The 142588-nt window shown below is 42.8% G+C and overlaps 5 protein-coding genes, 1 long non-coding RNA gene, 2 other non-coding genes and 4 pseudogenes across 10 annotated transcripts; 6 read left to right on the forward strand and 6 right to left on the reverse strand.

Annotated features, from left to right (window-relative positions):
- Positions 1-16656: 16656 nt before the first annotated feature.
- Positions 16657-16763, reverse strand: LOC119060104 (U6 spliceosomal RNA). The gene has a single exon (XR_005084521.2). It is a non-coding gene; the product is annotated as a U6 spliceosomal RNA (small nuclear RNA).
- A 7675-nt stretch (positions 16764-24438) lies between these two features.
- NDUFA1 (NADH:ubiquinone oxidoreductase subunit A1) lies at positions 24439-29934 on the reverse strand. Its single transcript, XM_037159972.2, has 3 exons — positions 29730-29934; positions 26689-26778; positions 24439-24571 (listed from the first exon to the last, which is right to left on the reverse strand). Exons 1-3 carry the CDS (start codon positions 29829-29831, stop codon positions 24551-24553), a joined length of 213 nt encoding a protein of 70 aa, XP_037015867.2. The 5' UTR covers positions 29832-29934; the 3' UTR covers positions 24439-24550.
- On the forward strand, positions 27455-28859 carry LOC119060096 (transcription factor JunD-like; annotated as a pseudogene).
- A 46-nt stretch (positions 29935-29980) lies between the features above and the next one.
- RNF113A (ring finger protein 113A) lies at positions 29981-50273 on the forward strand. Of its 2 annotated transcripts, none has more exons than XM_037159969.2 (3): positions 29981-31127; positions 31249-31317; positions 49987-50273. In XM_037159969.2, the coding sequence occupies exons 1-2, from the start codon at positions 30131-30133 to the stop codon at positions 31305-31307; spliced, it is 1056 nt and encodes a 351-aa protein (XP_037015864.2). In that variant the 5' UTR covers positions 29981-30130; the 3' UTR covers positions 31308-31317; positions 49987-50273. The 2 variants fall into 2 exon arrangements, with proteins under 2 accessions (XP_037015864.2, XP_037015865.2); XM_037159970.2 differs by having other exon boundaries at positions 49998-50273.
- A 13246-nt stretch (positions 50274-63519) lies between these two features.
- Positions 63520-72157, reverse strand: LOC128628071 (uncharacterized). The gene is made up of 3 exons (XR_008392411.1): positions 71992-72157; positions 67475-67543; positions 63520-65414 (listed from the first exon to the last, which is right to left on the reverse strand). It is a non-coding gene; the product is annotated as an uncharacterized LOC128628071 (long non-coding RNA).
- LOC128628074 (uncharacterized) lies at positions 64792-64948 on the forward strand (annotated as a pseudogene).
- Positions 72158-72247: 90 nt separating the features above from the next.
- UPF3B (UPF3B regulator of nonsense mediated mRNA decay) lies at positions 72248-90443 on the forward strand. 2 transcript variants are annotated; one of them, XM_037159975.2, is made up of 11 exons: positions 72249-72792; positions 73749-73855; positions 74021-74127; positions 76544-76642; positions 78555-78665; positions 79662-79705; positions 80163-80345; positions 80765-80803; positions 82908-83065; positions 83396-83690; positions 89447-90443. In XM_037159975.2, the coding sequence occupies exons 1-11, from the start codon at positions 72637-72639 to the stop codon at positions 89594-89596; spliced, it is 1449 nt and encodes a 482-aa protein (XP_037015870.2). In that variant the 5' UTR covers positions 72249-72636; the 3' UTR covers positions 89597-90443. The 2 variants fall into 2 exon arrangements, with proteins under 2 accessions (XP_037015871.2, XP_037015870.2); XM_037159976.2 differs by lacking the exon at positions 80765-80803 and having other exon boundaries at positions 72248-72792.
- A 19853-nt stretch (positions 90444-110296) lies between these two features.
- On the forward strand, positions 110297-114733 carry RPL39 (ribosomal protein L39). The gene is made up of 3 exons (XM_037159977.2): positions 110297-110387; positions 112162-112265; positions 114451-114733. The coding sequence occupies exons 1-3, from the start codon at positions 110385-110387 to the stop codon at positions 114497-114499; spliced, it is 156 nt and encodes a 51-aa protein (XP_037015872.1). The 5' UTR covers positions 110297-110384; the 3' UTR covers positions 114500-114733.
- Positions 113810-113942, forward strand: LOC119060108 (small nucleolar RNA SNORA69). The gene has a single exon (XR_005084523.1). It is a non-coding gene; the product is annotated as a small nucleolar RNA SNORA69 (small nucleolar RNA).
- Positions 114734-116603: 1870 nt separating the features above from the next.
- LOC119060098 (tropomyosin alpha-4 chain-like) lies at positions 116604-117309 on the reverse strand (annotated as a pseudogene).
- Positions 117310-132546: 15237 nt separating this feature from the next.
- On the reverse strand, positions 132547-132637 carry LOC119060106 (uncharacterized; annotated as a pseudogene).
- Positions 132638-139755: 7118 nt separating this feature from the next.
- Positions 139756-142456, reverse strand: SOWAHD (sosondowah ankyrin repeat domain family member D). The gene has a single exon (XM_037159978.2). The coding sequence runs from the start codon at positions 142003-142005 to the stop codon at positions 141046-141048; it is 960 nt and encodes a 319-aa protein (XP_037015873.2). The 5' UTR covers positions 142006-142456; the 3' UTR covers positions 139756-141045.
- Positions 142457-142588: the final 132 nt, after the last annotated feature.

The raw sequence follows: 142588 nt of genomic DNA on the forward strand, positions 1-142588 counted from the left end.
CCACCCTACTCCAGCAACTAACCCTCAAGTTTCTAATCACTGAAAAACAAGACACTAAAAAGCATCCCCCCTAAAAAAAAAAAAAACAAAACATTTTCTAGAACAATGGCAGTATCCTACTTTTAGCCCATCCTAATAGGGTAAGTGGTCCAAATGAGAAAGATGATCATTACATGAATTGTCTGTGACTGTGGGCCAGCTGGATTCCTGCGGTGTGACAGCCTTTATCTACCACCCATTTAAAATAACTCTCCAAATGTTCATTACCTGTGAAGCAGTGACTGGCCCTCAAAGGAATAAGAGACGTCAATGGGTGCATCCTAAGAAAGAAAAGGACAGTTGTCAGCCTAGACCAATCATACCAACTCATGATTCCTTCCATCTCTATACTTGTTCATATGTATACTCTTAAATTTCTAGAATTGATCTTCCTAGTGAGTGGGGGTCTGTAGGGGGTAATTTTTTGTCACTTCAAACCTCTGTTCTCCAAAAGATCTTTTTGGCAACAGATATCTTAAGCATCACTCCGACATTGGAAACAAGTCAAGAGAGGCTTAGGCTCATTGAGTAAGTCATTTACCTCCTTTACATGTTCCTGTTTAATCAACTGACACTACCTGCTTTACCCCTTAGGAATGTCGTAAGAGTAAAATAATATAGATGAACGAGTTTGAAAACCTTTTTAAAGCATAACAATGCTTTAAAGCATAACAATGTAGGCCTTTTTAAAGCATAACAATGTAGGCTATAATATTGTCTCAGTGGTCCCCATCCATTCTCCCCTCCAAAATGATACTCGGAATTCTGAGCAAAAGCCCTTCTCCCAAGCCGTGTCTGTGTGGTCACTGGTTAATGGTCTTGCTTACCTCCACCCACCTTACTTTCCAGTCTCTGGATTCACCAGTTACCAACACGGCTGGTGGTGGGATATAGGACCGGGAGAAGCAAGAGTGCCACATATTTTACCTATTTAGATTACTTTAGGTTCCAAACTCTCTGAAAAGATGTTTGTACTAGAATAGCATGAATTACAGGATATAATTAACTCAGTATGTAGTCACATATGAAGCCTTAGAGTCAGGCAAAGGTTCAAATAACTTTTGTAAAAGGATGGAAAGCAAAGGGGACATAACATTTTTATGTCTGCTGTGCTCCAGGCATTATGCTTAGTATCAGCCCTGCTCCTCTGAGAACCCAATGCCTGGATTCATGTTATTTTGACTCTCTTCACAGCAACTATCACCACATTTCATATTCATGCTCTCCCTAACAGCTACAAGCAGGCATTCCTTCAGGTATTTATTGGGTGCCCACTATTTTCTAGGCCTTGTTTTACAGCAAGACAAAAATCCTTGCCTTCATGGAACCTACCTTCTGGTAGGGAGAGCAGACAATAACAAGATAAATTATATCAGAAGGTGATAGAATGTTATGGAGAAAAAGCAAAAGCATTGGCAGGTGGAGGAGTGGGGGGTTGAAAGTACAGTGTAGGAGGTGAGAGAGCCATCTAGGCACTTACCTAGGGGAGAGTGTTCCAGTCAGAGAGAGTAGCAAGATCAGAGTGGCCGGAGACAGAAGTGGGGGAGAAGGAGTAGTAGGAAAGCAGAAATACCAGGGAGCTGGATCACACAAGGCCTTGTAGGCCCTTACCACTCAAAGTATACTCTGTGGACCTGCAGCATCAGCATTACCTGGGGGCTTCTTAGTCGTGTAGAATCTCAAGCCCCACCTCCAACCTGCTGAATCAGAATCTTCCTTAGAACAAGGTCCCCAAATATTTGCATTCACTTTGAAGTCTGAGAAACACGTTGGAACGTGTTTAAACAGAGGAGTGACATAAATTCGTTTTATAAGGGTCACTGGCTGGCTGCTATATTGAAAAGAGACATGATGAGGGCAAGGGTGAAAGCGGGAGAACCTATCAGAAGGCCATTGAAATCATCTTGATGAGAGATGATGCTGCTTTGGATCAGGGTGGTAGAAGTGGAGTGGTAAGAAATTGTTGGATTCAAGACCTGTTTGAAGGTAGGGCCAACAGGAATTCCTAATGGATCGGATGAGGGATGAGAGAGAGTCACCAATAATACCAAGGATTTCGGTCATCAACTGAGATGGGGGAAACTGCAGATCAGGTTTGGGAGGGAAAATTGGAAGTTCAATTCTGGTTACAATAAGTGAGATGTTTTTTAAACATCCTAGTGGCAGAAGTCTGGGCTGGAGATATAAATTTGAGAATCAAAAACTAGAGGTGGGCCCTGGCTGGTGTGGCTCAGTAGATTGAGTGCCAGCCTGTGAACCAAAGAGTCACTGGTTCAACTCCTAATTAGAGCACATGCCTGGGTTGCAGGCCAGGTTCCCATTGGGGGGGGCGAATGAGAGGCAACCACACGTTGATGTGTCCCTCCCTCTCTTTCTCCCTTCCCCTCTCTAAAAATAAAAAAATAAAATCTTAAAATAAAAAAGCTAGAGGTGTCATTTAATGCCAGGAGACTAGATATGATCATCAAGGCAATGAATACAAATAAGAAGTCCAGAGCCTAAGTTTTGGGACATTCCAACATGAAGAAGTTGATGGGAGGAGGCAAAACCAGTAGAGAGTGAGAAGGAATGGCCAGTGAGGCAGGAGGAAAACCAGGAGAATATGCTGGTCTAGAGGCCATGTTGAATGTTTAATGAAGGAGGGAGCGATCAGCTATGGCAAGTGATGCCAATGGGTCAAGCAGAATGAGCACAGAGATATGACTAGTAAGTTTTACAAAGAAGGGGCCATAGGTGCCTTGACGAGAGAAGTCTCCATTTTCATTGAATTCTCATCAAAGGAAACGGGGCAGAAAGGGTAGAGCTTACCGGAGGTTTGTTTTTGTTGAACTTGACGGTGAAGAAGCCATAGGCAGACTGTGGTATCATGGGCCTCTGAGCAGTTGGGAGACTCCAGCGCACATAGTAGATGTAGTGGAAGCTGTGGACCACGTCTCTTGTCTCTATCAACTTTGCGTAGCACACCAAGCGGTCGTGATACTTCCAAGTCTGTTTTGTATTTAAGAAAAGAAAGAGTACACAGAGGAAAACCAGCAGAATTCTGTTCAAGGCCTCTGAGAAAGGTAGCACACAACAGTAGGAGTTACAGCCCTGCTTTTGGAGTCCATTTCTAACATTTTTGATTGGGATTCAAACTAGAGTTAACTCCCCATTATCTCTACAAGTGGAAGAGAGAAGAGGTGGAGCTGAAATGGAATGAGTGACTAATGCAAAGATCACTTGAGATTGGGCTTTGGACTTTACATTCTCGTACTGAGATGTGGGTGTGTACATATATACCACACATACACACTCACTTTCTTCTAGATCCTCACTTGGGAGACCAGTTTGATTAATTAGAAAATCATTAGAAAGTGATTAGAACATGTGGTCTGCTCACTGTATTCAGGGAAACCTAAAGGTGTGACTAGAAAGTAATTGGAAGCTAATTTCACAAACCGTTTCTGAAAATCAGATTTGATTCATTGCATCCACAGGTGGTATATAAAATAAGGTCAGAGGAGAAATGAGTCAGGCAACAGGATCTTCTAAAACCATCAGATCCCTGTCCACTCTCCTGGAGAAGCTTCCCCTCCAAAGTACAAATCGTATCAGCACCTAGGGTCCACCACAGAGGTCATAGTGCAGCCCCGATTCTTAGAACAGGACCTCAAATGCTATAGGTAATTAACAAGTTCAATTCCACTGACCTCCCTTAGGCTGGCTATTAGGGCACAGGAAACTTCCAAAGCAAAAAAGATCCTGAATTACGATGGAGGTCCACAGAAGGAAGGAAGAGGGATCGTCTAACAATCCCACTGATGTGTGGAAGAAGTGTGGGAAGAAATGCTCAAATGATTTCAGGCTCTCCTTAAAACATTTTTTTTAAACCACTAGGCTGGCCTTCTGCCTTAGCTGCCTTTATTTCAAGCTTCTACCCACTTGACTCCTTCGGTCAGCAGAGAGGAGCACCAGACTCTAGATTCCTTGAGATTAGGGACTGTGTCTTCCTATAGAGATCATCATTCCTTTTAATGAAGTTTGATAGTCAACCCCTTGAAGCCCATAGAAGCATGGGCTTTTCCCCAAAACCTTCTATAGTATTTTTTGAAGCCCTAATGTGTAATGTGTCACATAATCACAGACTTTGTAGCATTGGAATGGTCCCTAGAAATCATCTAATGAAGCCCTTTCAGGGCCTAGAAATGAGGAAGGACAGTCCAACACAATAGCTAAGGATGAGGACCCTGGGCTCCCCAGCAGCCAGCTCAGTTCTCTCTCCACCCCACCAGATGTCTCAGTTCTAAGATTTTCACCCCCTTAACTTGGTATGTTAGTGGGGTTTTTTCCCCCTTTTGTGAACTAAGGTAGCCTAGGGCACATGAAATTCAACTACCTCCATCAGGCCGATCTCTTTCCATTTTTACCACTGTGCAGGCAGCTGATTTATGTAGTTCCAATGAGTGTGTGTTATCCTCGTTTTGCAATTTTTACATAACCTTGCTTCATATACTCGCTTCCAGGAAACAGTGTGCCATTATGCTACTCTACCATGGATGGCTTAGCCCATTACAAATTGGACACTCAAAATCAGCAGGCACTGGAAGTATATGCACAAAACTATTATCAATGGCGAGTGACCTTCGAGTGAGTAAAATTAGGTATCGTGGGGGTGAGGGGATGACTCATTTTATACCTGTGCGTTTTTTGCTCACTGGGGATTTTTATAATGATGCTTTATTTTTGTTATAAAAATAACGTTAACAGTGTGGTAGGCCTTGGGGATTTTCCAGTTTTCTCCTATAAGGAACTTATGTGTCTATTCTTGTTGCCAGATTATGTTCCTGAAGAGAATAAACCAATTCTTGTGCCTGCTGTCAATGTGTAAGTGTACATATTCCCGCCCCACAGACACACAAGCCTTCTGACACCAGGTGGAATCATTCTTATTCACACTGCAGTACCTTAAAATCTCTTGAATTTGCATTTTGCATTGATAGTAAAACTGCAGGGTTTTTGTCATCAAAAATTCCTTTTCCTGTTATGGTAGGAAAAATATATCAGACAGACCTATGATCAGAACTTCATTTTTCTGCTTAAACAGAAAGACTTTGGACATATCGCCCAACTTCTGTGAGCCTCAAGGTTCCTCATCTGTAAAATGGGTACAATGATGTACCTGCATTCAGTTTTGTTGTGAGGATTAAGTGACATGATGCACATGTAGTGCTCAGCAGTGCTCGGCACATAGCAGTGTTCAGTAAATGGTAACTCATTTGCCACCCCCTGGTGTGTGGTAGACTCTGGGAAATCTGCACTAAGCTTGAGAAAGCTCTCCCTCAGAAACAGCTGACACTTAGATGGTAGACTTCACTTCACTGTATTAGTGGGGCTGAAAACAGGGTAATTTGATGTCAGGAGTTATGTAGAGCTTTTAGCTTTTCAGTCATGTTCTACTTATCTCTATCCTCACAAGAGCCCTACGAAGTAGGTAAGCTCACCCTGGTCCGTGTGGCTCAGTGGGTTGGGCATTGTCCCACAAGGCAAAAGGTCACTGGTTCAATTTCCAGGCAGGGCACACTCCTGGGTTGTAGGCCAGGTCCCAGGTCCCCAGGTGGGGATGTGCAAGAGGCAAATGATCAATGTTTCTCTCCATCTCTTTCTCCCTCCCTTCCTCTCTCTCTAAATAAAATCTTTTTAAAAAAACACAATAGGTAAGCTCTTCATCTTCAAGAAATAATGGTACAGAGAGAATAAACCTGTTCATGTATTTAACATTTATAGAGCACCTATAGAGGCTGGTGATAGAGAAATGAACAGAAGTCTCTGCCCTCATGGACCATATGATCTGGTGGTAGAAGAAAAGCAATAGAGTGGATAAATAAAATCTAATATCTTAAGTAGAGCTAAGTACTAAATAAAAAATAGATCAGACCTCCAGGTGGTGTGGCTCAGTGGCCTGAGCACCAGCCTGCAAACCAAAGGGTCACCGTTCGATTCCCAGTCAGGGAACATGCCTGGGTTGTGTCCCGGGGCACATGCCTGGGTTGTGTCCCGGGGCACATGCCTGGGTTGTGGTCTGGGTCTCCAGTAGGGGGCATGTGAGAGGCAACCACACATTGATGTTTTTCTCCCTCTCTTTCTCCCTCCCTTCCCCTCTGTCTAAAAATAAATACATAAAATCTTTTAAAAAATAAATAAAAACATTTAAAAATAAATCAGAGAAGGAGAGAGGGTTGCAATTTTAGATGAGGTGGATAGGAAAGGCTTCAATGAGCAAGTGGCATTTAACAAAGATCTGAAGAAAGGTAGGGCATGAACCATGAAAATAGATCTCAAGGGAGAGTGTTCCCTGCAGAGGGGACAGCAAGTGCAAGGGCCCTGAGATAGAGACATGCCTAGCAGTTGAACAGCAAGGAGGCAAGTGTGGCTAGAATAAGGAAGGTTTAAAGAGAGAAGGTAGTAGGTGATGGAGTCTGAGCAGTAAGCTGGGAGGGAGGAGGGGACTCAGATCACATTGGGTCCTATAGACCATTGTCAGGACTTACATTTGCCTTTTATTCAGAGTAACCAGTGAGATTTGCAGGGGAAATTTTTCTTGCTTATTTTGTGTCCCATTCCAATCTGATTCACAAACCCTGGGCGTAGCAAGCAAGGACTTTTGCCCAAATGGAAATGTGCTTCAGAGCAAGAAGGACGAAGAGTAAGTAGTATTTTACACCATTTATCTTCACTATGCTCTGGGTATCCCTTCTAACAGGAATGGTGAGTTGTGCCCACTGGAGTATAAACAAAAGGCGTGAAGCCAGAAGTCCCTGACCCTTCCTCATTCTCGCCTGACCAGGGCTGCCTAGAGCGTAGGGCTCTCAGGGCCATCACTCTGGTGGGCTGACCAGAAGAACAGAGACAGCAGGAAACTTCTCCCAGGGCTGGGAGTTTGCCTCCACCCATTTAAACTGGTCTCCCTTCTGAAGAAATACAGTGAGTGGGGACCTCAGATCATGCTTCTTGATCCACCCACCAGTTATGCAAAGCAACCCAGAGCCTTTTCACCAGAGCTGTCAGGTTAAGCCACATGAATGGGTCAGAGCCAGGCACAGGTAGAAAAGAAGAAGGAATTCACTGGCCTGTGCATCTGAGTGTGCAAGCAGTGTGTTCCAAAGGTACAGCCAAAAGACTTGATCCATGTACATCCCCTCTGTTAATACTGAGAATTCTAAAGTCGGTGTTGGAGAACTCTTGTTTGGGAAAAGCCACTCCCTCCTTAGGCCAGTAGGCCCCCATTCAGAGCACCAGGTGGGAAAATTGCTTAATTGGGAATATTGGATTTTCCTAGGAAAATATAAGGTTAGGATAATACGAACACAGGGAAATAACAATTGTGCTTTTAACCTTCAAAGACTAGCACATCTTGATTTTGGAATCCAGGTGAAGCTATGCAGTCGCCTTTGATATCATCTCCTAGGGATTCTGGACTTTAAACTTGCCATCAAAGAAGAACCTTTTTATTGTTCTTTGCCCTTGTACACCAAGCTGGAGCAGTCAACAAACTTACCCTAACAAACTCCTCAATTTGTTTACGGCACTTTTCTGGCGTGAATTCACCATGTGTGAGCCATTTGATATTGTTGATGGTGTTGTCATCTTCTGCAAAAAAAAGGTATGAATTTGTTAGTTTCCTGGTAGCGTGACATTATATAACAAGACAGTCCTTTAGGTACCCAAACAGAATTACTACCTTTCACAGTCTCAACAGCAGTGTTGATGGCACGCTGAACTAAATGTCGAGCTAGTTCAGTCACATCACCATCTTTTGTATGTACTGCTGGTCCAGTCACATCTCTGGCTTCTGTGGGCGCTGCTGGTCCAGTCACATCTCTGGCTTCTGTGGGCGCTGCTGGTCCAGTCACATCTCTGGCTTCTGTGGGCGCTGCTGGTCCACTCACATCTCTGGCTTCTGTGGGCGCTGCTGGTCCAGTCACATCTCTGGCTTCTGTGGGCGCTGCTGGTCCAGTCACATCTCTGGCTTCTGTGGGCGCTGCTGGTCCAGTCACATCTCTGGCTTCTGTGGGCGCTGCTGGTCCAGTCACATCTCTGGCTTCTGTGGGCGCTGCTGGTCCAGTCACATCTCTGGCTTCTGTGGGCGCTGCTGGTCCACTCACATCTCTGGCTTCTGTGGGCGCTGCTGGTCCACTCACATCTCTGTCTTCTGTGGGCGCTGCTGGTCCACTCACATCTCTGGCTTCTGTGGGCGCTGCTGGTCCACTCACATCTCTGGCTTCTGTGGGCGCTGCTGGTCCACTCACATCTCTGGCTTCTGTGGGCGCTGCTGGTCCACTCACATCTCTGGCTTCTGTGGGCGCTGCTGGTCCAGTCACATCTCTGGCTTCTGTGGGCGCTGCTGGTCCAGTCACATCTCTGGCTTCTGTGGGCGCTGCTGGTCCACTCACATCTCTGTGTTCTGTGGGCGCTGCTGGTCCAGTCACATCTCTGTCTTCTGTGGGCGCTGCTGGTCCAGTCACATCTCTGTCTTCTGTGGGCGCTGCTGGTCCAGTCACATCTCTGTCTTCTGTGGGCGCTGCTGGTCCAGTCACATCTCTGTCTTCTGTGGGCATGGCTGGTCCAGTCACATCTCTGGCTTCTGTGGGCGCTGCTGGTCCACTCACATCTCTGTCTTCTGTGGGCATGGCTGGTCCAGTCACATCTCTGGCTTCTGTGGGCACGGCTGGTCCAGTCACATTGCTGTCTTCTGTTTGCACTGCTGGTTTAGTCACACCACCATCTTTTGTACGTATTGCTGGTAGAGTCACTTTGCCAACTTTATACCTTGGTAGTCCAGTCACATTGATAAAGGTTACATGCATTTTTGGTGGAGTCGGTTTGTTAGCTTTATGCATTGCTGGTACAGTCACTTTGGTGTCTCTATACCTTGCTGGTAGAGTCACTTTGCCACCTTTACGCATTGCTGGTTCAGTCACTTTGGTGTCTTTATGCCTTGCTGATATAGTCACTCTGCCACCTTTACGCATTGCTGGTTCAGTCACTTTGGTGTCTTTATGCCTTGCTGATATAGTCACTCTGCCACCTTTACGCATTGCTGGTTCAGTCACTTTGGTGTCTCTATACCTTGCTGATATAGTCACTCTGCCACCTTTACGCATTGCTGGTTCAGTCACTTTGGTGTCTTTATGCCTTGTTGGTAGGGTCACTTTGCTACCTTTATGCATTGGTGGTTTAGTCACATTCCTGTCTTCTTTATCCACCAACAGGATTGGGGGATGGTTCTGCACATACACTATTCTGTTAAATCTGATAGTTCTCCGCTTCTTCATTTTCTTTTTGCTGGAAAAAGAAACTCAGGAAGTTACCTTGTGTGTGTGTGTGCATGCACATGAGCAAGTACACATTTGTATAAGTACAGACTATCTCTTGAAGAATCACAAGAGACAGAAAATGGTTGTTTCCTCTAGAAAAGGGTTTAGGAGTTTGGGGAGGAATGAGGCCTCACTGTTTCACCTTTGTGCCTGGCCACTGAGATCTACTTTTCCTGGAAACCAAGGATTTTCAGATTCGTGTTGCTACGAAGACTTAAAATATAGTAAAATGATTCCTAACTTCTCTGGAGTTCTAACAATACTGATTTCTAGTTGGGTCTTTAATAGAACCTCAAACCCTGCTTTATGTGACTGAGAGCACATGGCTCTTTAAAGTGAATTAAAATAATTAGAGGCAACATGGGGGGATGGTTTCTCAGGTTTTTCTCTTGAATTTTACAGGTATACAATTCTGTCATCTGCTAGAAAGTATCATTTTTTATCATCTCTTTTCCTGAAATATATTAGTTTTGGTTAATACTTCCAGGGAAATGTTAAATGAAAGTGGAGATAAGGAGCATCCTTCCTTTGTGTCTGACTTCGATGGGCATTACACCAGCTGGGTTATGGCTTCAGATTTATCGCATCAAGAAAATATTTGTCTGCCCCTGTTTTAGTAAGGTATTCATCATAAATGAAGCTAATATTTTCCAACTGCCTTTTACATCTATTGAGATTGTGAAAATTAGACTTCTCAGGGTTGTGAAGGGCTCATCACCAAGCTAGGAGTCTTTGTACACTTTTCATATTTTTTCAGTCTTTTCTCTGGAGTTGTGGCTTCTCTTTCCCTGCTATATTTAAGTCTCCTCACTTAGGAGAAGTCACTTACTTCTAGCATAGTTATGAATTCTTTATAGGCAGTCCTTGCTTTGGGGGTGCTGCAGGAAAGTGGGTCTCTGTCTCCAAAGGCAGCTATGTATTTCTCTATAAGTAGCAACTCCCAATTTGGGGGTGCTTAGTGTGCCTCAACTCTCACCACAGCCCTGTGAGATCATGTACTACCTTTCATTGGCCCTTCCAGATCTATTCTCCCCCATCTTCCCTGCTCTCTGCCCTGGAAGGCTCACCTGGCTGCACTCATCAATGGGCTCTCCCGTGCCCTGTCTCCCAGGAGGTTCCACACAACGGGGAGACCAGGCTGAACGAAGGAGAGTGAGGCTGAGGTATATATTTCCCAGGGGTCTGTCCCCCGACGGGGTTACCTGTGGCTGGCCGTGTGGAGAAAGAAGGCCTCTGCTTCTTCCAGGGCAGCTCTCACAACTCAGTCTGGTATGGCCCCACTATAACCAGCTCTGGAGCGCTGTGCTTGCCTTTCTTGCCCTTGTTTCCCTGCTGTCTGCCCACACCTTTGTAAATATTCCCGTAACCCTTCTCTGCTATCCTACTTTTAGTATACCACCAGTCTCCTCCTGAGACCCTGGGTCCTAAAGGGAGGGACTCTTGTCCCTATGCAAAAGGAGTAAGCGAAGCTCACACTCAGACCGTCCAGCTCCACAGCCCGTGCTCTTTTTTTTATATGCTTTTTTCTTTTTTTATTGGTGTTTTCCAATAAAAACTCCATTTTCCAAACTCCATTCTTCATTGCCCCACCCATCCCCATCTCCCACCCTCCATCCCACCCCTCTTTGGCTTTGTCCATGTATCCTTTATACATGTGCCTTGACAAACCTTCCCCCTTCCCTCTGGTTACTGTCAGTTTGTTCTTAATTTCACTATCACTGGTTATATTTTGCTGACTTGTTTGCTTTGTTGATTAGGTTCCACTTATAGGTGAGATCATATGGTATTTGTCTTTCACCACCTGACTTATTTCAACTTATTTGAACAAATAATAAAAGAAAATTTCCCATGCTCTTAACTACACTGCTCTCCTCCCTCCAAGATTCACAGAGTGTTGGGGACCTGTTCCATCTGGAGTCCGTAACGTTCTCAATTCTGTGTGTGAGACTCTTTCAAAAAGGGTCAACCTTTGCTCCCTTTCTCAATGTCATCATTATTCCCAGGGTGTGGTGAGTAACTGTACAAGGCAGCCCTGTTTCTGAGCAGGAATGGTTGGAACAGCCCTTAAACATTCTGGTGACAATGCTGACTCGCGTTCATTTGGGTCTTCTTATGACTATTTTAGGCTCAGTTTTCCTCTGCCTCAGTTCCCTATTGCTGCAGCTGAGGGGTGGACAGGGCCATCTGCTGGGGGGAAACGGAATCTTCCCAGGCTGCCCATTCGAGAGTAGGCAGAGTGAGGAGAGGCTGAATGAAGGGTGAAGGGCGAGGGAGTGCTTAACCTAGCAGCACCGGCTTTCCCCAGCCCGATTTGGCCAAAAGGATTTACTGTAAACTCCGTAGGTAAAGACAACAATAGTGGTTTTTGGTGAATTTGGGGTGCTGTAGTGAGTCCAGTAGTGAGACAGTAACTGGATCCTTCAGAAAATGGCCCATTTGATGACTTGGTAATTCGGTGACTTGGCTTTCAGCAAATTCCCTCTGGATGAATTGACTGGAAGCCAAAGGTATGTCTCCCAACAACCAAGCAAATGAGGTTGGGGCTTTATCCATGGAGGCACCTCTTTAAGACCTTCCCCCAGGGAGCCCTGTGCTATAGCAGGATCTTATCCACATACATCGAGCGCAAATCATTCTTAAGCGTCCCTCTGACTGGCCTCTCCTTTTTGTGGAGTCCTCCCACCCTTAACAACCCCGATACCTGAGTGACCAGATCCCTGTTGAAAGTAGCGGTAGCCAGGGAAGCCTCAGAAAGAATCTCTCCTTCGCTTTTCCCCAGGATTCCCAGCCGGAATGTTTACAAGTGTTGCCATGGCAACCCGCGTTTCAACCAATGGGAAACAAAGCCCAAATGAGAACTCTGGCTGCTTCTGTTAGTAAAGTCAGTTAAAGCAACAGTCTGACTTCCAAAGCAGGACCCAGCTGTAGTGTCCATACCCAGCTTCTCCCGGCTTCTCCCCCGCAGGAGATGATGAGCTTGCAGGGCTGGCACAGCGAGGGTAGCAATGCAACAATGAGCCTTGCAGTCACTGTGTGGAGGACTCAGTATGTGCTAAATTAGTTACTCCTCATAGCAGCCCCTGAGGCGCAGAGAGTATTCAAGAACTTCCCAAGCCCTGGCTGCCCTGGTCGTGGCACACTTGGAACATCATCCTGTAAACTGAAGTCAGGACATATGCCTGGGGGTCAGTCCCCCCATTGGGCTGCATACAATATGAGGCAGGCAGCCGATCTTTTCTTATTTTTAGAGAGAGGGGAAGGGGGAAGGGAGGAGAAAGAGAGGAAGAGAAACATCAATGTGTGGTTGCCTCTTGTGTGGCCCCCACTAGGGACCTGGGGTTGAGGCATGTGCCCTGACTGGGACTCGAACCGGTGACCCCTGTGGTTTTGCAGCAGCAGCCCATGCTCAATCCACTGAGCAGCCAGAACCAATGTTTGATTCTTTTAGGGAGAGAAACATTAGTGTGGGGTTGCTTCTCTTGCGTCCCCTGCTGGGACCTGGCCAGCAACCCAGGACCCAGGCATGTGCCCTGACTGGGAATCGAACTGCTGATCCTTTGGTTTGCAGACCTGCACTCAATCCACTGAGCTACACCAGCCAGGGCCCAATGTTTCTTTTTCACATCAATGTTTCTCTTTCTCTCTCAATTTCTCTCCCTCCCTCCCTTCTCTGCTCTCTCTAAAATCAATAATCATGTCTTCGGGTTAGGATTTAAAAAAAAAGAAGAAGAAAAAGCAGTTGTTAAAAACTCAAACACAGAGCTGTCCAACTTCTTGACTGAGCTATTTATTTAATATTTATTCCCAAATTCTGAGGTTAGGCCCTCCCTCTGTGTTTGATTATTTTCAAAGATTGTCTTTTTTATTGATTCACATTTAAAAAATAATTTATTGAGGTAAAATTAACATTACATAAAATTAACCATTTTAAAGTGAACAACTCAGTGGCACAGTATATGCAGTGTGGTTTCCCCCACATTTCAGCATCTCTGAAATGGGGATTCATCATATAATCAATGATATATTATGATTTAATTCAGGGGTGTCCAACCTTTTGGCATCTCTGGGCCACACTGGAAGAAGAGTTGTCTTGAGCCACACATTAAGTACTAACGAAACACAAACACGAATGAAAACTGATGAGCAAAAAAAAAAAAAAAAAAAGATCTGTACATAATTTTCACGATATCCACCACCACAGATAAGCAAAAAAGTCCTTCCATAATAATGCTAATTATGCAGTGGCCTTTCTGATAATCCTTTTTTTAAAAATATTTATTTTCAGAGAAGGAGCGGGAGAGAAACATCAGTGTGTGGTGTCTCTCACGTGCCCCGACCTGGGGACCTGGCCCAAAACCCAGCATGTGCGCTGACTTGGAATTGAACCAGTGATCCTTTGGTTCACAGGCCAGTGCTCAATCCATTGAGCCACACCAGCCAGGGCCCTTTTGGTAATCTTTTAAAATCACTGAGTAGGTTCCCGTGTACATGTCTAAGTAATGAATGTCATTGTTTTTTTTTAATATTTTTATTATAAAAGTAAAAGAAAAGAGGGCTATATAAAACTAGTGGGATGTTTGACATTGTATTTGAGAAACTAGTACATCCATACCTGGTTTGAGAGAAGTAGTTACAGTTCTCAAGGTGCTCATCGGATATTTTGGTTCTGATTTTACTTTTAATGTGGTTCATTCTTGAAAATAGTTGCTCACCACTGTAGGTGCTGCCAAATAGCCATGACATGAATACTGCATGATAGTGAATGAAGCAAGGGATAGTTGTCCCTGGGAAGATAGGACCCATAAAAGTCCAGTAAGGAGACACGACCAAATTTTTCTTTAAGTTGAATGTCAGATTGCAGCTCTATGCATTCCATTTGAAAATTGGCAGGTAATGTTTTATGTCAACCGAAAATGGAGTTGCAAATATAGCAAAATATTATTTCCCCAGAAATCTTGAAATCTGTTTTCAAATTCTTATATCAAATCAAAAAGCAAAGCTGCATATTTTTGCTATTCACAGAACTATGTTTAGCGAAAGTGTCGAAATGCATAAAATTGTTTGCCTTAATTTGAACTTCCCATAATTTCCATTTCATTTGGAACACTGTTATGGTTTGAAACAGGGTATTGATAAGTTGGTTTTCACCTTGAAGATGCATATTTACCTCATTTAAATGAGCAGTTAAATCCACTAAACATGCTAAATCTGGAAGCCAGTTTTCATCATCGAGTTCCAGCACAAATTTATTTTTTGATATCGTGAATGACTTGATAACATGTCACAAACGAAAATCTTTTCAACATTTGGCCTCGACTTAGCCATCTTACTTCCAAAAAGTAAATGATGTCTCCATAGTCAGCATCTGTACTTTTAAGGAATTCCTGGAATTGGGGATGATTCAATCCCTTAGCTCTTAGGAAATTCAGTCTTGATGATGATTTGTACATTATCCATTTTTAAAGCTCGTGTGCATAAATTTCCTTGATGTACTATGCAATGATACTTCATCAAATGTTAGTTTTGGGCAGCAATTGCATCATCTTCTATTAATTTTACAAGCCCCTCTCTTTTACCTGCCATCACTGGGGCACCATCAGTAACTATACCAGATATATTGACAACGGACAAAGAAAAGCATTTTAACATATTTTTTTACTGCTTCTTATAAATCTCTTGATTTAGTTGTGTCTTTTAATGCCACTGAAGATGCCATTTCTTCAGTGACATCATATTCATCATTAAGATCTCTAATAAAAATGGCAGATTGAGCCATATCTCTAGCATTAGTGTTATCACCCATTGCCAAAGCATAAAATTCAAAATTAGCAGCTTTACCCTCCAAATTTCTTTTGATAGATTTTCCAATTTCTTCAGTTCTCCTGGCAAGACAAACTGATTTTAGAAATAATCCCCCTGTTTTTCAGGGCAAGTTATATCTGCCATGCTTTTTATGCATTGCTTAATAAACTCACCATCAGTAAATGGTTTTAATTTTTTTGCTATTAAATATGCTACCATGTAATTAGTTTTTACAATAGATCCACCTGAGTTATAACTTTTTTTTTTTAATATTTTTTTTAAAGATTTTTATTTATTTATCTTTAGAGGGGAAGGGAAGGAGAGAGGGAGAGAAACATCAATGTATGGTTGCCTTTCATGCGTCCCCTGCTGGGAACTGGCCTGCAGGGAACCTGCCTGCAACCCCAGTGTGTGCCCTGACTGGGATCGAACCGCGATTGTCTGGTTCGCAGGCCCGCGCTCAATCCACTGAGCTACACGAGTTATAACTTTTTGAAAGAATTTTTGTTGAGAGGACAGACTTTTCCACTATTTTGTCCTTACAACATAATCCTTCATATGCCTTGAATTTGGCAGCCTGTTTTTGTATATAATGCCTTTTCAAGTTATAGTCTTTGAAAACTTGCACAGATCCCCTACAAATTAAGCAGAGTGCCTTACTATTTGCCTTGACAAAAAAAGTAGTCATCTGTCCACTTTTCATTGAACAATCTTCTGAAATGTTGTAGAAGCCATGCTGGGGTTTAAAAAATAATAATAGATAGAGACTTTATTTACTTTTACTATAAAAATTACCTGGCTGGTGTAGCTCAGTGGATTGTGCGCAGGTTGAGAACCAAAGGGGCGCAGTTCGATTCCCAGTCAGGGCACATGCCTGGGTTGCAGGCCAGGTCCCCAGTGAGGGGCATGTGAGAGGCAATCACACACTGCAGTTCCTTTCCCTCTCTTTCCCCTTCTCTTACCCTCTCTCTAAAAATAAATAAAATATCAAAAAAAATTAGCCTGGCTGGTGTAGTTCAGTGGATTGAGCGTGGGCCTGTGAACCAGAGGGTCACTGGTTCCATTCCCAGTCAGGGCACATGCTTGGATTGCAGGCCAGGTCCCCAGTAGGGGGCATGCTAGAGGCACCCACACACTGATGTTTCTCTCACTCGCTTTCTCTCTCCCTTCCCCTCTTTTTTTTTATAATTAATTTTATTTAGTTATTTTTCAAGTACAGTTTTTTGTCTATTTTTCCCATCCCAGCCTCCCCCGCCCCTTGCTCCCCACCTCCCTCCCATTTCCACCCCCTTAGTTCTCGTCCCTGTGTCCTTCCTATTTGTTCCTCCAAATCCCTCCCCCTTTTTCCCCTTAACTTCCCTTCCTTCTCCCCTCTGGTCACTGTCCCCTTGTTCTCTATTTCAGTGTCTTTTTTTTTCCTGCTTGCTTGTTTGTTTTGTTGTTTAGCTTCCTGTTAAAGGTGAAAAATATGGAACGCTTCACGAATTTGCGTGTCATCCTTGCACAGGGGCCATGCTAATCTTCTCCGTATCGTTCCAATTTTAGTATATGTGCTGCCAAAGCGAGGACTCCCTTCCCCTTTCTCTAAAAATAAATAAGATCTTTTTTAAAAATTCATTGACAGGAAAATAGACAGCAAGGTTTGGGCCCTTCCACAGCCCTCTTAGCATCCAATGCAGGGCAGAGCAGAGGGCTGACTGTAAAGCGTGATGGGCCATGTGTGAGGCACTGCTGAGGTGTGGAAGTACCTTTAACAATCAAATAAGAATGCTTACGTGACTTCTTTTTTTTTTTTTTTTTAAAATATTTTCTTTATTTATTTTTTGAGAGGGGAAGGGAAGGAGAAAGAGTGGGAGAGAAACATCAATGTGTGGTTGCCTTTCATGCGTCCCCTGCCGGGAACTGGCCTGCAACCCAGGCATGTGCCCTGACTGGGAATCGAACCGCGATACTCTGGTTCGCAGGCCCGCGCTCAATCCACTGAGCTACGCCAGCCAGGGCCACGTGACTTCTAAATAACCTTAAATAGTAGGTTGCAAAGGTAGGTTGGAATATTATTTATAATCACTATCTCACTAAGTCACCATGAGCACATGTAATGTCTGATGGTGTCAACTCTACTGTCTGCATTTGGAAAATAACACACTGGAAGCTGCACACCGCCATAAAACTGAAGCCCCACATGCATACAAGTAGCAAGAGAGTATGCACATTTATTTTACATGACATTATGACACATAATCACACAAAAATCTCATAATGTTTTAATTTACAATTTTGTGTTGGGCCACATTCATAGCCATCCTGGGCCGCATGTGGCCCACGGGCTGCAGGTTGGACACCCCTGCTTCAGTGCTCAATAAACATTAGTTATCATGATCATGATGATGAAAAGACTCACCATAGCAGACAGAACCTGAAACCAATACAAAGTAATATGGAAAGTAAACTATAATTGAAAATCAAAGTAGAGAAGTCAGAGAGAGTCCACCACTTCCCCAAAGCTGGGAAAATTTACCTGTGACAATCGGAGTAGGTATGTCTTAAGCTCTTGCCGTTTAGGCCTAATGCCCAGCAGCCAAACCAGGAGGAGGAGGACTTTCACTGGTGAGCACGCAGGTTCCAGAATGCCGTGGATGATGGCCTGAGTTCTCTTCACTGGTCTGACTCCCACACAGCCCGTCAGAGCAACTGCTGGGAAACTTCTAGTGCCACAGCAGGCCCAGATCCACTGCCCTGCCCTTCCTCTAGGTCACCTACGAGATGGAGTGGGGGGAATCTGGAAACACTAGGACCCTGTGTCAAGCTTTTGTGGGCAAGGGCAGTAAGATCTTTCCTAAGAAGCCCTGAGGCCACTGGTGAGAGGCCAAGGATGAGGACCTGGCCTCGGAGGGTGGGCAGTGGGATTCTTAATGACCCAGGGGAGACATATGCAGGCCCCGCATGTGGGTCAGCAGTGTGCCTACTATGCACCAAGCAGCACGGTGGAGCCTGTGCACAAAGATGAACCACTACCAAATGCTGCAGGCTTTCAGAACAATGCTCAGGGAGTCTCCTTCTAGATAGAGTACTGGCCGTCCTGGTGAGTGTGCTGTGTGTGTATCATATGTGGTCCTGGGAGATAGAGAACCCAGCCTGCCCACTTGGGCCCCTAGGCTGCCTGGCTAGACAGACCCTGGGGGTAGAGGGCAGGGCCTCACTTGCTCTGAGTGCCAGGATGGAGGCAGGGGTGCAATTTTGTAAGATGGATGTGGTACTTACTAGGGAGAACTTTGTGAGAGCTTGACAGGTCTCAACGCTGTTGGCTTCTTCCTGACTCGCAGACAGTTGGGGAAGAGGCCTCTAGGCGAAGGTGGTTGACGGCAGAGCACAGAAAGTGGGGCCCTCCCCTGCTGCACAGCTCTACACTTTGCACTGCTGGGCAGACTGCATGACCTGGGTCCCTGTTGGCCTTTTTGTCAGATGAACAATTGCTGGGGCCCAGGATCAGGCGAGGGAGACTCTGCAGGCCTTCCACCTGAGTACTGCCTATTTACTCCTTTCCTCATCAGTGAGTTCTGTCACCCCAGGTATTCTGCTCTTCAGGTGCCAGGAAAATCCTGTCTTGGGACCAGGAAATGTCTCACATCAAGTGTGCCTGCCTCAGGCCAGTCACAGAATTTATTCCTAAAAGTCTGAGAGAAGGTGGTGACACCCATGGATTCTCAGCTGGAAGGAAAAAAGACACTGGACCTTTGTTCCTGGTGGGGGAAACCCCTTACTTTTCTACAGAAGCAGCTTGCTGATCCACATGGAAGCTTGCAAAGCTGTGTCCTTGAGACCCAAGTGCCAGGTGGGGCCAAGTGCATTGGCCTGAACCAAGTGAGTGTGTGTGAAGTAAATGCCAGGTGCACATACTTCCATAGCTACTTCTGCACACACATTTACTATCAACACATGGTCTTCCTCCTCCACCCCTCCCTTCCCTTCCTCTTTTATAACCACTTCTTGCAAAGGGTTGAAATTATTTTCACATATTCCTGGTCCAATGACTTCCTCCTCCAAGTGCAATTTTTCACTTCCTATTTCAACCTCTGGCTCCTGAGCTGAGCTCTGTCGTGGAACTGGCCCATCCCTGCACATCCTCCCGTGTAAGGGAGACCTTCACAGATGGCCGCCAAATGGATAGACGAGTCACAGCCACCACAGCGGGTAACTCATATTTATGTTGCATAAGATTAGAAGTTGTCTATTTTTGTGATTTTGGCATTGTTATGAGTTTGACTCTTGGGGAGTTTTGTTGTTATGACTCGTGTCTTTTGTCCTAAAACAATGATATTTGCTAAACAATATATGGAATTTCTTTTTGACTGGTACTGAAAAATGAAATAGGGGGAGAAAAGTGGGGCTCTCTCTTCAGGGATTCCACACCCTGGGCCTTGATTTATATTCTTTCCCACCTGTTTCTCTTCAGTCATGTTCATTCCCTCTCAGTTCCTGCCCTTTATATCTTCAAGCTCACCCTATCAGCCCCTTCCCTTATTTATCTTCTTATTCTTTTACCCTCTCCTTCCTCTTCCTTCTCCCTGCCCTTGCCTAGCAATGATGTCAGCTGTTGGGGATGAAGCTGTGGCTAAATGCTGACATTCTCTTGTCAAGTGAACCCAGTCAGCCAGGACACATCTTCTAAATACCTGCAAAACGCAGGGCTAGCAGACACTGTGGGGAAGTGAAGCTGAATAAGACAAGATTTCAACCTTCAATGTGCTTACAATCTAGGTGGAAAGATAAGGTGTGCTCACATGAACAGATAACTAGCAAGTCAAATGTAGCAAGGTATCTTGGATTTGGGCACGTTCTAAGTAAATGTGGCTGAGTGACCTGGCGTCAAATCTAAAGGGCTACCAGACTGTAGAGGGCTACCAGAGGAAGAAAGTGGCCCATCCTCCAACAGTAAAAGCCACAGACCCTACTAAATACAGTTGTGGCTAGTCCCAGATGGGGAGACCCCTGACAGTCATGATGTCACAAAGACCTCTGAGAACATTCCATCCATCCTTGAGCATGCAGAGCTGCTACTGGGTGGGTGCCTCACTGAACAGTGCCTTGCTTACAATATAAGTACTATGGCAGCCCTGACTGGTGTGGCTCAATTGGTTGGGCATCATCCAGCAAAGCAAAAAGGTCACTGGTTCAGTTTCAGATTGCAGAACATGCCTGGGTTTTGCAGGTTTGGTCCCCTGTCAGGGCGCCTCTGAGAAGCAACCAACCAATGTTTCTCTCTCACATTGATCTATTTTTTCCCTCCCTTCCCCCTCTCTATAAATAAATAAATAAATAAATAACTTTTTTAATTTGTAAATGTGCTATGGCAGAACTGTTGCTGGATGCCTGGACTTTCGGTGGCGATGCCTTGTTGTTGTGACCCACGGTCATGACTACATGGACTACTCTCACAGGCACTGGATGAAAACTCCTGGGTTGCCCTACAGATCTGAGGTACCTCACCCCAAAGACAGGGCTCTCCGAGGTAAGAGAGCACAGTGTGCTTCGGGGCGCTGTGCTGTTTTCTGGCCTATAGAAACAAAGGGTATTGGGTCTCATAGGAAAAATCTGGTGAATGAAACTGACACTCCCCAGTTGTATGGCAGGTGGGACACAGGGGGACAGGCAAGGTACACCCAAGAAAATCTCAAACACTTGGGAAAGACTTTTGTTTTGTCGGGGCATTAATGCTCAGTGTTTCCACTGTCCTCCCTACCTTTTTTCTACTCCAAAAGAGTTATAGTTCTTTGGGGTCATAATTGAAATTGCATACTTGTTTGTAAACTTGATTACCTGACCATTCTCTAGCCCATATGTAATGATTGGTTTCTCCATGTTTTCTGCAGCTGAGGAACATACCTGCCAAGAAACCGAACAACAGATGTTTTTTAAATGTGTTCAAGCTAACAAAGCAGTTACATGGGTTTACACAAGTAAAGATCTACCAGGCCATTCTCTCAGTGACAGCTTGAAAGGAACAATGAGGTCTCTTAATCCTGAACCAAGTTTTATGGAAATCCCAAAAGCAGTGATTTGGCTCTTCTTTGCAAAAGTGCCTTTGGGGAGGGGGGTAAGGAAGTTATAATACAGCCAACAGCATCAAACATAGAGCATACACAGATAAACCAAAGAAATCCTTAGCAGTTAAAGATTATGCAAACATAGCTCTGGATTTAGTTTTTCACAGACACTTCCTTCCCTTGCCTTTTTTTATCAACAATGCACCAAAATGTAAAGGTTATAAGAATATTCTCAACCCTAGTTCAGTGTGCTGTAGGGTCTGCTGCAGCTTTATCCAGAGAGCAAGGAAGAGCACATCCCAAAATAATATTGCGGCATGTACACGCCTCAGAGATGAAACATTTAGGGGGTGTGGATGAGGTGGCCGGGTGGAGCGGAACATTAAAACGAGCATACCCAGGCCCAAACAAAGATGCTGAGTGCTGGTCTCTTTAGTTGTCTACAATCTGTATTGACATGTTTGGGAAAGAAAAAACTCTAATTTTTCCATGTACCTTAGGTCTCACAAGAGTATAATAGGATAACTGGAGTTCTCGGGTCACAGAAGTATCACAGTGATATGAAAACTTTAAAAAACCAAGTGATGCTTAACTCTTACCCTACTCCCCACCCTTACTCAAAAGCTTCCTTTCGAGTATGGTAGCAAGCTTCAATTCCATCCACTTACCACCTTCCCTTAGAACAACTGGCAGCCCTGGCCAGTGTGGCCCAGTTGGTTGGAGTGTTGTCCCTTACCTAGGTTGTGGGTTCAGATCCCAGTCAGGGCACCTATGGTTGCCCTGGCTGGTGTGGCTTAGCTGGTTGGAGAATCTTTCTGTAAACTGAATGGTTGTGGGTTTAGTCCCCAGTCAGCGCACATACCTAGGTTGGGGGTTCCATTCCAGGTAAGGATACATAAGGAAGGCAACCAACGGATGTTTCTCTCTCTTTCTCTCCCCCTTCCTCTCCAAAAGCAATGAAAAGATGTCCTCAGGTGGAGTGGCATTAAGCTGGGTTTTCCTTTTGTTTTGAGAAAATACCTTCGGAGTAGTTGAGGTTAGTGTTGTCTGCTGTCTCTTTGCAGTGCTCTGGGAATACTTAAGTTGTAATCACTTAAAGAGAAACCTGAAGACTGCTACCAACACCTACACTTACTTACCTCCTGGCATGACATTTGAATAACTGCCTTTGGGGTTCCTAGGGTGCTTAGGGGGTGCTTACAACACCAGCAATGATGCACAGGGCTGTACAGTTACCAATTATTTCATATACATGACTTCATGACAGTCTCAGAAACCCAGTGACATATGTAGGATACATACTATCTTCACTTGAAGATGGAAAACCTGAGGCTCAGAGCAGTGAGGTGACTTGCCTAAGGTCACACAGCTGACAGATGGTGGAGCCTCCTGATGTGACAGTCCTTCCAATCCTTCCAACATTGCACATCAACTCCTCAGAAAGGGGGGGGGGGTTTAACGTTTGCTTTCTCAGCCTAAGGTCCCTCACTGCAGTGAGTTGGGATATATTCTTGGAAAAACAAATGCCTCCAGGGAAGGGGTACAGTTTAGGTTTACAGAGGAGCTAAGGGAGAACCTGGGATCGGAACTTTAATAAAAAACAAAGAACTAGGAGTAGGAGGAGGATAGAGAATTGTTCCCATATACTCCTGAATAAGTAGGATTAAAAAAAAAAAACAAAAACCAGCCCTGCCTGGTGTGGCTCAGTGAGTTGAGTGCCAGCCTGTGAACCCAAGGGTTGCCAGTTTGATTCCCAATCAGGACATATGCCTGGGTTGTGGGCCAAGTCCCCAGTAAGGGGTGTGAGAGGCAACCACATAGTGATGTTTGTCAACCTCTCTTTCCCCCTCCCTTCCCCTCTCTAAAAATGAATAAATAAAATCTTAAAAAAAAAAACAGCTCCTGACCTGGCTGGTAGGGCTCAGTAGACTGAGCATTGGCCTGTGAACTGAAAGGTTGCCAGTTCAATTCCCAGTCGGGGCACCTGCCTGGTTAGGGGCATTGGGAGAGGCAACCTGTATCTCTCATACACTGATGTTTCTCTCCCTCTCTTTCTCCCACACTTCTAAATGTAAACAAATAATTTTTAAAAAAAAACACCACTTTCCAGTACCTTCCTTGATGGAGGCCCTGCGGCTGGTTTCCGGGTTTCTGTCTCAGTACTGTTGACATTTTGGGCTGCCTAAAGCTGTTCTGGGGAGGGGCTGGCTGTTGCCTTGCAGGATGGTTAGCATTGCTGGCCTCTAACCACTAGATGTCAGTAACACCTCACCCAACTCCCTATGTTGTGACAATGAAAAACAGCTGCGAATTCCCAAATGTGTCCTGGGGGCAAACTGGCCCTGGTGGAAAACCACTGCTTCACTCCATCCTCTCCCAAGCAGCCAGGCAGATGTGGGCAGGTCACCATCTCAGTCCCTGTTTCCCGCCCTGCAGAGGCTACCAATCTCTCCAGTACCTTTTCCCTCTACTTCCTGTCTCACAATCTTTGCTCTAGCTGTACACATGGCTTGCATTGTAGATCATTCCCGCACAGCCATGCTAGTTTGTTTCCCCACCCTCATGCTGTTCTCTCTGCATGATGTCCTCCACTCGGTTGTTGATCTTGGAAATCCTACACAACCTTCAAGATTTGGCTTGGTGTGGGCATCATGTGGAAACCTATCCTAGAGGAAACCTCTCATCTAGAGGTCCTCTAGTCGCCTGGGTGTTGATCTATACACACTGAGTATCGCCATCTTTACAGTCCTTCACCTCTTCAGATCTTTAAATTATGTAGTTACTTTTAGCAATGAACATACAATGCTTTATTTTAAGTGCTCAGTATACTCATGTTAATACACATACTGACTGCTGCTGCTCTATCACTAAAACAAAGAACAACACTTAATATGTGTTAGATACAGAACACATGAAAGGTGCAGTCTCGGTTTTAAAAGCATCCTAACTGGAATTTTAAACATTACTGAAGTCACCCTGAAAAGGAACTAGAAAGAAAAAAAACCCAATGTTTTAAAATACCTATTATAATAGCAGCAACTACCATTAGGTGCTAGGACGTGATGGGTGCTCAGTATACATTATGTGTATAATTTTACAAGGTTCAAGATACCTTCTAGTTTTTTTTAAGTGATAAAGCTACCCTAGGTAGACTGCTTGACCTTGTGTAGTAGTTGTATTTTAAAAAGTAAAGAAAACCCTTGATTTTACTTTTTAATGTTTATTATGCACTACATAATACGCTGCATAACCTTTTAGCAGGTGTAGATGAGCATAATGGAGTTATTTTTCATCAATCAGGGAAATGCTTCCTTAATCAATGTTCTCCAAACCCTGAAAAACAGTTTAAAAAGGAAATGTAAGAATTCCGTTCCCATCAAAGATGTACATGGTACTCTTATTTCTAGTGTCACGAATGGCATTCTCTGTGATTAAAGAAAGTACTTTCACATCCCACATTTCTAACTGCAACAACAGACTGGACTGAATTGTATAATCACCAAAGTAAGAAAGAATACCTTACAATGACTTCTAGTTTTCATTTTCTGACAGCGGCAAACATACCATTTTATATGAAAAGACCTCTCCCTCCCCCCAACCAGAACTAAAGTCAAGCAACTTTTTATCATCTGGATCCTTCTAAAAAGCACCCTCAGAGAGTCAGAGAACACTAAGGGAAAACTGTTTTTTTATAAAACAACAGCCAACACGGGGGAGATATTATTAACCTCATTCTACTTTTTTTTTTCCCACAGATGAAAAAGAAAGGCTTGGAGAGGTTAAAAATTGCTTAAGTCAGAGAGGAAGTAGCAGCAAAGCCAGTGTTCAAGTTCGGGCCCCCCAACTCCAGAACTCTTGCCCTGTGTAAGCATCACACTATTTTTTTTCAGAATATCCACTCTATCTCGCTCAGTCTACAACCAAGTACTTCAGAAATTATCAAGTAAAAGATTAATCAGTGATGACATTTCTTCTAGGTGTTAAAACAACACAGTCCAGGTATTTTGTTTACTATTACAAGAGGAATCACCTTGAGAGAAATTAAAATTGCTGTCTTAGGAGCCACCCCGTAGAAACCCTAATTTGTTTGGTTTGGCCAGGGGCATAGGAGCCTGCATTTTATATCATATGCCAGATGAGGATGGTTATTCTTGGACCATATTTTGAGAAATACTGTTCTAGATGAGTAGATTGCCATCATCATGTTCAATCTACTTTAGACTGGATTCGCAAATGGCACTTGAGACAGATCACCTAAGTTGAGTCCTCAGAGTGTTATTTAACCAGCAACCCTCTGTTCGCTCATCTATAAACTGGAATTAATATTCAGCCCTGGCTGGTGTGGCTCAATAGATTGAGCACGGGCCTGTGAAGCAAAGGGTCACCGGTTCAATTCCCAGTCAGGGCACATGCCTGGGTTGCAGGCCAGGTCCCCAGTAGGAGGCACATGAGAGGAAACCACACATTGATGTTTCTCCCACTCTTCTTCCCTTCCCCTCTCTAAAAATAAATAAAATATTTTTAAAAGTAAAAAAAAAAAGGAATTAATATTTACTTAGGTTCACTGTGAGAAATAAATGAGCAAAGAGAAAGTAGAAAAAGGTAAGTAAAAAATTTTTAAAGAGTAATGAAGATGAACTCCTACAAGATATTAGAACACACTATTAGGTTAAACCATATAAAGATGCTACTACTACTTGGCCATTTCTGACCTTTCAATTTCATATGGTTTAATTAAATATAAAATTACAGTGATTCTTTACATATGTATGATACTGGTGCAGGAATTGGCAAAGCAATCAAGTATAGAAGAGCACATCTGTGAAACAGGCCCAAGTGTATATAGAAATTTAGTTTACTAGAGTGATACTTCAAATAAAAAATGGACTGGTCTATAAATGGATAATTGTGACAACTGCCTATCTCTTGGGAAAAAAAGGAATGTTAAATCCTTACTCCACATCATACCCCAAAATGACTGGTAGATGGATCAACGCACAAAGTATAAAAAAGGAAAAAGAAACTGTTACAGTATTTGGAGGAATTAGAAAAATATATTTTCATAATCTTGAATAGGAAGCTCATTTGTAAGCAAGACATGAAACCCAAAATCCAGAACGATAAAATACAAACTGATCATGAAAATTAAAAACTACTATCATAAAGTGATAAAGGCAATTAGTAGATTGGAGAAAATATTTGAACACATAAAAGAGATAAGATCAATATCCATAATGGATAAAGAGACTCTATAAATACAGACAGCAGAGCAAGTAAAGTATACAGGTAAACGATCAACAACTAGAAATACAAACAGTCATTAAATGTGTGAGAGACTCTTCAACCTTACTAATAGACAACAAAATGCAAATTCAGTTAGCACTGTAAGACCTTTGGCAAAATATGACCAGAACCCACCGGACAGACAGCTAGCATCACAGCCACCTTACCTTTGACACATGGTAGCGATTAACTCCAGACACGCGCCTATCTCTTTCCATCAAACTCCACTGATATGAATAATAAGCGACTCTTTTTTCCTACAATTTAAAAAAAAGTCATTATTGCAGTTTAAGACGAGTGCCCCAATAGAAGAATCTTAGAACTTTAATAAGTGACATTCTGGAATAATGGAATCATCACTGAAATTAAAAAAAAAAAATTAACAACGTAAGACCAGAATCCTAAATAAAATTGGAGCACTAAACTTTAGAATTAAGATGGTAACTTACACTTTTTTAAATGTTTATTTATTTTAAACAGAGGGGAAGGGAAAGAGAAGGAGAGAAACATCAGTGTGTGGCTGCCTCTGGTGTGCCCTGCACTGGAGACCTGACCTGGACTGCAACCCAGGCATGTGCCCTGACTGAGAATCAAACCAGCAACCCTTTGGTTCGCAGGCCAGTGCTCAATCCACTGAGCCACATCAGCCAGCCAGAGCAGTAACTTGCACTTCTTATTTTAACCTGCATCGTTTTATTTATTTCCTCCCTGCCCCCATGTCTTTTTAAAGACATGAGTACTTGTTTCCTTTTGGAACCTAATGGAAAGGAAACAGTGGTAGATCACACGTGAAGGACAATCACAAAACCAAAAACCAAATACACTTATGCTCTCTAGAGCTGATGTAAAGGACTAGGAAGAAGGGGAAATTACAATGCTGAAAAACAGAATCTTGAGGTACATTTCTAAAGGCTTGCAAGAGAAAATGGAGGGGGCTGGGCACAGTAGCCACGGCCACTCCCCTCGCCCCCTCCCACTGGCGTGGAGAGGGAGGCAGAGGATGGAAACACCCTTCTACAGCTATGAGCCGCTAAGCTGCCTGGGTGGTGGCAGCTTTGAGCCCCCAGGTCGCCTGTTCCGGGGCACCCCCGATGGTAGCAGCAGGCAGCATGATGAAGAAAGATGCGCTGACGCTGAACCTGAGAGAGCAGGCGGCAGTGGTGCTCAAGGCAGCGGCTGTGCAGCCCCCGGCTCCCATATGCACGTAGGGCACACCTGGCTCAGTGCCCCGCGACGGCCCTCTTGCCTCACCGGACCTAGGGCTGCTTGAGCTCACTTCACCCAAACTCGAGCGCCTCATCATCCAGTCTAACGGACTGGTCACCACCACACGACAAACACGCAATTCCTCTGCCCCCAGGTAGCGGCCTGCGAGGAACGGTTCACCAAGGGCTTTGTCAAGGCCCTGGAGAACTCGCACAAGCAGAACAAGCTGGGTTCGGGCAAGATCTCCACTGTAGCGGTGGCTCAGGGACCCTTGAGCACGGCCATGGGCACCAAGCCTCCCGACGAGCTGGTTCCTGCAGTGGCCACACCCAAGGCGCCGGGGTATGAGAACCTGAGCAGCCACAAGGGCAACACTGGGAATGTGAGGTGTGCTGAGCCGGTTGCCTTGGCTGCCGAGCCCGTGCCCTCCCACCCCCAACCACCCACCACCCACAGGTGCATACAAAGATGAATTGCAGAGGGTGCCCAACGTGCCAAGCTTCTCATCGCTATCGCCCATTGTCATGGATACTCAAGGGCGCTTCAAGGTAGAGCGCAAACGGCTGTGCCACCACATCGCTACCTCCAAGTGCCGCAAGCGCAAGCTAGAGAGCACCTTGCAAGGAGAAAGTAAAGGCACCGAAGAACCAGAACATGGAGCTGGTGCCCACCGCGAGCCTGCTAAGTGAGCAGGTGGCACAGCTCAAGGAAAAAAGTCCTTGGCCACATCAACAGCAGCTGCCAGCTGCTGCCCCAGCACCAGATGCCTGCATATTAAGCCCGTGCGTGGGCCCCATGCGGGGGGGGGGGGACCCTCCTCCAGATGCGGGCTCGCGTGGGGAGGGGGCGTGGGTGTCCCGGACTTGGAGATACCGTGGCCCCAGGGATGCCCCTGAATGATGCCAGGATTCAGAGAGGGTGCTTCAGACTCCACAAGCAGGACCCCCTGCTCCCGGGGGTGCACTGCCTCCCCTTCATACACATCGCCACCAAAGAGGGTTCTGAGGGGTTTCAGCCTGAAGCTCTGCGTAGCAGTTTACTTTTTTTTTTTTTTTTTTTTTTTGCACTTGGAAGAGAGAGCAATGTTTGATTCTGCCCTATTTATGTTTCTACTTGGGAACAAATGTTGGTTGTGTGCATGTGTGTTTTCTTGTGTTGGTTTTTTAAAAATAAATAGGAAGAAATATACCAGTACTCCCCTTTCCTTGTTCTCTGCCCCCGCCTGCAGTCCTTCCAAGACTCTCCCTCCCACTACTTTTTTCCTGTTTTGTTTTGCTACGAGTCTAGGACCCTGTTTGTACTACTTGGCTCGCCCGGTCACCATTCTGTTTTTAGTAAAGTTTCCTTATGCAAAAAAAAAAAAGGGGGGGGTAAAAATGTCTAGGTAAAAACGTAATGCAGGGCCCTGACCGGGTTATCCAGGTGAATGAAGATTCGTCCCAAGCACCAAAAGGGTACGAGTTCGATCCCCTAGTCGGGGTGCGAACGGAAAGCAAACGATCGATATTTCTTTCTCTTTTCTCTTTCTGTGAAATCAATTTTTTAAAATAACCTAATCAAGGTTGAGGAAGAAGTAAAGAATGAGAAGCTAGCAAGATGTGAATTCGAGGAGTTAAAATAAAAATTGAGCAACAAAGGAGATCAGAACTCAGAAGAAATGGGGGTAAGACTGACGAATCCCTCCCTCCTCTGCCTAGGAGCTTGGACCTAACCTCTTCTACTCTACTATCCCAGAGCCCGAATCTCTACTCCACCCCCTGGCCCGCCTTTGTCCGCACAGCAACCAGCTGTTTCTAGCAGCGCAGAATGTTGTTTCCATCGGGCTTCATTCCGCAAACCTCTGCTGTCCAACAGCGGGAAAAATAGTGGTGTGGGGGACCGGCCCACCTCTATATTCCCCTTCTCCGACACTGGGTACCAACGCTAGCGGCCTCCCTAGCCCACCGCCCGTAACGTAACGTCAGTCCGCGGCGGCGGCCGCCATGCCCAAAAGCCGCCCTACCTTGCGCCCATTACTGAACTTGTGGATCTGCGCAGTGGCAATTCCGGGGAGGATTAAACAAACGCCCATAACGGCGAGCCCGGGGAGAATCTCGAACCACATCGCGGCAAGGTTACGAAGGCCAGAAAAACACCTTGCAGGTCCCTGAAAAGTCAGTGGCTTGACCCCTTCCCACAACGCTCCACGGCAACCCCGCTTGGACGTGGTCACGTACGCCTCCCGAGGAAACGACGGTGGCCGGCAGGGCTCTACGGTGACGTATTGTCTCATCTCAGTGCTCCGCAGTTTTTCTGCAGCGCATTTTGCTCCCATTTTCAGCGGAGAGCCGGGTGTGCGGTAACGTGAAGCAACCCTCACACCACTCAGAACCCCGTTGCCGTTTCGGAGCTTAGGACTTGAAAATGGCAGAGCAACTTTCTCCGGGAAAGGCGACAGACCAGGTATGCACCTTCCTGTTCAAAAAGCCTGGGCGAAAGGGGCCTGCAGGCCGCAGGAAGCGCCCGATCTGCGACCAAGAGCCGGGAGACAGCAGCAACAGCAGCAGTGACGAAGGCAGCACTGTGGTTCGCCGGGAAAAGAAGCGGGCGACCCACAATCCCATGATACAGAAGACCCGTGGCAGTGGTAAACAGAAGGTGCTCTACTGCGACTTGAGTAGCGAGGAGGAGGAGGAGGAGGAGGGTAAGGGGAACAAGCCTGAGGCTCTCCGTGTGTTCTACAAGTCCACCCGTTCGGCGAAACCCGTGGGGCCAGAGGATATGGGGGCGACTGCTGTCTATGAGCTAGACACAGAAAAGGAGCGTGACGCACAAGCCATCTTTGAGCGCAGCCAAAAAATCCAGGAGGAGCTGAGGGGCAAGGAAGATGACAAGATCTATCGAGGAATCAATAACTATCAGAAATACATGAAGCCCAAAGATACATCAATGGGCAATGCTTCCTCCGGAATGGTGCGGAAGGGCCCCATCCGAGCTCCTGAACATCTACGTGCCACCGTGCGCTGGGATTACCAGCCGGACATTTGTAAGGACTACAAGGAGACAGGCTTTTGCGGCTTCGGAGACAGCTGCAAATTCCTCCATGACCGATCAGATTACAAACATGGGTGGCAGATCGAACGTGAGCTTGATGAGGGTCGCTATGGTGTCAATGAGGACGAAAGCTATGAAGTGGGAAGCGATGATGAGGAAATACCATTCAAGTGTTTCATCTGTCGCCAGACCTTCCAAAACCCAGTTGTCACCAAGTGCAAGCACTATTTCTGCGAGAGCTGTGCACTGCAGCATTTCCGCACCACCCCGCGCTGCTACGTCTGTGACCAGCAGACCAATGGCGTGTTCAACCCAGCGAAAGAATTGATTGCTAAACTGGATAAGCATCATGCTGCAGAAGAGGATGGTACTTATGATTTTCCAAAAGGCCCCAATGAGGGTCCAGTTCCCATTACTTAGTTTTCCCATTATTCTCCAATATCAAAATAAATATTTTGGAAATCTTACTTTGTGTCCTTCCTTTCTAGGGAAAGTGACAGAGGAAAAGGCAAGTGGTGAAGTAGGTTCCTGGATAGATGGCTTGTGAAAGCATCAAGGTAGGTATAATCTGTATTTTTACCTAGTATAAAATGCTGTCTGTGTGTAACTTCTCAGTACTCTGTAATAAATTACAAGAATAGGAGCAGTTTGGGAAAAGAGCTAGAATTTGCTTAAAATTTCTGACCTAAGGTATGGTGAAAGGAAGAACTGAACCTATTTATTATATTACATCTCTGTATCACTTAATGGTTTATTTTATTCATTATCTTTATTGGGAGCCTGTGCTATATACCCCAGCCAAGATGTGTTTGCTGGGGACAGGTGGCTAGCACCACAGAATGCATTTATGGAAAAATGGCCCTTTCTTTCTTTTTAAGCACCTACAGTAACCTCCCTCCTTCCATGGATGATTGAAATGATCTTTGCTATGCTGTCCAATATGGTATTGGCTTTATGTGCTGTTAAGCACTTGAAATGTGGCTGGAACCACCCTATTGGACATTGCAGCCCTAGACTGAACTTGTGAACATGCAGAGGGCAAAAGCCTAATAGTCATACCTTGGTACTTGTCTGATTCAGAACTCATCAAACCCTGTACTCCTCACATTTTGGTGAGAAAAAAAATGTTTTAGCACTGGGCGCTTGCTTGGGACTCAGCACATCTGCTAGAACTTGTATGAGTCACGCCACCGCCCCACAAGAGAAAATGCTTCAACATTCAGTACTCGTGGGTTTTGGTACTCATGAATTCTGGAACAAATTAAGGACAAGTACCGAGGTACCACTGTATTTGTAATGCGTTGTCTGAAACTGTGTCTTCACAAACCCTGTAATATAGTTGGTCACGCACTACTGTATATCTATATTCCCAACTAATTTGTGAACTCCTGTGACTAGCCTAGTGCTTGGCATATAATAAGCCCTAATAAACCAGAAAGGTTTCAAAAGGGAGCGTGGGGCCAAAGCCTTAAATCCAAGCTGAGGAGCTTGAGTATATTCTGTAGGTAATGGGGAAATAGCAGAGATTGGGGAAAGGAACACAATTGGACTTTATAAAAATGTTGTGTATCGCAGTTCGATTCCCAGTCTGGGCACATGCCTGGGTTGCAGGCCAGTTCCCAGCAGGGGACGCATGAGAGGCAACCGTACATTGATATTTCTCTCCCTCTCTCCTTCCCTTCCCCTCTAAAGATAAATAAATAAAATCTTTTTAAAAATGTTGTGGTTGCAGGCTATCAGATGGATTGCAGGGAGATGGATGACAAGAGGTAGGGAGGCCAGTTAGGCCAAATGATTAGTAAATTTTTATTGATGTGGCTAGAATTTGGACTAATCCCAGCCAGGAAAGATATGCAAGAATAAATTGCAGGTTAGCGTTGTTATTTTTTTTATTTACATCATGAGTCCATTTAAAGATATTTGAGGAGTTATTCTGTGTCAGGCACTGTGCTTGGCATAGGGGATATTAGCAAATAAAGTGGACACAGCCCTGTACTCGTGGAGCTAGACATTCAACAGTCACAGGTGTGATGAGTACAAGGGAAACAAGTGCACTGGGTTGACCTGGATAATCCCAATCCCAATGTTGTCGGAGTTGAGAATTACAAACTCACTTGATACATGGTAAAACACTTTTTTTTTTGTTTATGCTTGTTTACTTGGATTTCCATAAAGGTTTTAGGCCCTGGCTGGATGGCTCAGTTGGTTAGAGTATCATCCGCATATGCCCAGGTTGCTGGTTCAATACCTAGTCAGAGTATATACAGAAATCTACCAATGAATGCATCAATAAGAGGAACAACAAACCGATGTTTCTTTTTTTTTTTAAAGGATTTTTTTTAAGATTTTATTTTTTATTTCTTTAGAGGGGAAGGGAAGGAGAGAGGGAGAGAAACATCAATGTTTGGTTGCCTTTTGTGTGTCCCCTGCTGGGAACTGGCCTGCAGGGGACTGGCCTGCAACCCAGACATGTGTCTTGACTGGGAATCGAACTGCGATCGTGTGGTTTGCAGGCCCGCACTCAATCCACTGAGCTATACCAGCCAGGGCCCGATGTTTCTTTCTTTCTCTCTCTCGCTCCCCTCCCTCTCCCTGTCCCTCCCTCCTTTCTTCTCTCTCTCTCAAATCAGTAAATTTTTAAAAAATTAGATTCATCATGTCAACCTCTTCAAAAATATGCTGGAATTTTTATTGGTATTGCATTGAAATTATACATTTGGAAAAACACAGATTTCTTATACCCACATAACTGCTACGATTAGTAAAATCACAATATTAACAGTGGTACACACTATTAACTAAATTACAGGCCTTATTCAAATTTCTTCAGTTGCTCTACTAATGTCCTCTTTCTGCACCTCAGTGCCATCCAGGGTCACACATTGCAGTAGAACTCTCAGTCTTTGTCATTCATGTCCCTGACACATCTGGAGAGTGCTGGCCAGTTATTTTGTAGCTACCTCCCAGTTTTGCTTTGTCTGATGTTTCCTTATGATTAAAGTCAGGTTTTTCATTTTTAAAGGGAACACCATAGTAGAGATGCCGTACTCTTCTCAGTGTATTAATATGAAACATTCCATAACACAGTGTAAAACGTATAGTGGGTATACGTAAGATACTTAAGAGGCCTACTGGGAAAAGGCTTAAGGAAGCATCACACAGGAAAGAGCATTTAAGGTATGAAACAAAAAGACAGAGCCCAACAAGAAATGGAAGCCCATACTGCCTATGGATGGCAAAGGAAGAGTGTTCTTAAAAACTCTCATGGAGCCCTGGCTGGTGTGGCTCAGTGGATTGAATGATAGCCTGTGAAATAAAGGATCGCCAGTTGATTCCCAGTCAGGGCACAAGCCTGGGTTGCAGGCCAGGTCCCAGTAGGGGGCGTGTGAGAGGCAACCACACATTGATTTTCTTTCCCCCTCTCTTTCTTCCTCCCTTTACCTTAAAAAAAAAAAGTCTCACAGAAAGAAATATGGTAATGAGTAGCAAATTAATCATCAAAATGGTTCAAATTTTAAAATATTCCTGAGAATTTATACTAAAAAAGTTATTCAGAAGCAGAATAAAGCTTTATGGAAAGATATACAGTCAATGGAAAAATGTCTAAGGTAATCATCAAATGGGAACATTGCTTATTTGTTTATTATTATTGATGTGCAGTTACAGTTGTCCCACCTTTTTCCCGGTTGCTCTCCCCTGCTTCCCACCCTCCCTACAGTCAATCCCCACCCCATTTTCCATGCCGATGAGTCCTCTATTCATGTTCCTTGACTTGCCTCTTCCCTTTATTTCCGTTATTCCCCTCCCCTCTGATCACTGCCAGTTTGTTTTTTATTTCCAGGTATCTGGTTCTATTTTGCATGTTCGTTTGTTTTGTTGATTAGGTTCCTGTTACTGGTGAGATCATATGGTATTTGTCTTTCACTGCCTGGCTTATTTCACTTAGCAATAATGCTCTTCAGTTCCATGCATGTTGCATCCTGTTGCAAAGGGTCCTACCCTTTCTGCTGGGTAGTATTGCATTGTTTAAATGAACCACAGTTTTTTGATCCACTCATTCATTGATGAGCACTTAGGCTGTTTCCAGCACTTGGCTATTGTAAATTGTGCTGTTATGAGCATTGGGGTGCATACGTTCTTTTGAATTTGTGTTTCAGGATTCTTAGGGTATATTCCCAGCAGTGGAATTGCTGGGTCAATTGGCAATTCCATTTTTAATTTTTTGAGGAACCTCCATACTGTTTTCCACAGTGGCTGCACCAGTCTTCATTCCCACCAACTAGGATTCCCTTTTCTCTACATTCTCTCCAATACTTTTGGAGTTTTATTTTTGATTTATTTATGATGGCCATTCTCACTGATGTGAAGTGGTATCTCATTGTGGTTTTAATTTGTATCTCTCTGATGGCTAGTGATGCCGAGCATCTTTTCATATGTCTCTGGGTCCTCTGTGTGTCCTCCTTGAGGAGGTTTCTGGAACATTGCTTACTTTTAATGGTGTAAGTCTAGGGAATTGGTTACTTTTCTCTTTGGACTTTTCTGTCTTGAATTTCTTTGAGATTTTTTACACTATGTTTGAATGATGAAGTTATATTTCTGGGGGGAAAAGAAAAAGATAACATTGAATTGTTTTTATATATTATGTAAGCTGAGAGAAAGGGTCCAGGAGAAAACAAGATAAAGGGAAGGAATGCTGCTGATGCCTAAATTCTAAAAGGTAGCTAGAATTGAGGTGGGATGGTATTAAAAGCATGTATCAAGAAGTTAGTCGCCCTGGCTGGTGTAGCTCAGTGGATTGAGCGCGGGCCTGCGAACCAGACAATCGTGGTTCGATTCCCAGTCAGGGCACATGCCTGGGTTGCAGGCCGGTTCCCTGCAGGCCAGTTCCCAGCAGGGGACACACAAAAGGCAACCATACATTGATGTTTCTCTCCCTCTCTCCTTCCCTTCCCTTCTAAAGATGAATAAATAAAATCTTAAAAAAAAAAAAGAAGTTAGTCTTATGGAGCTGAGAGAAAAGGAGAAACTCTACTATTCCACATGTTTTTTAACAGCTGTCTGTGAATCTTCAGAGAACATACAAACTATATGCAAATGAACATTGTTCTCAGGATCCATAGCATTCAGCATATTCATAAAGGGATAATAACTCCACAAAAGTGCATAAATCAATGGTGTACTCAAGGTGTTTTTCATGTTTACAAGTTTACGGTTACATTTTTTTTTTAAAGTCGGAACAGTCATTTACAAGATTACAATTTTGGACCAGTCCGGGGGCTAACAATTCAGGACTGATTCTTCTCAAGAATGTGCTTTTTTAATTTATTACAAGAACTCTTAGCTTTTCTTTCTTGTTTGAAATCAGACCTCTTTTTATCACTGTTAGTCAAATACCATAACTTCTTCATTGTTGGAAATGAAATAATTGTTCTTCAATTGCTTTTTAATTTACTTTGAGAAAAAAACACACCAACAGAGATGAGATTGTGGCTGGACTCTGAGGGAGCTCAGACCTCCTAGTCTGAGGTCAGAGGAGTCTCCCCTCAGAAATGACCCTAGTAGAAGAGAGAATATCCCAGGCAGGGAGTTAAGTATTGGGTTGGCCAAAAAGTTCATTTAATTTTTTCCTTACAATGGCTCTAATAGTGCTTAGTTGTCTTTAACTTCATCTGAAACAATTTTGTTAGATTATATTGTGACAGCTGTCATATAAGTACATTAAAAAAAAACATACCTGGCTGGTGTAGCTCAGTGGGTTGAGCACAGGCCTGCGATCCAGAGGATTGCGGTTGGATTCCCATTCAGGGCACATGCCTGGGTTGCAGGCCAGTTCCCAGCAGGGGAAGCACTAGAGGCAACCATACATTGATGTTTCTCTCCCTCTCTCCTTCCCCTCTAAAGATAAATAAATAAAATCTTTTAAAAAAATTATGCCCCAGCTGCTGTGGCTCAGTGGAGTGAGTGCCAGCCTGCAAACCAAAAGGGTTCGATTCCCAGCCATGGCACATGCCTAGGTTTCAGACCAGGTACGCAGTTGGGGGTGGTCGAGAGGCAATTGCACATTGATGTTTCTCTACCTCTCTTTCTCCCTCCCATCCCCTCTCTCTAAAAATAAATAAATAAAATAATAGAGTTTTTAAAATTTACTAAAATTGGTGAATTTTTGTGCAGCCATTTTAATATTGAAGTTGAAAGAAAATATGAACATTTTCAATGTATTACGCTTTATTATTACAAGAAAGGTAAAAATAGCCCTGGCTGGTGTAGCTCGGATTAAGCGCCAGCCTATGAACCGGATGGTTCCTGGTTCAATTCCCAATCAGGGCATGTGCCTGAGTTGCGGGCCAGGTCTCCAGTGGGGGGTATGTGAAAGGCAACCACACATTGATGTTTCTCTCCCCCCCTTCTCCCTCCCTGCCCCTCTCTCTAAAAATAAAAATAAAAACTAAAAAAAAAAGTAAAGTAAAAAATGCAACTGAAACACACAAGAAGATTTGTGCAGTGTATGGAGAAGGCGCTGTGACTGATGGGACGTGTCAAAAGTGGTTTTTGAAGTTTCTTGGTACTATCAACATTTTGGCCAAACAATTCTTTGCTGCGGGGCTGTCTTATGCATTCATTAGAAGGCGTTTAGCAGCACCCCTGGCCTCTACCCACTAGGAGCCAGTAGTGGGAGAATGCCAACATACTCAAAATATCCAAATCAGCCCTGGCTGGTGTAGCTCAGTGGATTGAGCATGGGCCTGCGAACCAAAAGATCGCAGTTTGATTCCTCGTCAGGGCACATGCCTGGGTTGCAGGCCGGTTCCCTGCAGGCCAGTTCCCAGCAGGGGATGCACCAGAAGCAACCATACATTGATATTTCCTTCTCTCCTTCCCTTCCCTTCTAAAGATAAATAAAAATTTTTTAAAATATCCAAATCAATAAAGTTGTTGGTGAAAATGAAAAATGTGTCTTTTATTTTATGGAAAAAAACTAAACAGACTTTTTGGCCAACCCAATATATACCAAGAACCTGAAGTGAGAGACTGGTTTCAGCTCTGAACTCAGAGCAGTTCAAGATGGCTAAAGGATAAAGACAAGGCGGCCAAAAAGAATACTATTTTCTTCCTGGGAGTTCTCTTTGTATTCCAGATTACAACAGGGACTGAAGCACAAGAAAGGGGAAATGCAAAAGTAAAGTGTCAGGACAAGTTAGAAGCATCCATATATACAAATTTAAAGAAATATTACTTCATTTAGCTTAAACTTAATTCCGCCTTAGTATCCAATTTAAAATGTGATCAGAAAGTGTACATCCTAACAAATATAAGGGAAAGTATTTACAAAGCATTTTATAACTGTGGAATAATATAGTATTTGGTTGTACCATTAAAAATACAAAACTGACGACACTCAAGAAGTCCCTCATATATCATTTTCCAGGTAACCACTTACTGACTTTTATGGTAATCATTGCCTTGCTTGTTTCTTTGTTGACCCAGTCTTCCTCTTCAGTGATTTATCACTCCTTCCCCCTCACCAAAGCAAGGATGATGTCTCCTTAATAGCTTGCCTTTCTCATCTCCCATTTACCCTCTTTTGTAACACTTTCATTGACGTAAATCACATATCATATAAATACCATATCTCATTCACCATTTTAAAGTATACACTTGAGTGGCTTTTAGTATATTCACAAGGTTATGCAAGCATCACCATCTAATTGAAGAACACATTAAACACCTGTGAAAGAAACCCACCCCCATCAGGAATCACTGTCCATCATTCCCCTTTGCCCCCACCCCCACAGGGAACCACTATTCTCCTTTCTGTCCATACGTTTGCCTCTTCGGGCAAATATCAATCATAATGTGTGGCCTTATGTGCCTGCCTGCTTTCACTTAGCATATTTTCAAGTTTCATTCATGTTGTAGCATGTATCAGTACATTTCTTAATATGGCTAAGTAATATTCCATTGTATGTATATACTACATTTTGTTTATCCATCATTTGATGGACAATTCAGTTGTTTGTTTCCACATTTTGGCTATTAGGAATAATGATGCTATGAATATTTATTACACATTTTTCAACCAGCGATCCCTCACTTTGCAGGATGATGCCCAACCCACTGAGTCACAGTGGACAGGGCCAATTTCTTATGAATGTTTGAATCACCTTATCAATTTCTACAAATAAATGAACTGGGATTTTTTTTTTCCAGCTTGAGTTCTGATAGAGATTGCATTGTATCTGTAGATCAATTTAGGTAGCAGTACCATCTTACCACAAATAATGTTTAGATTAACTTTTCAATTGATAAACATGATGCTTTTCCATTTATTTTCATCTTTTTTGTCTATGAATACCTTTATTATTTTATTGATTATACTATTATAGTTCTCGATTATTCCCCCTTTGCCTCCTCCACGCAGCACCCTCCACTCCCTCAGGCAGTCCCCCCACCATTGTTCATGTCCATTGGTCATGTATAGAAAAGTCCTTTCGCTACTCCATTTTCTCTACTGTACTTACATTCCCATTGCTATTCTGTAACTACCTATTGTACTTCCTAATCAATCCCCTTACCTCTTCACCTATTCCCTCCAGCCCTCCTCCCATCTGGCAACCATCAAGATGCTCTCCATATCCATGATTCTGTCTCTGTTCTTGATTGCTTAGTTTGTTTTTTTAGATTCAGTTGTTGATAGGTATGTGTTTATTGCCATAGTATTGTCCATAGTTTTGATCTTCTTTTTCTTAAATAAGCTCCTTGAACATTTCATATGATAATGATTTGGTGATGATGAACTCTTTTAGTTTTACCTTGTCTGGGAAGCTCTGTATCTGCCCTTCAATTCTAAATGGTAGCTTTGCTGGGTAGAGCAGTCTTGGCTGTAGGTCCCTACTTTTCGTGACTTTTAGTATTTCTTGCTAATCTCTTCTAGCCTTTAAAGTTTCTTTTGAGAAATCAGCTAATAGTCTTATGGGAACTCCCCTGTAGGTAGCAAACTGCTTTTTCCTCACTGCTTTTAAGCTTCTCTCTTTATTTTTAGCATTTGGCATTTTAATTATGATGTGTCTTGGAGTGGGCCTCTTAGCATTCCATCCTGTTTGGGATTCTCTGTGTTTCCTGGACTTGCATGTCTATTTCCTTCACCAAATTAGGGAAATTTTCTTTCATTATTTTTTCAAATAGACTTACACTTTCTTGCTCCTTCTCTTTTCCTGGCACCCCTATGATGTGAATGTTGGAATGCTTGGAGTTGTCCCAGAGGCTGCTTACACTGTCCTCATTTTTGGTTGTTGTTTTTTTAATTCTTTTTTCTTCTTGTTGTTCTAATTGGCTGGGTTTTTTTGCTTCCTTGTGTTCCAAATCATTGATTTGATTCTCAGCTTCATCCTCTCTACTGTTGTATCTCTATAAATTGTTCTTTATTTCAGTGAGTATATCCTTCGTTTCTGACTGGCTCTTTCTTATGCTTCTGAGGTCCTCACTAATTTCCTTGAGCATCCTTATGACCAGTGTTTTGAACTCTGCATCTGATAGATTGCTTATCTGCATTTCATTTAGTTCTCTCTTTCTGGAGTTTTGATCTGTTCTTTCATTTGGGCCACGCTTCTTTGTCTCCTCATTTTGACAGCCTCCCTGTGTTTCTGTGTATTAGGTAGAGCTGCTATGACTCCCTGTCTTGGTAGTGTGGCCTAATATAGTAGGTGTCCTGTAGGGTCCAGTGGCACAGCCTCCCCTATCACCCAAGCTGGGTACTCAAAGTGTGCCATTCATGTGGGCTGAGTACACCCTCCTCTTGTAATTCAGTCTTGATTGTTGTTGGCAGGTCAGTGGGAGGAATTTACCCAGGGCAGTCAGCTGCAAGGCCTGGCTGTGACCACTGATCACTAACCTCCACCCTTCATGGAGGATCAGCTGTGCAGGGGCAGGGTAGTGGTGCTCCGACATGGTCTGTAGCTGTCCAGTGGGTGGGCAGGCTATGGGGTTTCCCTGGGTACAAGCCAAGGTCAGCCCTCACTTGTGTTCTGCCCAGGCCACCCTGCCTGCATTATAAAGCAATCCGAGATGGCTGCTGCTTGTGCTGGGCTTGGAGATTCTCACGCAAAGCCAAGCTGTGAATCTAGGCTGGTTGCTACTAGCGCCAGACCTGGGACCGTTTAACAAGAGGTGTGGGAGCTGGGGACTTTCAGAGGACAGCTGTTGCTTATTTCATAGGATTTAGGAAGTTGAGAAGCATGAGCCAAGATCAGCTATTCATATGGAAAATTCAAGGTTAACAGTTTGAACGGGCCCATAAGTGGGTGAGACAGAATCTCAGGGGATCTCCAAGGTGGGACAAACTGTTAGCCAGTTTGATGGACTCTCAGATATGGCACTGTGTGGCTCTGGGTAGAGGGCTCAGAAGAGGGACAGTGGCCTCTGCCTGCCTTTCTGTCTTAGAGAAAGCTGTCCCCCATCTCCTGCCTTGATGCCAGATACTTTAGTTCCTCCCTGTATGCCGCTGGTGCCTTTTGAGCTGCTTGTTACCCTGGTGCTGGAGCTCAGAGAGAGTGAGTCTGATTAAGTCCGTGTGTGGGTTCCTTAAGGGGAACTGCTTAGGACTCCAGAAGTTTCTTCCACCAACAAGTCCCCACTGGTTTTTGCATCCAGGAGTTATGAGGACTTAACTTCCTGGCATGAAACCCTGGGGGCATGGCCTGGTGTGGGTCTAGGACAACTCACTCCCAAATTAAAGATTTATTTATTTATCTATTTATTCATTTTGGGGGGGAAGGAGAAAGAAAGGGAGAGAAACATCAGTGTGTGGTTGCCTCTCCCACACCACCTACTGGGGACTTGGCCTGCAAACCCCAACCCAGGCATGTGTCCTGACTGGGAATTGAACCAGTGATCCTTCAGTTCATAGGCCAGCAGTCCATCCACTGAGCCACACCATCCAGGGCCCTCCTGAAGTTTTTATCCAGGAGGAATTTTTTATTGTGGAATGTGGGGACCAGCCCATTCCACATCTGTGCCCCTCCAGCCAGCCTGGATAAATGTATGTGGTTTCTGCAATTCTGTAGTTGCTGGACTTCCATTCAACTTGATTTCTGATTATTCTGAGAGATGGTTGTTCTATATATTAGTCATAGTTTTGATGTTAAAAATATTTTCTAATTTTTCATTTGATTTCTTCTTTGAGTCATTTTATAGTTGTTAATTTCCATGTATTTCTAAATTTTCCAGTTTTTCGCATATTATTTCTTTCTAATTTCAATCTGTTGTGGCTAGAGAACATACTTTCTATTTTTTCATTTCTTCTAAACTTATTAAGGCTTGTTTTGTGGCCTACAATTTGGTCCATCCTAGAGGAGGTTCCATGTACAGTTGAGTAGAATATACACTCTACTGTTGGGTAGAATGTTCTATGGGTGGAATGTATCTCTTAGGTCTAGTTGGTTTATAGTTTGCTCAGCTTTTCTGTTTCCTTAATCTTCTGCTTAATTGTTCTACTCACTACTGAAAGTAGAATATTGAAGCCTCAAAAAACTATTGTTGAATTGTGTGTTTATCCCTTCATTTCTCCTTCATTTCTCCTTAATTTCCGTCCGTTTTTCCTTGAATGAATATTGGTGTTCTCTTATATATATAGCCACACACACATATAATCTATAACTTATATATAACTTTCATATCCTCCTGTTAGATTGACCCTTTTATCGGTATAGAATGTCCTTTATTTCTAGTAACATTTTTTCATTTTAAAGTCTATTATGTCTGATATCAGTATAGCCACTTCAGCTTTCTTGTCATTACTGTTTCCATGATAAATCTTTTCCTATCCTTTTACTTTCAATCTGTTTATATCTTTGAATCTGGTATGTTTCCTATAGATAATATATCAGCATATACTTGGATCTTGTATTTTAATCCAGTCTGACAATCTCTGTTGATTGAGTTGTTTAACCCATTCACATGTAATGTTACTATTGATACAGTTGGAGATACATCTGCCATTTATATATATGTGTGTGTGTGTGTGTGTGTATTTATACATATATACATATTTTTATATATGTCTCACTTCATTTATGTTCCTCAATTCCACCTTTGCTGCTTTCTTTTTCATTAAGTGAATATTTTTCTAATTTAGCATTTTAACTTATTTTTTTCCACATTTTTATAGTTATTTCCCTAATGGCAGCTCCAGGGCTTACCATATGTGTCTTAATATATCAGAATCAGTTTCAGATTTATACTAATTTAACTCTATTGGGATATGAAACATTATCCCTAAATAACATTTTGCCATATATAATGCACACTCACATTTTTTTTTTATTTTTTTATTTTTTTATTTATCTTTTACAGGGAAAGGGAAGGAGAGAGGGAGAGAAACATCAATGTATGGTTGCTTTTCGTGCATCCCCTGCTGGGAATTGGCCTGCAGGGAACTGGCCTGCAACCCAGGCATGTGCCCTGACTGGGAATCGAACCGTGATTGTCTGGTTCGCAGGCCCGTGCTCAATCCACTGAGCTACACCAGCCAGGGCCACACTCACATTTTTGGCCCAAACTTTTGCTTTAATTTTTTAGTTCATTTATTTATTTATTTATATTTATAAACAAAACCAATTATCATATTCCAGGGTATTAGTTTGCATATGGATATCGGTATTGCTTTCTAGAGTCACACTTTTAATGCATAAGTAAAAGAATTAAAAACATTTATATAGATATGGAATTAGTACTAACCATGTATAATGCACATCCTTATTTTTCCTTCAAAAATTTGGGCAAAAAAGTGCATATTATATATGGCAAAATTTGGCACCTGTATTCCCTCTTGCCCCCTTTTGCGATATCATTTTTACACATATTACACGTACAAATGTTACAAACCTAACAATACATTGTCATATTACTTAATATAATTTAATGACTTTTGAAAGAGCTAAGAAAGGATAGCAAGTATATACTTAATACCATCCATTATATTAACCTTATTTATCATTTCTGATATCCCATATTTGTTCTGGTACATTTGAACTACCATCTGGAATCATTTCCTTAGCCCAATATATTTTTGCTCCACCCACACCCTTTGTGACTTTATTGGCATATATATAATATATTTCTATATGTCACTTTCCCAACAATGCATTATATTCGTATTATTTTATAGTTATTTAAATGAGTGAAGAGAAGAATTATGTATTTGTATTTCTTTTAATAATTACATTATTGCCTTTACCTGTACTTTCTTTTGGGGGAGAGGGTATGGATACTAATTAATTTCTGGGGTCACTTGATTTCATCCTAAAGAACTTCCTTACTATTTGAATGAATTCTCAGTTTTTATTTACCAGGTAATGTCTTTATTTCACCTTCATTTTTGAAAGATAGCCTTGCTCAATATAGGATTCTTGGTTGACTATTTTCTGTAAGTATTTTGAATTTATTATCCCATTTTCTTCTGGCTGCTATTTCTTCTGATAAATAGCTTTAAATCCTATTGGAGTTCCCTTTAAGTGATGAGTGACTTTTCTTTTGCTACTTTCAAGATTTTCTCCTTGAAACTGGATTTCAACATTTTTATTATATGTCTATTTCTAGACTTTTTTGCATTTATACTGGAGTCCATTGAGCTTCCTAGATATTTTTCAGAAAATTGGGAGTTTTCAGCTATTATTTCTTTTTTTTTTATTATTTTAATTGTTCAAGTATAGTTTTCTGCCCTATTTCTTCAAATATATTTTTTTCTCTCTCCCTCTTCTCTCCTTGTTACTTCTAGTACAGGGATGTTGGTTCACTTATATCCCACATTTTTCCTAACATCTCTTAATTTTTCTTCATTCTTTTTCCTCTTTATTCTTTGGATCTCTCTTTGAATTCACTAATTCTGATGATTCAGAATTACCACTGAACTCCATATAGGCTGAATTGTATCCCTTCCAAAAGTCATATGTTGAAATCCGAACTCCCAGTACCTCAGAATGGGACCGTATCTGGGTAGGGCCTTTAAGGACGTGAGTAAGTTAAAACGCTGAGTTAAGGTGCGCCTGATCCAGTCTGAGTGGTGTGCTTGTAAGAGGAAATTTGGACACACACAAAAAACCCCACCAAGGGTACATGTGTACTGAGGAATGACAGTGGGAGGCCATAGTGAAAAGGCAGCCATCTACAAGCCAAAGAAAGAGGCCTTAGAAGCAACAAAACCTGCAGACACCTTGACCTTGGAATTTGGAATTCTAGCCTCTAGAACTGTGAGAAAATAAGTATCTATTGTTAAGCTACCAGCCTGTGGTATCTTGTTATGATAGCCCGACCACACTAAAGTAAGCCCCTCTAGTATGCTTTTCATTTCATTTACTGCATTTATCAACTCCAAAATGTTCATTTGGTTCTTTATATAAATCTTAACCTATTGATATTATGTTTGATACAACATTGTTATCATACCTTTCTTTTTTCTTTAATCATGGTTTCCTTTAATTCTCTGTATTTATAATGGATACTTTGAAGTCTTCATTAAATCCATCATTTGGGCAGAGGCAGTTTCTGTTACCTGCTTCCCTCTCTATGCCACCCCCTAGTGTACAGGTTATACTTTCCTGATTATTTTCATATCTCATAATATTTTTGTTGGAAACTAGACATTTTAGGTCATACAGGGTCCAGCAGAAGTAAGGCCGGCTTGAGTGTGGTTGGTAGCTAATAATATGGGTGTGATCATTTATAGTTTTAATTTGTACATTTCACCTAGAATGGCATATGGTGTGCTTGCATGTGATATTGTTATGTTACAGAATTACATGCTTATGATTTTGTAATAAGAGATTTAGTAAAAAAGTGGGGGGTGGGGTTTGTTTGTGCCAAGCCCTGCATATTAAACTGACTCATTGCAGGCCCCTTCACTCTCTCTTCAGGGCTTATTATTATTTGTGACTGGCTGGGTTATTTTATTGAATTCTAGCCCTGCTTCTCCAGCCTCCATCCACTAGTGTTAAGCTTCTGACGTTGGTCCTCAAGGGGTGCGGCCTTTGGTGTGCCACCGCACCGATTCAACAGTGGTTTTAACAGATTTGTTTCTTTCCCTAACCACACTTATTTGTCAAATTTCACCAATTGTAGAATAATTGCTCTGTTGTTTTCAAGAATACCCTCAGGCATAAATTGCTCTAGAATCTAATCCAATCATATTGGAACTCTTTTGAAGGAAGTTCCCTAGATCAGTGTTTAAAATTTGTCCTTAGCCTTGGAAGGTTTCTCCCACCTGTCTCTTTACCCAGTTCTCCCGTGCAGATTACTGGGCCTGCAATTCAGCCCATATCTCTACGGAATCTACCTACAATTTCCTCCAAATTACCTTTCACCACAACTTCCACTGTTTTAGACAATCTCTTTGAACTTGATCACCACCCTGTGTCGCAAATTTAGTTCCTTTGAAAGAGATCAGGAGCTATCTATTTTGTGCACTGCTTCTCCCCCAGGAGGTGGGGAGAATGACTTGCTTCTCTCTGAGTAATGCCACCTTGTTAGGACCTGAGTATTAAGGGAGACAGGGGAGGTCCCAGCTTGCCTCTGCCACTGTGGAACCATCTTACCAGCCAGGCAAGGGGAATCCCGGCCCCATTATTTTCTGCTGCGCCATGCTCAAGATACAGGCCCTGTCCCACAAGAGGGGGCTAGTTGAAAGAAGGGACACCCACCTCTCTCCTGAACTATCCTGGAACTTGGCCTCAGCCACAGGTAGCTGAAAGCAGAATGAGAAATGCTGATGTGCTTCCCCTCCTGGGAAGATAACCCCCCAACCGGGAGCTGCATTGAGCAGGGGGTCCTGTATTTCTGGCTACACTCTGGAATGGAGTTTCCATCTCACTGAATTGGGAAGGAGGAGGGAGACTGCAGTCTTGGTTCACATACCACAAGCTCTTGCTTTTTTTTTTTTTTTTTTTTATCTTTAGAGGGGAAGGGGGGGAAGGAGAGAGGGAGAGAAACATCAATGTATGGTTGCCTTTTTGTGCGTCCCCTGCTGGGAACTGGCCTGCAGGGAACCTGCCTGCAACCCAGGCATGTGCCCTGACTGGGAATCAAACCGCGATCGTGTGGTTCGCAGGCCGTCGCTCAGTCCACTGAGCTACACCGGCCAGGGCTGCTTTTCTTAAGGAATCTTAGATGTTTTTTATTTAAAAATAAATAAGTAATTTTTATTTATTTTTATTGTTGTTCAAGTACAGTTCTGCATTTTCCCACGATCACCTTCCCCTGCCCCACTCACCCCCACCTCCCACCCCAAATCCCACCTCCCTTTGGCTTTGTCCCTGGGTCCTTTATACATGTTCCTTGAAGGCCCTTCCTCTTCTTTCCCCCGTTTTCCCCCTCCTGCCTCCCCTCTAATCACTGTCAGTTTGTTCTTTCTTTCAATGTGTCAGTTCTATTTTAGTTGCTTGTTTGTTTTGTTGATTAAGTTCCACTTATAGGTAAGATCATACGGTATTTGTCTTTCACTGCCTGGCTCATTTCACTTAGCATAATACTCTCCAGTTCCATTCATTCTGTCGCTAAGGACAGGAGCTCCCTTCTTTCTGCTGCGTAGTATTCCATTGTGTAAATGTACCATGCTGTTTTGATCCACTTATTTACCGATGGGCACTTAGGTTGCTTCTAGCACCTGGCTATTGTAAATTGTGCTGCTGTGAACATTGGGGTGCATATGTTCTTTTGAATTGCTATTTCAGGATTCTTAAGGTATGGTCCCAGCAGTGGAATTGCCAGGTCAAAAGGCAGTTCCATTTTTAGTTTTCTGAGGAAATTCCAGACTGTTTTCAACAGTGGCTGTACCAGTCTGCATTCCCACCAACAATGTACTGGGGTTCCTTTTTCTCCACAGCCTCCCCAGCACTTGTTGTTTGTTGATTTGTTTATGATGACCATTCTCAACAGTGTGAAGTGGTATCTCATTGTGGTTTTAATTCGCATCTCTCTGATGGCTAGTGATGCTGAGCATTTTTTCATGTCTCTGGGTTCTCTGTATGTCCTCCTTGGAGAAGTGTCTGTTCAGGTCCTTTGCCCATTTTTTAATTGGTTGTTTGTCTTCCTGGAGTGAACTCATGTAAGTTCTTTATATATTTTGGAGATTAAACCCTTGTCTGAAGTATCATTTGCAAATATATTTTCCCATATGGTTGGTTCCCTTTTCATTTTGCACAAAGAAAACCATAGAAGTGGTTTTCTTTAGCTGTGCAGAAGCTTTTTATTTTGATGAGATCCCATTTGTTTATTCTTTCCTTTATGTCCTTTCCTTGCTCTAGGGGACATACCAGTGAAAATGTTGCTGCGTGGGATATCTGACACTTTCCTACCTATGTTCTCCTCTAGGACTTTAATGGTGTCACGACTTGTATTTAAGTCTTTTATCCACCTTGAGTTCATTTTTGTATATGGTGTAAGTTGGTAGTCAAGTTTCATTTTTTTGCATGTAGCTTGTCCAGCTCTCCCAACACCATTTGTTGAAGAGGCTATTTTTACTCCATTTTTTGCTTCTGTCCCCTTTGTCACATATTAATTGACCATAGAGACTTGGTTTGGGTTTATTTCTTGACCATAGAGACTTAATATGGGTTTATTTCTGAGGTCTCTGTTCCATTGATCCATGTATCTGTTCTTATGCCAGTACCAGACTGTTTTGATTACTGTGGCTTTGTAATATAGTTTGATATCCGTTATTGTGATTCCTTCTACTTTGCTCTTCTTCCTCAAAATTGCTGCAGCTATTCCGGGTCATTTTTGGTTCCATATAAATTTTTGAAATGTTTGTTCTATATCCCTGAAATATGTGATCGGTATTTTAATAGGTATTGCATTGAATCTGTAAGTTGCTTCGGGTAGTATGGATATTTTGATGATGTTAATTCTTCCAATCCACAAACACGGTATATGCCTCCATTTACTTGTGTCTACCTTAATTTCTTTCTTTAGTGTTGTGTCGTTTTCTAAGTGCAGGTCTTTTACCTCCTTCGTTAGTTTTATTCCTGGGTTCTTTATTTTTCTTGTTGGTATAGCAAATGGGATTTTTTTTTTTTCCGATTTCTCATTCTGATATTTCACTCTTGGTATACAAAAATGCCTTTGATTTCTGAGTATTGACTTTGTATCCCACCGTTTTACCAAATTCACTTATTAGGTCGAGTAGTTTTTTGGTGAAGTCTATAGGGTTTCCTATGTACCCTATCACGTCATCTGCAAACCATGATAGTTTTGCTGCCTCCTTTCCAATTTGGATGCCTTTTATTTCTTTTTCTTGTCTGATTGCTGTGGCTAGGACTTCCAATACTGTGTTGAATAGAAGTGGTGAAAGTGGACATCCTTGTCTTGTTCCTGTACTTAGCGGGAAAGATTTTAGTTTTTACCCATTGAGTATGATGTTGTCTGTAGGTTTCTTGTATATGGCCTTTATTATGTTGAGGAATGCTCCCTGTACTCCCACTTTGCTGAGTGTTTTTTTATCATAAATGGGTGCTGTACCTTATCAAGTGCTTTTTTGGCATCTATTGATATGATCAAGTGATTTTTGTCTTTCCTTTTGTTTATGTGATGTATTATGTTTATTGATTTGCAAATACTATACCATCCTTGCATCCCTGGGATGGATCCCACTTGATCATGGTGCATGATCTTTTTAATATATCGCTGGATGCAGCAAACCTTATACAACTTTTCTTGCCCTGTGTAATTTGTCTCTTGGTCTCTTAACCATTCAGAAATAATCAACTTATCTTAGGGCAAACTTATTTCCTTATAATTTCCCTCAAAACAGTTTCTCTATACTTTATATCTTCCATTACTGAAAACACATCCTACTTTTCTTGCATTCTTAGTTGATTCATTTATTCCTAGTAGCTTCAATTACGTATATTGGATTTTTAACCCCTAAAAACCTCAATTTCTAACAAAAACTAAGTAACTGTGAACTGTTGAAAGTGACAGAAAATCATAATAGTATAGGTATACTAGAATTAAGCTTTTAGTTGAAATTATTAAATTAGCTCTTTTAAGAGTCTTAGTTGCATTGAAATATAGGTATGTCCTAGGGCCTTGAGGCCTGCATATAAAGCAAGTTTCAGGAACAATATATTAAAGTATACTTTGCTTAAGATAATAGAAGAATGTAACCTGTTAAGCATGGGATATATAGTTCTGCTTTTGGTCTTGCTCTTAAGATAATGTCACTGACTCACAATCCCAAGATGTCTTGCAGAAATCTGTAAGCAGAAAAGACCACCTGGCCACAGTCACGAAGACCCTGGACAGGATGCTACCAAGAACTAAAATGAGATTAAGAAAATTGCTGAAGCTTGCACAAGAACTGACCAATTGACACAGCCCACAACCCTGAACCCCTTATTCATGCTTACTCATTATTTTTTGTCTTTAAATACCCCAGTTGTAAGCTATTGGTGATCCATGTTTTTAAGTGATAGCTTCCAGTTCTCCTTGCATGGTGCCCTGCAATAAAGCTACCCTAATTCCTCCACTGCAATTCTCGGTGTTTTTGTGTTTGGCTCTTCTTGGGGGGCAGCCACAAAAGTCTGAATTCAGCATTGATTCTGAAGAACTGTCATATAGCCTTATTCAAATTCATAAGAGCTTTAACAGGAGAAACGTACATGGGCAAGGCAACTACTCACACTGGTGGCCGGCTGGAGAAAAACCCATCCCGCTCCCAGAACAGGATCCCTTTTGTAAGGGGTGAACAGGATGGGCAGTCTTGTAGTCCACAGAAAGAACAGTGCATTCGTAAGTTAACAGATAACATCACGCAGGTGTCACACTCTGTACATTCATTAACATCCTTCCTTGGGGCATGATGTTATTAGTCTTTGGGCAACATTCTAGTTTTCTGGGTAGGCCACCAAGCCTGACACTACAGAGAGTTCAACAGAAAAAGTCCAATGTTTCCCAGAGGTTTTTGCCGCTGGATCCATGTTGCATTACAGTGAGGTCCCCTACAGCTCTGCTGTGTGCCAGATGAATGAACTCTTATCCAAAGCTTCCATTAAGATTTAATCAATAAGCTTTAGTTTTACAATACTGAGAAGCAGAAATGTTCCCCAGCCAGACTATCCATTCCTCTTTAAACATTCAGGGAAAGACATAACTTCTTTACATAATACATGCTTAAACAATCCAACTTTCATATTCTTATTAACCATACATTTTTATGGTCTATCGGTCTAATTGTAGCTGCAAGTCGGTGATTCACCAATGACCTTTGGTCAATCTTTAACTTGATCAGTCAGCCCAGCGGCTGTCCCAAGCCATTACTGGTCAGATTTCTCATTATAGTTTTTGTCTTTCAGCTTTTTTTTAAATTTCTTCACACTGTGGTAAACAGATATGACACGTTCGGGGCCCTTTAATGCTGAGGTACTATACAGGGATCTCTTTGGCCTGCACAACGTTAGGTTTGAACCCTATTCAAGAAATGGGATGAAGTCCTGTGAACCTTCCCTTTCTGTTTCCTGTTTCATTTGCCCCTATCAATATTTGCATTATTTACCTTATTTCTTAATACCCTTTTGTAAAAACAAAAATCCAAGAGCCTCTTGACTTTCCTGGGCCTCTTCGCATTCTATTAACTAACTTAATGTAAGACCTCTGAGGGAAGCTGAGACAGCAGATTCAATATGACTTCTCAACCTGATTTTTGTTCCTAATGTTACCGAACAACAAGAGGTGGTGCGACGGAGGGGCAATACAATATTTGGCCCACCTAGGGATGCCCAAAACTGCTATACAACAGGGGCCCCTCCCAAAACCAAAATACTAGAATCTACTGGGCCCTTCTGTCCGCCGCCAATTGGAAAGACATCTCTTAATGCCAGAGATTTGTGAAAAGGAAACAAAATGTTTATTTAATGCTATTCAGGCCTAATGCCTCCACTAAAATATCAAAGTCCTTTAGGGTATACACCTACACCCACACAGCGCTCCCCTTCTCCCACTGTCCCAACTCCGGTACCGTAAATCAGGAAAAGAGCACACGTCTGTGTTGCAGGCCGCTGGCACCGTCAGCTGTGTCACTGTGCAGGATCTCGAGTTAATCCAAAGTACTGTGGTACCCTCTCATGGTCCACTGGCAAGAGTCCTTTGTACCCAGTTCCAGTCAAAGTCTCTCTTGCTTTTCAGGCCCCGCAGCCAAAGGGGGCACCCCAAAGCCACGTGGGCCTCTTCTACCAAAGCTGCAAGAGTCCGCACCCTGCCAAAACCACGTGGCTCCCTCTTTCACCTCACCAAGAGGGGGTCCTCACTCTGCTGAAACCGCGTGGCTCTCCCCCATCTGGCCAAGCGGGGACCCTTCATGTCCTGGAGCCAGTCTTTTCCAAGCTCTCACGCAGGCCTTCTCGCTCAGGAGCGCAGCCCCTAGTTACATTCTGAGTCCAAGCCCTTCTCACTCCAGAGAGCAGCCCTTAGTTCCCATCTTGAGTCCCTCAAGTTCTATCCTCAGTCCCTGCTAATTCCATCTTGAGTCCCCCCAGTTCCATCCTGAGTCCCTGCTAGTTCCTTCTCCCTGGCTCCAAACTTGGCCACTGCTATTTAACATTATCTATGAAACTAGTTAAAGGTTATAGATATGTTAAATAACCATTCCTCCAGAGGTTAGCTCCAAAACTGTTGCTATGCAAAATAGCTCTCAATGGCTTGGCTCCATTCATCCCTTCCCCCTGGGGGGGCGGGCGGTGAGGACATCTTATATGTCTCTCCAATATTTCTATACACTTTGAATTCTGGACACCTTTCCAAATCTTTTTTTTTTGGGGCCCCCCTGGTTGCACCCTGTATCACTAAGGCTAGTCATAATTCTTTGGATACACTTTTGAAATTTATTCTTTCCATATGTACCAATGAAACAGCAGTTATGATGAGAACTCTCTAAAAGTTTTCCAATTTAGAAGTTTCTTTAATTCAAAGGATACATTATCTGACCATTTCACAAGTAGGATCAATTAATCTCAATAGCGACTGAAACCATAAGGTTTTGTGGGGGGGGGGGTAGCTTAATCAAGGAAGTAAGAGCAGTCCACAAGAGGGTACAAAGGATGCAGCCTTCATAACATCCAAAAGCTCACTCCCAGGGTAGTCTAAGACAGTGAAAAGTCCTACATTGTTACAGGTGGTAAAGCAACAAAGGCTGATAAGACAAAGGCCCCTTAGGGACTGGCATCCCTCATGACAAATTCTCCTAAGAGCTAGCATGGTCGAATAAAAAGGTGAGAAAATGCCAGTGAAGTGGCTACAGTGGCCCGGTCAAGTCCCAGGTATTCCCCTGTCCTTCAATCCTACTGGATACGGCTTCCTGGAACCCCCAGTCTATATGCCCAGGTGCCAAATGCAAGCAAATCTGTGCACTGTCGGGATGGCAGAGAGGAAAGAGGAGGTCAAATTCATGCTCTCAAAACAGAATAAAACACTGTGGACAAAGGAAAACTATCTCAGGAAGGAAGATCAATGGAAAAAGAAATAAACAAGAGTCACAGATTTTCTCCTGCCAACCTAGAGAAAGGACTGTCAACAGTTGTAACTTCCACAAAACCTCGGAGACAGAAATCAGGGAGGCCAATAGGATAAATGCTTATTACCTCTTGTCAGCATTTTGTCAGACATCACATCGTTCTCAGCTACAGCAGTTGCCAGGAGCTAGTGCTGCCCCAACCAGTCAGTTCTCCTGGCTTACTTGCCGAAACTGTCAGGAAAGAAAAATGCTACTCTACCTTTCGAGGTTTTTCTGGTTGGTCTAATCAACCTGACAGAGACATTAGCAGGAGAAAAACAAACTTTAGTGACATGCATACCTCCTGTATACATGGGACGGACCCAGGAAAACTGAGTAACTCACCAAATTGATGAAGACAGCACGATAAATACCACTTTCACCTAAAAACAAAAGAAGACCTTGGGGGTGAAGACAGTTGAGGGAGGTTACCAGGAAGGAAAAGCACAGTAAACAAGGGCAACATTGTTATGTAGATGTAAATCCATGCCTTCTCCATTGATATTGAAAGCCAGTCGGGTTCAGTGAAGCAAATGCCAGTACAGGTGGAGATTTCCATTAAAAACAAATGTCCTTTACAAAGGGCTACTTCCACTTCGTTTTCCGAGCTTCTCCCATGTCTGTTATGTCTTAAAAATAATCAGCCTAAAATAATCCTTAAGGAGACATATTCTGGGATGACAAATTCTGCTTCCATACAGTGGCAAAGAGGTTAGTACTTATTCCTAGAAAGTTTCAATGAGGGACTAGGGCATGAATATTGGTCTGGAGAACACAGGAATTTCCCTAGTGTGGGGCGTTCAGGCACCCCAAGGATATCTACAGGGAACGAGATGATTCCCTCTTCCCCTCCCCTCCTTCCTTTCCTCATCTGTTGGTGTGTCAACGTAAGAAATCTCCAAACCTGTAAGAGTTTTTACGAGTTTATTTCAACCAAATTGACAACAATTAGTGGGAAGTAAAATGTCAAAGGATTGAGAAAGTGCTCCAGAGAATGGCAGTTACACATCTTATTTTATACATTACAATCAAAGGAAGAGGCATAAGGGAGTTATATGAAATTCACTGGTGATAGATTAGGTAGATTACATTCGTGGGTATAATTGTTATTGGTAGACAGTCTGTCCAGAGTGGTGGGGAGTCTCCCGGATCAGCCAAGATGGCAGGAAGGGGAGGTTCTTAAACTGAGCACACAAAGGCTAGCAAGGTAATTGGGTAGGAAAAAGCCCTCGCCTCATTTCTGGTACCTGACGGGGGGTAGAAACAGTGTAAGGTAGGCACATGTGCCATAGAAGTCAAAATGGTGCAGGGGGAGGTACAAGATAAAAAAACCTGTCAGTGTATCCTGGGGAAAGAAGGGATTGGTTGGGAGGTAGACCCCCACTCCCCCAGAAGGATGCAAAAGTTTGGGAAGTTGATTCATCATCGTGAGAAAGTGCCTGGTCCATCCCACACCCAAACTAGTATAATCCCAGGGGAACAACGAGGCTTCTTGCTTGGGGCTCACTGGCTCAGGGCCTACACTGGCACGGTGCACTGGCCTGTTTTCTTCATGGACAACATGTTCTTAGCAGCTTCCCACCGGGAGCCACTCTCGTGCTCTTGGTCACCTGGTGATGCATTTGCAGGTGCATTCACATGCTCTCATCCAGGAGCACACAACCTTGTGACCCTATTGGCTGCAGGCCCTTGGCTGCATGGGCTCTACACACAGGAGCCAGGAGGGACCCTGAAATGAACAGCATCCAGATATACTAAGTTACACTACCTGAATGTGCACTATGACTGCTTAGCAGCCACCCGCAGGCACCAAAGTACTGTACTTTAAATTGAAGCAGGATCTTTTGATACTGACTTTTGTCTTGGTCTTGCAGAGGGGATGAGCTTTGAGACAGGAGTCTGCCATTCTCCAGATCACACAGCACCTGAATAAAACCTCTTTATTTTTTGCCCTGACTGATGTGCCTCAGTGGATTGAGCGCCAGCCTGCGTACCAAAGGGTTCCCAGTTAGATTCCCGGTCAGAGCACATGCCAAGGTTTCAGGCAAGGTCCCCAGTAGGGGACGGTGTAAGAGGCAACCACACATTGCTGTTTATCTCCCTCTGTCTCTCTCCCTTCCCTTCTCTAATAAATAAATAAATAAAATCTTTATTTATTTTTTTAAAAACCTCTTTACTGCCCTGGCTGGTGTAGCTCAGTGGATTGAGCACAGGGCACATGTGAATCAGGACACGTGAATCAGATGATCACAGTTTGATTCCCAGTCAGGGCGCATGCCTGGGCTGCAGGCCAGTTCCCAGCGGGGGACCCACGAGAGGCAACCACTCATTGGTATTTCTCTCCCTCTCTCCTTCCCTTCCCCTCTAAAGATAAATAAATAAAATCTTTTTTAAAAAATAAAAAATAAAAACCTCTTTACTTTTACACCACCATCCGCCTCACAAGTCTGGTTTTTGTGGTGACAGGTAGCCGACCTCCATTTTTTGTTTGGTTCCACAGACACATACTTCTATTATATTTGTGGGTATAGTCAACAATTAACATAATAATTACAATGAGGGGATCCAAGGTGTTTGTGCTTTGAGGAGTGGGGTGAGAGGAAATTACTTTGATATCCCAAAGGTATGCTATCCTAGATGCAAAAAAAAAAAAAAAAGCATCAGTTAAAGTGAAGATTGACCTTAAGGAAAAATACTGTCCGAGGACATGACTACTTGCCATGAACCACTTTTAGTTACTAGAAATTTTTAATTTCAGACCATCCTATGTGGTTACTTTGGTCTCAGAGTTTGTAACACCACCACGCAGGTCTCCCATGAGCTTGTCAGGTTTAGTGAGTAACCCCCTTTTGTCCACAGTTCATTTATTCATTCCGTCAGCATTCCTTTACCAAATATTTACTTCAGGCTGTGCAAGGACTGGACCAGGCCTTAGGGGAACAGGAGGAGAGGACATGGTATCCGTCCGCAGGAAGATCACAGTTTACTGGGGAAGACAGACAGAAAAATCACGCGAGAGTCAAGCATTAACGGAGGCATGTACAGGATGCTGCAGGGTCACCAAGGGACAACTGGCTAACCCTACCTGCGGGCGTGGGGTTCACCAAGGTGGTGACAGTTGAGTCAGGCCTTGAAGGACGAGCAAGAGTTTCCCAGGCAGACCAGGAGGAGCAAGAGCCTTCCAGCAGAGGGAAGAGCAGGGGCAAAGACACGGAGCCGTGAGGGAGCACTGTAGGATTTTCAGCTGCGGGAGCAACATGATCAGATTGGGTCATTCCTTGACTCAACGTATGTGCGCTGTGCACTACGCTGGGTGGTGGGGTGACGGCAGGGAAGAAACCGAGTCCCTTAACTCACGCGGCTTACACTCTGCGTGTTGGAGAGATCCACACAGAGTGAAGGGATACAAAGAAAGTGGGGTGTGATAATAGAGAGGGGGCAGAGGGTGGTTTCAGACAAGGGTGGCCAGAGAAGGCCTTCCTTCCTGCCCAGGGGACATCTGAGCAGACTGAAGTGAGGCAGCAGGCCTTGCTAATGGATGGGGAAAGCTCACACCAGGCAGCGGGAACTGCAGGGGCAAAGGCCCTGGGGTGGGAACGTGTTTGGTGTGACATAGGAACAAGCAGGTGGGACTGGGAAGGACTGGAGCAGCACGACGGGGTCGGGTGGGGGGTGAAGTTGGTAGGAGAGGGGCTGGGTGAGGTACAGAAAGACCCAGCCAAGTAGGGCCTTGTGGACCACTGCAAGGGGTAGAGATCTTCCCCTTGTGGATGGGATGGGGAGTGTTTGCTGAGGCTGCGTGTTGCGGTATGAGAGGAAAGGGAGGTGTTGGGATGATGCAAGCATTTTCACCCAAGCAACTGGAAGGATGGAGATGCTGTTAAGCGAGGTGGAAGAGATGGGGGGCAGGAAGATGAGGAGGACCCCACTTTGGACGTGCTGTGTGAGAGACCCATTCGATGTCTCAAACTGGAGCTTTGAGAAGGCGGCTGGATGGGTCTGCATGGAACCTGAGCAGGAGCCAGGACAGCAGTGCTGGTGCACAGGGGGCAGTTAAAGACCTGAGGCGGGATGTGATCCTGGAGGGAGGGAGTGCACAGACAGAAGCGGTCCAAGGCCCAAACCCCGTGGCTCTCCAACCCCCGACTCTAGAGCACAGGTGGCAAACACAAGGCCTGGGGACCGAATCCAGCCCTCCACTTTGGTTTATCCGGCCCAGCACGGTGGTTTTACCCGGTGGCAGCACCGAGCCCCTTGCCCCTAGTTAAGAAGTAGTTACATTTATACCATCCTAAAATCACATTCGGCCCTTTGAAGGCATCCGCAAGGCTGATGTGGCCCCTGGTGAAAATGAGTTGGACACCCCTGTTCTGGAGGATAAAGAGAGCAGGAGCTAACGGAAGGCACTGACTGATCGTGTAGTGAGATTAAAGGACAACCAACAGAGCCTGGCGTCCCAGAAGCCAAGGGAAGAAAGAGTTACAAGGAGAACAAGTTGATAGCTATATCAAATTATCACAGGTGGGCACAGGTCACCAGGTTCTTGGTGATTGTGGGCAAAGAATTGAACTGAACACACAGAGAGTTTATAGCAGAAAGAGGGAGAACAGATTTATTAAGTGATAGTACACTCCACAGAACATGGGAGCAGGCCAACTCTGAGCAGAGATTGACCTCAGGTGCTGGAGGGATTCTATTCTTAAAGGCAGATATTTCCTGGCTAGTTTTGGCAGAGTTTTATTGTGCATGTACAAGTAGTTGTATGACTTTAAAACTACTGCACATGTGGCCTCCCATGATTTTCTTTGATTGTCCACTGGGGAAGGGGGTGGCACAATGTTAATTCATTATAAAGCTATTACACTGAAGCAGAGGTCATGTAGCATCTTCTGCACAGGTGCATTTTTGATTCATCGTGATTCAGTGCTTTTCCAGAAGGTGGGAACGACTGGTGGTAGAACAGGGTCTCTGTCCTGTATCCATGTCCTTTGTCTTAGCCCTGGGGCACCTCTGGGGTACACTCCTTCCTGGCTATCTCCTGCCTCAAAATGCTGCCAAGAGGCCCAGTAAGGTAACGACTCACCACTGGATTGAACAGCAGGAAGGTAGAACACAAAACTAAGTATCCACATGCAAAAAATTAAAATAAATTGGAGCGTTATCTTACACTATACACAAAAATCAACTAAAAATAAAGATTCAAACATAAGACTTGAAAGTATAAAGCTTCTAGAAGAAACATAAGAGAAAATCTTTATGACATCGGTCTTGACAGAGATTTCATGGAAATGACACCAAAAGCACAAATGAACAAATAGAACTACATCAACCTAAAAGGCTTCTATACAGCAAAGGAAACAATTAACAGAATAAAAATGCAATCTGTAGAATGGGAGAAAATATTTGCAAACTATATATCTGATAAGGGAGTAGTCTCCAAAATATGTAAAGAATTCCTATAACTCATCAGTTTAAAAAAAAACTAACAACCCAGTTAAAAATGGGCTAAAGATTTGATTAGACATATCTCAGACACATACAAGTGCTCAACAGATATAGGAAAAGATACTCAATGTCACTAATCATCAGGTAAGTGCAAATCAAAACCACAATATCACCTCAAACCTGTTAGGATACCTATTAACAACAGCAGCAACAATAACAAGAACAAAAGACAAGAATTGTTGGTGAGGATGTGGAGAAATTGGAACCACTGTATACTGTTGGCACAGCTGCTAAGGAAAACAGTATTGAGGTGCCTCAAAAATTTAAAAATGAGACTTCTGGCCAAGATGGCGGTGTAGGTGGATACACTTCACCCCCTTGCAAAACCAAAAGAAGGACCACCACCAGTGTAAAAACAAAAAACAAACCAGAACTGCCAGAAAATCAAACTGTATGGAAGTCTGACCACCAAGGAATTAAAAAAGAAACATTCACTTTTTGGGTTAAAGTGAAACCTGAAAAGCTAGTGTTCATGCTTCCTGTCACCTACCGGACCCAATAAGCAGAGATAGGGAATGAATCTATGGGTGCTTTATTCGGATGGCCAACTATCTGAGAAGACTGTGGGTTCGTACCCTAGTGGACCATCTTAAATTCCATTTTAAACCAACCTTTTTTATACCGAGTAGAAAAGTGTGGGCAAGGGGATTGGAATTCAGGGAAAAAATCAATCATATAAAAAGCTGCGGCATTCTTTCATCTGCGCCCTGGGCAGTGGGCATCTCACCCTGGAGAACAATGGCTCAGATACCATCTCGACTGCTTGCAGTCCTCCTGAGACACAATAGTGGTACTGTTTACCATCTCCTGGAGTCAAGTTGAGCATATCTTCAGATCCTGAAACAATAGCTTTTATATACATTGATTTCTAAGCTTACTAGCTATTACCTGAAACTAAAATTTTTCCTGCATTTGAGTCCCCCATCAGTATGAGGGACAGAGACAGGCAGCTGGGGCAGAGAGGACACATGTCAAGTCAGCGGCTGGCAGACCCAGGGGTTCCATATTCACCTGTGGGTGAACCAGGAAGAACAACTAGGTGGTGAGATACTCAGCAGAACCCAGGGTTCTAGCACAGGGAAATAAAGCCTCAGAACCTCAGGCTATAAAAACCTGTGGGATTTGCAGCAGTGGGAGAAACTCCCAGCCTCACAAGAGAGTTCACTGAAGGGGCCTATGGGGTCCCAGAACATACACAAGCCCACTCACCTGGGAATCAGCACCAAAAAGGCACAATTTGCTTGTGGGTACTAGGGGAAGTGACTGAAAGTGAGATGATTGCTGAGGAAGTGACATTATTCCCTCTCTGACCCCTCTCCCAAAAACAGCACCACAACACAGCAACCTGGGTTGCCCTACCCTGGCAAATACCTAAGGCTCTGCCCCTTCCAATATAACAGGCATGCCAAAACAAAGAAATATGGGCCAAATGAAAGAACAGATCAAAACTCCAGAGAAAGAACTAAGCAACAAGGAGAAAGTCAAGCTATCAGATGCAGAATTCGAAACACTGGTAATCAGGATGCTCACAGAAATGGTTGAGTACGGCTACAAAATAGAGGACAAAGTGAAGGCTATGCAAAGTGATAAAGAAACATATATAGGGAACCAACAGCGAAGGGAAGAAAAACAGGAGTCAAATCAATTATTTGGAGCAGAAGGAGTAAATATACTTTCGACCAGAACAGAATGAAGAAACTAGAATTCAAAAAAATGAGGAGAGGCTTAGGAACCTACAGGACAACTTTAAATGTTCCAACATCTGAATCATAAGGGTTCCAGAAGGACAAGAGGAAGAGCAAGAAACTGAAAACTTATTTGAAAATGCAATGAAGGAGAACTTCCCCAATCTGGCAAAGGAAATAGACTTCCAGGAAGTCCAGGAAGCTCAGAGAGTCCTAAAGAAGTTGGACCCAAGGAAGCACACACCAAAGCACATCATAACTACATGACCCAAGATTAAAGATAAAGAGGGAATCTTAAAAGCAATAAGAGAAGAGGAGACAATTACCTACAAAGGAGTTCCTAGAAGACTACCAACTGGCTTCTCAAAAGAAACCTTACAGGCAAGAAGAGGCACAAAAGAAATATTCAAAGTCATGAAGGGCAAGGAACCACATCCAAGATTATTCTGCCCAGCAAAGCTTTCATTTAGAATGGAAGGGCAGATAAAGTGCTTCTCAGATAAGGTCAAGTTGAAGGAGTTCGTCATCACCAAGCCTTTGTTATATCAAATGTTAAAGGGACTTATCTAAGAAAAAGAGGATAAAAAATATGAACACTAGCCCTGGCTGGTGTAGCACGGGCCTGAGAAGCAAAGGGTTGCTGATTCATTTCCCAATTGGGGCACATGCCTGGGTGTCTGGCCAGGTCCCCAGTGGGGGACACATGGGAGGCAGCCACACATTGATGTTTCTCTCCCACTCTTGTTCCTCCCCTTCCCCTCTACCTAAAAATAAAGAAAGAAAATATTTTTTAAAATATGAACACGAAAATGACAACAAACACAACTGTCCACAACTGAACCTAAAGAAAAACAAACTAAGCAAACAACTAGAACAGGAACAGAGTCACAAAAATAGAGATCACATGGAGGGTTATCACCAAGGAGGGGGAGGGAGAGAAGGAGAGGAAAAGTACAGAGATTAAGAAGCAGAATTAGTAGGTAAAGAATAGACAGGGGGAGGTTCAGAATATTATAGGAAATGGGGAGGCCAAAGGATTTATATGTATGACCCATGGACATGAACTAAGGGGGTGGGGATTGCTGGAGGGAGGGGTGTGCAGGGTAGAGGGGCATAAAGGGAAGTAAAAAAGAATGGAACAACTATAATAGCATAATCAATAAAATATAGTTAAAAACACAAAATGGAATTACCATGTGATGTAGCAGTCTTGGTATTGAGCCAAGAGAATTGAAATCTGGCTCTCCAAGAGATAGCAGAAATCCTATGTTCGTTGTAGCACTGTGCACAACAGCCAAGATGTGGAAACAACCTATATCTCCATCCACAGATGGATAAAGAAAATATGGTATGTAAAGTCAATGCAATATTATTCAGTCTTAAAAAAGGAAGGAAATTCGCCATATGCGACAACATGGGTGAACCTTTAGGACATCATGCTACATGAAATAGGCCAGTCACAAAAGGACAAATACTATGTGATTCCTGTTAGATGAGGTATCTAAAATTGTCAAACTCATAGAAGCACAGAACAGAATGCTGGTTGTAAAGGGCTGGGGGTAGGGGAAAATGAGGACTTGCTAATCTATGGGTATCAAGTTTCAATGATGCAAGATGAATAGAAATCTGCTGTACGACATTGTGCCAACAGTAAGCACTACTGTATTGTACACTGAAAAATCTGTTAAGAAGTTAGATGTCCTGTTAAGTATTCTTCTTTTTTAAGAGTTTATTTGAGCCAAACTGACAACATACACCAGGGAGTAAGAACTCAAATGCTCCTCATGTTAAGTGTTCTTACCACGATAAAATAAAATTATTTAATTTTTTTTAAAGATTTTATTTATTTCAGAGAGATGGGGATGGAGAAGGGAGGGAGAAAGAGAAGGAGTGAAACATCAGTGTATGGTTGCCTCTAGCACACCCCACACTGGGAATATGGTCTGCAACCCAGGCATGTGCCCAGACTGGAAATCAAACTGACCATGCTTCGGTTCGAAAGCTGTGCTCAATCCACTGAGCTACAGCAGCAAGGAATTTATTTAATTTTTTAAAAATTTAGGGATATGAATGCCAACAAGAGAATGAAGCTTCCAGATAACATATTTCCTCTGCCAGGAAATAAGATTTTTCTTGAATGCCAACAATCATTCAAGCTCACTAGTTTCCTCAAATGAAATAGTTTGATCCAATAAACTAACCTCATTGATAAACTCCAATCCCAAGCCCTGGACAGGTAGCTCACAGTTTGTTAGAAATAAAGCAAGTCTTGCCCTGAAAGGTATGGCTCAGTGAATTGAGTGCCAGCCTACAAACCAGAGGGTCATTGGTTCTATTCCCAGCTAGGGCACATGCCTGGGTTGTGGGCCAGGTTCATAATTGGGGCTGTGAGAGAGGCAACCAATCTATGTTTCTCTTGCACATCAATGTTTCTCTCCATCTCTTTCTCCCTTCCTTCCCCTCTCTCTAAAAATAAATAAAAACTTTAAAATAAAACAAATAAAGCAAGTTTTCAAGCTAAAGGAGCAACCCCATGTACCTAGCAAGAAAAATGAAAACAAATCCACACCCAGACATTGTAATAAAACGGTAGAGAATCAGAAGAAAAAAATCTTAAGAGATAAGATAGAAAACCAACATATAAAGCAACAATAAATAACTACAGCCCTGGCTGGTGTGGTTCAGTGGATTGAGTGCTGGCCTGCAAACCTAAAGGTCACAAATTTAATTCCCAGCCAGGGCACATTCCTGGGTTGCAGGCCGAATTCCCAGTTGGAAGCATGTGAAAGACAACCACACACTGATGTTTCTCTACTTCTCTTTCTCTCTCCCTTCCCTTCTGTCTAAACTAAATAAATAAACTCTAAAAACAAAACAAAAAGAATAACTACAGACCTCAAAAAAGATACTTGAGATGATATAATAAGTGTTAAGAAAAACAAAAGTCAATCAAGAATCCTATACTCATTCAACAAACTCAGAAAGTATAATAAATTTATTTTTTTAAACTCAGTACTTACTACATGCTAGGTATTTTTCTAAATGCTTGGGATACACAGCGAATGAAACAGAAATCTATGCCCTCAGGGAATTGACACTATACTGGAGAGAGAAAGGAAACAAAGAGGGGAATTATATAATAGGTAAAAACAGGTAAAGGGATTGAGATACTGGGGAAGGAAATGGGTTGAAAGTTATTAAAGCGGCCTTGGCCAGGTAGCTCAGTTGCTTAGAGTGTCGTCTGGATTGCCAAGGTTGTGAGTTCCATACATAATTAGAGCACACAGAAAATCAACCAATGAATGCATAAATAAGTGGCACAACAAATCAATGTTTCTCTTCCCCTTCTTCTCTTTCTCTAAAATCAATTTTTAAAAAGAAAGTTATTAGCCCTGGCTGGTGTGCTTCAATGGCTTGAGCACTGGACTGAAAACCAAAGGGTTGCTGGTTCGATTCCCAGTCAGGGCACATGCCTGGGTTGTGGGCCAGGTCCCCTAGCAGGAGGTACAGGAGAGGCAACCATACCTTGACGTTTCTCTCCTCTTTCTCCCTCCCTTTCCCTCTCTCTAAAAAATAAATAATTTTTTTAAACTTTCATTTAAAAAATTTGTAAGGAAACCACCAAGAAAGGAGAAAAAGAGCAAAAAGAAATGAGTAGAAGACTTTGCAAAACCTAAATGTTACCCTGGCTGGGTGGTTCAGTTAGTTGAGTGTCGACCAGTCACTAAAAGGTTGTGAGTTCAATTCCAGGTCAGGGCAAATACCTAGGTTGTGGGTTCAATCCCTGGTTGGGGTATATACAGGAGGAAACCAGCCGATGTTTCTCTGTCTCCCTTCCTCTCTCTCTAAAATCAATACACATATCCTCTAGTGAAGATTTTTTAAAAACATAAATTTGTACTCTTTATTTTTTTTAATTTATTTATCTTTAGAGGGGAAAGGAAGGAGAGAGGGAGAGAAACATCAATGTATGGTTGCCTTTCATGCATCCCCTGCTGGGAACTGGCCTGCAGGGAACCGGCCTGCAACCCAGGCATGTGCCCTGACTGGGAATCGAACCGCAATTGTCTGGTTCGCAGGCCTGCGCTCAATCCACTGAGCTACACCAGCCAGGGCTAAATTTGTACTCTTTATATAAATAGGAGATTTAAAGAATGAAACCCAAATTGACTTATAACCATAACATAAAAAAGTGAATGTTGTGATAGGAAATACTGGAGTTAAAGCACTGAAAACTCCGCATATTATTTAAAAGAATAATGTAGTTAATTTTTAACTCTAAACTTATTAAAAATTACACATGCATGTTGAGCTTTGCACAGAGGCAGTGCTGTAGCCAATGAGGTTTATCCCAGGTGTGATTATTGCTAATTGAAAAAAAAGTAGAAGTGGATGTTGAAAAATGCTTAAATGGCATAAATCTCATTTATTTAAAACAGTATTTCTCACCTCTATCAAAGTGAAGAGTGCAAAAAATAAAAGTGGTGCTTTATTGAGTTGTTATTAACCATGGGAACAGTATTGCCACGTGTCCACACTCCATGACTCATGCCTGTGAACCCAACTTACACATGCCAAATCCATTCTACCGCCCTTCACAGAACAGTCCTGAAACTTAATCAAATAAAGCTACTGTACACAACATTTACATTAGAAAAAGACAGCTGAATGCAGGAAAACCAGGGGTGCTGTTCCCTTTAGGTAAATTTTGCTCCACAGTTGGGACGTCTTAGCCTCCTCAAGGCAAAACAGCAGAAGAACCCACAAGGGGACAAGAGAATGGTCAAAAACATGTCCAAGAGGGTTAAGGAGTCCTCCAGCACCCCAACTCTGCAGACTGTGTAGCCACCAATGACAACGGTGGAATTAGCAGAGTACCAGGCGACATTTCCACTGTGGATGCTGTGGATCCTGGGGTGGTGGCTGGATATCCCTGTGGACAAGAATACAACATCAAAAGAGGGCAAGGAGGAAAAATCTCAGGAGTTGGAAAACCAATTCTCTTGCCCTTCCTCCCCTGCCACCACATGTTGAAATTTTAAATCAACACTAAAAAGACAGGAAAAACAAACAAAACATACGCCAAAAAACTAAAAATATGGCCTGGCCATGTAGTTTGGTTATAGCTCCATCCTAATGTGCCAGGGTTGTGAGTTTGATCACTGATCACAGCTCATACAGGAATCAACCAATGAATACATGGATGGGTGGAAGAATGAATTAATGTTTCTCTTTCTCTCTCTCCCTTCCTCTCTGTCTAGAATCGATGCATAAAAATTTTTAAAAAAAACTAAAAACACATCCCTAAATAGCTAATCAGTTCATAAGAAAATCTTAATAAGAATCATGAAAAGGTTAAAATTGATCACAATAAAATAAATATAAAAACATGTGAGATGCATCTAAAATGGAACAATGAAGAAATTTATAGTGTAAAATGCACTTTAAAAAACATTCCAAAATAATGCATTGGGCATTCAATTTGTGAAGCTACAGAGACAGCAGAAGAAACCTAACAGGGACAAAAAATAATAGAGAAGAGCAAAAATTAATAAAACAAAACAAATGCACATAAAATGGAAAAGATCAACAAAACCAAAAGCTGGTTCTTTAAAAAGACTAATATAATAGACATACCTCTATCAAGATTAAGCTATTTAAAAAGATGAAAGATATGTTGGTTTGGCCAAAAAGTTCATTTGTTGTTGGTTTTTTTCTGTAAAATGGTTCTAGTAGCACTTAGTTGTGCTTAACTTCATTTGAAACAATTTAGTTAGATTGTATTGTCATAGCTGTCATATCAGCATACATTTTTTAAAAACTTATCAAAATTGGTGAATTTTTGTGTAGCTATTTTAATATTGAAGATGGAAGAAAATACGCAGTTTAGACATATTGTGCTTTATTATTTCAAGAAAGGTAAAAATGCAACTGAAATGCAAAAGAAGATAAGATTTCTTCAGTGTACGGAGAAGGTTCTGTGACTGATTGTGTCAAAAGTGGTTTCCAAAGTTTCGTGCTGGAGATTTCTCATTGGACAATGCTCCACTGTCAGACCCGTTGAAGTTGATAATGACCAAATTGAGGCATTAAATGAGAACAATCAACATTATACCACGTGGGAGATGGCTAACACACTCAAAATATCCAAATCCATAAAGTTATTGGTGAAAATGAAAAATGTGTCATTTATTTTATGGACTTTTTGGCCAACCCGATATATAGGTAATATCAAAGAAAAGACACAACTACAGATTAAAGACATACAGGATACTTTGGAAACATGGATAATGAACATGTTTTCATCTGCACATTGAAATCCCACTAAAATGATAATAGGTAATTATAAAAGAGATGGACCCACAAGGACATAAAACTTGCTTAGCTGCATGGAGGACTTAGGAAACTATACTCATGAGGGAAGCCAACGTGCAATAAGCCCGTTTTTGGTGCAGAAACTCAGAAAGGTTCAGGAACTGAAGGTATCTGTGTAAACAGTATTTTTTTAATTTTTTAAAAATATATTTTATTGATTATGCCATTACAGTTGTTCTATTTCCCCCCTTCATTCCCCTCCACCCTGCACACCCCCTCCCCCACAATTCCCCCCTTTAATTTATGACCACGTGTCTCAAGTTCTTTAGATTCTATATTTCCCCTACTTTTCTTGCCTTTCCCCCTGTCTATTTTCTACCTACCATCTATGCTACTTATTCTCTGTACCTTCTCCCCCCTCTCTCCTCCTCCCACTCCCCTGTTGCTAACCCTCCATGTGATCTTCATTTCTATGGTTCTGCTCCTGATCTAGCTGTCCTTTTAGTTTGTTTTTGTATTCCAAGCCATGAAATCCAAAGACCTACAACCAAGATTGCTCTATCCAGCAAAGCTCTCATTTAGAATGGAAGGGCAGATAAAGTGCTTCTCAGATAAGGTCAAGTTAAAGGAGTTCATCATCACCAAGCCCTTATTATATGAAATGTCAAAAGGACTTACCTAAAAAAAAGAAGATGAAAAAGATGAACAGTGAAAGTACAGCAAATTCACAGTTATTAACAACCACACCTAAAACAAAAATAAATAGTATTTATCATTACGTGCAACAACTATACTGTGCTAGGAAAGGATCTATGATTTCTATTGGCCAAAATCATGGCTAATATTGCTATGGTTTATTGCTTACATTCCTAATTGAGGGACATACTAAATTTCATTTAATGGTTAGTGAAAATAAAGATGTAATTTTTCCATCCAAGCTCACAATTTCATACATGCACGAATTATGACCCAGCAATTCCACTTTGAGGCCAATATCCAACAGAAATACTTGCATGCAGAAACATAGACAACAATGTACAAAGCAACATTATGATCGGCAAAAACTGGAAACAATACAAATGGTCAAAGACAGTACAGTGCCATCTAGCAAACGGGGGAGTCCAAGAAAGGAGAAATGAAGTTTCAGGACAACATCTGTGTAGCAGGCCTAAAAATCACTCAGTCCTTACAAGAGTAGAAGGGTAAATGGCAGGACGAAAGATGTCTCCAGACTAAACAAACAAACAAAAAACCTAATAGACTACCTGACTGATTTGAGTTTAAGGAGTAGAATTTTACATCTCTGAAGGGACTGGCTGAAAAATTAGCAGCGGGAGCCCTGGCAGGGTAGCTTTGGTTAGAGCACTGTCCCAATGTGCCAAAGTTGCAGATTCAATCCTCAGTCAAGGCACATACAAGAATCAATCAATGAGTGCATAAATAAGTGGAACAACATATCTATGTTTCTCTCTCTCTCTTTCCCTCTCTCTAAAATCAATAAAGATAAAAATAAATTAGTAATGGGTACAAGGAAAGAAATCAATCAAACAAAATAACTGAAGTAATCATTAACTCCAGGAAAAACGAAGTTTCACATATGAAAAAAGCATAATAATACTATATGTCTCAACTATGAACAACATTTATATAGTTATAATAATGGTAACACTAATGATTTAATAAAAAATATAACACTGCAGCCCTGGCTGCTGTGGCTCAGTGGATTGAGCGCTGGCCTGTGAACCAAAGGAATGCCAGTTCGATTCCTGGTCGGAGCACATACCTGGGTTGCAGGCCAGGTCAAGTCCCCCGTGGGGGGTGTGTGAGACACAACCACAAACTGATGTTTCTCTCCCTCTCTCCCTCCCTTCTTTTGTCTAAATAAATAAATAAAATCTAAAAATATATATAACGTTGGGATAATAAGTATATGCAAGAACAAGACTTCGCATTGTGAATAAATCTCGTTAGAAGTATTACTATTATTTACTTGTGGTTTGCCAGTCTGCCATGACTTGTGTAAGTTAATAACAGATTCTTTGTGAGCCAGAACCATTTTCTACAATGGACGTGTTTATGACATCATGAAATTCTCCAAAACATGTTTATTTTAATTTTTTTTAGAATTTTTATAAAGAATTTATTTATTTAGCTTTAGAGGGGTATGGGGGCAAGTCCTCTCAAGATAAATCTCAGTCATGTTTACTCTCACCTGTGGGGGCAAGGAGGGACTTTCCTCACAAGTCGCCCCATGTGCCACAGATGAGAGTAAACATGACTGAGACATGATCTGCTCGGGGAGGAGAGGTGGCCAGTTTCCCAGAGGAAAAAGGCCTTGAGCAGTGGCCAGTTTCTCAGGGGAAAAAGGTGTTGAGCCCCTTCCTCCAAAGGCTTTTATTGGGTTGTAATACACAGGATTACAGGGCAGCAAGGATCAAACAGTAGATAACATTTCAAAGAAATCTGAGGGCTTAGTCTGAGTCAGAGTCTGTCAGGAAGAGTTTTAGGGTTTCCTGTGTGAAGCCAGATTTTCCCCAAGACACGCTCTAGCAAGGCAAGGAGCTGCACCCCTCCCCAACAGGTATTCAGGCTTAAGGGGATTAGAGCCGGGAAGCACTTCTCCCAGGGAACATGGGGACTGGGGCTTTGTCAAAGCGGAGGGGGGGGGAGGGGGGCACAAGAGCCCATTGCTCCTTGTTGCAGTCCCCCCCCCAAGTTCTTCCATAATGGCCTCCCAAGTGATTTTGTCTGGCCTACGTTGACCCTCCTCTGAGGGGTCTTACCTGTCAAGGACTTCTGACCATGCTTTGGGGGCAGGGAGGAAACTGAGGCAGCATTTGCTACCAGAGACAAGCTTTGTCTCCTGTGGTTCACATTCCAGAGGTCACTGACTCATCCTTAGCCACAGGGGGTAGGAGTTATAATTCCTGAAACCAGGCAGAGCAGTCCACAAGAGGGGAAGGGAAGGAGGGAAGGAAAGAAATATCAATGTACGGTTGCCTCTTGTGTGCCCCCCACTGAGAACTGGCCTGCAACCCAGGCATGTGCCCTGACTGGGAATCGAACCGTGGTTGTTTGGTTCGCAGGCCCACACTCAATCCACTGACTACACCAGCCAGGGCCATGTTTATTTTTAACTGATTTTAGGGAGAGTGAAACATCGATGTGAACAAGAAACATTGATTGGCTGCCTCTCCTATATGCCCCAAATATGGATAGAACCAGTAACCTAGGTATGTGCCCTAACTGGGAATCGAACCCGCAACCTTTTGGTGTATGGGAAGAATTCCAACTGAGCCACCTGTTCACAGCTCCACATATTTTACAAGCTATTGGAGCTAATGCAGCCCTTAACACAGGATGAGTAAAGACAGGTTCTTTAGTAAAATATTATGACAAGAGCTGTTATCTCCTTACACTGAATGTCAGGGAGGCACAATAAAGCAGACACTCATTGCTTACAGTAAAGAGCAAAGTATAGTCAAATTCACTCTTACTTGGAAACACCTTCAAGATGATTATTCATCCCAATAAATTTAATTTTAAAAAAAGATGATTAGTAAGGTAACGAGGTTTTTTATTTAGGTAACAGGGTCTTAAATATTCTCCAGCTTTTTTATTAGTATTTTTAAATTAATAAATCCTTGTAAAAATTTAAATGAAATTCATTTTATTACTATTTATATTTAAAGAAATCTATAGTATAGTATGTAAGTGAACCAAGCATTTTAAGTCCCCAACACTGTTTTCTTTTTGTCCAATAATTGTCCATTTTTTCTTTTAATTGAGAGTGAACAGAATATTCAAATACTTGTGTTCTATATTTCCCCTCTCATACATTTTCTGACTCAACTTTTGTGCCTAAACAATGTATGGTGGATATGAGAACGCAATGCTCATCTTAAATAAAATTCAATAGATAACTCCTTTGTTTCTGTGTAAAACTGAGTGCAGTAGAAGAATTTTGTAAATTAATTAGGCAAACAACCTTTAGTGTTGAGTTTAAGATTTATGAAAAAAATCCAAATAGCTTCTTAAAATTGTAGGATTGCTAATTTTAAATTATTCATCTTAACATCATCAATAAAGCTTTTCTGTTTTTGAATACCCTGTTCCTAGCTGATGACAACAATTTCATTTTAAAACTCAACCGTTGTTAATTACTCATATAATTATCTCAACAATAGTTTAAGCTATTTGAAACAGTCAAAAGGCAAAGGATCTCTAATATCCATAAAGAGAAAACGTGAACTAGGAGATGTGTTAACATCAAATGCTTTTAAAAATCTTTGGGACACTCCCCAAGTTGAAAATAAAAACATATTCATTCTGAACCATTTTCTCCTTCAGTCTTAGTAGTTGTTTACCATACATAAAGAAACATTTCTGATATTAACTTTTTTCTTATATATCCTTTGATTTTTTTCATTTGGGGTTTTTATAGTTCCAAAATCCTCAAACCTGAATTTCTGTAAACTCATTTTCCCTAATTGTCTTCCTTTACTTCTATATCTATAAAATGTATTACTACGCTAATATCTGACATGAAATCTCTTCATGTTTTCATAATTTAACATAAACAATTTCATGTTGGTTAGGGTGACATCCCAATACACCAAGGTTGCTGTTAATCCCGTCAGGGCACAGGATGCAAGAATCAACCAATGAATGCATCAGTAAGTGGAACACCAGATTGATGGGGGTTTTTCCTCTCTCTGCCCCACTTCCTCTCTCTAAAAATCAGTAACAAAAATTAAAATACACATATATAACACAAACAACATTTCAAAGGTCAGGAAGGCAATTTTACATGCACATGAAATTGTTAAAAAACTGTTTGCTGGGTCATCTTTAATAATGCGACACGGAGAGGGCTTCCCTAGGTCCCTTCCTGTCCCACACACTAGTTCATAGTATTTTGACAATAGCTCCCTTCTACGAGCAGGTCCCCTCTCTAAATTTTTTCAGGCAGTTCAGGGTATGGTGAATAGTTATTCCTGAATCTTTTAATAATCAGCTTAAAATAATATAACAAAAGACTCATATTAAAGTGGCAACATGTTTCCCCTCAGAATCAAATATCGAAAATACAAGTTCCCTAGTGAGGTGATCTTTGGATAACAACAGGTTTGTCTGAGGAACACGTAGTCAAGTACAGCCCGCAGAACCTATGTTTTGATCGGAAAAATACTAACCTTCCAAAATTAGAGGATTATTTTATGTACTAGAACTCCTGGCCAGAAGCAGGTAACTGCTCTGTATGCCCGAATTTGTGGTCCACCAAAGAGTCAGTCTAGTTACAATGGCGGATTTGTTAATACATTGGTCCCCAACCTTTTTTTAGCACGAGGGACGGGTTTCCGTAAAACGTGGGCGGGGTCCGGGAGGTCAGGCGAGCCTTGAGCTTCCCTGCTCACCTCCTCCTTCGGAGGTGGGCGGGGCGGAGACAGGAGGCGGAGCTTAGGCAAGCAGCGCTCTCGGCCCCGTTCCTAACAGGCCACCGTCCCGTACCGGTTAGCGGCCCAGGGGATTGGGGACCCCTGTGCCGATACCGTGTAGAGCGCGGCCTCTACGGAGTCTAGATCGAGAGGAGATTGGGTGGTGCGGGAATTCGGTAGGCCGGAATTTAAGACTAGGTGTTAAATCCTCTTCACGGAAGCAAGCCGGGAGCCTTGAAGTCTCGCGAGATCTTGACGGAGCCCAACGGAACGCGGGGCTGGCCTTATCTCTAGGGAGGCGTTTGTTGGAGGCGGAACTGTGACAGGAGTGGGCCGGGAATCAAAGGTGCGCTGGAGGGCCATTTGGGCGGAGCTTCGACTGTGAGGAGCAAAGCCGTGACCATGAAGGAAGAGAAGGAACATAGGCCGAAGGAGAAGCGAGTAACCCTTTTAACTCCCCCGGGGGCCACAGGCAGCGGCGGTGGGGCTTCGGGGGACAGCACCAAAGGAGAAGATAAGCAGGATCGGAACAAGGAGAAGAAAGAGGCCCTGAGCAAGGTGCCTGGCTACCCCTTGGCTTGTGAGAGGGCGGGACGCAGCCACCACCCGTGGAGGATGGTTGGAGGATGGTTGGAGGGTGGTTGGGAATCGGGCTGCCCTCTTCCTGTCCCATGCTCCCTTTCTGTTTCTTCACCTGAGTAAAAATCGCATCTCTCTGTCTCATCCATTCCATTGAAATGGGGGGATTCCCTCCCGGGCAGTTCCTGGATGGGAGTGAGGGAAAGGGGGAGGATCCCTAGATGAGAACGGTTTGGATCCGAGCGGTGGGATGATAATGGGAGGAGGGGGGAGTGGTAATAAAGGGAACGAGGAATTAAAACGTTAATTGGGAAGAATTACTAAATTGCGAAGAATTACTAAATTGCGAAAGGACTATCAAGGGTGGGAGTAGTTTGTGATGGAACTATTAATGGAGGAGAGTTGAAGGAGTGTTGGGGGGATTCATGGTCTAGGGACCACATTGAGTTCATTCTATTTGGGAGACAATTAGGGAATTTCCGGTATTAGAGTTTTGAATTTTTTATGCTGAATGATAAAGGGTTTTGTTTTAGAAAGTGTTTGATAGTGTAGGAAAATATTAGTAAATCAAGAGTTTGTGGCACCCACAGAAGACCAGGGTCGGCCTACTAGTTTCTTTCCACTACACCTATTGAAAAATGGGTGACAAAATGATATGAAAACCTATTAAACTGTGGGGCTTTGGGTTAACAGAACCTGAGATTTTCTTTGCTCCAAACAGTTCTTATTTCTAAGAGCTTAAAAACAAAACACATTACTATTTGATTAATTTTAAGCATTAGAGGACTTTTCTCTATTTTTTTAAAAGTAATATAAGGGTTTTTATAAGCAGTCTCCTCTTGTGAAGACCAGCTTTCTTCAGGGATGGTGATTCTTTCAGATAGGACAGAAAATTGATGTGTACTAATTTTTATTTTATTTATTCATTTCTGAAGGTGGTAATTCGGAGATTGCCTCCCACTTTGACCAAGGAGCAGCTTCAGGAACATCTTCAGCCTATGCCTGAGCATGATTATTTTGAGTTTTTTTCTAATGATACTAGGTAAAATAAATAAAAGAGGGAGGGGGTAAATGAAAAATGTTTCATCCATTCCATCCCACCAATGTTTCTTGTTTGATTTTTGAGCCTGTCTCTTTAACATATGCGTTCTTATAATTCAGCCAGATACCTGCAAGCACATTTACATAATTGCTTTCCTCTCTGCAGTTTGTATCCTCATATGTATGCAAGAGCATACATCAACTTTAAAAACCAAGAGGACATTATTTTGTTCAGGGATCGCTTTGATGGTTATGTATTCCTTGACAATAAAGGTGAGTCCCAGTAACAGGAGGTTTCTTTGTCATTTGTCTAAGACAATGTGTGTATCACATTGTCTTCTCAGTGCCTTGATAGCTTTTCTAAAATCCTGGGTGATAAAATTCGCAACATTTAAAGAGTTTTACACATTTGGTAAGCCTATTACAATCTTTGTTTTAGTTTTTTTATTTATTGACTTGAGAGAGAAAGAGAGACATCAATTTGTTGTTCTACTTATTTATGCATTCATAGGGAGCTTCTTGTATGTGCCCTCACTGGTGATTGACCCTGCAACCTTGGCTTATTAGGATGATGCTCCAACCAACAGCTACCTGGTCAGGTGGCCTATTACAATCTTATACATAGTTTGTAGTTTGTGACTTTTCTCAGCCGTTGGGTATTTTTATTAACCTGTTATTTCTGTAGTTTGATCAGCTGATGAAACCTCCTGTTATTTCCTCCTGTGATAAATTTTTTGCCCTGGATTAGAAAATCTGTTGTTTTGACTATATGCATAAATGATTCTCTAAACTTGTATGACAAGTTTTAGACATTTACTTCTCATCTTGCTTCAAAGACCAACATTTATTTAATTCAAATCCTTTAAACCAATAGTTACTTTGTTGGAATACTGTTTAATATTCTAAGTTGTTTGTAATTAAAACAGCAGACTTCATGATGTATTTTTCTATCCACTTTGAATCCAGGAATTTATAAGGGAGAAAAACTGTTTTTAAAAAAGATTTTATTTATTTATTTTTAGAGAGAGGGAAACATCAATCTCTCATATGCATCCCAACCAGGGACCAAACCCACAATCCAGGCACATGCCCTGACCAGGAATTGAACTGGCAACCTTTCACTTTGCTGAATAATGCCCAACCAACTAAGCCACCCATCAGGGCAGGAAAACACAGTTATGCCTTAACTCTCTTTTTATTTTCTCCTGCTTGCAACATTTAGCCAGAGAATGTCTGAGGTGCTGTTTGGCTTTGTTATCATAGTGAATGATGTCTTTTGTTGAGGTCTGTTTTTTCAGTATTACTTCAACGTTAGTGAAAATTGCCAGGGAATATGCCCACAAAAGTAGACGGATTGCCACTGGTTGTTTTTGGTTTTTTTTTAAGATTTACTTATTTTATTTTTAGAGAGGGAAGGGAGAGAGGGAGAGAAACATCAATGTATAGTTGCCTCTCAAACGCCCCCATCCAGGGACCTGGCCTACAACCCAGGCATGTGCCCCGACTGGGAGTTGAACTGGTGGCCATTTGGTTCACAGGCTGGCACTCAGTCTACCGCGCACACCAGCCAGGATGCTGCTGTTTTTATTGATCCCCCAAAATGAGCTACTTCTTCACTCCAACTTTATTCCAATAGATAGCAGTGATTTCCTAGTGGCTTATCCTGGAAATCTGAGTTGTATTTGACCTTTTCCTCTCACTCTTTTTTTGGACCTTCCATATGTAAACAGTGATGAATCTTTAAAATTGTTTTTTTTAATATTTATTTAGTCATACTTTATGCCCTTGTCACCTAATGCTAAGACAACCATGTCTCTAAACTGATAGGGTTTTCCATTTCTATATAATTAAGTCTGTTATATTGCCATGAAATTAATCTTTTTAAAAATAACGTTTTAAGATAATAGTTGTGGAAAAGTCCAAGCTCCTTAACCCTGTAGTCAAGGTCTTCCATGGTCTGGTCTCACTTCTGTTTTTTTCAGCCTGTCTTCCAGTTACCTTCTGCTTCAGTCTGGTTTATTCCCTTTTCCAACATATCAGTTCTGAAGCCAGTCTGACTCTGCATTGACTAGGATTTCCAAAATCATGTTTCCTCCATGACTGCTTTATAAGACTTTGTTGTTAATTCTAGGTATTTTATTCTGGCTTATGTTGACGTGTCGATGATCTTTATATGTAATTAACATACCAAGAAATTCACCACTGACACATTTTTTAGTGCATTCACAGAGTCATGCCCTTGTCACCACAATCTGATTGTACAACACACTCTTCATTCTAAAGAGAATCCCACACCCATTAGCTGTCACTCCCTGTTCTCCCCACCCCCCCAGCTCTAGACCACCACTCACCTTATTTTTCTATGTAAATTTGCTTATTTTAGAGATTTCTAATATATTTTAAATGAAAATTAGCTTATAGATTCCCCCCCCCTTTTATCAAAATATCACACTTTAGAAGTAGAACTTAAGTGAATGTTTTATTTCCCTGCCATATCTTTTCAGCAGGGGCTCGTTTCACAGCATATTGATTTTAGTTAGGCCAGTGTGACTGACACCTGTTTGGAGACACTTCTCAGATGACTGCCATTGGAGGAATCCTAGAGAGCAGTGGGTTGACTCTCTGCTCTCTGGTATCCACTTGCCATTTTCTTTGTTATAACAAGTGTGGTATTTTTTTTTCTAAACAGGTCAGGAATACCCTGCAATAGTAGAATTTGCACCTTTTCAAAAAGCTGCAAAAAAGAAGACTAAGAAAAGAGACACCAAAGTTGGGACTATCGATGATGGTACAGTATAGCTCTAGTTGTATGATGCTATTGCCATGGGCTTTTTTTTTTAAAGGTTTTATTTATTTATTTTTAGAGAGGGGGAAGGGAGGGAGAAAGAGAAGGAGAGAAACATGATGTGCAAGAGAAATACCAATCGCCTGCCTCCTGCAAGCCCCCGACTGGGGACCTGGTCCTGAAACTCAGGCATGTGCCCTGACCAGGAATCGAACCTTCGACATTTCAGTCCAAGGGGAGACGTCCAACCTACTGAGCCACACCAGTCAGGGCTGCCGTGGCTTTTTAAAAAACACCCTACACCCTTTGTGGGAATTAATTGGACTCCAATCTTTTAAATAAGAGAATGTATATGATAAAGTTAGTACAAAATATAATTCATTGATGAAGGATTTATGTAACTGTTAGAATGGAGGTGGGTTTCCTGTAGAGTTTTCACTCTCTTTGGCTAGTGGCCTTTCATTCCTCCACCATTAAGCGCTACATGGTTGACTGTTGAGTAGTAAATTTAGGTTTGTTGATTAGAAGACCATGGAAAAATCAGGTCTTTCAAAGCACAACAGCTACTTGAGGCCTCATACCATTGTTATGATTATTTGGCTTTTGGTTTCTATTTTTATAAAGAGGAAGATTTCCCATTGAGAACTGTACTGGGAAATTTTATGCAGCGAGGTAACTTAATGTAAACTAACTGAAGTAGCCAGTTCTGTTTTCTAAACTTTGAATATGCAGTTAACTAAGTGCTTAGTGATTACATTAAACCAAAACACAGGAACTAAAAAACTGGAATAATTGCTACTTAAGCTAAACTGGATCCATATTTTGAAATCTCTGTAACATACGTAGGATAAAGGCTTACCTGCAATAGTTTTTATCAGGTTGATATTTTAAAATCATGTTGTTTGATTTCCATTATTTTATGAAAAACACAGAAAAGACTCAATACACAGCTGCTTATTGAGTATCTCATAGATTCACACCTGGAAGGCTAGATCAAGTGACATGTTCCACATTGCATAGAAACTCCAAATACAAGAAATACAACGACTCAGGTGTGTTACCCTGTCTGATGTCAGGGGCATCTAGGAAAGGACTCTAGGAATTATAGTCACCTACAGTGCCACATCTAGAACATCCCCCTTACTTATCTTTTTGGAACATCTGATTTTCATATGTTGAGTTTATTTAAAGTGAGGTATACCCATACAAGTATTGCTTATATTCTGTATACATAATAAATATATAACTATATACGTAACTATACACACAAAACAGTTTTCCTACAAGTGTGACTCTAGTAGGAGCAGTGACTTTTTAAAAATATTTTATTTATTTGTTTTTAAAGAGGGAAAGAGTGGGAGAGGAATATCAGTGTGTGGTTGCCTCCCATGTACCCCCTACATGAGGACCTGGCCCTCAACCCAGGCATGTGCCCTGACCAGGAATCAAACCAGTGATCCTTTGCTTCTCAGGCAGGTGCTCAATCCACTGAGCCACACCAGCCAGGGAAGCAGTGACTTTTAAAAGCAAACTACGTGTCATCCCTGAAGGTTCTGTTAGGATGTGTGGTATCTCATTTTCCCTGAAAGATCTAAATATTCTATCTTGTGGGTATAGGTTTACTTTCCAAATTTTTTTATTTATTGATTTTAGAGGGGTGGGGGAGAGAGAGCAATTTGTTCCACTTATTTATGCATTCATTGGTTGATTGTTCCCTGCCCGGGATTGAACCCACAACCTTGGCATATTGGGGCAATGCTCTAACCACTTGAGCTACACAGCCAGGCCTTGATACAGGTTTATTTTCAGTCTTTCATGAAGTAGGAAGTTATCTTCTTTGATAAATATCCTAGACAATAATTTCCTATTTGTTTAAAGTCTGCTGTATTTTCTGTTTACTTAAACATTTTTTTAGATCCAGAATACAGAAAATTTTTGGAAAGTTATGCTGCAGATAATGAGAAAATGACATCTACTCCAGAGACACTGCTAGAGGAAATAGAAGCTAAAAATAGAGAACTAATAGGTAAGTGGACAAAAGGAATTAAGGGCAACAGCTGTTTCATCAGAAGACCTGTCTGACTCCCACTTCTGTCACTTGATAGCTGTGTGATTATGGGGAAAAGTACTAACTTCTCTGAGACTCTGTTTCTTCTACTGTAATATGCAGATGACAATAACCCGTGTGGTGGGATTATGAGAATGCGTTGATTAACTGGGGAAAATTCTCATTTAGTGCCACACAAATGTAACACGTGTAAAACATTTGAAGACTCATGGCATCTTTAGATGTTGGTAAGCATTTGAAGATCAACTGGTGTGTTCTAGTAATAAGAAGCCAATATTTCTAAAAAGAAATTTGACCTGAAATATCAAAAAATGTATTTAGTTGCTGCAAAACTGAAAACCTAGAGAAATTCTAGCTTGGATGTTGGTTCTAGTGGTAAGCTGTCACTACCGTATCAGCTCTAGACTTAGATGCAGGATATTTACTCCTAGGAATTTATCCAAAGGAAGCATGTCTTCCAAAGCTAGCTATGAGGCTAAATAGCATTTTTTTGAATATTGAAAAATGAATGAAATATTCTCCTAAAAGTTGGGTTTTATTTATGGACATACAGTATATGCCCACCTCTGATCATTTCCTTAAAATAAATTCCCGGAAGTGAAATTATGGGGTCAAAAGGATATTTTTAGCCCCTTCCCCCAATTTCTTCCCAGTAGGACAAATTTGTACTCCCATCTGTAGAAGAAGAAAATGTCCTTTGCACTTAATTCTCACCCACGCTAGGAATTACACTTTTTTAAGTATTTTCTTTTTTATTTCTTCAATTTTTAAGAAGTATTTTAAATTTGCAGAATTGGAATGCTATAAAAATTTCTTTCCAGTAATATAGTTGTGAACTCTCTGTTTAAGGGGTATAGTTTTTCCCACCTTGGGTGGTTGGCAGGGAATGTCAGAAAATGGAATCCTTTCTAGGGGTTGATAAGTATTATTAATAATCTGTTTACATTTATGTAGCTAAAAAGACAACCCCACTATTGAGCTTCCTGAAAAACAAGCAGGTAAACCTTTGTTTTTATAGTTCTCTCAATACTTTTATTTCAATGGTTCACATTCTGTTAGACATTTTAAGAGCATTGGGATCCCATAGGAGAAATAGCTGCTTTTTCTTACCATTATTCTTTAAAGATTTGGCTCATTGGCCCTGTGCTACTCTGTGGTGGTTGGACCAAGGAATCACTCTGCAAACCAGAGTCCTTAGCTTGTTCCAGAGATAGTCTTGTGATTTTCCGAAAGCCTCTGGAAATTTAGCAAGGCAGCAGGGGGAGACTGACAGTAGCAGGCCCTGGTCTTTATTCTCTCTCATGTTCTGAATGGGGTGGGGAGGGGGTTAAGGAGGTAGAAGATAGGAAGAAAAGATGATCCAGGTTAGTGGGTGCCCACCATGCTTTTGGGACTGATTGAAGTTTTTGGTGATGATTATCTTGTTTGAAGGTGTATGTTGATGTTTCTTTCTAGAGAATGAGAGAAGAAAAAAGAGAAGAAAGAAGAAGACGAGAAATAGAAAGAAAAAGACAAAGAGAAGAAGAGAGGAGGAAATGGAAAGAAGAAGAGAAACGAAAAAGGAAAGATATAGAAAAGCTAAAGAAGATAGAAAGAGTCCCAGAAAGAGACAAATTAAAGGAAGAACCAAAGATTAAGGTATGAAAATAACTTAAACTGAGTCCATATTGCTGAAAATTGCATGTATCTGCTTCTTGATAAAAATGCATGTATCTTGTGTGGTGTAAATATAGTTTTTCAGTTTTGTTTTTGCCCTTTTTGGAGGGGGGAGGAGTGAACCAGTAGAAATCTTTCTATAGTAATAATAATAATAATATAATAGTATGATTTGAAATTTTTAAGATAATTTAAAAGGACTAAGTAATTTATATATTTCTTCAGTGCAAATCTGTGTTATTTTTATCATTGAAAATGTTCAAGTTTTTAATGATTGTTCTCTCAGTTCTTCGTAAATAAGGGCTTAGGGCTGGCTGGCATGAATTGTGGTTTTTATTCAGCTTTTCCTTCATATCTGATACATGAAGTTGCCTCATCTGTTTGTTTTCCACTGTCCTCAGGTACACAGGTTTCTGTTACAAGCTGTGAATCAGAAAAATGTAAGGACCAAGTACATGATACAGAACACCTAGTATCATGTCACATACAGGTCTTAGTTAATAAGTCCTTTTGGTGGTGGTGGTAGTGTTGCCTGTTTAAAACCCCTTCAGAGTGACTTGAGTCTTAAAAGCAAGCTATTTTAAATTCCTACTTTAAAAGGAAATCCAGATAACTTCCTGATGCTGTGCTGTATACTCAGAAGCTTCAACAATATATGGCCAGAGGATAACCATGCCTAAATAGCTCTTTCTCTTTTATACCTGCCTCTCATAACTGCCTTGTGCAAGTACTAGAGATAATACCTGCATTATGTGCTTTCCCCTTTCACATGATTCCCACGCTGCCTTCTTGCATCTACCTGGGAATCTGTGAGCAGCAGATTCTGATTAACACATTGAACACAGGAAGAGGAAAACCTGTGGAGAGAGCCCAGCCTTGCTGCTCCTCTTCTGAGGGCATGTCTTGGGCCTTGTTCCAATGAACTTCTTGGGGAAGTACTAGTACTTCAGAGAAAGTCAGAGATAATCTCACAGAGATGGTGGCAGGTTCTTCCTTTACCTCCTCAAAAATTCGGCAGTTTAAGCCCTGGCTGGTGTGGCTCAGTAGATTGAGCGCCGGCCTGTGAACCAAAAAATTGGCAGTTTATATGGTTGCCCAAGACTGTCCGGGCTCATTATTGTTAATAAGAGGCTTGGCCACGGTGTGGAAAAATTCGCATCTTAATACTTTTGAGCAATCTGTCTGTTTGCCACACCGTAAATGACCTGACTTGCTATTCCTAACTACCAGCAAGGCAGAAGATAGAGCCATCAATGCGAGAGACACCCGTTAATGTTCTTATTAGAGTAATGAACATCTTGGCTTCTGACAAAGATGTTCATTAGAGAAATAAGAACACTTCCAATGAAACCTGTATATGGTATCCTCACTTTACACTGGTGCCTTCTTAGTGTCCAATTTGAACTTGCCATTTGCAGTGGCTGTCTGTGTGCTGAGATAGTTCATGCTTAAATCTTTTGGTGCCTGGCATTTTGCTTGGCCTTTTGCTCTATGATGCCTTCACCCTGAGATGAACCTTTGTATGATGCCTTCAGTCTGAGATTTGAAAATCTTCTATTTCGCCTAAGAATTTCTCTGAATATCCAATACAAGGGGAGTATTCTAGAGAGATTTGTAGCAGTGGTATGAAAAAGAAACTTTTGTTAGAAATCTGGCCTTTATAAACCACTTTCATTTTAAAATTGCTTTCTGTCGTGTGTATGACTGCAAAGTTTCAATAGAGCTGGAATTTCACTGTTCTATTGTATGAGGCATTTGGACTTTTAAATCCCATGCCAAATAATTCTTACTATTCATCTTTAATGAGAATATGATTGTACCATCATACAAGTATGTTACTCTCAGGCTCAAGGCAAAATTATTCTCACAATAGATCGCTCCTTTGGTTACCAGGGTATTTGTCTTTCCAAGTACTTCATAAAAACACTCCAATAGTAATGATCTGCCTAGCATTTTAAATTTGTGGCATATTTTCCCATCAAGTTGTATTGGCATGCTAGTGTGCTACAATACAAAAGGCATACTTGGAAGTGTGAATTGGTTCGCTTCAAAGTTGACCTAGCCCTGGCTGCGCTCAACCCCCTCAGTGGGTTGAGCGCAGGCTGCGAACCAAAGGGTCGCTGGTTCGATTCTCAGTCGGCACATGCCTGGGTTGTGGGCTGGGTCCCCAGTGGGGGCCACCTGAGAGGCAACTACACATTGATGGTTCTCTCACTCTGTTTCTCCCTCCTTTCCCCCCTCTCTAAAAATAAATAAATAAATAATTTAAAAAGTTGACCCAGGTAAAACCAAAGGAGTCTTGATTCTATTGCCACTCATTTGGGCGAATGACATTCATTTGAGTGGATGACACTTCACATTAATAGCAGCCTTTTAGTAAATTACTGCTCTTGTGCACTAACTGTTCACCTGAGAGTTTGAGTACCTGCAGAAAACAGGGCCTTCTAAAGTTAAAATTAAAGATATCAATATATTGGTATTTTGATAGACGCAGAAGACAGTGTCCCACCCTTCAAAATAAAAACAAATTTGTTTTCTTTAAAGCTGCTCAAGAAGCCAGAAAAAGACGAAAAGGAATTGGACAAAAGAGAAAAAGCCAAGAAATTGGACAAAGAGAATCTCAATGATGAAAGAGGCGGTGGGCCAAGTTGCACATTGCCCAAACGTTCTGATAGCGAATTTAAAGATGAGAAGCCTAAGAGGTCAGTAGGCAAGAGCTCTTTGGTACATTTGTTTTTGGCACATTTCTAGATGCTTGTTTTACTGCTACGTCCTGGATTTTTACCAGAATAAGGATAAGCTGTTTTACCAAGGGTAGTGGCACGAGGTGGAAAGGTTTCAGATATCCTAATATCTTAATCTGGGTGGATGACTTTTGATTTTACTTACTGTTTTTCAAATTTTTAGTATTTTCTTAAACTCTGCTCCAAAAGTGCAGCCTCATTGCAGTGGCCAAGTCAAAATCAGAGTGTTTCTGCATTTATGATTAGAAGACCTTTGAGGATAGATTCTCCGATTTGTTTTTCATGCAGACCTGAAGATGAAAGTGTCAGAGACTACCGGGAGAGGGAACGGGACTATGAACGAGATCAAGAGCGCATACTTCGGGAAAGAGAGAGACTGAAGCGGCAAGAAGAAGAGCGCCGGAGGCAGAGGGAGCGCTATGAGAAAGAGAAGGCATTTAAAAGAAAGGAAGAAGAAATGAAAAAAGAGAAAGAAGCGCTTCGGGATAAAGGAAAGAAGAATGAAAGTACAGAATCAGTAGGCAGCTCGGATAAAACTGAAAAGAAAGAGGAAGTGGTTAAGAGGGATCGCATTAGAAACAAGGTGCTGCTTTTTTTTTGTTTGTTAAAGTTGTTTATTTTCATGAGGATTTTTTCTTTTCCTGCAAGTGTAAAGGAAAGGGCTAGTTCATTTCTTATTATAGAGTTCTTAAAGGAAATTCTATTATAGAAAATTTTATTACAAGAACTTTAACTCTCTGCAACTTTTGTTAGTATTGCTTGAGTCTTTTTATTAAATTGTAGAAATTTCAAACATACACAAAAGTAAAACAGAACAATACAATGTCTCCATCACTCACCTTCAAAACCAATCAACTAGTGGCCAATCTTCTTTCTCCTCTACCCCATCCCTACCGGATTATTTTTGAGCAAATCCAACACATATAATTTCTTCTCTAAATATGTCGATATTGCAGGTTAAGACTTTGCACTTTCACATAAAAAAAAAACTAACAGTAATTCCTTAACATCCTACCAACTCATTATTCATATTTTTCCCAACTGTCTCATTTGTATCTTTTCCATAGGCTTCAAACAAGGTCCACAAATTTATATTTGCTTGATATCTCTCTTTAAATCTCTTCTCATCTAGGCCCTTGCTGGTGTAGCTCAGTGGATTGAGCTTGGCCCTGCGAACCAGACAATCACAGTTCAATTCCCGGTCAGAGCACATTCCTGGGTTGCAGGCCAGTTCCCTGCAGGCCAATTCCCAGCAGGGCACGCACCAAAGGCAACCATACATTGATGTTTCTCTCCCTCTCTCCTTCCCTTTCCCTCTAAAGATAAATTAATAAAATCTTTAAAAACAAAAACGGAAATTAAAAAAAAATCTCTTCTCATCTAAACATTCCCCCTCCTTTTGTTTTTCTCCAGTTATTTGCTACAGAAACCAATTTATTCTATACAGCTTCTAACACTCGAGATTGGCTAATTACCTTCCTGTGGTACCATCTATCGTGTTCCTTTACCTTTGTTTCCTTAAAAACTAATGATTATATCTAGGGCAGGGCCCAGCAAATTTTTTCTATAAAACACCAGATGGTAAGGAAATATTTTAGGCTTTGTGGGCCATATGGTCTCTGTCACAACCACTAACCTCTGTAGGCATAGACGTATGTAAAAGAATGAATGTGGCTGTGTGCCAATCAGAATTTACTCACGAAAATGAGCAGCCCCCGGCCTAGAGGCCTGAATCTATCGGGCTCCATTTTTGGAAAAAACACTTCATGGATAGTGTTGTGTACTTCCTATGCATCATATCAGGAAGAATATAATGCCCTGGGTGTCCTTTTAGTGCAGTACTGTGATTCATCAACAGCAGTTGTGTTATGGTTGTGTAACAGGATGTCCCTGTTGTTAGGATATATGGCTTAAATATTTAGGAATTGAAGGGTTATGATGTCTGTAACTTAGGTGGTTCTGCAAAACAGTAATGTGGGTGTGTATGTGTGTGTGCATGTGTCCACATACTAGAGTGTAAAAGCACGTGCCAAAGTGTTAAAATTGTGAATCTAGAAGAAAGGTACTAGGTATTCATTGTTTATATTTTACAACATGTCTATAGATTAAAATTTTTTCAAGATAAGTAGTTGAAAAAATGATCGATAGTTTTTTTTAATGCCTTTTATTGACTATGCTAATACAGTTGTCCCATTTTCTTCCCCTTTATTCCCCTCTGCCATGCACCTCCCTCCCACCTGCTCCCCCCCCCAGTTCATGAACATAGGCCTTACATACAGGTTCTTTGGCTTTTCCATTTCCTATACTGTTCTTAACCTCCCCCTGTTCATTTTGTACCTACCATTTATGCTTCTTATTCCCTGTACCTTTTCCCACACTCTCCCACTCCACCTTTCCGCTGATGACCCTTCATTTGATCTCCATTTCTGTGATTCTGTTCCTGTTCTAGTTGTTTGCTTACTTTGTTGTTTTTGGTTTTTTTAGGTTCAGTTATTGATTGTGAGTTTGTTGTCATTTTACTATTCATAGTTCTGATCATCTCCTTTTTCTTAGATAAGTCCCTTTAACATTTCATATAATAAGGGGTTGGTGATGATGAACTCCTTTAACTTTACTTTATCTTGGAAGCACTTTATTTGCCCTTCCATTCTAAATGATAGCTTTGCTGGATAGAGTAATCTAGATTGTAGGTCTTTGCTTTTCATCATTTTGAATACTTCTTTCCAGCCCCTTCTTAACCTGAAAGGTTTCTTTTGAGAAATCAGCTACTAGTCTTATGGGAACTCCTTTGTAGGTAACTGTTTCCCCTTTTCTCATGCTACTTTTAAGATTCTCTCCTTATCTTTAATTTTGGGTAACTAAATTATGATGTGCCTTGGTGTGTACTTCCTTGGGTCCAGTTTCTTTGGGACTCTCTGAGCTCCCTGGACTTCTTGGAAGCCTATTTCCTTTGCCAGGTTAGGAAAGTTCTCCTTCATTATTTTTTCAAATAAGTTTTTAATTTCTTGCTCTTCCTATTTTCCTTCTGGCACCCCTGTGATTCAGATGTTGGAACTTTTAAATTGTCCCGGAGGTTCCTAAACCTCTCCTTTAAAATATATATATAAAATATATATATATATATATATATATATATATATATATAATTTATATATATAATTTATATATATAATTTATATATATAATTTATATATATATTAAAATATATATTATTTATTTATTTATTTATTTTTAGAGAGAGGGGAAGGAAAGGAGAAAGAGTAGGAGAGAAGCATCAGTGTGTGGTTGCCTCTCATGTGTCCCCTACTGGGGACCCGGCCTGCAACCCAGGCATGTGCCCTGACTGGAAATTGAACCGGTGACCCTTTGCTTCACAGGCCCATGCTCAATCCACTGAGCTACACAGCCAGGGCAAAACCTTTCCTTTTTTGACTTCTTGTTTCTTCATTATGTTCCATTTGAATGTTTATTTTTTCCTTCTGGTCCAAAGTGTTGAGTCCTGGTTTTCTTTCCCTCACTGCAGTTCCCCTGTGCATTTTCCTTTATTTCACTTTTCAGAGCCTTCACTTTTTCCTCTATTTTGTGACCATGCTCAACAATTTCTGTGACCATCCTGATTACCAGTGTTTTGAACTCTGCATCCGATAGGTTGGCTATCTCTTCATCACTTAGTTGTATTTTTTCTAGAGCTTTGTTGTTTTGTTTGGGCCATATTTCTTTGTCTTGGTGCACCTGTTATGTAGTAAGGGGAAGAGCCTTAGGTATTCGCCAGGAAAGGCAACCCAGCTTGCTGCATTGGGGCACTGTCTGTGGGGAGGGTTCTGAGAGGGAACAGTGCCATTTGCTCAGCTCTCTGCCGGCTTTCAGTCACTTCCCCCACTACCCACAAGCAAACTGGGCCCCTCTGCTGCTGATTCCCAGGTGGGCAGATTTGTGTACGTTCTAGGGCCCTGTGGGTCTCTCCAACGAACTCTCTTGTGAAGCTGAGAGTTTTTCCCACTGCTGCAATGCCCATAGGTTTTTTCAGTCAGAGGTTTTTAGGCTTTATTTTCCTGTGCTGGAACCCTGGGTTGTGTAGTCTGTCTCACTCCCCAGTTGTTCCTCCTGGTTTATTAGCATGCAAATGTGGGACCTCCCACTCCACAGGCCACAGCCTGCCCCAGTCCTCCAGCTGCTGCCTTGTCACCAATCCTTTCTACCCAGGCTGCCCGTCTTCACCCCTCCTACCGGTCTGGATGAATGTTTCTTCTTTAACTCCTTGCTTGTTGGACTAACATAGTTTGATTTTCTAGCAGTTCTGGTTGTTTTGAAATTTGTTGTTGTCCTTCTTTTGGTTGTCCAAGGAGGCACAGGGTATCTACCTACGCCTCCATCTTGGCTGGAAGTCTGACCGATAGTTTAAGATATTATAGGCCTGATCCATCTGTTACAAAATTTTTTATCAGCCCTGGTTAGTGTGTCTCAGTGGACTGATAGCCAGCCTGCAAACCAAAGGGTGGCAGCTTCGATTCCCAGCCAGGGCACATGCCTTAGGTTGCAGGCCAGTTGTCCATTAGGGGGCATGTGAAAGGCAACCACACATTGATGTTTCTCTCCCTCCTTTCCCCTCTCTAAAAGTAAATAAAATCTTTAAATTAAAAAAATTTGTTATCAGCATTTCTCTTAATGATTTTGCTTAGATTATGTCATGGTGACGAGGAAATGGTGGTAGTGGAAAATGGTGATATGGAATTCTGCCTTTCCTATTGTATTTATTATTCTATGTTCTTCTGTAAAGAATTCCCTTCATCAGCTCTTAGCCTGAAATTCAGTTTACATAGGAAAAGCAGGATAAACACTTGATTCTTTCCTTTTATTTACCAGTATTCGGATTAATGAATTGATATCTCAGCAACTTCTAAGTCTTATCATTGAGTTGTTTAGTCTTTAAGAACTCGTGGGTTTAGAAATACTTGGTGTATTCCAACTTGTTATTATTACCAGTTATTGTCTTTGTTGATAATTAAATTGTTCTATCTTTGCACAATGGGACCCCATCATTTATTCTTTAAATACTATGTAGGAGTCTCATCTGTTTTGACCTTTAATCTTGTGGAAATTTTGCTGGAATTTAGTCAGTTAAGAATAATGCTTTAAGGCTAACTTTCATACATCAAGGAGAAAGGATAAAGAAGACTCATGTCATTCTTTGTGAATTCTAAAAAATGCATATACATTTAAATTTTCCAGGATCATATTGTCATTTAAGCAAACATGTTACTTGAACTGAGATCTAACTACATGGTGACTTTATTGAGGCTTATTTAGGAATCTGAGATCTTAAGTGCCACCTAGATAGAATCTCAAGCAGGGGTGTTTTGTTGTTATACCTGAATTAAACAATCATGTTGTGGTGAGTTATTTGGTGTCTGAGCTCCTAAGTTCAGGGAGGTCTCCACTTGAGGCTGCATTCTTTGTTACCATTGTTTTTACTTCTGAGATTTTCTTATATGGTGGTACATGATACTTTTGTTTTTGTTTTTTTAAACATTTTATTTATTTGTCTTTAGAGGAGAAGGGAAGGAGAGAGGGAGAGAAATATCAATATATGGTTGCCTCTCATGCATCCCCTGTTGGGAACTGGCCTGCAACTCAGGCATGTGCCCTGACTGGGAATTGATCCACGATCCTTTGGTTCACAGGCCTGCACTCAATCCACTGAGCTACACCAGCCAGGGCTTCTTTCTTTCTTTTTTTTTTCTTTTATTTGTAAAGATTTCATATACTTATTTATTTTTTAGAGAGAGGGGAAGAACAGAGGGAGAGAAACATCAATGTGTAGTTGCCTCTTGTGCACCCCATACAGGGGACCTGGCCCGCAACCCAGGCATGTGCCCTGACTGGGAGGGAATTCAACTAGCAACCTTTTGGTTTGCAGGCCAGCATTCAATCCACTGAGCCACACCAGCCAGGGCCTGGTGGTGCATTCCAAAGTCAATTTCCTGATGGGCAGGAGAGATAGGTAATGGCTATGGTTTCTAAGTAGAAAAAAAAAAAGCTTAATCCATTCCTCTTGAGATGGTTAAGAAAATTAGGCAGTAGGTTTATAAAAAAAATTTACCCTAGGCATATAAAATAATACTTAAGAAACTGTTGCTTTTCTTTGGAGATAGGAGAAAGGAAGCAGGTTGTTAGAAGCGAATTAACCATCAACACTTAACTGTCATGTACCATGCCCTCACATTTTTGGTCTTGTATAAGTTGTTTTTGGTGTATATCATCACATAACTTATGACTCTGAAAATCCCCTGTAAACACTGAGTATCAGCATTATAACATTAACATTTCATTTTACCTTAGGATCGCCCAGCAATGCAGCTTTACCAGCCAGGAGCTCGAAGCCGAAATCGACTTTGTCCTGCTGATGACAGCACCAAGTCTGGCGACTCAACAATAGAAAAAAAGCAGGAAAGTGGTATTAGCCATAGAAAAGAAGGAGGAGAGGAATGATGAGTCCAAGTGGCCATGGGTGTCCTCCTAACTGTGTAGGCAGCCAAAGAGCATGTGTTAATTCAGAAGTGCCTCAGGGCAAAGGAATAGAGAGAGAAAGGGGTGGCTGTGCTGGTGGGGTACACTGCAGAGGAGTATGTTTTGCGTCAAAGCAGGAACCTGATTGCAGGTGCAGACTGGAAGTACAAATTCTTTTTTTTTTTGCAGTTCCTACAGATTAAAGTGTGAGACAAAGATGAGAGAGAGGACATGCATTGCAGTTTGCAAGTGGGAAATGTCAAGTGAGGACTTAATTAGCTATGACATGAGAGGAAGAAAAGAGAGCCAGCTCTAAAATCAAAAAGTGTTGTTAATCCTGGGTTGAATTTTCTTAATTTAGTGGAACAGAGTCACTTTGAAATCTTTTTCAGATCTAGTTATGTTCATTGTTGGTGTTACCTGTTGACTTTGTGTAGCGTAGCAGCCACAAGCATGTAATTGTAGTACAAGTACAGTGAAGGATATAACAAATGTTTGCTGGTGCAAAATTTAGATAGTCATGTCATGTCTGTATCCTGTGTCCTAAAATTTTAGGAGTAGTTTTAGATTTCTGTTTGCTTATGTGAACTTAGCATAGAGAACATTTTTAAATGTCTCCTTTTCCCTCTAGTAGTTTTTACATTAATAAGTACAATTTGACCCTTGCTTGCTTCTTGACAATCCAGTGTTTGTTTTACCTTAGGTCTCATGATCTGAGTGCATGACCTGTCCGGGAAGGAAACTGCACCAATATTTGTTCCTGTTTAAATGGCAATTTTCAGTCTTACTTTGTTTTGCATTGGTGTCAATAAATATCAACGTCACACAAGTATGAAGCTAAGTGTGTTTATTAACTTTATTAAATAGCTATCAGGGTTTTTTTTGTAATATTCTCCATTATCATTTTTCCTCCTTATACACTCTTACACCCTCCCTGCCCCCCTCCACCCTGCATCGCTACACCATTGTCCATGTGTCCTTTTTAAATAGCTATCAGGGTTTTTTTATTTTTATGTTATTTATTTATTTTAGACAGAGGGGAAGGGAGGGAGGAAGAAAGGGAGAGATACATTGATCGGTTGCCTCTTGTATACCCCCAACGGGACCAGACCCACAACCCAAGCATGTGCCCTGACTAGGAATTGAACCAATGACCTTTTGGTTTCCAGGCTGGCACTGAATCCACTAAGCCACACCAACCAGGGCTAAACAGCTATTAGTTTTTGAAGAATTAAATTTTGATACCGAATTAACCTCTTGGAGATTTTGAAAAGGGTAGAATGATAATCTTTTTCTGCCTTCACTAGGGTCTGCCTTTATTTTGCCCACCAAGAAGAGCAAGTCATGGCCCTGGCTGGTGCGGCTCAGTGGATTGAGCGCCGGCCTGCAAACCAAAGGGTTGCCAGTTTGGTTTCCAGTCAGGACACATGCCTGGGTTGCAGGCCAGGTCCCCAGTGGGCGGAGATTGAGAGGCAACCACACATTGATGTTTCCCTCTTTCTCCCCCTCTGTTTAAAAATAAAACATTTTTAAAAGAACCAAAATGTTTGGACAATATCCTTAAGCTGTCGCTTAATTTTCATCCTAACAGCTCCTCCTAATGTTATGTCAGCTTGCTTTTACTTAATAAGTCACTGCTTTTTGTTTTCCTTAGCTCATAGAAACCAGTATTCCAAGAGGCAGGTAAAGAGGAAGAGCCATTGAAGATGATAGGAAGAGAATGGTCCTCAATTGGGGGAGAAAGTACTAAAGGGAAGGGAAAATTTTTAAGGATAATGGCTGGTTAAGGAATCTAAGAAATCTGAAGTGTGCATTGTAGCTGGAAGCATTGCGGTCATTAGTGAAATGCACACCCTCTTGGCAGAGGTTAGAGGAGTTGGTCTTAGGAGAGGCGACACTCTAGATCCCATAATTTGAGAGTTGCCATCACTTGCCTCCTTACCCAGCCTTTGGCCTCTTGCTGGCCCTCTTAAGGCTGTTTTCACATCAGTGATTCCCTGTTTGCTCTACTTGCTTTGCCAGTCTGATTTGGTAAACTATACTGCCCACTTCCCTTAAATTCTTCTCATGTATGTATTCATTTAGCAAACATTCACTAATCACTGCAATGCCAGGCCCTGGGGTGGGTAAGGACTCACAAAGTCCTTGTCCAGAAGGAATCATGGCCCAGTGGTGGCAAGAGACACCAGAGAAATAACCGGAGCACAAGACACCATGTGAGAAGGGCAGTGCCCCTAAGCTGCCAAGTGTTGCTGGAGAAAATCCCTGAATCAGATCAGCTGGTGAGACTACAGGAAGGCCCTCCCTCCCACTAAGTAGTTTTTGAAATCCATTGACTTTTTTCCACAGTGCCACCTTTTTTTCTCTAGTTTGTTTCCTTGTTCTTGTGTTGGGGGTGGAGGAAAGGGCCAGTTTCTCTTAATTTCATGCTCTTAATTTTAAAAAAAACTATGCTGTAAACAACAAAAAAGTTACTCATTTCTCTCTTTGCTCACTTCAGACACGGTTTGATTTCTCTGGAAATAAAGACAGGATGGAAAGAGCTCAGGCCTGAATATCTAAACATTGGTTGAGCACCTTGTATGTGTTGGCTCAAAGACTGGTAGTGAACACAGTGTCTGCCCCCATGATTCTCACAGCCATGCGAGTTGGCTGTTCTGGTGAAAGAAGTGGTACTAAGGGATGTAGGCAGGAAAAATTCAAGAGGCAAACTAAGATCTAACTTTATGGTAGTCACAGATTTTATCTTTAATTCCACAGGAGAAAAGTTAGAGGAGTTTTATAGCTTTTTGTTGGTATATAGAAGCTCTATAGGTTATATGTTTTTGTGGGGGCTTTCTAGAATTTTCTTTACTGTCTCTGGGTCTGTCCTCTACACCGCAAAATTATGATCATGCATATCATCAAAGAAGGCAAGATAGCAAAAGATAGGCTCACACTTGGTGAATTCTTGGAAAGTATATATTGATAGCTACATACATAGGATTAGCCATCCTTAGAAATCTCACAGAGCTCATTTATTCACAAATACTAAGCTACTACAAAGGGAAAAGAACGTGAGAAGGCCCTAGGATTAGGAATGTGCCTGGCCTGTTCAGGAATGGCAAAGAGGCCATTGTCACTGGAGTAGAGTGAGCAAAGGGGAGAGTAGTCTAAAGGGATTGAATAAAGTCACAGAGCTAACGGAGAGGATCCTACAAATCATTGTTAAGACTTGGGCATTTCTTCCAAATGATATAGGAACCACTGCAAAGTTTTGAGCAGAGGTGTTACATAATCTGACAGTATTTTAAAATACAATGTCCCTGATTGCTGTGGTTCAGTTGCTTGGGTGTCACCCTGCAAAGTGAAAGGTCACCAGTTCCGTTCCTGGGCAGGGCACATGCCTGGGTTGCAGGTTTGGTCCCCAGTCCAGGAGCATACAAGAGGCAACCTATTGATGTTTCTCACATTGATGTTCTTCTCCCTCTTTGATCACTCTGGCTGCTGTATTAAAAACAGACTAAAGCAGAAAAAGATGGCAAGAAGTTAAGCACACTAGTGGTTATAGTATTCCCCACTGCCAAAAAGTGGAAGCAACCGTGGTGTCCATCCACTGATAAGTGGATAAACAAAATATGTTCACACCACAGAATATTACTCAGCTGTGAAAAGGTAGGAAATACGGGCACATGCTGCAACATGGAGAAACCCTGAACAGATGCTGTGTGAAGAAGCCAGACACAAATGATGGTATAATGTATGATTCCATTTACATGAAATGTCCAGATTATGCAAATTCATAGAAACAGATTGGTTCCCTAAAGCTGGGGAGAGGAGAACAGAGTGACTGCTAATGGATACAGATTTCTTTCTGAGGTAGTAACAGTGTTTTGGAATTTGATGGCAGTATGTTACATGCTAAACACCACTGAGTTGTATATTTTTTCTAAAAGATTTTTTTAAAATTTAGTCTGTATTGTATTTTTTAGTCCACTTATACGCCCTCCCCCCAGCAAACACCACACTTGTTTATGTCCATGAGTCCTTTTTCTTTCTTTCTTTTTTTAGAGAGGGGGAAGAGAAGGAGAAAGAGCAAGAGAAGCATCAAATTGTCAGATAAACATTGATCAGTTGCCTCTTTCACACCCCTACTAAACCTAGAACATGACCCACAACCCTGGCATGTGCCCTCGAGTCGGAATCGAACTGGTGACCTTTCAGTTTGCAGGATGATGCCCAACCCACGATGCCACACCAGTCAGAGCTGAATTGTATACTTTTAAATGATGACTTGTGTGGTACGTAAATGATACCTAAAAAAAAAAGAGAGAATAGGGAAGAGAAATTGTAAATAAATATAGACAGATCTTTCAGACTTTTGTTGTAAAAGGAAAGATGGAAAAGAACAGTAGCTGGAAAGGGAGATGAGGTAAAAACAGGTTTTTAAAATGAGAGAGTTGATTGCCCTGGTTGGTGTAGCTCTGGGCCTGTGAACCAAAGGGTTGCTGGTTTGATTCCTGGTCAGGGCACATGCCTGGGTTGTAGGCCAGGTCCCCAGCAAGGGGCATGCAAGTGGCAACCACATATTGATGTTTCTCTCCCTCTCTTTCTCCTTCCCTTCCCCTCTCTAAAAAATAAATAAGATATTTAAAAAAAATAAAAGAGGAGAAATGATCAACTATATATTTGTATGTTGAGAACAATCCAGTGAAAAGCAGGGATAGAAAAAAGTGGCTGGCCAGAGCATAATTCCTGAATAGGAGGCTAGGACTGAGGGTACAAGCAAGCAGAAAGGCTGGCTGTAGTTCATGAACTTCATCTATGGGAACAGGAAGGAGGCAGAGGGTTCGAGTGCAGGTGCTACTTAGCCAGGATGTGGTAAATGAGTTGTGGGAATTCTGTGGTGGCTTATATTTATTTTCTCAATAACCAGGAAGCAAGGCCACCAACCGAGTGAGAATGGAGGAGGAAGGGTTGCAAGTGTGAGGAAAGAGGAGAGGTTTGAAACCTGGAGCAAACCTGGCCACCGCAAGCTGAGGATGGTTTCTGTAATTTTTAATGGTTGAAAGAAATCAAAGAAGAATATTTTGAGACACATGCAAATTCTATGAAATTCAAAATTTTACTATCCATAAGTAAAATGTTATTGAAGCCCAGCCACAGCTATTCATTTATGTGTTGTCTTAGCTGCAAAGGCAGTTGAACAGTTGCAACAGACGCTGCATGTGGCCTGTAAAGTCTGAAATATTTGCTGTCAGGGAAAGTGTTTGGGCCCCTGGTGTAGGTAGGCCCTTGCTACTCCAAGTGTGGGCTTGCGCTCCAGCAGCAGGCGCACACCTGGGAAGTTGTCAGATATGCAGAACCAGAATCTGTATTCTAGCGAGATCCCCAGGTAATTCGTATGCACATTGAAGCTTGAGAAGCACTGCTCTAGAATGGGAGTGTAGCTGGACTCCAGAAATGTAGAGCTTTGAGGGAGCACAAAGGCCCACTTGAAATGAGTGGTCATGAACCTGAAGTGAGGCCAGTTGGTTTCCTACCACCTCACTCAGCTGCCGGCTGAGTGGCAGGCTGGTGAGTAGGTGAAGAACTGGATTTACCAGGTTTATGATTTCACCAAGCAAATACAAGAAAGGGTAAGATGTATATGAGTGAGTGGTTGGTATCATTTAAGCTAAGTAAGGAGGGAAGAGGAGGTATGGAGGGATGGTGGAGAGGAAAGGGAGAAGGTGATAGGTTCAATGGCTTGATGGTCCCAGGGAGGTGAAAAGGTTATTAGCATTGGGGTACTAGAGGAAGTGCGCAGCAAGGAATCAGAAAATGGAATAATGCCAAGTCAAAGGTATAGCAAGGGAGTGAGTGGGTACACTGTGGCGGAGGACAAGATCACTGGGAGAGGAGGCTAAGAGGCTGGATGTCTGTATGGATATTGAATTCACCAAGAACTGTGGCCCGGGTCGTGTTTGGGAGAGTGATGGAGAGCCAGGAGCTCCATCTGCAAGGAGTGAGAGAGAGAGACTGGGACAGATGGGCAACTACAAGGAGGAAGAGCGTCATGGTATTGGGACTACAGCCAGCAGCCCCCACGGGTCTCCCTGTTTTCACTGTTCCCTCCTCCCCATCTGCTCTCCACACAGTTGCCCACAGGATCTTTCTGAAATGTTTCTATCATTGCCACTCGCCCTTTAAAAGCTTTCAACAGCTCCCATTTGCCTTTAGCAGTCACTTTGAAGCTATACTCTGAGGAACCCTCTTGGCTGGACAGAAATGCTTTAGGGGTTTCTCGAACAAGAAGTGTTCAGGCCAAACAGTGAAGCTGGACACTGTCCTGTTCTTCTATTTTGTCTATTTGATGTATTAGAGTTTGTTCATTCACGCATCAAATATTTCTTGAGCAGCTACTATGTGTGAGGCACTATTCTAGGCTCAGGGAATACAGCAGTGAACAAAACACACAATCCGGGCCCTCATGGAGTTTACACTAAGGAGGGAGTCAGACAATAAAGAAGAAATATATGTTACATCAGATAAGTTCTAGAGCAAAAAATAAAGCTGGAGTGCAGTTAAGGAATGCTGAGTGGAGGGCGGAGGCTGCAATTTTAGGTAGATAAGGTGATGCGGGAAGCCTCACTGAGAAGGTGACACGTGAACAAAGACCTGAAGAGACTGATAATGTCCAGCCAGCAGGGGAATCAAACTCATTTTCACCAGAGGCCACATCAGCCTTGCATTGCCTTCAAAGGGCTGAATGTAATTTTAGGACTGTATAAATATAACTACTCCTTAACTAGGGGCAAGGAGCTCAGTGCTGCTACTGGGTAGAAACAAGGTGCCAGGCTGGATAAAATAAGGTGGAGGGCCGGATTCAGCCTGCGGGCCCTGTGTTTGCCACCTGTGAGCTAGAGGAAGCAGCAAGTGCAAAGGCCCTGAGATGGAAACATAAGTGGCCAGTGTAACTGATGCGCAGTAAATTGAAGATGTAAGCACTTGGAGATGAGGTCAGAGAGGTGGGGGTGGAAGGGTCTGCTGATGTTTGTCCTTTTTGGGCCATTTGTAGGGACTCCGATTTTTACTCAGAGATAATGATCAAGCAGGTGAGTGACACAATTGGACTGCTTTTAACGGGATCATTCTGGCTGATGTGTTTAGAAGACACTGTGGGGGGAAAGTCACAAGAAGAGAGAAGAGTTAGGAGGCTTTGTAAAAATCCAAGAGAATGATGGTGGAGTGTTGATCCAGGGTGAGGGCAGTGAGGAACCTTTGGATTCTAGATAAACTTTGAAGAGACAGCTAACAGGATTTGTTATAGGGCAGCAATTTTCAACTGGTCTGGCAAGAGGCACACTGGTGTGCCACAAGAATTTTTATTTTTTAAAATATTTTATTTATTTATCTTTAGAGGGGAAGGGAAGGAGAGAGGGGGAGAAATATCAATGTATGGTTGCCTCTCATGCATCCCCTGTTGGGAACTGGCCTGCAACCCAGCAATGTGCCCTGACTGGGAATCGAACCGTGATACTCTGGTTCACAGGCCCTTGCTCAATCCACTGAGCTATACCAGCCAGGGCCCACAAGAATTTTTAAAACATGCAGTATCTGACTATTTACTCATGGGCACTGACAATCTATGGATTGTCAAACTAAAAAATGACAACAGCCACCCTGGGTGCAGTGGCTCAAGGATTGAGCACCGGGCTGCAAACCGAGGGGTCACCAGTTGGACTGACCAGTTTGATTCCCCACTGGGGCACAGGCCTGGGTTGTGGGCCAGGACCCCAGTTGAGGAGCATGTGTAAGAAGCAATGATCAATAATGCATCTCTCACACATCAATGTTTCTCTCCCTCTCCTTCTCCCTCCCTTCCCATCTCTCTAGAAATAAATAAATAAAATATTTTTTAAAAATGTATAAAGCCAGATATTAACACATAAACATTCTTTCATTTAAAAAGGTAGCCCTGGCTGGTGTAGCTCAGTGGATTGAGTGCGGGCCTGTGAGCCAAAGTGTCACTGGTTCAATTTCCAGTCAGGGCACATGCCTGGGTTGCACACCAGGTCCCTGATGGAGGGCATGTGAGAGGCAACCACACACTGATATTTCTCTCCCACTCTTTCTCTGTCCCTTCCCCTCTCTCTAAAAATAAATAAATAAAATCTAAAAAATAAATAAATAAAAACATGACAATAGCCAACACAACAGCAGCCACCCAATGTGAATGAGTCAAAATTATACCTATTTCTTTTGTTGGATCAGAAAAATATGTATTTTTGGCGTTCCACAGAAGTTTAGTCATTAGTTTACGCATGCCATGAAATGAACAAAGTTGAAAATTGCTGCTAGAGGGTATAAGATTGAAATAGGGGTGTAAGACAAAGAGAGGAGTCAAGGGTACATATCTATAGAAAATGGCCTTGAAACAAAAACATTATTTTGGTAAAGAACTTGCAAATTGTTTGCCTCCAGGATAAAGCTCAGACTCCTGGGCCTACCCTGGGAGGCCCTGGGTTTGTGCTCTCGACCTGTACATTTTTGCAAATACAGTTCCTTCTTCTTGGAAAGCCATCCCCCCCTCCCCTTCTCTTCCCTCTCTCATTCGTCTGTCAGGATTTCCCTCAAGTATCCCCTTCTCTGAAGACCTTTTCCCCCCAGCCCTCTCCTGCCCAATCTATCACACTCTTCCACATAGTAAGGGTATTCACTTTCTGGAGTGAATGCATGTAGCTATTCCAAATCCTCTTTCTCCGAATACCTTTATTCTCTACAGAAGGCTGTGCAGTCTCCTAACTTCCTACGCTCTAAGCCAACTACTCTGTGCCATTTTGGTTTTCCTTCTCTCCACCTCACAAGTTCTCTCTCATATATTCCATACTGTTTTTGTTGCAGGAACAAGGAGGGGTATTGTAAAAAATATATGACTATTTGAAATTAAATAAAAATTAAGAGATTCAGATATCTCCCAAAAAGAAACAATGGGAGGAGAAATCAGCAACTATTAAAAATTATCTGTGTGGGCCTGCGAACCAGACAATTGCGGTTCGATTCCCAGTCAGGGCACATGCCTGGGTTGCAGGCCAGTTCCCAGTGGGGGGTTCATGAGAGGCAACCATACATTGATGTTTCTCCTCCTCTCTCCTTCCCTTCCCCTCTAAAGATAAATAAAAATCTAAAATTAAAAAAATATATATATATATATATAAAATTATCTATGAGGACTCTGGATGGTGTTGCTCAGGGGATTGAATGCAGGCCTGCAAATCAAAGGGTCGCTGGTTCAATTCCCAGTCAGGGCACATGCCTGGGTTGTAGGCCAGGTCCCCAGTGAGGGGCGTGTGAGAGGCAACTACACATTAATAAAATAAAAATAAAAATTATCTGTGGGGGAAAATAGCCTATGGGGAGGGAAAAAGGGGGAGAGACTGGGATAGCAGCTAGACCTCTGTAAATGTTTCATCTCTAGTTTTGTCTGTAGACCTATATAAATGTGTTTTTCACTTTATATTGAAACATAACAACCACACAGAAAAGTGCACAAATCCAAAGTGTACAATTAGGTGAGTTTTCACAAAGGGAACACACTCATAAACCCAGCACCCAGATCAAGAAACAGGATATGGCCCTGGCTGGTGTGGCTCAGTGGATTTAGTGCCGGCCTGCAAACCAAAGGTCTCCAGTTCTATTCCCAGTCAGGGTACATGCCTGGGTTGGGGGCCAGGGTCCCAGGTGGGGAGGTGTGAGAGGCAGCCAATGGATGTTTCTCTCTGTTTTTCTTCCTCCCTTCCCTTCTTTCGAAAAATAAATAACATCTTAATAAATAAATAAATAAAATCCATGTTTGTTGACATTAAAAAAAAAAAGGAAACAAAATATGACCAGCACTCCTTCCAGACAAGGATGACCACTATCCTGACTTGTAACGAATGGCACAGCTTTATTTTGCCTGGTTTCAGTCTTTACATAAATTGAATCATACAGTATGCATACTTTGGTGTCTGGCTTTGTGCCACGTTTTTGTGAATGTTTGTGAGATCTATCTATGCCATTGTGGGTAGTTGGAATTTGTTCGTTTTCATTGCTGTATAAGAGTGGTTTGCAAACACTTTATTCTTAGGGCCCCTTTACACTTCAACATTATTGAGGACTCCAAAGAGCCTTGGTTTGTGTGGATTACATCTACCAATATTCTTGGTATTAGAAATTAAAACTGAGAAATATTTAAAACCCAAGAACACACATAGACACATTCTATTGTTTGTCAGAACAACAAAGTTGTTACCAGTCATTACAAGCCTCTTGAAAAATCCACAGTACACTCACGAGAGGATGAGAGTGAAAGAAGCAAGTGACTTTTTTAAAAAAAGATTTTATTATGTTTAGAGGGGAAGGGAAGGAGAGATGGAGAGAAATATCAATGTGTGGTTGCCTCTTGTGTGTCCCCTGCTGGGATCAGGCCGGCAACCCAGGCATGTGCCCTGACTGGGAATCGAACCACAGTTGTTTGGTCCGCAGGCCCGTGCTCAATCCACTGAGCTACACCAGCCAGAGCTGACCTCTTTGTATTATTATAAAAATACCTTTGACCCCACAGCCTTTTGAAAGGTTCTCAAAGACCCAACAGAGTTCCCTGGATGACACTTTTGACCTGCTGCTGTGTATCAGCCCTTGGTAAATATACCACAATTTATCCATTCACCTGATGATAGATTAGGACAATTTCCAGTTCGGGGCTATAAGAAATCTGCTGTAGCAACTTAGTACATACCTTTTGTTAGATATTTAATTGATTTGAGAGTGAGGAAGGAGAGGGGAGAGAGAGAGAGAGATTTGTTGTTCCACTTATTAATGCATTCATTGGTTGATCCTTGTATGTGCCCGGACCAGGGATCCAACCTACAACTTTGGTGTATTGGGATTGATGCTCTAACCAACTGAGCTACCCAGCCATGGCAGTACATACCTTTTGATGCACATTTGTTCATGTTTCTGTTGGGGAAATGCCTGGGAGAGCAAATGAAGGGTTATACAGGATGTAAATGGAACCATGTAAAATATTTTCAGAATTAAAAAACAAAGTTAACCTGGCTGGTGTAGCTTAGTGGATTGAGCACGGGCCTGTGAACCAGACAATCGCGGTTCGATTCCCAGTCAGGGCACATGCCTGGGTTGCACGCCGGTTCCCTGCAGGCCACTTTCCAGCAGGGGATGCACGAAAGGCAACCATACATTGATGTTTCTCTCCCTCTCTCCTTCCCTTCCCCTCTAAAGATAAATAAATAAAATCTTTAAAAAAAAAAAGTTAAGCCCTGGCTGGTGTAGCTCAGTGGATTGAGTGCGGACTGTGAAGCAAGGGGTCACCAGTTCAATTACCAGTCATGGCACATGCCTGGGTTGTGGACAAGGTCCCCAGTGGGGGCCACGTGAGAGGCAACCACACATTGACATTTCTCTCCCTTTCGCCCTCCCTTCTCCTCTCTCTAAAAATAAATAAAACCTTTTTAAAAAATTAAATTCACACAAAAAATTCTCTCCTCAATCTTTTCCTTCCCCTCCCAATGTGGGAAACGACTGTTCCCCTTTTCAAGGCAAACTCCTGTCCTGATGCTCTTCAGCCTTCCCCACGTTCTCCAAGACCCACGCATTATACCTAGGTTTTCTTACATCTTTATTGTCTTTCCTTCCTATCTTCTTCTCCATGATCTACCAGCAATGAGCAAGTCTTGAGCTCACCATTCTCTCTCACTGCCCTCTTTTTCTCCCTTCACACCCAAACATCCTACAAACATCCCCCTTCAAGCCCTGTCCAACCTCACCACCCACTCTTTCTCCTTGCCGCTTTCCCCACCTCCCATCTATACCGCCCAACTTCCACAGGCACCAAGAAACACCTTGTTTCAAATCCTGGAGCCTCTTCATAGCTTTTGTCTTTTCTGACCCCTGTGACACCCACCTCTTTTGAATCCCCATGGCTGAAACTGGCCTCCCTTGGCTCCAGCCAATCAGAATGTACCGCACCTTGACCCTTCAGATCGGGGGCATGCTATTCCTTCTACCTGGAATACCCTTCCCCGTATCTCCCGTGTGCTGATCCCACCAGGTTTAGTCTGCTAGAGCTGTCATACAAGATACTAGACTGGGGAGTTCCCACAACATAAATTTCTCACAGTTACAGAGGCTAGAAATCTGAGATCAGGGGGTCAGCAGGTCTGGTGTCTCCTGAGACCTGTCTCTTTCACTTACAGAAGTCCAGCCACCTTTTCACTGTGTTCTCACAAGCCCTTTCTGCAAACGCAGGAATCCCTGTTATCTCCTTGCGTCCTAATCTCTTCTGATAAGGAGCCCAGTCAGACTGGAGGAAGGCTCACACTAACGAGCCTCATCTTAATCACCTTAGCAAAGGCCCTACTTCCAAATAAGGTCACATTCCCAGGTACTGGGAATGAGGGCTTCAACACACGGATTTTGGGGAAAAAGAATTCAACCCCTAACACCATCACTCACCATGTAAGGCTCAACTCAAATGCTACCTCCTCCCCTTAATTGTCAATCATCACCCATTCAACATTCTTGTAATAGTTTTTAAAAATATTTTATTTATTTATTTTTAGAGAGAGGGGAAGGGAAGGAGAAAGAGTGGGAGAGAAACCTCAGTGTGTGGTTGCCTCTCATGTGTCCCCTGCTGGGGACCTGGCCTGCAACCTGGCTCTTGTAATAGTTTTTAAAGTATATTTTATTGCTTATGCTGTTACAGTTATCCCATTTTTTTTCTCCCCTTTCTCCCACTCTAACCAGCATTCCGTCTCCTTTGTTCATGTCCATGGGTCCCACAAAGAAGGTCTTTGGCTTCTCCATTGTCTATACTATTCGTAACCTCCCCCTGTCTATTTTGTGCCTACCATTTATGCTTCTTAGTCCCTCTACCTTTCCCCGAATTCTCCCCCACCTCCCTGCTGATAACCCTCCTTGTGATCCCCATTTCTGCGATTCTGTGCCTGTTCTAGTTGTTTGCTTAGTTTGTTTTTGCTTTTGTTTTTTTAGATTTAGTTGCTCGTAGCTGTTTGTTGTCACTTTACTGTTCATATTTTTGATCACCTTCTATTTCTTAGACAAGTCCCTTTGTCACAGGTGAGCACAGGTGACCAGGTTCTTGGTGATCACGACAAAGAACTGAACCGAACACCCAGAGTTTATGGCAGAGAACATGGGAGTAGGCTAACTCTAAGCAGAGATTGACCTCATGGGTTAGAGGGATTCTATCCTTATAGGGCAGATCCCTCCTGGCTAGTTTTGGCAGGCTTTTACTGTGCATGTACAAGTAGTTGTATTACTTTAAAGCTACTGCACATGTGGTCTCCCATGATTTTCCCTGATTGGCCACCAGGGAAGGGGTCTCACAATGTTACCGAATTGACTCCCCCTTTCTCCTGGGGTTTCCCGGCACTAGGTTTGCCTTGCCCGCCGCCAGGAAATTATAGCTCTCCATGTCAGAGACTGGTGAGAAAGAAAGGAATTATTTATTCAAAAGTTATACAGACTTAAGACTAGTGACGTAATGTCTTCATTAAAATCCCTAAGTCCCGAGCCCTGGCTGGTGTAGCTCAGTGGATTGAGCATGGGCCTGCAAACCAAAGGATCGCAGGCCAGTTCCCAGCAGGGGATGCACGAAAGGCAACCATACATTGATGTTTCTCTCCCTCTCTCCTTCCCTTCCCCTCTAAAGATAAATCAATAAAAATCTTTTAAAAATCCTTAAGTCCCTTAAAACACCCACAAACACACACAGTCCTCCCTTCCCTGCTTTGCCTGGTCTGGGGTACCATAATGGGGTACCATATCTCAGGGAAAGAAATAGAAGTCTGAGCTACCTAGCTCCCGGCTCTTCCCAGTAATCCATGCTCAGCTGGTAGACCTCCCTCAGTTCCCAGCACCATCAGCTGTGTGCTGTGTCACCAGGATCTCCAGTTCTGAATCCAAAACCACATGGCACCTCCTCATGGCCCACCAATAAGAGTCCTTCCGCTCCTTTCCTTTCCGAAGCGTCTCTCCTGCAATATTCCGAACTGCTAAGAGAGAGCTCTGCATTGCTGCTACATCTTGCTTTTTGGCTTCCTAAGCTGCGTGGCAAAGGGAGACCCAAAGCTGAGTGGTTCACCCCTACTAAAGCCTCGTGGTCCTTCTCTGCCAGAACCACATGGTGATTCTTGTCACGATCACTGCGCCTGAATTTAAGCACCTGGGTTTAAATCCCAGCACCAGTCTTCCTCTGTAGCCCCATTTCTGACTCCTCCCACAATCAGCTACACTTGCCAGCATTCCCATAGTTTTTCAGCTTTTCTGGCCTGACATGATAAGTCTGGGCAGGCATGGCCCTGTGGTGTGGAGCCAATCATCTCCAAGCTTGCCAGCATTCCCATAGTTTTTCAGCTTTTTTGGCCTGACATAATAAGTCTGGGCAGGCATGGCCCTGTGGTGTGGAGCCAATCATCTCCAAGCTCTTATGCAGGCTCTGTAACCAGGCGAAGTTGCCTCCCAGTTACAGCCTGGATGGAAGTCACTCCCTTCTCCCTGGCTCAAAGCTTGTTCACAGCTATTTAACATATCTATGAAACCAGTTAAAGGTTAATATGTTGAATGACCATTCTAGAAGTTATCTGCAAAAGTGTTGCTATGCAAAACAGCTCTCGATGGCCCTGCTTGATGTGTCCCATCCCCCAGTTCAGATTTGTGCTGGTGAGGACATCCCATATTTTTAATATTTCCTGGACACCCTGAGTTCTGGACCCCATTACAAATCCTTCTTTGGGAGCACCCTGGCTGCATCCCCTTACACCTTTGAATGGAGGTACTTGCCTTTCATGACTTGGAATACTTCTTTCCAGCCCCTTCTTCCCTGCAGGATTTTTTTTTTTGAAAAATCAGCTGATAGCCTTATGGGAACTCCTTTGTAGGTAACTGTCTCCTTTTCTCTTGCTGCTTTTAAGATTCCCTCCTTAACTTTAATCTTGGATAACTTAATTATGATGTGCCTTGGTATGTGCTTCCTAGGGTCCAATTTCTTTGGAAGTCACTGAGCTTCCTGGACTTTCTGGAAGTCTATTTCTTTTGCCAGATCTGGGAAGTTCTCCTTCATTATGTTTTCCAATAAGTTTTCCATTTCTTGCTCTTCCTATTCTCCTTCTGGTATCCCTATGATTCAGATGTTGGAATGTTTAAAGTTGTCCTGGAGCTTTCTCAGCTTCTTTTTTTAATGTTTTTAAAATTTATTTATTTATTTATCTTTAGAAGAAAAGGGAAGGAGAGAGGAGGAGAAACATCAATGTATGGTTGCTTCTGGCGTGTCCCCTGCTGGGAACTGGCCCCTGCTAGGAACTGGCCTGCAACCCAGGCATGTGCCCTGACTGGGAATTGAACCACGATCTTCTGGTTTGCAGGCCTGTGCTCAATCCACTGAGCTACACCAGCCAGGGCTTTAAAAAAAATTCTTGTTTCTTCATCTGTTCTGGTTGAATGTTTATTTCTTCCTTCTGTTCCAAATTGTTGGTTTGAATACTGGTTTCCTTCCCTTCACTGTTGGTTCCCTGTATGTTTTCCTTTATTTCACCTTGCATAGCCTTCACGTCTTCCTCTATTTTGCATCTGTAGTCAATCATTTCTTTTTTAAAAACATTATTTATTTATTTTTTTAGAGAGAGGGGAAGGGAGAAAGAAAGAGAGGGAGAGAAACATCAATGTGTGGTTGCCTCTCACATGCCCCCTACTGGGGAGCTGGCTTGTAACCCAGCCATGTGCCCTGACTAGGAATCAAACAGGTAACCCTCTGATTTACAGACTGGCACTCAATCCTCTGAGCTACACCAGCCAGGGCCATACTCAATCACTTCTGTTATCATCCTGATTACCAGTGTTTTGAACTCCACATCTGATAGGTTGGCTATCTCCTTGTTGCTTACTTCTTTCTCTGGAGTTTTGATCTGTTCTTTCATTGGAGCCATATTTCTTTGTCTTGGCATGCCTGTTATGTAGTAAGGGGCTGAGCCCTAGGTATTCCCCAGGGAACAGCAACCCACCTTGCTGCATTGGGTCTTCATACCCAATTGCAGCTCTGTCTGGCGGGGATGGGTCCAAGAGGGAACAATGCTACTTGCTCAGCTCTCAGAAGGCTTTCGGTCACTTTCCCCGCTTCCCACGAGCCAGTTGGGCCCTTCTGGCTCTGATTCCTGGGTGGGTGGGTTTGTGAACATTCTAGGACTCTGTGGGTCTCTCCAGTGAACTTTCCTGTGAGGCTGGGAGTGTCTCCTGCTGCCACAACACCCACATGTTTTTACCACCAAAGGTTTTCAGTCTTTATTTTCCCAGCACTGGAACCCTGGGTTGTGCGGTTTGTCTCATTCCCCAGTTGCTCCTCCCAGTTATCCGCACGTGAATGCGGGACTGCCTGGTCTGCCAGTGGCCGCCTCACCTGCCCATAGTCGGACTCCCTTGCTGCGAGTCCTCCCCACCCCAGCTGTCCATTTCTGCCCTTCCTACAAGTCTGGGTGAATGTTTCTTCTTTGACTCCTTGGTCGTCAGACTTCCATACAGTTTTCTGTCAGTTCTGGTTGTTTTTTGTTTTTTAAATTTGTTATTGTCCTTCCTTTGGTTGTTCAAGGAAGCAAAGCATATCTACCTACACCTCCATCTTGGCCAAAATTCCCCATTCTTATACTTGCTTGTACACTTTTTTTATGGTTCCTAGCACTATCAGCCTGGTTTCAATACAAGGGAATGAAAGTAATCAGGGCTGCTTGTTTACTGAGTTTGGTGCCTATTATGCGTTGGTATATATTAACTCATAGTTAACAATGTGCTTATTATATTCTGACAGTGACTCTGTATCCTTGTCACAAGACAATGAGTTAAGAAATATTATTTATCCCAATTTTACAGAAGAGAGGACTGAGGCACAGATGGGCTAATTTATGTATCCAAAGTCACATAGCTAGTATGTTGTGCAATGTCTTAACTTAACTTAATCTTAACTTAATCACCTCAGTAAAGGCCCTAAAATTATATTTCTGCCCCTACAGCATCAACTTCAATTTGAAGTGAAATGATCTTAGATTTCTGTGATGAAGATGATGATGGTAATTGCATCAACTAAGGGTCTATTTGCTGTTCCTGTGGCCACCAAAATTAAAAGACTGGTTCATAAGCAAATGAATGAATGAGTAGATGATAGATAGAATTCAGGTTACAAAACCTGAGGTCTCTCACTTCAATTAAATGTAAAAATATCTGGATGGGATTAATGTAATAAAACTTCCATTGTTAAAAAACAGTAATTATGAAATTGGGCTCAAGCTTCTCATGACTTCTGCATTTCCTCTCTAAACCCAAGGCACTCGCATTCAGTTGCCCAAGACTGAAACGTGCAACCACATCCTATTAATGTTTTTTCAAAATCATTTCTTGATTTTATTTCTTCTTATTCAACATCATTGGGACTATCTTACTTAGGGCCATCATCCTTTCTTGCCCAGAATATTTCTACCTAGTTTGTTTGTTCTACCATTTGTCACTATATTTCAATCTGGATTTGTAACCATTTTTGTGCCATGGAAACTTATGGCAGTCTGATGAAGTTTATAGAATTATTTTCAGAATGTTTTAAACACAAAGTACACAGGCCCTGGTGAGGTGTTTCAATTCTTTGGAGTGTCGTCCTGAACACCAAAAGGTTGTGGGTTTGATTCCCAGTCAGGGCACATACCTAGAGTGCAGATTTGATCCCCAGTTGAAGCACATACAAGGGACAACTGATATTTCTCTCTCACATTGATGTCTCTCTATTTTTCTCCCTTCCCCCTTCCCTCCCTTCCTCTCTCTCTAAAATCAAAAAACATCCTCAGCGAGTATTAAGAAAATGAAGTACTTAGGATTACGAAGAAAACCAATTACACTACAGTATAGTTATCAAAATATTTTCTGGAAGAAATAAGTGCTATAGCAACACATGGTCTTCTTTACAGTTCTACTTATGATTCTAATAACTACTGTAACTTCAAACAAGTGATGGGTATATATGTGATATTTCAAGACATCTGCATTGTAGGCATGCAGATTATTTCAAGCTGAAAACAGTGCAAGTGCAACAAACTCAAGGATAATGTTTCTTTTTTTTTTTTTTACCTTTCTCTTTACCTGACTAAAGGAATTCAGGTATAAAAACCTGCCTACTGGAAGGAGGCTGTCACCTTAGCGTAAGAAGATCTAAGTGTGGCACACAGGGAGGAACCTGCAAAATCTGTTAGATTCCCCATGATTTCTGGGTGACCAGGCAAAAATTTATTTACCAAATACCTGCACTTTCTCATCTACCTGTAAGTTGCCTACTTTCCCTTTGAGGCCCCAGACTTATCTCCCTCTCCTTAGTCCCAAATGACATATGAGCTTCAATTGCTCAATAAGTCATTGGATCTTATATTCTTCTGGAACCTCTGTAGATACTGATACAATAAATTTCATCGTTTGCCTCCTGTTAATGTCCCATGTTAATTTGATTACTCCAGCTAGGAGAATTTAGAAAGATGGTAGGAAAATTATTTTTCTACCCACACAGCATCAAATTCAATATGATATGCAATGATCTTAGATTTCTATTGGTGACTAAGACATAGGTACTGCTAATGCCATTGCAGTTTGTTGCCTACATTTGTAAATAAAGAAAATGCTACATTTCAGAACTTAATGAAAATGAAGTGAGCCATCCAAATTCATGTACCCTGTGAATTCTTCTGGACCCTTGTGGACCCCTGGCTAAAAATCCTTACCTTAAACTATTATTGCAAAAATGCTTGAGATGACTGTAACGATACATAAAGAGTTCTGTTTTTAACACTGTCTTTATTTATTTTTAGAGAAAGGGGAAGGGGAGGAGAAAGCGAGGAAGATAAACATTGGTCTGTTGCCTCTCACATGCCCCCAACCATGGACCTGCCCTGCAACCCAGGCATGTGCCCTGACTGGGAATCAAACCTGCAACCTTTCTTTTTGCAGCCTGGTGCCCAACCCACTGAGGTACACCAGTAGGGGCTCAAGAGTTCTGTTTTTAATTGGGAAAAGATGAAAATGGAAATAGTAACATCCAAAACATTGTCATTAATTTCTATAGATTTTACCAAAAGGCAACTACAAAGTCAGTCTGGGCTTCCTGGCAGCCAAGGAAACGGTTCTGTCCAGAACTTTCTCAGCTTAAAACCTTGATCAGTAACCTCTTCCCTAGATAGCTCTATGACCGTCTCTAGTCTTACAGGGTCCACCTGGTCCAGCCCCGGCCAGTCAAAAATCCACATAACTTTTGACTCCTCAAAAGCTCAATCCTCCTTTGCTATCCACCAGGGGATTGGTTCCAGGACCCCTGCCCCCATACCAAAATCCACAGATGCTTAAGTCCATTTTATATAAAATGGCATAAAACAATGCATACAGTTGTAGAACCATGCATACAGTTGTAGAACCATTCATACAGTTGGCCTTCCACATCTGCATCCCAGGACTGCAAACTGTAGATCGAAAATACTGTTTAGGTTGAACTCAAGGATGTGAAACCAGGGAACACAGAGCACTGACTGTATATTGTTTTGTCAATGTAAGAAACACTCAGACCTGTAGAGAATTTTTGTGAGTTTATTTTAGCCAAACTGACAATTGCCAGGAAACAAAATCTCAACAGATTGAGAAAATGCTCTGGAAAGTGGCAGTTTTGCACCATACGTTACAATTAAAAGAGAAGACGTAAGTGGTTTACATGATATCCACTGGTGATAGATTAGGGAGGCCAGAAAAAGCAAGGAGGGGGGATTTTGGGGGGGATCCTTTGGGATTAGGAAAAAGTAAAATGATAGACACTTTTACAAAGGTGGGTATAGGAGTTTACAGTCAACAATTAGCACAATAATAGTAACAATGAGAGGAGTTGTGGTCTCCTTCTGGTGTGGCGCCTGTGGATTTGCCACAGAAATATCTATCCACTGCCTCTTGCTCGCCCCCCAACGAGGGACCTGGCCGGCTACCCAGACCTGTGCCCTGATCAGGAATCAGACCCAGGAACTTTCGGTTTGCTGGACACAGCCCAACCCACTGAGCCACACCAATCAGGGCAATACGTTTTTATTTCAGACCATCCTTTGTGGTTGCTTTAGGTCTCTGCGTTGGAGGCTGCCACGCAGGCCTCCCCCTAACAGAGTCATGTTAGTATATGGCCCCTTTTCTTCCAGTTTGAAAAAAACCCACGTATAGGTGGGCACACACAGTTCAAAAACGTATTGTTCCAGGGTCAACTTTATTTCAAACTATCAAGAAAAGGTGTTCCCAGGCCTGTCTCTCACGCGCACCCGCCCAAACGCAGACAGAAACGTGTCGCGCTCAGATTTGATGTCCCTCCCTCTTCCTTTGGAGTTACACCCGCCCACTCCGCTCTGCCCGCCTTCCGAAGGGCTTCTGCGTTGGCATTTATAATGGCCGTGGCCCTCACCCGCGAAGCAGGTGCTCCCGGCACAATGACGTACTCCAAAGAACTCATTTACAGAAGACACACAAAGCAAATTCTATTTCACAGAAATGAGCCCTGTTTCCCACAAGTCCACGGGAGTGCGTGGCGGGGGGGGGGCATGTCAGGAGGAGGTGGTGAACGCCTGCGTCATTTCCCAGCCCCGCCCCCAGGCCCGCCCCCGTACGCAGGGTGTAAACGCGTCTTTCCGCTTCCTTCTCTCTCTTTCTCCGCCATTGTGGTCTGTGCGGTTCGTTCTTCTTCGCCATGGTAAGCGCATCCTTTTCCATCGGCCCGAGGGTGGCTTCCCAAGGGGTGAGGTCTTACGCCAGCTCGCCTGCGCCGTGTTTTGAGGCTAGGTGCGGGGCCCTTTTAGAGGCTTTTTGCAGAGAAGGTCGAGTTTGGTCACCGCTCTAGTCGGTGGGCCTGGCGGGAAGCTAGTGAGCCATGAAGCACCTAGGAAGGAGCGGGCCGCGCTGGCGCCACGAGGTCTGAAAGGGGTGCACTGTATTCCAAGCCGCCGCCCAGGTGGTCAGGCTTCCGCTTCCCTTCGCCCTTTTCTGGGAGCGAACTGTAATTTTCAGGCAGATTAGAGAAGTCGGCGTGGTGGTGGGGGGGCACTGCAGAAATCGTGGCCTGACTGTGGGCCGCCTGCTACAAGTCCCTGGCACCAACAATAGAATGTGGGGTGCTGATTTTCGTAAAGTTTTTTAACTTGGCGACTGGGACCTTAGCACATTATGAGTTTTGGGGACTTTTTAAAGTTTTTTGTTCAGGAACTTGAGCTTCATCCCGTAGAAGCGCCTAAAACAAGGAGTGCTGTGATGTGAACTTACATGCCGTTTGGGCGTTCTTGTAAAATGCCAACTGCGTACAGTCGCTCTTGTGGGTTTTTCCTGTGATGGTTCCCTTAGAAGTTAAAATTCTTTATAGGTTTCCTTAGAAGTTAAAATTCTTTATAGGTTTCTAGGCGTGGAGAGGATTAGTATTTGCTGCTTGATAGTTTGAATAGTTGACAGGAAATTTAATTAACAAATGCTGGGGGAGAGGGGTGTAGTCTTTTACAACGGCTCCTGTTGTTCAAGGGTGTGTTGGGTCGCGTTGGCCAGACTTACTTTAGACCATCATTCGTGCTATTTCTCCAGATTGCACTACAAATGGGCATGGGATGGTTGTGGTTGGATGTACATTATCAGAGTTTTTCATGAAAGCCAGTAGATGCGAAGGGAAATGGGGAAAGTCAGTCTTGGAAAAGCGCCATTTTAAATAGCATTAGGCCCCGAATGGTGTGGCTCAGTGAATTGAGCACCAGCCTGTGAGCCTAAAGGTCACCGGTTCGGTTCCGGTCAGGGCACATACCTGGGTTGCAGCCCAGGTTCCCAGTGTAGGGTGGGTGAGAGGCAACCACATGTTGATGATTCTTTTTTTTCCTCCCTTCCTTTCCCTCTCTTTAAAAATAAAACCTTAAAAAAAATAGCATTAGAATTAGTGTCAAAATGATCGGGTTGTAACAGATCTACTGAATGCAGGGGACGTTGTGTAAATCTTAATTATTTTCACAGTGACGCTAGAATGTGGGTAGTCCTGTTTTACAAAGAAGGGCATTGAGACTGGGTTGCATGTTATACATTATTTGGTTTACTAAGTGCTGTGTTCTTTCTTCAAAACCCAAGTTCCCCAGCTCTTACCATGCCCCCTGTGGTCCTAGGGAAGACAGGAAGGTGCCCTAACCTCAGAGCACAGAGGATCTGGGGTTTGAATCCCAGCTCTGCACTGTAATCCTTTTCTTTGGGGTTAGGTAACATACCTCCACGGCTCTGGTTTATTTATTTGTTCATTTATTTGAACAGTAGGAATTATGGTATCTGCCTCCAGAGCTGTTGCAAGGAACGAAACAAAGGGTGGAAGGGATTTGGCACTTAGAGGGTAGGTTTTGGTGTATATTAAGCATTCAGATGTTTGTTGGGTTGAGGGAATTCTTGCATTTGAATATTTTTAGCAATTTCTGGTATTACTGTGTAAATTGATTGCATATCCTTTCCAGTCTTCTCACAAGACTTTCAGGATCAAGAGGTTCCTGGCCAAGAAACAAAAGCAGAATCGGCCCATTCCTCAGTGGATTCGGATGAAAACTGGTAATAAAATCAGGTAAGGACACCACCCTCCTGTTTTTTGTTTTTAATTTAAGATTGCTTTGGGGGCCTAAATATACAATTATAAGTTATATGCAACCCAGTTTCTCCTGTACTACTATTCGGGAATTCTTGAAATGTGCTTCCTCTGGATTTCTGCATAGCAAAGTTCTGGGTTGTCTTTGGTGTGGGCCAGAACAAAAGATTAAGGGCTGTCTCATTACACATCCCAGCGGGAAAGACCATGATGCTTACCTAATCCATCTTTGAAATGTTTATCTTTTTAAAGATTGGAATATTGTTCTCCACTGCAGAAATAGTTGAATTGATGGCTTTGGAAGAAAGACTTTGCTACAAAGGACCGCCAGTCAAAGTCATCTAGGCCAACTCCAAGGGCTCACAGCCAGTGACAGCCTTGGTGTGTTAAACAGCGACGTGAAAATTGCTACCCACTATATGCCAGTTGTTTGCTACCTTTGGTTTATTGGGTACTAGATGTTAGCTTTTATTTATGCATATTAATGTGTAGGGGATGTCTCGTTACTGGGGAAGCTAGAATTTAAATATTTATTTCTTACAGAAAGGGGAAGGGGGGGAAAGAGGGAGAGAAACATCATTTGGTTGTCCGTTGTACAGCCTGAGCAGGACCAAACCTGCATCCCAGGCATGTGCCCAAACCAGGAATAGAACTGGTGAGCTTTCACTTTGTGGTACAAGGCCCAACCAGCTGAGCCATACCGGTCAGGGCTACAGTTAGAATTTAAAGCACATGGTGTTACCATCCTACGGTACTGAGAAAAAAAAGCATTGAGTCAGTTGCTGAAGTGCTTTGTTTGGCAGTTCAGCCCTGCTACAAGTTTGATGGATTTCTGTTGAGAGCATCAGACATCCATAGTAAAGTCACTCTCCTCCCCCCTTCTCTAATGTAACAACATGAACATCAGTTTCTCTATCCAGTGATGGTGGGACCTGCCTTTATGTTATAGGTTGTTTTAAGGAATGAAAGAAATGTAAGTGAAGCTCAGTGCCTAGCTCAATGGAAGGGGGCCTACAATGATCAATATTAGCCTCTTGTTCTGTGCACTTTGTATTTAACATTGCACACTCTTGGCCCAGGGAATTGGCACAGTAGAATGATTTTTCTATTGTCTTTGCTGTCTTCCAACTTTTAAAATGTATTGAACACAGTCCTGGCCAGGTGGCTCAGTTGATTAGAGCATCATCCCATACACCAAAAAGGTTGTGGGTTTGATCCCTGGTGGGGGCCTGTACAGGAAGTAGCTGATCAGCATTTCTCCTTCCTCTTTAAAAATTGCTAAATATACCCTTGGGTGAAGATAAAAATGTATTGAACCCTGGCTGGTGTAGCTCAGTGGACTGAGTGCCAGCCTGTGGACTGAAAGGTCGTGGTTCGATTCCCAGTCAGGGCACCTTCCTGGGTTGTGGGCCAGGTCCCCAGTAGGGGGTGTGTAAGAGGTAGGCAATCAATGTATCTCACACATAGATGTTTCCCTCTCTCTCCCTCCCCCTCTAAAAATAAAATCTTTTAAAAATGTATTGAAAGCAGGTTGCAATTACAGTGCTTCATTTTGTGGAAATACTGTCATTATCCTGCTGAAAGAAAATCTTGTGTTGATCATTTTTGATTTTGCCTTCATGAGGGTAAAATCACGATGGACTGACATGGACAATTCTGAGGTGGCCTTATCTCTGCAAATCACTTTGGGTGTTGAAGTGACTGAATGTTAATGTATTATAAAAATTATACAGGAACTTTTATATGTATGTGTGACCCATTATGTAGAAATGACTTTTTGATGTAGTTCAGAAAGTAGGGGGATTCAAGATATACATGTCTGCCTGGGTCTGCCCTACAGCTGCTGAATCACAGGTGAGTGAGTGTACACTTGGGGAAGGGAGAGCTTCCCCACTGCTCCCACACCAACCGAGAACCAGTGTGATTTCCTACCGTGGAATCATTTTGAGAGGTAAAAATTTGATTTGACTAGTTCTTAAACATCTAGCAAATCATTTTTTACTCTCCAAAAAGAGCTCCAAAACTTGTTGAAGGAAGGAAAAAGTGGGACCCTTTGCCTTTCAAGGTGTCTGTGGTGCTTAAAGGACGAAGTTTATGCTGAACGAGGAGGGCAGCTAAATTAAGGTCAGACTGTCTTTGTAACTTGCAATTTTCTTCTATGTAGGTACAACTCCAAGAGGAGACATTGGAGAAGAACCAAACTGGGTCTATAAGGAATCGCACATGACATTGGAGAAGAACCAAACTGGTTCTATAAGGAAGGGCACATCAGAGATGTCTCATATTTACGCTCTATTCATGTTGTCTGCCTCTCGAAGTCACTGAAAAGACCACCGCTGTGGGGACAGTTTGGCATTTTATTGGGAATTGGATTATTTTTTTTTCCTTGACATTTTTCCTTCAGTAGTAGGTTGGTTCATTAATAAATGTGAGGCCATTTAAACTTCTGTTGTATTCTGATTTGTGAGTGTTTAATGATACAAATGTTCTCTGGCTACTAAATACCTCAATATGGCTAGTGTGAGTAAGGAACTTTATTTTTGAAAGATTTTATTTCGACAGAGACAGAGGGAGAGGAACATCAATGTGTGGTTGCCTCTTGCATGCTCCCCTACCAGGGACCCAGCCCACAACCCAGGCATGTGCCCTAAATGGGGAATCAACCCAGTGACCCTTAGGTTCACAGGTCAGGCACTTGATCCCACTGAGCCACACCAGCTAGGGCTGGTGTGTGTTTTTTTAATTTATGTAATTATTTGACTGGAATATGTATAAAGTCATACTATAACATGATACTGTTGCAATTTAAATGAAAAGTGGATTTTATTTGCACAGTTTTATTAGTGTATCTCCTGAGTAGTATAATGCCTAACAAATAGGGGTGAAGGGCAGGTAAGCTAGAAGCCGGGTGATTTTTAGTTAACTTGAGATGCCCCCCACATCACTGGGGAATATGGAATGTGTCAACTGAGATGTGCAAAAATGTAACAACACCAAATGTGTAGCCCTGTCTATAAAACACTCCATATCCAGTTAAATCAAGAATTTCCTGGTCTTTTATTAACTTGGTCCTGACAAAGGCATTGAAGTCCTAGGTAAATAACTCTTCAATTTACTGTTCCCTAAACGGAGGAGATGAAGGTAGGCCAGTTACTTTATCGCTGCTGCCAGAGAGTCCCCTTCTAATATTTCATAGAAAAATGCTCTTGTTAAATCACTGATGGCTAGCAGTCTTTTTTTTTTCTTTAATAGTTTCCTAAACAGGACTGAATTCTATCACGCTCATTTCTCCTGAGTGGATGGCCTCATATGAGATTATATGATGACTATTTCTAAAGCATTCTCATGCTGACTTGTTCAGAGGATGTTCTACATAGTAGAGTGTAGAAAAGGGAATGCTTAGGTTAATGTATCTGGTTTATGGCTTCCCACAATAGCCTAACCCCCCTTTTTCTGCTCTGGATGGAAAATCACCCATTTTAGTATGATGATCTCTGGCTTCCTGTAGTATGTGCAGCAGTGGCCCACAGGTTCTGTTCTTAAACCTTTTGCTTTAAACGTTTTTTTTAAGGATAATTTTTTTTTTAGGATTTTTATTTTTAGAGGGCAAGGGAGGGAGAAGGAGAGACAAAAATCAATGTGATTGCCTCTCGAGCGCCCCCTGGTGGTGGTGGGGGGGGGCTGGCCTGCAACCCAGGCATGCTCCCAGACTGGGAATCAACTAGAGAGCCTTTGATTTGTTGTCCAGTGTTCAATCCACTAAGCCACACCAACCAGGGCATGTTCTTCAGGCTTTTAAATCAACTGGTGACAAGGTGTTAAGAGTGTGTTTTTAAAGTGTGGGTTTGTGTAAGCTCCCAGGAACCACATACCTTCAGTCTTAAAAATAATGTTAAATAAGAAACATCCTGCCTAGGTTAAAAATAAGTTAAATTTAAGAATAAAAATAGTGCTGAGCCTTGACTGGTGTGGCTCAGTGGATTGAATGCCAGCCTGCAAACCAAAGGGTCACTGGTTCGATTCCCAGTCAGAGCACATGCCTGGGTTGTGGGCCAGGTCCCCAGTAGAGGGTGTGCTAGAGGCAACCACACTTTCCCTCCTTCCTTCCCCTCAAAATAAATCTAAAAAAAATAGAGCTGAAAAATATGGTGTCATTTGGGAAAATAAGGGAAGGTATTAGATTAAACTGGTGCTCGAAGCTTCTCTGATACTAAATATTTGTCCAGGTATTCATAATTTGCACAGATGCGGTAACGAACTTCTTACAAGAGAAGTACATGGAGGTCTGGAGCTTCTGGAAGATTCTTCTGGTTTTTGTTATATACCACTGAGTTCATTTAGTGACTGATTCAGTGTCTGATGTGAGCCCACGTTCTCTTTGGCGTTGGCAAGTTTTTCTTCCAAGTCATCAATTGTCTTTTCCAGTTTGGCAACTGTTCTTTGCAAGTTGAGCACAGGTCTCAGCCTCGATGAGTTTGCCAGAAAGAAGTTTAATTTCTTCATACTTACTTTCCTTTTCAGAATATTTTCAGAGGCAGCCTCCAGTAACTTGAGGTTGTTAGTGACATTCTTGAGTTCTTCCTCCAGGTAACCATGTTTCAGTGCCAACACCTCAGCACGCTCCTCTGCCCTCTCCAGCTTTTGCCCTTCAGGATGACCGACTTACAAGTTACCTCCTTGTAATTTGCAGTCAGCGGCCTCTGCAATGTGCTTGGCCTCCTTGAGCTGCAGCTTCTGGATGTCCAACTTCTCATTTTTCATGGTCTGGCTTTCTATCACCTTCATTCCTCTTGCTCTCATTGGCAGCCTTTTCTGCTTCCTCTAGCTTTTGCAGGGCTGTGGGCAAGTGGTTCTTGAGCCCTGTCCAACTCCTCAACAAGGTGCATGCGTTGAGAGCTTCCACATCCCCTTCAGCTTTCTCACCCTGCTCCCACTGCTGTCCAATTTTCACTAGGCCCTGTTCATGGTCCTGTGCATCATCCGTCTGCTGCTCCACCACTTCCAGGGACTTGAGGCCAGCCATGGCACAGGGGTGCACACAGCAGGTGCTCAGCTTGGCTAGTCTTGTCTTTGGTGAAAGCTGCAGGAACTGATTTTTTAAAAAATTTTATTTAATTGTAATTACATACCTCCAAGTGTGGCTAGTGGCTTTTATGCCTTCTGTTATAGAAAGTGTGCATGTGTCATCCTGGTGCTTGAGAGTAGCACATTGTTTTAAAATAAATAGCATCTTTATATGCTCTTCCTCAATACAAGTATGAATCACATCACATGAATCAGAGGTTGACAAACTGTTATGCTGCCTGTTTTTGTACGGCCTATGAGCTAAATTTCTGCATTTTTAAATGGTTGAAAAAAGCAAAAGGATATTTTGACACTTAAATCAAAATTGACTGGATATATATGTGCTGAACACTGTTCTAAATTCTGAAGATTAATCTGTTGGTAGACAAATATATCGTATGTTAGGTTAATAATAAAGCCATTATGCAAGCCATAGCAAATGTCTGAAAAAGATGGGAAGCAACAAATGTCCTCATTACCCCTGGAATTAGGGTGAAATTGCACCAAGAGAAAGGGCGGTTTTTTAGGTCTGAATGTCAGCTAAGAGAATGATTTGTTCATTATGTCCTCAGGTCCAGAGGTAATGTAGTAGGTACTTAAGTTTTCCTTGTTTAAATTACTGACATCTGGTTACTCCTAATTTGAACTTGACTTAATAGTATGTAGTAGCATATCTAAGTAGTTCTAAGGCTATGAAATCACAACAGACTGCAGGATTAGGTAAGAGAATTTAGTTATCCGTTAAGAAAGATAATCTGTGGATTGAGCACGGGCCTGCGAACCAGACAATCGCAGTTCGATTCCCAGTCAGGGCACATGCCTGGGTTGCAGGCCGGTTCCCTTCAGGCCAGTTCCCAGCAGGGGATGCATGAAAGGCAACCATACATTGATGTTTCTCTCCCTCTCTCCTTCCCTTCCCCTCTAAAGATAAATAAATAAAATCTTAAAAAAAAAAAAGAAAAAGATAATCTGCAAACACCACTTTTCTCATTAACTTCTTAAATTTTTTATTTACATGTTTTTGTTTTCCAGCAGTGTGATGTATAGAAAATTTTTGAAGGCTTGATTCTTTACTCAAATTATCCTATTAAAGTAAAATTAATTTTTCAATTACAGTTGACATACAGTATTAGTTTCAGCTGTACAACAGTGATTATACATTTTTTTAAGATTTTATTTATCTTTAGAGGGGAAGGGAAGGAGAGAGGGAGAGAAACATCAATGTATGGTTGCCTTTCATGTGTCCCCTGCTGGGAAGTGGCCTGCAGGGAACCGGCCTGCAACCCGGGTATGTGCCCTGACTGGAAATCGAACCGTGATTGTCTGGTTCACAGGCCCACACTCAATCCACTGAGCTACACCAGCCAGGGCTTTGATTATACATTTATATAAGTTACCAAGTGATCACCCTGATAAATCTAGTACCTACCTGACACCATACATAGTTATTACAATATTATTGACTATATTCCCTATGTGGTACTTTATATCCCTGTGACCATTTTGAAGGGACATTTAAAAAATATTTATTTAAAATATATTTTATTGACTATGCCATTACAGTTGTCCCATTTCCCTCCTTCATTCCACTCCACTCTGCACAGCCCTCCCCCACCATCCCCCCTTTAGTTTGTGTCCATATGTCACAAGTTCTTTAGATTCTATATTTCACATACTATTCTTGCCCTCCCCCCCTATTTTCTACCTACTGTCTATGGTATTTATTCTCTGTACCTTCTCCCCCTTCTTCCACTCCCCTGTTGCTAACCCTCCATGTGATCTCCATTTCTATGGTTCCACTCCTGATCTAGCTGTCCTTTTAGTTTGCTTTTGATTTAGCTGTGGTTGTTAACTGTGGGTTTGCTGTCCTTTCACTGTTCATATTTTTATCTTCTTAGATAAGTTCCTTTAACATTTCATATAATAAGGGGTTGGTGATTATGAACTTGAACTTGACCTTAGCTGAAAAGCACTTTATCTGCCCTTCCATTCTAAATGAAAGCTTTGCTGGATAGAGCAATCTTGGTTGTAGGTCCTTGCCTGTCATGACTTGGAATACTTCTTTCCAGGTTCCAGCCCCTTCTTGCCTGTAAGGTCTCTTTTGAAAAATCAGCTGACAGTCTGATGGGAACTCCTTTGTAGGTGACTGTCCCCTTATCTCTTGCTGCTTCTAGAATTCTCTCCTTCATTTTAACCTTGGCTAATGTAATGATGATGTGCCTTGGTGTGTTCCTTCTTGGGTCCAACTTCTTTGGGACTCTGAGCTTCCTGGACTTCCTGGAAGTAAGTCTATGTCCTTTGCCAGATTGGGGAAGTTCTTTATTATTTTTTAAATATTTTATTTATCTTTGGAAGGAGAGAGGGAGAGAAACATCAATGTATGGTTGCCTTTCGTTCGTCCCCTGCTGGGAACTTGCCTGCAGGGAACTGGTCTGCAACCCAGGCATGTGCCCTGACTGGGAATCAAACCGCGATTGTTTGGTTCGCAGGCCTGTGCTCAATCCACTGAGCTACACCAGCCAGGGCAGAAGTTCTTTATTATTAGTTCAAATAAGTTTTCCACTTGTTGCTCTTCCTCTTCCCCTTCTGGTACCCCTGTAATACAGATGTTGGAACATTTAAAGATGTCCTGGAGGTTCCTAAGCCTCTCCTCATTTTTTTGAATTCTTGTTTCTTCATTCTTTTCTGTTTGGTCATTTTTTTCTTCCTTCTGGTCCACTCCATTGATTTGAGTTCCAGTTTCCTTTCCATCACTATTGGTTTCCTGTGCATTTCCCTTCATTTCACTTAGTTTAGCCTTCATTTGTTCCTCTAATTTGTGACTAACATCAACCAGTTCTGTGAGCATCCTGATCACCAGTGTTTTGAACTGTGCATCTGATAGGTTGGCTATCTCTTGGTCGCTTAGAAGTATTGGCTCTGGGGCTTTGAGCTGTTCTTAAGCCATAATGTTTTGGTCTGTTCGCACCTGTTAGGTATGAGGGGCGGAGCCTTAGGTGTTCCCTGGGGTGAGACCACCCAGTTGCTGGGTTTTAATGCTGTATGTGGGGGCGGGGTCAGAGGGGCAATAGCGTCTGTTCTGTTCTCTCAGATTTCAGTCCCCTCTGCTTCTTCCTGCTCGCAAACTGGGCCCTTCTGGTGCTGGTTCCTGGGTGTGTGGGCTTGTGCACCCTCCAGTGCTCTGTGGGTCTCTCCAATGAACTCTCTGTGAGCCTCGGAGCCTCTCCCGGCACCTCGACCCTGAAAGGTTTTCAGTTGGTGCTTTTAGGGTTTAACTCCTGTCACTGGGGCCCTAGCCTGCGTGGTCTGTCTCACTGCTCACTCCTTTGTCTGGTTTATCTGAGGGTGAATGTGTGACCGTGGTCAGCCAGCCACCTTGCACCCTTACTGGGTCCGCCCAGTGCCACTCCACACCTGGGATCTGCCAACCACTGCCTGTGCTGGGTCGGTCAGGCCGATCTTTCCTGCCCAACCCTGCTTGGGCAGCCGCTGACTCCACCCTTCTTACCAGTATGGCTGAACAGTTCATTGTTGTCGGACTTCAGTTCAATTTTCTATGTTTTGGTTGTGTTTTTGTTACTAAAATTTTGTTGTCTTTAAACTTGGTTGTGGGAGGAGGCACAGTGTTTCCATCTATGCCTCCATCTTGGCTGGGAGTAAATTTATTTTTTATTTTAATTTTTTAAAGAGTTTATTTTTAGAGAGAGTGAGAAAAACATCAGTGTGTGGTTGCCTCTCATATGCCCCATGCTAGGGACCTGGCCTGCAACCCAGGCATGTGCCCTGACTGAATCTAACTGTGACTCCTTGGTTCGCAGCCTGTGCACGATCCACTGAGCCACACCAGCCAGGGTTGGGACTTTTTTAAAAATTTTGTTTATTCATTTTAAGAGAAGGGAGAGAGAAAGAGAGCGAAACATCGAATGGCTGCCTCTTGTTTGCCCCAAAATGGGAACCCTGCCCATAACCAGGCATGTGCCCTGGCAGGAAGTTGAACCATCAACCTTGTGGTTTCACAGGCTGCTACTTAATCCACTGAGCAACCCCAGCCAGGGCCTCCTGTGGCTATTTTGTAACTATCAGTTTGTACTTAATCCCTTCAACCTTTTCACCCAACCCTCCCATCCCATCTAGCCACTATCAAAATGTTCTCTTTATCTATGAGTTTGTTTCCGTTTTATTCATTTACTTTTTAGATTCCACATATAAGTGAAATCATGGCTCTTGTCTCTCTCTGACTTATTTTATTCAGCACAATACTCTCTAGGTCTGTCCATGTTGTTGCAGATGGCAAGATTACATTCTTAATGGCTGATTCATACTTCATTGTATGTATGCACCACTTCTTTACCCATTTTTCCATTGATGGACACTCAGAATGTGCTCATGTCTTGACTACTGTTAATAGTGCTGCAGTGAACATATGGGTGTATATGTCTCTCAAATTAGTATTTTGGGTTTCTTTAAATATTTAGAAGTGGTATTGTTGGTTCTTTGTATCTTGTTACAGCCTTTGTTTTAAAGTTTATTTTGTCTGGTATAAGTATTGCTACCCCAGCTTATTTTTGTTTCTGCTTTCCTTTTTCTTCTTTTCTATAATGAGTACATACTGTGTTTTGGCATTTTGAAAGCTGGTTAGAAGTACAAATGGTAAATTTATCATTGTTTCTCACACTTTATTTTATTTTTAAAGATTTTATTCATTCATTTTTAGAGAGAGGGGAAGAGAAAGAGAGAAATAGCAATGCGGTTGCCTCTCATGTACCCGCTACTGGGGACCTGGCTCACAACCCAGACATGTGCCCTGACTGGGAATCGAATCGGCAACCCTTTGCTTCACAGCCTGTGCTCACCAGCCAGGGATGTATTCATTTTCATGCAATATCTCTTTCCATCCCTTTACTTTCAGTCTGTGTGTTTTTGGATCTGGAGTCTCTTGTAGACAGCATATGTGAGGGTCTTGTTTTCTTATCCATTTAGCCACCCTGTATCTTGTTTTAAATTTTATTATTTTAATCCTCACCCAAGGGTATGTTTATTGATTTTAAAGAGAGGGAAAGGAAAAAAAAGAAAAACCTTTTCTTTTTCCTACTTAAGGAAGGCCTGTTAACATTTCATATAATACTCGTTTGATGGTGATAAACTCCTTTAGCTTTACTTGTCTGGGAAGGCCTTTATCTGTTCTTCATGATAGCTTTTCTGGGTATGGTAATCTTGGTTGTAGGTCCTTGCTTTTCATCACTTGGAATACATGCCTGCAAAGTTTCTCTTGAGAAATCAGCTGACAGTCTTTGGGGAGGTCCCTTGTAGGTTCATAATGGCTTTTCTCTTGCCTCTGAGTTTCTCTCATTTGGTACTTTGTGGGCTTCCAGGACTTGTATGTGTATTTCCTTCACCAAGTAAAGGAAGTTTCCATCATTTCAGTGGCGCAGGGTGAGCAGTGTTAACCAGGTTGACAGAGACTCATATATGGCACCTGACTGAGGGCTCTAGGGGAGGGCTCACCAAAGGAATAATGGCCTCTGGCCCTGGCTGGTGTGGCTCAGTGGATTGAGCATGGGCTTGTATGCCTGGGTTGTGGAGTCAGGTCTCCAGCAGGGGGCGTGCGAGAGGCAAACACACTGATGTTTTCACTCCCTCTCTTCCCTTCCCCATCTGTAAAAATAAATACATAAAAATCTTTTTAAAGCCCTGCCTGGTGTGGTTCAGTGGATTAAGCAGCAGCCTGCAAACCAAAAGTTCACTGATTCCCAGTCAGGGCACATGCCTGGATTGCAGGCCAGGTTCCCAGTTGGGGGCATGTAAGAGGCAACCAATCGACATCTCACACTTCATTTCCCCTTCTCTCTCTAAAAAAAAAAAATTTTTTTTAATTAAAAAAAGAACACACACAAAGAATGACCTCTGCTGGGTCTCAGAGCTAGTGAGTCCCAGTGAGTGTGCAGGCCCTTCAGGAGTTACGTCTGGGACTCCAGAAGCTCCAGCCACAGTCCTTCCTGCTTTTCACAGCCAGAATTTATGGGGACTTAATGTTCCCAGCACTGGAACCCTGGGCTGGGACCCCTTGCTCCTGGGGGGGGGTTCTGAAGCTGATATATCCCCAATTTTTAACCACCGCACATGGGTGCGGGACCAGCCCATTTTGCATCTCTACCCCTCCTACCAGTTTCCACATGGCTTTATATCCTTAGTTATTATAGCACTTATGTTCAGTTAAGTTTAGTTGTGATTTTGATGTTGTGGGAGGAGGTGAGTACAGCCTTACCTACTCTGCCATCTTGAATAGGAAGCCTATTAACATCTAAACAGATACTTCAGCCTCACTGTTCAAAGTAGGTTGGGACATCATGGGCCCAGGGAGGCTGAGTCCAGGCTGAGGTCACACACACCTTGAATAGCTAAGATGAGAATTGAAAGAGAAAGTGACATAGGTACCAGTGTTGGTTGGCTGTGAATAAGGGGTTTCTTTTGAGTCTGGGGGTTGGACAATAGCTTCTGGTCCGAGTGGACCTTCAAGCTTGTACAATTACTAGTAATTTCCTCATCCGTGATGGACTAGATCCGTGCTTCCTGAAGGGAGGGATGGGAGCTTAGGATTTATATTTACCCACAAGAAGTGCAGTATAAGGTGTCAGCTTTTGCAAGATAATAGTCAACCCTGTGGTGATTTTCCTTGATGGTCTGTTGAGGAACAGGCAGCAGCAGAGTGGCGGTCAAGAGTTGGCAGATTCAAATCTGTTCTTTATCATTGACCAGCTATAAAACTCTGTTATCTGTAGCATGGGGCCAGTGGGACCTCCCTCAGGGCTGTGAGCATAAAGTGTAGTAATGCACTGAAGCACTTAATTCAGTGCCTAACTAGGAAGGAGAAGAAGAATGGGGAGTGAGCAGGATGAAAGTTTTGGTGTGGATAACTCCCCAGCAGACATGTTCTATATGCTAGATAGAGCTAAAATAAGACACAGGGACCAGAGATAGTGGGGAGGTACATCTTGTGGTGGGAGAAGTCAGGTGGGAGATGGTACTCCCAGTCAGGCCAAATGGGGCTGCTTGTCTGAAGCTGTTGATGGGGGATGTGGCAGGGACAGCAGGGCAGAATGTGACTCTCAGCCTGAACCTAAATGAAACTGTTCTCTTGATCAATTTGAATAATTCAGATTCCAGAAGAACTGATAATACAGATGTTTTGGAGATGTTTTATGAAGACAGATGCATGTAATAGTAATGAGAGAAATGATAGAGAAACACCAAAAAAAAAAACAACAACCCGCAAAACACACCAGCAGAATAGGCAGGCCAGAGTAATTTTCTACAAGAAGCAAAGAAAAAAGTAAAATTTAAAAGTTAACACGCTTCTCCAATAAAAAGCCTCACTACTAGCCCTTGCTGGTGTGGCTCAGTTGGTTGGAGTGTCATCCCATGTACCTGAAGGTTGTGGGTTCAATTCCCGGTCAGGGCACATACCTAGAGTGCGGGTTTGATGCCTGGTTGGGGTACAGACAGGAGACCGGTGATCAATGTTTCTCTCTCTCTAAAAGCAATAAAAAGATACCCTCAAGTGAAGGGGAAAAAAACCCCAAACTCACTACCATCAATACTGGAATTGTAAGCTTTTTAAATAACATACGTATAGAAAATAAAAGTGTATAGCATGAGAAATTTTCACAGGCTGAATTCATTCGTGTCACTACCACCCAGATCAGGGGACAGAGCATGATCAATGTCCCAGAAGTCCCTCCTTGGGTCCCCCTTCCAGTCACCATCACCCCCAAGTATAACTGTCCTAATATCTAACAACATAAACTAGTCTTGCCTGTGTTTGCATTTTATATAAATGGAATAGTAAACTGTGTACTTTTGTGTCTTGCTTCTTTTGCTCACCATCACATCAGATTGACCTGAGTTTCTGTATGCACGATTTGTTTTCTTTGCTGCGTAGTATTCCACTGTGCGAATAAAGCACAATTTATTTCCCCATTTTCTTTTTTAAGATTTTATTTATCTTTAGAGGGGAAGGGAAGGAGAGAGGGAGAGAAATATCAATGTATGGTTGCCTCTTATGTGTCCCCTGCCGGGAACTGGCCTGCAACTCAGGCATGTGCCCTGACTGGGAATCGAACTGTGATACTCTGGTTCTCAGGCCCATGCTCAATCCATTGAGCTACACCAGCCAGGGCTTTCCCCATTTTCCAGTTTATAGGCATTTATAAGTTTTCCAGGTTGAGGCCCTTACGACTAGTGCTGCCGTGAACATCTTTATATATACTGTGTTTTGCCATGTACAATGTGCTCCCACGTTTTTGTGCACATTATACATGGGATTATTATGCCCATGGTATATAATTATACCCATGTATAATGCACATCCTTATTTTTTCCTAATAAATTTGGGCAAAAGCCTTAACTGGTGTGGCTGAGTGGATTGAGTGCCGGCCTGTGAACTGAAAGGTCGTTGGTTCAATTCCCAGTCAGGGCACATGCCTGGGTTGCAGGCAGGGTTCCCAGTGTGAGAGCCAAGTGATTGATGTTTCTCTTTCCCTTCCCCTCTCTAACAATAAATGAATAAAATCTTTAAAAAATAAAATCAATAGACACTGATTTTTATTGAGATTAATGTATGTCTCATACATTGATGTTTCTCTTCCTCTCTTCCTCCCTTTCCCTATCTCTAAAAATAAATAAAATCTCTTAAAAATGAATAAACATATCCTCAGGTGATGGTTTACAAAGAACAGGAAAATTAAACATAACTTTTAGGATTAGAATAGAGCTACTCGGATATGTTGCCTTTTTTTTTTAAAGATTTTATTTATTTACTTATAGAGAGAGGGGAAGGGAGGGAGAAAGAGAGGGAGAGAAACATCAATGTGTGAGAGATACATTGAGTGGCTGCCTCTCTCACACCCACAATGGGGGACCTGGCCCCCAACCCAGGCATGTGCCCTGACCAGAAATTAAATCAGCAACTTTTCAGTTCACAGGCTTGTGCTCAACCAACTGAGCCACACCAGCCACAGCAGTTGCTTGCTTTTTAAAAATGAAAGAAAGGTATCTAATACAAGCCTTCAAAGATGTTTCAGGGTAGGGGGCCACCAGGCTTCAAGAAGGAGAACCAGGGCTTTGGAAGCCATTGAGAAGCCAGACAGGTCTCTCTCTCTCTCTCTCTCTCTCTCTCTCTCTCTCTCTCTCTCTCTCTCTAAGACCTTTTTTACACCTTCTCTCTGCATGTCTGCTTTACTCTTGTCCCTCTTGGCAGACATGCTTCCTCTGCTTCTCTTAGCACAAGGCCAAACATGGCCTCCTGTATCTCACAGGAGGTTAGGTTAGGTGACCAGAGGAAATGGGTAAGAATCTCTGAATCCTAAAAGCATGATCCTGAGAGGGTGAGCCGAAATGGCCTAGTCAAGAATCCAGTCGGCCTCGGCTGAGGGGACAGTGTCCTGTATAATCATGACTGCCTTTTGGGTGAGTTGTGTGGCACCCACAGAAAGCAGTTTGGGCTGAGCAGGCATCCCCAGGAGCACTGTGGAGCTCTGAGCTAGAAACAAGACCTGAGGACCAGTCTCCGGGTCTTTATCTTCTGTTTGCTAGTGTCACCCAGTGCTTTTTACAGACAGGCCTTTATGTTGGGTTTTGTTTATGTTTGCTTTTCTGTGGGTATTTTCAGAGGCTTCCAAGAATACTGAGACATTGGAAAGATAACATGTCAAGTAAACAAGAGAATCCTGAAATAAATCAGGCCTATGAGCTGTGGAATTTGAAAAAACGACATACGCTTTTGACCTAAAACTAAATTCTTGGGTTTGGATTGCAAATACAAGAGTCCAAACTAGAATCAAATGTTCCCTCTTTCCAGAAACTCACGGACAACTCCCACATTCTTCTCTGGAGCCTCTCCTTCTGGAGGGAGCCCTTATAACTGCCTTACACACCGTGGCCCAGAGCCTGTCTCTGTGAGTATTCTCTGAGATGTGTATTTGTTGAGTTCCAAATAACACAGGGCAGAGACAATTTATTGTATTGTCATCTATTCATTATTGTGGTTGTCCTTAAAAACATTTAAAAAATAGCTCTGGCTGGTGTAGCTCAGTGGATTGAGCACAGGCTTGTGAAGCAAAGGGTCGCCGGTTCAATTCCCAGTCAGGGCACATGCCTGAGTTGCAGGCCGGGTCCCCAGTAGGGGACACATGAGAGGCAACCACACATTGATGTTTCTCTCCCACTCTTTCTCCTTCCCTTCCCCTCTGTCTAAAAATAAAATATTTTAAAACTAAATAAATGAAATCTTAAAAAAAATAAAATAACCTATCAAACACCTAAGCCTAAGGGTGAAATTGATTATGTATACATTTTCTTTTTAAAAACTTTAAAATTTTTAAATTATAATTGACATTCAATATTAGTTTCAGGTGTACAACATAGCAGTTAGACATTTATATAACTTACAAAGTGATCCCCTCAATAAATGTAGTACTCACCTGATACCACGTATAGTTATAGGACCTACCTGACACCATACATAGTTATTACAATATTCACTCTATTCCTTATGCTGTACTTTGCATCCCTGTGATTATTTCGTAACTGCTAATTTGTACTTCTTAATCCCTTCACTTTTTGCACTCAGCCCCCCAAACCTCCCATCATGTTGCAACAATCAGTTTATTTTCTGTGTCTATGAGTTCGTTTCTTTTTTGTTTGTTTGTTGTAGTTCTGCATGTAAGTGAAATCAAATGGTATTTGTCTTTTTGTCTGACCTATTTCACTTAGCATAATACCTTCTAGGTCCATCCATGTTGTTGCAAATGGTAAGATTTCATCCATTTTTATGGCTGAGTAATATTCCATTGTAGATATATGTACCACCTCATCTTTATCCAATTGTCTATCAATGGACACTTCACCTTTGTCCATATCTTGGCTACTATAAATAACTCTGCAATGAACATAGGGGTGCATATATTCTTTCCAATCAGTGTTTTGAGTTTCTTCAGATATCTTCCCAGAAGTGGAATTACTGGGTCATCAGGCAATTGCATTTTTAATTTTTAGAGGCATCTCCATACTGTTTTCTACAGTGGCTGCATCAGTCTGTATTCCCACCAACAGTGCATGAAGGATCCCCTTTCTCCACATCCTCTTCAACACTCATTGCTTGTTGATTTATTGCTGAAAGCCATTCTATTGGGTGTGAGATGGTACCTCATTGTGCTTTTGATTCGCATTTCTCTGATAATTAGTGATATTGAGCATCTTTTCATGTGTGTATTGGCCATCTGTATGTCCTCTTTGGAGAAATATCTACTCAGGTCCTCTGCCCATTTTTCAGTAGGATTTGATTTTGTTTTTGTTTTGATGTTAAGTTTTATGAGCTCTGTATATATTTTGGATATTAATACTGCATTGGGTATATCATTGGTGAATATGTTCTCCCATTCAGTAGGTTCTTTTCATTTTGTTGATGGTTTTCTTTGCTGTGCAAACACTAATTTTTTTTCTTTTAGTGATTCCAGAGAGAAGGGAAAAGAGGCAGAAAGAGGAGGAGAAACATCAATGTGAGAAAGGCATCTGTTGGTTGCCTCTTGCACATGCTCAAACTGGAGACCAAACCTGAAACCCAGGCGTGTGCCCTGACTGGGAATCAAACCTGCAAACTTTCTATTTGTGGAATGACACCCAACCAACTGAACCACACCAGCCAGGGCTGAAAAAACTTTTTAGTTTGATGTAGTTCCATTTGATTCTTTTGTTTGTTTGTTTGTTTCCCTTGCCCAAGGAGACATGTCCAAGAAAATATAACTAAGAACAATGTCAAAGAGTTTACTGCATGATTTTTCTTCTAGGGGTTTTAGGGTTTGGCATCTTACATTTAAGTCTTTATCCTATTTTGAGTTTATTCTTGTATATGGGGTAAGAAAGTGATCTACTTTTTTTTTTTGCATGTATCTGTACAGTTTTTCGAACACCATTTATTTAAGAGACTGTCTTTACCCCATTGTATATTGTCTCTTTTTCATAGATTAATTGACCATATAGTCATGAGTTTATTTGTGGACTCTGTATTCTGATCTATTGATCTATCTTTCTGTTTTTTAATGTTTATTTATTTTTATTTTATTTTATTTAAAAAAAATTTTAAATTATTTTTCAAGTACAGTTTTCTGCCTTTTACCCCATCCCAGCCCACCCCCCCAGTGCTCCCCACCTCCCTCCCATTTCCACCCCCCTTAGTTGTTGTCCATGTGTCCTTTATACTAGCTCCTCTAAATCCCTCCCCTTTTCCCCCGAAATTCCCTCCCCTCTTCCCTCTGGTCACCGTCCCCCATTCTCCATTTCGGTGTCTTTGTTTTTATTTTGCTTGCTTGTTTGTTTTGTTGTTTAGCTTCCTGTTAAAGGTGAGATCATCTGGTATTTGTCCCTCAACACCTGGCTTACTTCAGTCAGCTTAATGCTCTCCAGTTCCATCCATGCTGTTGCAAAGGGTAGGAGCTCCTTCTTTCTTTCTGCTGCATAGAATTCCATTGTGTATATGTACCACAATTTTTGGATCCATTCATTTACTGACGGGCACCTAGGTTGTTTCCAGCTCTTGGCTATTGTAAATTGTGCTTCCGTGAACATTGGGGTGCATAGGTTCTTTTTAGAGAGAGGGGAGGGGAGGGGGAAAGGGGGAGAGAAAAATCAATGTGTGGTTGCCTCTTATACACCCTGCACAACCCAGACCTGGGCCCACAACCCAGGCATGTGCCCTGACTGGAAATCGAACCAGCGACCCTTTGGTTGGCAGGCCCTCGCTCAATCCACTGAGCTACACCAGCCAGGGCTATGTGTCTGTTTTTATACCAGTATCGTGTTGCTTTGATTAGTATATAGCTTTGTAGTTCAGTATGATATTAGATAGCATGATACCTCCAACTTTGTTCTTATTTCTCAGGATTGTTTTGGCTATTTGGGGTCTTCTGTATTTCCATATAAATTTTAGGATTATTTGTTCTAGTTCTGTGGAAAATGGCATTGGTATTTTGACAGGGATTGCATTGAATGTGTAGATTGCTTTGAATAGTATGGGCATTTAATGATGTTGACTATTCCTATCCATGAACACAGTATGTGCTTCCACTTATTTGTATCTTCTTCAGTTTCTTTCTCCAGTGTCTTATAATTTCTATAGTACAGGTCTTTTACCTCCTTAGTTAAATTTATTCCTAGGTGTTTTATTGTTTTAAATGTAATTATAAATTAGATGGTTCTCATTTCCCTTTCTGATAGTTTGTTATTGGTATATAAAATACAACTGATTTCTGAATATTAATTTTTTATCCTTCTATTTTCTTGAGTTCATTTATTCTAATAGTTTTTTGGTGGAACCATTAGGATTCTCTATGTATAGTATCAACATATGTATTTTCTTTTTTTTAATTTACTTTTTAAATTTTGAGACAGAGGGGAAGGGAGGGAGAAAGAGAGGGAGAGAAACATCAATGTATGGTTGCCTCTCATGTGCCCCAAACTGGGGACCCCTCCGCAACCCAGGCATGTGCTTCAACTGGGAATCGAACCAGCAACCCTTTGGTTCACAGGCCCATGCTCAATCCACTGAGCCATACCAGCCAGGGCTAGGTTGTTTGACCTTAACACAATCCTCTGTAGGTGCTTTGGTGAATTGCATGGGGGCAGCAGAGTGACATGGAAAGCTCATTGCATGCCTTTCACTTACTGGCTGGGCAAATTTGGGGGAGTTACTTAATCTTCCTGAGTATGTGTGAAATGGGGATTAATAACATTGTGCTACAGACTGGCTGTGACAATTAAATGAGACTATGCATTAAAAGTGCTTGGTCTGTTGTCAGGACTTAGTAACTGACATTTTGAAGAACACCAGAGACAGTATATTTTTTCATCATCTCTTACTGAGTAGCAAACTATCCCAAAACTTAGCAGCTTAAAACAAACATTTTGTTTCCATCACATTTTTGTGGGTCAGGAACTTGGGCAGGCCTTGACTAGGTTTCAGGGACTGGAGGACCCATTCCCAAGATGGCTTCTTCACCCCTGTGCTGGGTACCTTGGTGCTTTCTAGCCTCTTTCCACGTGGCGCCTCATCCTCCAGGGCCTCTCCATGTGACTTGCTTGGGCTTCTCACAGTGTGGTGCTCCCAGGGTAGTCAACTGCTTTCTTGGCAGCTGGCTTGACTGCATGTCCCAAGAGCCAGGAACTGAAAGCTACCAGTTTCTTTTTTTTTCTTTCTTTTTTCCTTGAGGGGCAGAAGCATCAATGTGTGGTTGCCTCTCAAGAGCCCCCTACCAGGGACCTGGCTCACAGCCCAGGCATGTGTGCTGACTGGGAATCTAACCAGTGACCGTTTGGTTCACAGGCCAGCACTCAATCCACTGAGCCACACCAGCCAGGGCACTGCTGCCAGTTTCTTAAAATCTGGGCCCTGAAACTGGCACCAGGACCAGCTCATGGGCATGTTTGACCTGTGCAGTCACACAAGGCCCTGTGCTTACTTTGATGCCCTGATTTTACCATCTTGACAATTTAAAAAAAATTATTAACACCCCTGACTTTTGCAGCTCAGTGGGTTGGGCATCATCTCCCAAAGCAGAATGTCACTGTTCCATTCCTAGTCAGTGCACATGCCTGGATTGTGGTTTGGTCCCCAGTGGGGACACATAGGAGAGGCAACTGAGCAATGTTTCGCTCTCACATTGATGTTTCTCTTCCTCTCTTTCTCCTCACTTCCTCTCTCTCTAAAAATAAATAAATAAATAAATAATTTAAAAAACATTTTTTTAAACAGCCCTGGCTGGTGTGGCTCAGTGGATTGAGCACCAGCCTGAGAACCAAAGGGCCCTTGGTTCAATTCCCAGTCAGAGCATATGCCTGGGTTGCAGGCCATGTCCCCAGTAGGGGGTGCGTGAGAGGCAACCACACAGTGATGTTTCTCTCCCTCTCTTTCTCCTTCTCTTCCTCCCTCTCTAAAAGTAAATACATAAAATCTTTAAAAAAACACTAATTAACAGTATGGTTGGCATATAATAGTACATTAGTTTCAGGTGTACAAAACAGTGATTTGACATTTACATATCTTATGATGTGATCACCATGCTAAGTCTAGTAACTATGTCATTCTACAAAGTTATCAATATTATAGACTATATTCCCTGTGCTGTACACTACATCTTCATGGCTTAAACATATGTAACACTTCACAAATTTGTACATCATCTTTGTGCTGGGACTATGCTAATCTTCTCTGTATAGTACATGTGCTGCTGAAGCATGCATTACCATCTTGAAATTCTTTTTTAAAAAATATTTATTTATTTTTAGAGAGAGGGGAAGGGAAGGAGAAAGAGTGGGAGAGAAACATCAATGTGTGGTTGCCTCTCATGTGTCCCCTACTGGGGACCTGGCCTGCAACCCAGGCATGTGCCCTGACTGGGAATCGAACCGGCGACCTTTTGCTTCACAGGCCCGTGCTCAATCCACTGAGCTACACCAGCCAGGGCACCATCTTGAAATTCTTAATACAGTTTTTGAAGTGCTCTGGCCAGGCAGCTCAGTTGGTCAGAGCATTGTCTGGATACACCAAGGGTGCAGGTTTGATCCCTGGTCAGGGCCCATACAGGAAGCAACCAATGAAAGCATCAATAGGTGGAACAACAAACCAATGTTTCTCTCTTCCTTTCTCTCTCTAAAATCAATACATAAAATTTTAAAATAAAAATTAAAAAATTTTAGGACAGATCTCACCTTTTCAGCTTGGGCTGCAAAGTATATATCTCTTTTGCTGTATCTTAGTGATCTAAGCAGTCACAGAACCCACCTGGATTCAAGGGAAGGGGACATAGATCCCACCTGTAATTCGAAAGAGTATCCAGGAACTTGTGGTCATCTTTAATCCCTCCAGAGAGGTAAAAGAGTACTGGAATCAAGAAATCTGAGGCTAAGTCCCAGTTTTACACAAAGACACATAGAGCATTATCATATGGTATAAGCACAGTGAGAGAGAAGTATTCATAGGGCCCGAGGGAAGTTTTCTGAACTCACATATGTCTAGATAGAGTGAGCCTGCTACTAACAAACCACTTCAGCTTTTAGGATTTCACTTTTCTTCCATTTGAAATGAGGAAGTTGCTTCTAAAATCATGAACCTCTAATGCTACATTTGTAATTCTCTGAATGTGTGTCTGATAAGGTATTCATTAAAAGTGTTTTTCAGGGCTCACCAATGGGAGGAGGGAATGAAACGGAAGGTGAATGAGCTACAAAACAGCAACTACTATTTAATCAGAAAGCCTTGTCTGTGAACGTAAATTCCAGGTCAGCTGCCTCTGACTCCCACTTGTTCATTTCACAAACATCCATTACCGACTACAGGGCCAACCCACAGTGCTGAGCAACGCATGCTGAGTGCAGGGCTGAAGCAGGGAGCCATGTCAACAGGCCCTCATCTTCACGGGCCACAGACTATAGCAGGCAGGCAAACGTGCAGACAGCTGCACTCCTACTGTTGAGTGCTGTGATAAGGAAGACATGGGTCCTTAGGAACCTGCCCTGAACATGCAAGGGGAGGCTGAAGAATAGCAAGCTGAGTCCTGAGGGCTGAATAGGAGTTAGGTCTGGGGTGGTGGGAGTGGAGTACAGCATATGTCATATCCTATGCTGAGGGAAGTGGACTGCAAAAAAGCCCAGTCAAGAGAAATCTGGGAGATTTAGGGAACTGAAAGTCACTCTATGTGCTGGCAGTGCAGAAAGGGAATGTACTGGGGGGCAGGCGGGAGAAGATGCCACACCCCACACCCCACTGGGGACCTGGCCCGCAACCAGGCATATGCCCTGACTGGGAATCTAACCTGAGCCATTTGGGGTTGCAGGACAGCACTCAATCCACTGAGCCACACTAGCCAGGGCCATGGTTGCTTTTTGTATGGGTCAGGGTTCAATCAGAAAAGCAGGGCCAGTGGGAGATATACATTAAGAGATGTGTGGCAAGGAATTGGCTTCTGCGAAGGTGAGGCCAGACTAGGCATATTAGGAATTCATAGGGCAGGCTTTCAGGAAGGTTATACTCAACCTCACAGACGTGGGTGGTCCACAGGTGGGACCGTAGCTTAGCCAAGCTGACGTATCTTTTGTTACTTGTGCTTTTGAAGTCAAATCTATTATTTCATTGCCAGGCAATACCTATTTATTGAGCACCTTCCATGTACCAGGAACTAGTGTTACTGTGGTCAGTAAGACAGACTTGGCCTCTCTCCTCATGGAATTTAAGTCTAACTGGGGCAGGTAAGATATTAATCTACTAATTGTTTGAATAATTTCTCAAGTGTGTTAAGGACTATGAAGAACAGAACGGGTGAGGTGGTAACCTAGCTTGAAGGACAGGGAAGACTTCCCCGAAGAGGTGACATTTATACTGACATCTGGAGGGTAAGTGGTAGTGAGCCAGGCGAAGGGGGTCAAGGAATAGAGGGAAGAGTGTTTCTAGAGAAGGAACACCATGTAAGAATCCCAAAGTTTAGAAGAACGTGGCTCTTTCAAGGAATGCAAGGAGGACTATGTGGCTGTGATAGGGGACTCACAGTTGGAAAATTTTAGTTTAAAGTCAATGGTTATAAGTAGGTAATACATATGTTAAGCTATTGTTTCAGGAACTGCAGATAAGGCCCACCACTCCTGGGAGAGACAGCCGACCTCCTGGGGCACAAGTGGAGATATCTAGGCCCTTGTGTTCCACAGAGAGACAGACGACCACCAGGAACACAGGTAAAGACCACCACCCAGCGCAAGAATACTGCACTTTTTAAATCCAATGAACTTTTCCCTGAATTCCAAACCCCTTACCTACACTTTGTTCTCCTTATAAAAAGGGCCATTTTAAAATGAAATTTAAAGACGGTCAGTTAGGGTGTGAACCCACCGATGTCTCAGGTCACTGGCCATCTGAATAAAGTGCCCATAAAGATTCAATCTGTCTGTGCTTATTGGGTTCGGTATGTGACGGCACAAATGCGGGCTTTTCCAGTTTCAGCTGGAGCAGAGTGAGGAAGGGTGAGCAGGGAAGGGATAGATACTTTGCAGGCCAGGGAAGGGATGAAATAACTTAGGGAGAGAATATAGAGTGAAGAGAAAAGTTTCTGGGAATTCAGCCTGATAAACACCAGGAATGAAAACTGTAGGAGGTCATAGAAGACTAGAGAAGAGAGTTTCAAGGAGGAAAGAGTAGCCGATATTGGCCAGTGAGGCCAAGAACTGAACTAACATAAGGACTGGAATTTGGCAGATGGGAGGTCAGCATGGGAGACCTTTGAGGAGGAATCAATTGCACTGGGATGATGGAGGCAGAAACCAGAATGCATACATAGAGTTGAGGGGTGATTAAGAGGTGAGGAAAGCTCCCTGGCTGGCATAGCTCAGTGGATTGAGCACGGATGGGCCTGTGAACCAAGGGGTTGCCAGTTCGATTCCCAGTCTAGGGCACATGCCCGGGTTGCAGGCCAGGTCCCCAGTAAGGGGCACGTCAGAGGCAACCACACATGGATGTTTCTCTCCCTCTCTTTCTCCCTCCCTTCCCCTCTCTCTAAAAATAAATAAATGAAGTCTTTAAAAAAGAGATGAGGAAAGCCTTGGCCAGTGGCTCAGTTGGTTAGAGTGTCCTCCCAGTATGCCAAGCGCAGGTCTGATGCTCAGTCTGAGCACATACAGTAATCAACCAATGAGTGCATAAATAAGTGGAACAACAAATTGATGTTTCATCTTGACCAGTGTGGCTGAGTGGGTTGGGTGTCATCCCACAGACTGAAATATCGCCAGTTCAATTCCCAGTTTCCTTTCAGGGCACGTGCCTGGGGTGTGGGCCAGGTCCCTGGTTGGGGACTTGAAAGAGGCGACCGATTGCTGTTTTTCTCACACATCCATGTTTCTCTCTCTCTCTCTCTCTCCTTCCCTTCCCCTCTCTAAAAACGAACAAATAAAAGTGATGTTTCCCTCTCTCCCTTCCTCTCTCTAAAATCAATAAAAAACAAAATGTAAAGAGTTGGCCTGTTTGTCACCCAAAAAGCCTGCCTCCTAGTAGGCACTCAATAAATGTTATTGCACTAAACTAAACTAAACTAAACTGAGGGTGAGCTTGAAGATACAGGACAGAGGAGATGGGGCTGAGAGTATGAGTTATATCTTGAAAGGAGACAGGCGTGCTCATTCATTAAAATGAACTGGATAGAGGGAAGACAAAGGTGGACCAAGTGTGGAATGTAGGGCTTGTTGGCTGGAATGGGACAAAGACCTTTCCACAGATAATGGTATCAGGAGACACAGAACTTGTATGCTTTTATTCTCTTCAGAGGATTTCAGGTTTAGCTCTGACTCTAGTTTATGACTTTGTCTGGGAACAATATGTAACCTATTTACTATCTGACATGCACTTTTTAAGTTGCCGCTTTTACCTCTGTGGGCTGAGAATAAGGAAATGCAGCTTGTTACAATCATGTCTAAAGTAAAAGAATGTAGCTTGTGATGAACACTAATCAGCAAAGGAACCAGCATCTCCGGTGAGGAACAGCCACTTATCAGGCTCAGAGAGAAAATAACTTGCAATCGGTTTGGACACATTTTATTTTATTTATTTATTTTTAAAAAATATTTTATTTGTTTATTTTTCGAGAGAGGGGAAGGGAAGGAGAAAGAGTGGGAGAGAAGCATCAGTGTGTGGTTGCCTCTCATGAGTCCCCTGCTGGGAACTGGCCTGCAACCCAGGCATGTGCCCTGACTAGGAATCAAACTTCAATACTCTGGTTCGCAGGCCTGCACTCAATCCACTGGGCTACGCCAGCCAGGGTTTGTGGACACATTTTAGAGATGGGATAATAGAGTAATCTCGAGATTCCTCCCGCACTATGCTAGCAGGTAAAATAGCTTCACCACAACAGCCTGATGAGCATGTTTCAATTCTTTCAAACAATAGCTGTCATTTCCTATATCCTACGTGTCCTGAAGCAGTACTAGGTGTTGCCCTTATCCCCAATCCTTAGGACAAACCTCAAGCAAGATTGTATTGTTCCCATTTTGTCGATAAGAAAATTGCAACTCAGAGTGATTTGCTCAATGCCCTTCACTAGTCAGTAGTCGGGACGGAACCCAGGTTAGGCTGAGAGCTTCCCTCCACACCAGTGGTTTTGAATTTTGCTCCTGGGGTCACTGCGTGGACTGTCCGTCCAAGGCAGAGGCACAGTGTGCAGAGCTTGAGACCCAGTTTCAACCCGAGCAGCTCTACATTGGTCAGTTTTACATATGGGGCTTCAAGGTCAGGTCAGCTTTATTAGAGCAAAGGCTACGGAGAAGAAAAGAAGTTTGAAAGCCACTGACCTCCCATAGGCCTTTGAACTTCTCAGCTGAAGTATGACTTTTCTGGAAGGTTTTTTTTTTTTCTCAGAAACACTGCTTGTGTGATGCGTTTTCCCCAAGTTGTCTCCCCTGGCACATCCATCCTCTACTAGATTGGCAGAGTGATTTTTCTCAAATGTCATGCTACTCCTCTTGGAAAACTATGGCTCTCAGCTACCTTTAGATGAAAAATCGATGTTCCTTTTTTAGCATGACCTGGGACCCTTAGTGATGTGGACCCCCACTGACTTCTCCAGCTTTGCCATTTAATTACTCCCTAGCTTCCACCTTCTGGCCAAACAGGCTGCCTTACATTTCCTGATACGTGTTGTACCCGCCCATACACACTCCAGTGGCTCTTCCAGGGGGCCCCTTCCCCTTCTCAACTGACCATCTCCCGCTCACCCTTGCCGCAGATCGGGAATTACCTTCCTCCCTGAAAGCATTTCCGGCACCTTTCAGCCTCCGTCAGGCCCCACCCTCTGAGCAGCACCCCACCCCTCATGTTTACAAGTCACAGCCCTGCTTCTGTCTCCTTTTAGTTTTATTTTTTTTAAAGGAATGAGAGGATTTTTTTCAGATTTTATTTATTTATTTATTTATTTATTTATTTATTTATTTATTTATTTATTTCCAGAGAGAAGGCAAAGGGAGGAAGAGAGAAACATCAGTGTATGGTTGCCCCTGAAGGACCCCCACTGGGGACCTGGCCTGAAACCCAGGCATGTGCCCTGACTGGGAACTGAATTGGTGACCCTTTAGTTCGCATGTTGGCACTCAATCCACCAGCCCGGGCTCCTTTTATTTGTTATTTTTTTGAAGATTTTGTTTATTTTTAGACATAGGGGAAGGGAGGGAGAGAGGGAGAGGAACACTGATGTGAGAGAAACATCAGTCTCTGAGACAAACATCAATCAGTTGCTTGTTGCATGCCCCCGAACTGGGGACCAAACGCACAACCCAGGTGTGTGCCCTGAGTGGGAATTGAACTTGCAACCTTTCACTTTTGGGATGACACCCAACCAACTGAGCCACATCAGTCAGCGGTCTGTCTCCTTTTCTTGCCTGCATGCCACACTAGAATGCAGATTCGCATCATCTGCTTAACTCCATTTTGCTCCCCTGGAAAGTTTCTCAGGGAATTTGTACTTTCTCTCGGGGTAAGCATACCAGCCTTGCCTCGAAAAGCATACCAGAAATGCCAATGGCTTGAAGTTAGGCATGGAGAGTTTTCAGCCTGGGAGTTCATCCTCTGCAGCCAAACCTCAATCTTACATGGAGGAGGTAGGCTAGGCAATATCACATGATGAGAAAAATCTGTGGGGAAGAATAGCTGACTACTAGGAAAAAAAAAAAACTATAGAAAGCTGCTTTCAAATTTTCTAGCTGACTTGGTTTTCATTTTGGAAAGACTAAGGCGCATACTGGTCTCAGTCCCCCAAATCTGCTAACAGTTAAGATGCTTAGGTTCAAACCTTGCCTATGAAGAGGTGAATACTGTTATAAGTGCCATTTGAATGTTGGGTAAAGGCACACAACAATCTTGTCTTCAAGCCAGGAACCTGCAGACTCAGCCATGTGGCAGGAAGGCCCTAGTCCTGCCCTGGCATCCTTCACCAAGCCCAACCCACCTTGGCAGCTGTCAAGGGGGAGGTTGTGGAGCAGAAACCTCAGTCTTGCATCAGTTAGCCGATTGGCACCTATAAAATGGGCAGAAAAAGTTCAGAGGGGTTATGCCAGCTGCTGTTGCCAAATGCCAGAAAGCGAGGAACTGCTCACCCTCTCCACTTCAAACATTGGTGTTCATTAGCAAGAAGAAGTAAATGCTATATTACATTGTATAAATATTTTAAGGTGTAGTTCCTAGAGGCATGGGACAGGCCGAAAACATCAATAGGAAGGGTTTGGATAATTTCATGGATGAGAAGAATCTAATGGGTTATTAAGGGAAGGTGGGATTGTTTCAGGGCACAGAGCGGGTAATAAAAAAAGGCAAATAGGCCCACCAGAAAGCTGGACGGATGGGCTCAAAGTGGTGTTTCTGTACTCTGTGATGACTTGATTGCTCCCTGGTGCTCACGGACTGAGATGGGAGGGCGGCAGACACAAGACTCCATTGCAAGGGCTGCCCAGGCCTCCAGGGATACAGCACTATTTTAAAAATACACCGTTCTCTAAGGCAGCCCGGAGTTCTAACCTCCAACTGCTTTCCCCACCTTTCAGTTGGAGTCAGCCGCCCTTTATTCTTCTGCATTCATACTGCTTCTAAATGGGAACAATTTTCCAAACTACAACCTACATATTAAGTGTAATTAAAAAAACACAAACAAATGCTGACAATTAAAGCCCTATCTCAGAACAAAAATGCCAGTGGGGGTGTCTCATTGGGAGACTCCTGCCCTGGTGTCTCAGGGCAGGAGTCTGGGTAAATGACATGACTCGCCACAAAATATCAGAACTGTGCCTTTGGAGGCTTTCCCCTTTTACCACCCTTCTTCCCCCCTACGAACAGCTCTTCTAGGAGAACTGGATCAGACCTAGACGCTTAAGGGCCCAATAGACAAACTGCGGGTCTGAGCTTCAAGATGTAAGTAGCTCTGCCATTTGCTCTGAGAATGATGTCCACGGCCTGCCCTGGATCACTAGCTCCTGGCCATGGGTGGGGGACTTCTTCCCTGCAAATGTAGGAAACTTCCCCCTTGGAGGTTAATAAAAAAAATAGCTTAAAGGACAGCTTTGTCATGTGAAAAGAAAACAAATCGCATTTTAATGTGCTTAAGAAGTCATCAGTGATACATTTGAAAAGGTACCAGTGAGGCCCAGTTGTCTCAGGAACAGGGAACCAGGGTCGCTGCCTCTGGCGGCACTAAATGACCCATTAACGGCTAAGTCAAGCCTGCAGTTAGGCGCTTCCTTTCCATCAATGGTTTACAGTTTTAACTCATTTTTTCTAGCAAATGTTTCCTAAGAAGCCAGTACTTCTGCCAGGTAAACGGCTACTGGAAGCCTAACTTTCCTTCTACCAAGCAGGACCAAGCTCCTGCCCCTAACTCCAACTCTTCTGGGGATTGGGGTGCCAGGACAGGTTTGTCTTCGCTCTGTCTCAGTTGGGTCGGGGGCTGGTCCCCGGGTGTCCCGGTCTTTGGCTGCAGAAGACCTGAGACAGACCCGAGATAGTCCGCTCTTTGCAGACCCAGCACAGTTGGCTGCATCTGAGGCACCACCCCCTCAGTGGAACCTTGGACAGCCCCAGACCGAGGCCTTGTCATGGTGTCGCAGACCTGCGCTCAGGTCTAAGTTGTCCTCAACGGTCCTGGAAGAAGGGGAACATCTGGCGAAAAAAGCCTTGAATTTGCGCCACTCGATTGCCCGTGGAGTCCTTCTCCTTGCCGTGTAACGCCGTTTCTCTCGCCGTTGTCTCCACAGCGGTCGCGCCCACTGCGTTCACAGTCCTTCGCGGCGTCCAGGAGGCAGTGGCGCCGCTACTGTTGTTGTTGGCGTTGTTTCTCTCACTGCCTTGGTCTATCTCCCATTGCTCGGCCCCCGATAGCTCCCTTAGGGTCCAGGGCGCGTCGGGTCCCAGGTAATGACAGGCCCGGTGGCCACTGTGGTCACGGCGTGTGGGATCAGCCCCCAAGGCGCCCACCAGCACTTTGATGACCATGTGGTGGCCCTGAAGGGCCGCCAGGTGAAGGGGCGTGAGGCCGCCACTCCCTGGGGCGCTCACGTCCAGGCGCATCCCCCGGCTCTGGGCGAAGTCGTGCACCAGGATGAGCTCCTCGTGGCGCCCGTGCTTGGCCAGCCAGTGCAGCACCGAGTAGCCGGTGATCGGGTCACCCCGGAGGAGCAGTCCAGGATCGGCTTCCAGGAGCTCCCGCAGCACCTCAAAGCGGCCTTCAGCGGCAGCCAGTATCCACGCGTGTTCCCGGGGCTCTAGGCACAGCCTGCTGCTGCCCGCTGCATTCGGCCCACCCGGGGACCGCTCCTCCGCGCGCTCCTCTGACTGCCACCCGGTGGGAGTTCCCCCCTGCAGCCCCAGCAGCTCCCGCAGAGCTCCCCGCCGGCGTCCCGAGCCGGCTCCGGAGTACTTCAGCGAGCCGTGGAAGGGGAGCTCCCTGGAGGCGGCGGCGCTGCCCGAGTACCTGGCCAGGCTGCGGTAGTCCACACTTAAGGGGCGGGGCTGCGGGACGCTCCGCAGACTTTGAGCGCTCGGTGCCGGAGAGGCCTTGGTCGCAGAGATCACTGCCACTCTGGGCTCGGCCATGGTCCTGCAGCTCCACCGCCGCGGTCCGCGTTTCTAGCTTTGGAGGCCCTTCCCGGGCCCCACTAGGAGAGGAACTGGCGCTGGGGAAGGAAGCGGCTTGAGCAATTGGGCTCCAAGGGAGGGAGGGAGGGAGGGAGCAAGTGAGGGGAGGAGAGGGGAGGGAAGGAGACAGCAAAGGAGCGGAGGGAGGGCCCCGGTGCTGGCGAGGGGGGTGTGGAGGGGTGGGAGCTCCTGCTGAGTCCCAAGACGAGCTTGTCTCCCGCACACGGGATAAAGCCGCAGCCTCCTCCACCTAGGTCGCGGGCAGCCCCGCCCCAGTTGGCCAGGTGAGCTGGGCAGCCCCGCCTCCCGGCTGGCAAGGGCAGGAGTCCAGCGGGCCTGGGGAAAGGCTGCAACCGGCCCCTAACGCTGGGAGCAGACCAGCAGCAGTTCTCCGCATCCTTGCAGCTGCAGAGATGAAGAAGCTCCTGGGCGCCCCCTCCCCGGCGGGCTGAGCTCGGCTTGCCAACCTAGGTTCCTAGGCCACTCGCTCCTCGCCCCCTTCCTTCGTCTGTCCCTCTTATCTCCTCAGGAGTCTCCCTGT

The sequence above is a fragment of the Artibeus jamaicensis genome, unplaced genomic scaffold, assembly GCF_021234435.1.
Source record: "Artibeus jamaicensis isolate MK-2021 breed Jamaican fruit bat unplaced genomic scaffold, CSHL_Jam_final contig_1686, whole genome shotgun sequence".
NCBI lineage: Eukaryota > Metazoa > Chordata > Mammalia > Chiroptera > Phyllostomidae > Artibeus > Artibeus jamaicensis.

What these genes read in the sequence shown, in the direction of transcription:
- NDUFA1 (XM_037159972.2), bottom strand. Translation starts at nt 29,831, where the DNA reads ATGTGGTTCGAGATTCTCCCCGGGCTCGCCGTTATGGGCGTTTGTTTA. An exon ending in AGTTCAGTAATGGGCGCAAG is followed by an intron (nt 26,779 to 29,729) that starts GTAGGGCGGCTT and finishes TTTAAATTGTAG; the next exon opens with GAAAAAAGAGTCGCTTATTA. An exon ending in ATCGCTACCATGTGTCAAAG is followed by an intron (nt 24,572 to 26,688) that starts GTAAGGTGGCTG and finishes ACTGTTTTTCAG; the next exon opens with GGTTTGGAGAACATTGATTA.
- UPF3B (XM_037159975.2), top strand. Translation starts at nt 72,637, where the DNA reads ATGAAGGAAGAGAAGGAACATAGGCCGAAGGAGAAGCGAGTAACCCTT. An exon ending in AGGAAGAACCAAAGATTAAG is followed by an intron (nt 80,346 to 80,764) that starts GTATGAAAATAA and finishes CACTGTCCTCAG; the next exon opens with GTACACAGGTTTCTGTTACA. An exon ending in GGGATCGCATTAGAAACAAG is followed by an intron (nt 83,691 to 89,446) that starts GTGCTGCTTTTT and finishes ATTTTACCTTAG; the next exon opens with GATCGCCCAGCAATGCAGCT.
- RPL39 (XM_037159977.2), top strand. An exon ending in AAAACTGGTAATAAAATCAG is followed by an intron (nt 112,266 to 114,450) that starts GTAAGGACACCA and finishes TCTTCTATGTAG; the next exon opens with GTACAACTCCAAGAGGAGAC.
- RNF113A (XM_037159969.2), top strand. Translation starts at nt 30,131, where the DNA reads ATGGCAGAGCAACTTTCTCCGGGAAAGGCGACAGACCAGGTATGCACC. An exon ending in TCATGCTGCAGAAGAGGATG is followed by an intron (nt 31,128 to 31,248) that starts GTACTTATGATT and finishes CTTCCTTTCTAG; the next exon opens with GGAAAGTGACAGAGGAAAAG.
- SOWAHD (XM_037159978.2), bottom strand. Translation starts at nt 142,005, where the DNA reads ATGGCCGAGCCCAGAGTGGCAGTGATCTCTGCGACCAAGGCCTCTCCG.